This window comes from Saccoglossus kowalevskii, chromosome 7 (assembly GCF_978046115.1).
Source record: "Saccoglossus kowalevskii chromosome 7, keSacKowa6.1, whole genome shotgun sequence".
NCBI classification, from domain to species: Eukaryota; Metazoa; Hemichordata; class Enteropneusta; family Harrimaniidae; genus Saccoglossus; species Saccoglossus kowalevskii.
In genome coordinates, this window is record NC_140647.1 from 21,213,605 (window position 1) to 21,357,783 (window position 144,179).

At 34.4% G+C, this 144,179-nt stretch overlaps 11 protein-coding genes and 1 long non-coding RNA gene across 14 annotated transcripts in view; 7 read left to right on the forward strand and 5 right to left on the reverse strand.

Moving 5' to 3' along the window:
• Positions 1-1,713: 1,713 nt before the first annotated feature.
• Positions 1,714-16,631, reverse strand: LOC100374791 (D-3-phosphoglycerate dehydrogenase-like). The gene is made up of 11 exons (XM_085501285.1): positions 16,433-16,631; positions 14,560-14,711; positions 9,429-9,494; positions 8,819-8,972; positions 8,475-8,607; positions 8,178-8,326; positions 5,072-5,224; positions 4,381-4,519; positions 3,047-3,174; positions 2,361-2,577; positions 1,714-1,878 (listed from the first exon to the last, which is right to left on the reverse strand). The coding sequence occupies exons 1-11, from the start codon at positions 16,619-16,621 to the stop codon at positions 1,733-1,735; spliced, it is 1,626 nt and encodes a 541-aa protein (XP_085357411.1). The 5' UTR covers positions 16,622-16,631; the 3' UTR covers positions 1,714-1,732.
• An 11,399-nt stretch (positions 16,632-28,030) lies between these two features.
• Positions 28,031-44,236, reverse strand: LOC102808280 (PMS1 protein homolog 1-like). Its single transcript, XM_085501289.1, has 16 exons — positions 43,909-44,236; positions 42,681-42,966; positions 41,286-41,566; positions 39,672-39,794; positions 39,285-39,431; positions 37,755-38,489; positions 36,305-36,397; positions 35,872-35,968; positions 35,536-35,659; positions 35,250-35,334; positions 34,362-34,516; positions 33,540-33,644; positions 33,285-33,374; positions 32,251-32,381; positions 31,507-31,667; positions 28,031-28,613 (listed from the first exon to the last, which is right to left on the reverse strand). The coding sequence occupies exons 1-16, from the start codon at positions 44,083-44,085 to the stop codon at positions 28,455-28,457; spliced, it is 2,949 nt and encodes a 982-aa protein (XP_085357415.1). The 5' UTR covers positions 44,086-44,236; the 3' UTR covers positions 28,031-28,454.
• LOC146740854 (uncharacterized) lies at positions 29,700-30,582 on the forward strand. The gene is made up of 2 exons (XR_014929910.1): positions 29,700-29,912; positions 30,402-30,582. It is a non-coding gene; the product is annotated as an uncharacterized LOC146740854 (long non-coding RNA).
• On the forward strand, positions 44,233-56,424 carry LOC100372390 (ORM1-like protein 2). The gene is made up of 4 exons (XM_002739158.4): positions 44,233-44,349; positions 49,656-49,842; positions 50,894-51,045; positions 52,583-56,424. The coding sequence occupies exons 2-4, from the start codon at positions 49,669-49,671 to the stop codon at positions 52,716-52,718; spliced, it is 462 nt and encodes a 153-aa protein (XP_002739204.1). The 5' UTR covers positions 44,233-44,349; positions 49,656-49,668; the 3' UTR covers positions 52,719-56,424.
• Positions 56,425-59,330: 2,906 nt separating this feature from the next.
• LOC100374642 (pyridoxal phosphate phosphatase PHOSPHO2-like) lies at positions 59,331-64,262 on the reverse strand. Its single transcript, XM_002739173.3, has 2 exons — positions 64,178-64,262; positions 59,331-60,323 (listed from the first exon to the last, which is right to left on the reverse strand). The coding sequence occupies exons 1-2, from the start codon at positions 64,215-64,217 to the stop codon at positions 59,572-59,574; spliced, it is 792 nt and encodes a 263-aa protein (XP_002739219.1). The 5' UTR covers positions 64,218-64,262; the 3' UTR covers positions 59,331-59,571.
• A 119-nt stretch (positions 64,263-64,381) lies between these two features.
• Positions 64,382-68,777, forward strand: LOC100372239 (cilia- and flagella- associated protein 210-like). The gene is made up of 6 exons (XM_002739157.4): positions 64,382-64,575; positions 65,590-65,846; positions 66,515-66,688; positions 66,809-67,014; positions 67,228-67,524; positions 67,794-68,777. Exons 1-6 carry the CDS (start codon positions 64,524-64,526, stop codon positions 68,503-68,505), a joined length of 1,698 nt encoding a protein of 565 aa, XP_002739203.2. The 5' UTR covers positions 64,382-64,523; the 3' UTR covers positions 68,506-68,777.
• Positions 68,778-76,706: 7,929 nt separating this feature from the next.
• On the reverse strand, positions 76,707-96,233 carry LOC102808154 (GPI-specific phospholipase A2-like PGAP3). The gene is made up of 7 exons (XM_085501290.1): positions 95,918-96,233; positions 93,695-93,847; positions 93,469-93,531; positions 80,048-80,109; positions 79,548-79,696; positions 77,917-78,121; positions 76,707-76,927 (listed from the first exon to the last, which is right to left on the reverse strand). Exons 1-7 carry the CDS (start codon positions 96,209-96,211, stop codon positions 76,864-76,866), a joined length of 990 nt encoding a protein of 329 aa, XP_085357416.1. The 5' UTR covers positions 96,212-96,233; the 3' UTR covers positions 76,707-76,863.
• Positions 96,234-99,612: 3,379 nt separating this feature from the next.
• LOC102808028 (late secretory pathway protein AVL9 homolog) lies at positions 99,613-113,576 on the forward strand. Its single transcript, XM_006822063.3, has 14 exons — positions 99,613-99,807; positions 101,185-101,305; positions 101,491-101,576; positions 102,260-102,331; positions 103,585-103,674; positions 104,075-104,185; positions 104,889-104,997; positions 105,815-106,491; positions 106,829-106,972; positions 109,491-109,632; positions 109,987-110,067; positions 110,342-110,459; positions 110,608-110,661; positions 110,932-113,576. Exons 1-14 carry the CDS (start codon positions 99,730-99,732, stop codon positions 111,116-111,118), a joined length of 2,070 nt encoding a protein of 689 aa, XP_006822126.2. The 5' UTR covers positions 99,613-99,729; the 3' UTR covers positions 111,119-113,576.
• Positions 113,577-114,449: 873 nt separating this feature from the next.
• On the forward strand, positions 114,450-119,837 carry LOC100372090 (NADH dehydrogenase [ubiquinone] 1 alpha subcomplex subunit 10, mitochondrial-like). The gene is made up of 9 exons (XM_002739156.4): positions 114,450-114,683; positions 115,654-115,912; positions 116,360-116,491; positions 117,018-117,104; positions 117,456-117,577; positions 117,930-118,064; positions 118,638-118,723; positions 119,087-119,195; positions 119,501-119,837. Exons 1-9 carry the CDS (start codon positions 114,558-114,560, stop codon positions 119,561-119,563), a joined length of 1,119 nt encoding a protein of 372 aa, XP_002739202.2. The 5' UTR covers positions 114,450-114,557; the 3' UTR covers positions 119,564-119,837.
• A 1,320-nt stretch (positions 119,838-121,157) lies between these two features.
• Positions 121,158-134,173, forward strand: LOC102805323 (tRNA endonuclease ANKZF1-like). Its single transcript, XM_006822046.3, has 13 exons — positions 121,158-121,704; positions 122,637-122,719; positions 123,053-123,152; positions 126,480-126,739; positions 126,890-127,005; positions 127,659-127,760; positions 128,961-129,481; positions 129,672-129,854; positions 130,695-131,094; positions 131,324-131,435; positions 131,577-131,675; positions 132,881-133,020; positions 133,674-134,173. The coding sequence occupies exons 1-13, from the start codon at positions 121,452-121,454 to the stop codon at positions 133,783-133,785; spliced, it is 2,481 nt and encodes an 826-aa protein (XP_006822109.2). The 5' UTR covers positions 121,158-121,451; the 3' UTR covers positions 133,786-134,173.
• Positions 134,174-134,403: 230 nt separating this feature from the next.
• Positions 134,404-139,812, reverse strand: LOC100371937 (isopentenyl-diphosphate Delta-isomerase 1-like). Of its 3 annotated transcripts, none has more exons than XM_002739155.4 (5): positions 139,703-139,812; positions 137,957-138,102; positions 137,279-137,374; positions 136,529-136,659; positions 134,404-135,798 (listed from the first exon to the last, which is right to left on the reverse strand). In XM_002739155.4, exons 1-5 carry the CDS (start codon positions 139,783-139,785, stop codon positions 135,481-135,483), a joined length of 774 nt encoding a protein of 257 aa, XP_002739201.3. In that variant the 5' UTR covers positions 139,786-139,812; the 3' UTR covers positions 134,404-135,480. The 3 variants fall into 3 exon arrangements, with proteins under 3 accessions (XP_002739201.3, XP_085357419.1, XP_085357420.1); XM_085501293.1 differs by lacking the exon at positions 139,703-139,812 and adding an exon at positions 139,564-139,696; XM_085501294.1 differs by lacking the exon at positions 139,703-139,812 and adding an exon at positions 139,322-139,404.
• LOC100374490 (uncharacterized) overlaps positions 139,781-144,179 on the forward strand; it is a 9,307-nt gene continuing 4,908 nt past the window's right edge. Inside the window, exons 1-5 of the mRNA XM_085501292.1 lie at positions 139,781-139,905; positions 142,186-142,292; positions 142,766-142,911; positions 143,409-143,570; positions 144,092-144,179. The exon at positions 144,092-144,179 is cut by the window's right edge and continues 43 nt beyond it. Of these exons, the coding sequence (XP_085357418.1) occupies positions 139,889-139,905; positions 142,186-142,292; positions 142,766-142,911; positions 143,409-143,570; positions 144,092-144,179 (520 nt within the window). The 5' untranslated portion in view covers positions 139,781-139,888. The remainder of the gene's footprint in view (positions 139,906-142,185; positions 142,293-142,765; positions 142,912-143,408; positions 143,571-144,091) is intronic.

Sequence of the window (144,179 nt, forward strand, 5' to 3'; positions counted from 1 at the left end):
CAGTTTTTAATTGAATTTCCCCCCCCCCCCCAAATACTTAGACTACCAAGGTGCTTTTCATGTTTATTTTTTACAGTAGAAAAAGTAGAGGTTTACCGGCTTCAATAATTTAAGCCATGTACCATTGCTGTAAAAGATTTTCCCTTTGTGTTTAAGGTAGAAGCCTACTGTAAAATCTGTAATGGAAGCTGCAGCTTCTATTAAAATGGTACAATGCAACAGAGCGGATGCGACTATTTTGTGGTTCTCAATTGTTCAAAACAAATGAATGCGGCTTCTAATACAGATTTTACGGTACTCAAATGAAAATCCAGAATTTTTTAATAAACTGTACCCCTGCTAAAGATACGAGGACATCACTCCAACCTTTATTTTTCAAAGGAAATTATGGCAGCCGTGATAATGTTATCACAGTAGTTACTGTTAAAAATCTGGATTTAAAAATCATTATGAACAGGCTTTTACCTTCCTTGATTCATTGACAGTATTTATTCAGAAGTTGATTTACCCCAAACATTGAAGGATTGGGTATCAAGCAACATGCATCAGTACTAGGGGTGCATTTTGGTTTCAGCATGATTTGTAGATGGGAGCTTCAATTAAAAGGAAAAAAGAATGTCTTTTTATAATAAACTGAAATTTGTGATGAGTTATTTATTGGGCTATACCTGCAGGTGTATATGCATCATTAACACAATTACATTTATTGGACAGAAATCATGTTTTATTTAAAGGATAACAAAGCACTTTGCATCTAAAAATGAGTGGTAGATATGGACACGACAAGTGATATTTAATTAGTAGTAATTTGCTAAATCATACAAATAAAAATTCTCTGGTGGAATGGAATGAACAATGTTTATAAATAAGATGAAATCTCCACTACCCAGGCAAGTGATTTTGACAAAATATTAATCAAGACGCAAACATTGACACCAGAGTTTCAAATATGAAATCACAAACTAGATATAGAGGGCACCCTCAAAGAAACGTCCGAGAGTGGTTTGGTTTGCATCTACTTTCTCACTTCAAAAAAAAAAAAATATATATCAGTTCAATGCCAAAGTTCAGAAAGCCGGCCCCCCAATTTTGTAGCCAGCATACAAAATTATTACTGTACAGTAATATTGCTTCATACACGAATATGAACATTAGTTTAAAAGTTTGCAACATAAAATACAATATATGGTGACTGAATGTACAAATCGTATATTGAACTTAATCAGACCAGTGATTGGATGCCATGTAATCTGCAGTACCGGTAATATCCTTTGATTTAAATTATAAGCCAATAAGATACAAGGTCAGAGGTATGAAATCCACGAGACATAATTTGAAGCATTCGATCTCAAAATTGTCATGAAATTATTGAAGATGATTTATAACCCAATACTTAATAACCGTGGCAACATTGCTATAAAGTTGATATGGTATTTACTGCTCAGTAATAAATTTTAGAATATTTACAATATTCCCCTCTATAGTTTACGAGAAATATGTTTCACCGATGACATAGCACCTCATGCTCAAGTAAGCTTATTCAAGTTCAGACTGGCAGTTGCTTTGATGATATGCCACTGTTTGATGGGCTTATTAGTTTTCTTCTCTTGAAATACAGACATGTCAATTAAAACTATTCCCTACTCTGCACAGATGGACAGACAGACACTTGAACCCCTAAGGGGAAGAAGAACACCATAATACCCATGGATCTTAAATTGATATTCAATTTTTATAAACTAATTTGTGTGACAAAATCAACATGTCCCTTGACAGCATCCAGATCTTTCAATGGTTCGGCAATATGCATTGCATTCCAGTTTTCTCCACCTTGACTTGAGGAGAATGACATCACTTGAGCCTTCCCACTCAACGCACCTGAAATAAGATCATGATAAAACATTAGAATGGCATATTTATTTTGACAAAAAGTGTTGAATTTTATGACTTTTCCCCTTTTCGTATAGATCGCCTGGTTTGAGTTTTCACACATGTGCAGTCACTGATTTGTAAGAACCAGTCATCCACATTTGAAGAAAGATAGTGACATTGTTCGCTATAACTACATACACAATATACACATCTATGTTGATAAAACAACTTATGGCAGTCAACTCAGCAGATAGTGCTTATCAGGGAACGATATTTGTTATCAAACATTTGCATGCTGTTTGGCTAAAATGTCAACAAATGAACATGTGATAGCCTATAAACAGAGCAAGGTTAAAAGGTCAATTCAAAGTAAAAAACGCCTCGCAGTTTACGTAGGTTAAAGCTTATAGTGCAAATTACATATATATATATATGAAGAATCAAAAAAAAAAAAAAAATAAGATGTGAAAAAAAAACAGAAAACTTACTAGTGACGGGCAACAGTGCATTTGTACTCTTGTAAAACAAGACATTTCCTGCCAGCGGTACTCCTGTGACAAACATGGCTCCATTGATATCGCAAAGCAGCGGACTGGTTCCCTGTACAACCCCGCTCACTTGATACACTTTTCCGTCATTATCAACCGATACAGATACCGCATTCTTGTTTGGAGCGGGCCCTTGCTCAAAATGATTTGATTCGATCTACAATTCAAGAAATAGACAAACTAATAAATGCAGAGTTACAAATACTAGTAATAAACATTGAAAAGATTTATTAATTCTGATTCATAATGCAATAAATTAAATTTAAATTATTTTTCACTGCTTGAATTTTTTTGCAATTTGATGACCTGTGATTGTGAAAATTTGCAAGTCATTGTGACTGCACATATTTAGGATTTCAGTGAAATTTTTACTACTGGGTCGCAAAGTCTGAATATTTATATCACGAAATCAAATTTTTTACCTGATAACACAACTCAAATTTAGGTGCTATCGTACATTTTGCAAATTACAAGGTATTTTGTTTCGAGTAATCTGCTAACTTTGATCCAAATTACAATACTTACAATACAAGTATTTTGATCAAAAATAGTGAAAAAAAGTTTATTTTTCAAAAACTAAACTTCAACGCCATCCAAAAAACATAGTAATTGGTGACAAGTCTTACCTTTACACCAATCTCTTTAGCATAGAATGGAGCATTCACCAGGTTGAGGGAATTAGCGATCTGTACTTTCAACAAACCAACAGACACTGCAGCGCCAAGAAATGAGGCAGCCGACTGGAGATCGGGACCTGTGTGCATCAAAAATCAGTACCAATGCATTTACACATCACTTAAGCTTGCCTGAACTTTGTGGTTCATAAATTACCGACAAATAGTAAATAGAAATACATTGAAACAGCCAGAGAAATCTTTATAAAATCCCAAGACTTAATTTTGCTCAAATTTATGAATTATTTTTTCACACTTCAATTCAAAAACCATTAATAATGACTTTAACCCCTTGTACACTAAAGTTAACTTTTGTCACCATTTGCATAAATACAGATATAATTTTTTCCATATTTTGATCAAAATATTTAATAAGACATGTATCCATTTAGTCAAAATTATAAAAACAAACAAAAACAGCAAAATGTACCAAAATCTGGACGAGGAAAATTTATGGTGCTCAAATTTTTGCTGTTAGATTTAACCTATCAACATAGACATTTTCCTTTTATACAAAACAGCGAGTTATATTGCAATGCTGCCTGTTGGGTTCCTTTTTTTTTTTTTTTTTTTTTTTTAACAGTAATAATGTTGACTATTAATGGCGAAAAGAGACTATATTGCAAATCACATTACATTACACTTTTCACACGAAAACAAACTTTTGTAAAATGTGGTAGCAGTGAACATTATACTGTGGGGTCCTGAAGACAGGGTTTGCCAGTTACATTCTCAAATTTATCAAATTGTTTCAGTATATTCCAGCATTTAGTTTAGCGTCTCACAACTGTTTGGATTTTAGAAGCACAAAATGAACAGAAGACCACATGCAACACTAAATGATTACTATTATGATAACAGCAGACATCAGGTGTACAACAGCACTTCCATCAGAAAGTAATAACAGTGCCTCAACTGATATCCAAACTATAATTACCAAATTGGAAAAGGGTTAGATTTATGAGAGATTAATATATTTTATCAAATGAATAAGATTAGCTGTAGATTTAATTGACAAATTTAGATTAACTCTGAGATCTTGCATAATGTGTGAATGGCACGGATCTAAAATTAAATAATTTGATTCTGGGAGGTATACAAGACGCCATTTCTTCATCAAAACTGACCATCATCAAATATGTATAAGCACACTATTGAGTTTTGAAATACCCAGTAAACACTTCAGCGTTTGTTTTTCCTGTTTGTACGCTCAAATTCACAAATAACGTGGGATCTTGCAGTAAATGCAAAATGGTCTTTTCAATGAAATGTAAAATGAAACGTACCATATGTATTGATTTTGACCGTTGTTTTATTCGTGATCTTGCCGGCCAATGCTGCAGCAACAGCTCCTAATCCTTGCCCCAATGCTACAAGTGGGCGTGTACCAGGTTGCAAGGCATTGCTCAAAGCCATTGCATTCACCTAGTATAACAAAAACATTAATACTTAAAATGGCTTTTTATCAAAAATAAATATTCACTAAACTTAGAGAATTAAAGTTATTGCTATGAAATCAACAAATCCGAGAGGTCCACTAAAGGGGCTTACATATAAAATATTGAAATGATTGGGCAAGCAGTTTTTGAAGAGAAGTTGATAATATCACTTTTTACCAAAAATGACAGAAAAATGAAGGTATTGTCACTAAAATAAACAAATTCGAGAGGTTTTTTTTAAATATAAAAGCAATCCGATTTGCGCTTAGTCAAAAAAGTAAAAAAGTTGACACTGACACCAAACGACCAGTAATAAGACGAGCTTTGCTTGATTATTATTAAATCAACACCACAGCAAATCAGCAAAAAGAAGTTTTTGAGTAATTACATGGAAGCCATTGACACAATCAAAACAAATTAATGGCCACCAGATAGCCATGTTGAATTAGATTTGCAACCTAAAAATGTGGTTTTAATGAAATTTGTGCCCATCAACAGGCCATGATTAAAAATTATTAAATTAATGGTTGTCACTTACGCCGCCTTCTAACCTCTTTCCCTGTACCAAGTCTACAAACTGTTGGCCGATCTCCTCGGCAACTCGTTTCTGTGCTTCTGCCGTACTGGCGCCTAAATGCGGTGTGGCAACAAGATTGGGATGATCCACAAGATCTCTGTTCGTTGGTGGTTCCTAGTACAGCAACATAAAAAGAAATGTATTTAATAAACAATCTAAAACATTACAACCTGCATTTTTTTTTTTAATCCAAGTAGTAATGAGCAAAATATGCATATATGGTTCCGGATTGAGTAAATAAATTGCGTTGTAAAGTTTATGATAATAGCAGAAAAAAAAATTTTTTTTGTATATTATGTACAACCAGAACAAGCATTTTAAAATGAACTGGTATAAAATAATTGGATATTGATCGTTTCTCTTGAGTGAAATTTGACAAGCTGGCAATGAAAATTCTTTATTATGTTAAAGTAGACGTACATTTAAATATCACTCAAATCTCAGTGAAAAGATTTTCTAATTGTGGGTTCTTTCCTCATTGTAAATTCCTTAAATTTTCAACAAATTTTTGTAAATTTGACAAGTCAGTGAAAATTTATATGGTTTACAGTAATTTTATCTTGGGCTTAGACAGTAAGCAGACTGCAATTAAATTTTTTTTTAAAAATATTGGCAGATATAAAAAAAAAAAAAATATTACAGCCATAGTTAAACTCCAGTGTCTGAATCAAACAAGGAAGGAACTAAAAAAAAATATATGATTGATCAAGATTCTTCATTTAACTGGTTAATTTAGAAATTTGTTTGTAGTTTTCTGATTTACAGAAGGCTGTTTAGACAAGAATTAAGTTTACACAGGGTTAAATTTATTTATCTGTACAAACAGTCTCCTTGCTATAACAAGTACACAATTAGTACTCTGTAGATGATGAAATACACACATGAATTAGTCAATTGAGATTGTAAAAAAAAATTGTAATACTGTAAAATACTTTATTTTAGCTGGAATTAATCTTCGCTGAAAAGACATTTTGAGTGTTTTTATGGGGTTTATTTTCACCGATTTTTGACAAGTTGAATGTAAAATATAGGAAAAAAGATATATTCGCTGGATTTTATTTTCACTGAATCATTCCTTCAGCAAAAATGGCGAAAATTGATTTCAAACGAAAATAAACAGTAATATTAGTAATATAAACAGTAGTATTAGTATTATTAATAATTTTTCTGCAATGAAAATGTTCATTTCACAACATCATTGACAAATTTTATTTTTTATAAAAATATCAACTCCCAGACCACATAATACCAATCAGGCTATTTTTGAATAAAATTTGTAATTAAAATTCAATAATGAAAAAGCAGAAAATATTCAATGGAGGAATTTTACAATAATAAAGCATATAGTTGACATGTAGCATATTAGCGACACAAATCACATGACACTATATTTCTATCAATAATAAGAGAGTAGAAACATTAAGACACACACATTTCAAAGCCATTAGTATTATAAAGCATGCAAAATGACTCCTTAATGTATTTTGTAAAGTGATACACTATTAAAACACGAGTTGTACTCTAGTTTACCACAAGATCTCATTCTGAAAATTCTATTTCCCAATTTGCATAATGTAATAAGAAAACCAAACTCATTTGCTTGTAAATTATAAACCACAATCTCATCAGCCGTACGGTTGGCTACGTTAATAATAAATCGAATTGACCATCATTACATTTATACCGTCGTACTCATTGTTGTAAAATAAAGGTTTAATATTCTCTATAACCTTTAATTATAAATAAATTTTAAAAAAATTTAAAAACCACTATTATATTAAATCATTTTTTTGTTGTATACTGTCCCGTTTCCTATCCACTCCCCCCATAAAACATTGTATCATAGCTGTCTGACATTTTAAATTTATCTTTATTGAAATTGGGTAGTTGGTATTTTGAATACATTGATTATTATTTATTTTACCGGGTATTAAATATAGCACATTTGATTATGATTCCACACATTGGTACTAAATTAGTTAATGGAATCGCAGGTGAACAGAAATGTAAATTCAGGAGAACATATTTTTTTTGTTTTTTTGAGAAAGGGCAACATTTTGTTAAAATCAGTTGATAGCACTTTTGTGAAATAAACATCTGAAGAGACGAGTTTACTTTAATTGATAAAGCTTTACCAGCATTGCATTTTCTCATCTCGTTTAATTCCATCTATTTTTGACGAGCAATTCCTGATCCCAGCTTAAATTTATTTAGAATTAGAAGTTTTTATATAATTTATGAAAAAAAATCTTATCTTCTAAAATCTTTGCGAGATTTAACAAAAAACAAAACAAAAACATTTTGCTAGACACCCTCAATTTTTTTTGTAAAACCAATTTTTGTTTAGTCTGGCCTTTGTTAGCGATAATAGGTAAACGAAATCAGGGAGCAATTTACTGCACATTCAAGGTGCTCGTTAATGACATTCATCTATGCTTACTGAAAAAACTAGAAAACATCAGATACAAAACTGTACAAAAACCATAAAAATCAGCATCAATTATGAACAAACAAACAAAATCTGAACAGTTTTTACAGTATTCTAGATTCAGAACATAATCGATAATCTGCTGTTAATTTCTTGAGAAATCAAATCTGTGTAGAGTAAGTTTCACATTGATACAAATTACATTAATTGACAAACTACGTGGGTGTACAACTGAGTGGGCATGCAACTATAGCGTGGCAAATAACTCATTTCTACCCAATTAAACACTTCAAGCTTTTATTTATTTTATGGGGACGCTGAACATTCACTATTTAAACTAATACAGCACTTCAAAATCAAATTTGTTTCATTTTGTAAATGTCAAACGTATCTTTAGTGAAATATGTACTAGCTCAATTAAATCTAACCATATTCCTTCTATTAGCTGGATCACCAAATATCTGCTAAAACAACAATGATGTACCCGATACGCTTTATCGTTGCACCATCTGCATTTGTTTCGAGGTTTCGCACCTTTTCCGTTTGAAATTACCTCCACAATCATGTTATTAATGACCGAAGCACACTGATGAATCAATCCCACAGCAAATATTTTTTTGTAATTGTTTATGTTCCTACCTCTACGAAGACGTCTAGTGCAGCTCCACCACACTGTCCTGACTTTAGAGCTCTGGCAAGTGCATCTTCATCTATGATCCCACCACGTGCAATATTTAGAACATGAACACCTTTCTTGCATTTACCAAACGTTTCATCATTCAGTAAGCCTGAGAAGAAGAAAAAGAAAATTGTTGTAATCTACAAAATAAAAATAATTGTATGAAAATTTTCTATCAAAATTATTCTCGAAAATTTTTATATAATCCCAGAATGCACTTTGGTCACATGCTACCTTTCAACTTATCACCAGCTCACCTTTAGTCTGTGGAATAAGAGGAGTGTGCACTGTAATGTAATCAGCAAGTGGCCACAGTTTATCCAATGTCATCCACTCAGTGTTAAATTCAGCCGATACAGAGGCTGGAATGATGGGATCAAAACCAATAGTCTAAAATGAAATAAACAGCAATCAGGTCCGTTCTTTAAACAAGCTCTCAATAACAATGCCAAAATTTTGATCCCTATATGGGAAATTTTTAAAAAAAAATTCAAGTTCTCAGAGGTGTGTACCCCCTCATAAACATTGAAAAGAATGTTTGCCAGCAGAGGGGGTATTCATATAAAACTCAGTTTCCCCTATTTCGTGTACAAATATTTACCGTCATTCCAAACGACTGCATTCGTAGTGCAACCTCTTTACCGATTCTTCCCAATCCTATAATACCCAATGTCTTGCCGTACAGTTCGGAACCCATGAACGCTTTCCTGTCCCATTTCCCAGACTTCATTGACATGTGTGCCTGGGGAATGTTCCTATAAAGTGACAAGACGAAAATAATTAGGTTGACCGATAGGATGAATGTTGCATCATGGGAGTTACTACAATTCACAATCGTGATTATAATGGGGAATATGCATCATCTGAATTTGATGATTTTTACTGTGTGTGAATGCACATGTCCGTAAATCAAAAATATGTAAAGCTTTTGCAAACTACCAAATAAAGAATAACATTAGTATCGATATCACAATACGAATTCATTTTGATCGGCTTGTATAGCAAAATGTAAGAGAAAAAAAAATCCATCACGTAGTGTATATTCAAATTTTGTGTTGATGAATGTTTAAAATGCATGACACGCATTACATGGGTCGTAGATAGAACGTGATGCGACACACGAGGTACTATATTAATGACCGATCAACAGGTGGAATAATTTTCATAACACCGGACACCATAATATTGAAATGCTAGTATATTTCACCTACCTAGACATAGCACAGATCATGGCACAGGTATGCTCAGCTGCACTCAGTGTGTTACCAGATGGAGTACTGTCAAGATAAAAATGATGTAACATAATCAGTTGCATCTCGGAATTACCTTATTGCTAGTTTAATTTGTAGCCCTATTCACACAAAGTTTCAACCAATTCAGCACAGGAATGCCTGAGAAATGGTTGATAACTTGTTCAAATTTTGCTTTTTTCTTCTTCTATTGATCGACACTCTCAAATGGGTGCATACGCCATGTTCAAAAAATGACGTACAGATAGACACTCTGAACCTAAAAGGCAAGTCCTCATTTTAGATTTTCTTCGTCAGGACTATTTAAAAAAAAAAAAAATCAAACAATGGGATTTATATGAGCTTCTATGGGAGATGTGCTTCTAAATACAGGAGGAACAGCACTACTTTTTTTCAGAAATCATTATTTTTTAAGGAAACAGAAATGCACTCACAAATCTCAATATTGCATTAGCAGTTTTAGATCGGAATTCTACAATACCACTATGCACATCCGAGTGGCTAATACCACCGACCGTAAATGTCACCGAAATAACGGATATATCATTGTGAAAAAAAAGTAATTATTTTTCTTGCTTCCGTCAAATCTGAGAGGAAATCTCATCAAATAATTTACATGCAAATAAACAATTAAACTAGAGGTCATGCATCACTGATGACACTGAATGAATCAATTCAATACGCTATATAGTTTTTCCATTCACTTGAATAGGCAGGGGATAGAAAGCAAAAAATAACACAAGAACTACATTAAGCAACTCAATATTACAGTGGGGTACAATGCATTAGATATACCAAAGTAATTTCTTGCTCTACCCACAACGCAAACAAATCTAGATCTAAATGAATATCACAAGTTTCTCATTTTCAAACATCGATGTTTTGGCCATTTAACGTTTACATAAAATTGATTGCACAAATCTAGTTATATTTTATTCCGACTCTCGTAAGATAGTCCGCAAATGGCATAATTAAACTAATAATAAACTAATAAATCAGCAACTGTAAACTCATCTAAATAAACATTTGTATGTGCATTAATAACAATACAGAAACACAAATTTAGACTGGTAATGTGTAGAATATAATTTTTTTTAGCTCACAATTTTAATTAATTTCAAAGAAAACAAGTCATTGTCAATGACACGTCCCCGTTCCGTTCATATTTGAGTGACATATACATTCAAAGCAGATCATGACCGAATTGCACCTGCATATGTACAACACATTGTGCTAAATCTGAACAAAATCCATCCATGCATGACTGAGATTCGGTTCTGGAATTGTGAAAATGTGCGATTTTGATGCATTTTCGGCCTTAAAATGGCCACTATTCGGCTATCGTTAATCAGATCATGAAAAAAATGCATGTGCATATGTCCCATATAATGTGTGATGTATGAGTGAAGTTTGAACTTAATCGGTCCATGCATGTTCGAGATACAGGTGATCACGGACGCACGGATGGACGAACGCACACAGGGCAAAACATAAGTCCCCGTTTTCGGACTGCGTCCGAACGGGGACTAAAAAGGTTGAGTTGGGTTCACCAAATTCAACTTTAGTCACAATTTGTTTATATTCATGACCTGGAACTAATGAGAAATGACATTCCTTTTGTCAAATAATAATATTAATGGCGGGAAATATGATGAAGTTCAAATGATTAAACAGAACTCAGGGTTCTCCCCAGGGCTTTTTAGCGCCGAGGTCCGCGGCGCTATACCTGTGAATCTCGGCGCTTCACTTGGGACCTCGGCGCTATGTGTTCCCACCTCGGCGCTTGATTTCATATTTGACATGCCAATATCAGATGTGAAAAAGCTTTGTTCGCCACGCCGGTCGGCCCCGACCGTCACTCAAAATTAGTGACCACCACGGAAATGCTTCCGACGAGGACTATTGTCTGATTGTTGGTATAATTACGTACCGACCGACACGCATCCTGCCAGTCGTGGATTATAATTTATAAACAATAGACCTAGTCGCACGATACGTAGCGGCTAGTCAAATTTGTGGAATTAGCAACTCTTTGTTTGTAAGTAAATACTTTCTGCGATAGACACAGTCTTTAGATTGAAAGCTAAAATTATTTCAAAATCAATTCCACCTCGATATAACATGGTCAAATCGGAGTTCACGATCAGTTCACGCTACTCAAGAAAAAAACGTGTTTATTGCGTGATTTGGTAAAATACATTTGAACTGTTATCATTGCGAATCATGTAAAAACTATTCTTTCAAGACCTAATTTACCTTTAAAAAATTATGAGATTCGTGAACATAAATCTGGCTTAACGTTTTGAATGCGTTTCCTTCAACGTTTTACAAAACAATTAAATTGCAACAATAATGTGTTTGTTTTTAGTCTGCAGCATTTGTATTTAGAGAATGTTTCAAACTCTTCTAAATTGTGAAACATAATGTGTTGATTCCATTAAAAAAAATATTTGCCCTGTGACTGAGCTCACTAATATTCATAATTGTAAATAAGTTCTGTTAATCAATGAAGGAAAGATATGTAAATGATATGCAAATTATTATGCAAATTAGCCCCGGCGCTATGCATTTTTTCTGGGGAGAACCCTGGAACTATAAAGTCAATACTACAATGTTGTACTCTTCCTTCTCTATCATTGCTGGCTAACAAAAAGTAAAAATACATTACACATCGTCATGACACTAAGATGGTGATACTATAGATTCTAAATGCCCGTTTCTCTCGCTATTTAAACATTTCTGTCACTAATACCGTCAAATATTTAACTAAATGTGTTTCATCCAAATCTATTCAAAATGCGACAATTTACTAGAAATGATTAATTAACAATCTTGAACAAAAAGGCGAAACTTAACAAATTTAATGATTGGCAATATTGATAATAAGAATGCTGTTATGCGATAACTAACTCTAAATTGTTCAATTGGTCTTATAACTGTTCATTTGTAAATCACAGAATTACAGACTACAGATACATTCCCTTACAGACTGCTATTCTGACAACATGTACACGATGAAAAGATAAGATTAAAAAAATTAATGTTTATTATTTTATCTCCTTGACTGCTCTGCTGACAACTATTCTATTATGAGTGACTACTGCAGCTCTAAGACATCTATTAAAATAAAACTATAGAATATACTTAATCTTTACTTGTATTATGAACTTCTGACTTCTGTATTTTATGATCAGCAGAATTTATGCTTTTATTAACATTTTGTGTTCGCAACTTTGACGTATTGAAATGATATTTTACAAAAAGAATGATTTTTTTTTCTTTATTGCTTTACAGTTGCTTTATCTTCCATTGATAAGAACTGCCTTCAAGATGTCACACAACCTATGACAGCCAATCAGCATCTAGCTTTTTCAAATTGCCTATGCATTCCATTCAGATACTTTCTCAAGACCCCTATGCTAACCAATCAGCATATCCCTTTCTCACATTCATCTGTATCAGCCAATCATCTACTTGCTTTCTTATACCAGCCAATTGGCTTCATTTCTCAATTTAATAACTATGTCAAATGTAAATGTTGATCTTTTGTACCTCAATTAGAGGTCATATTGAGAACAAGTCATTGTCAATGACACGTCCCCGTCCCGTTCATATTTGAGTGACATATACATTCAAAGCAGATCATGACCGAAATGCACCTGCATATGTACAACACAATGTGCTAAATCTGAACAAAATCCATCCATGCATGACTGAGATCCGGTTCTGGAATTGTGAAAATATGTGATTTTGATGCATTTTCGGCCATAAAATGGCCATCATTCCACTATTGTTAAGCAGATCATGAAACAAATGCACATATCTATTTGTGACATGATGTACCATGTGTGTGTGAAGTTTGAACTTGATCAATCCAGACATGTCTTGGATACGGATCCAGAACTGAATTCTTTAACAAAATGGCCGCCAGTCGGCCATTTCGAACTTGATCCGAAAAAAAAAAGACGTGCATCAAGGTCCTATTATGTTTAATGTATGTACCAAATTTGAACAAAATCCATCCATGCATAACTGAGATACGGGTCCGGAATGGTGAAAATGTGCGATTTCAATGCATTTTCGGCCTTAAAGCGGCCCCCATTTGGCTATCGTTAATGAGATCATGAAACAAATGCACATACATATTTGTGACATGATGTACCTTGTGTGTGTGAAGTTTGAACTCAATCAATCCAAGCATGTCTCAGATACGGATCCAGAACTGAATTCTTTAAAACAAAATGGCCGCCAGTCTGCCATTTCGAACCTGATCCAAAAAAAAAAAATGACGTGCATCAAGGTCCTATTATGTTTAATGTATGTACCAAATTTGAACAAAATCTGTCCATGCATAACTGAGATCCGGGTCCGGAATGGTGAAAATGTGCGATTTTGATGCATTTTCGCCCTTAAAGCGGCCGCCATTTGGCTATCGTTAATGAGATCATGAAACAAATGCACATACATATTTGTGACATGATGTACCTTGTGTGTGTGAAGTTTGAACTCAATCAATCCAAGCATGTCTCAGATACGGATCCAGAACTGAATTCTTTAAAACAAAATGGCCGCCAGTCTGCCATTTCGAACCTGATCCAAAAAAAAAAAAATGACGTCCATCAAGGTCCTATTATGTTTAATGTATGTACCAAATTTGAACAAAATCTGTCCATGCATAACTGAGATCCGGGTCCGGAATGGTGAAAATGTGCGATTTTGATGCATTTTCGGCCTTAAAATGGCCACTATTCGGCTATCCTTAATCGGATCATGAAAAAAATGCATGTGCATATGTCCCATATAATGTGTGATGTATGAGTGAAGTTTGCATGTTCGAGATACAGGTGATCACGGACGCACGGATGGACGGACGCACACAGGGCAAAACACAAGTCCTCGCTTTCGGACTGCGTCCGAACGGGGACTAACAAAATGTTATTACTATTATTAGGCTACTCATTTTCTCATCAATAACAGCCAATCTGCTACTAGCCTTCTCATCAATACCGGCCAATCAGCTACTAGCCTTCTCATCAATTCGATCAATCAGCTACTCGCTTTCTCATCAATACCGGCCCAATCAGCTACTTACTTCATTACAATGACACCTTTCTTGGAGGATGCATTGAGGTCAATATTATCGACCCCAGTCCCAGCACGACCGATAATTTTCAGATTGGTTGCAGCCTCTATCACTGCGGCTGTTACCTTGGTTGCAGATCGAACAATCAAGCCATCATACTTCTACAAAAAAAAAAATTATAAATGTAGTTGTTAGTGATAGAAATAAACCTCCGATGGGATAAACATCCAACATTCTGCTTATAAAAATGTGAAACTAATCTCATGCTAACATTCTGTGAAATCATATCAATTAAAAACTGGCTTGAAATGCATCAAATTGAACTTGAATGGCTGAAGTTCACAATTCTATTCATAAATTCTATAATTGTGCATCATTTCCTCCTTTCAATTCACAAATTCACAAACACTATCCTCTTGTCACATTGTTCGTCATTTACATTTGAAAATTTATGATCACAAACCATTGTGAGCACCCAACTAGAACTATTTAATTACAATTTTCAATAAAAATCACCAAGTGAAAATAATTCCGTGAAAATCCTCCAAATTCAGTTAGAACAGAAGACTGACTGGTTCAAAGCAATATAAATAAAACATTAATAGGACACTTTGAATAAGATACACTCGGTTATGCAAATCAGCAAGTTTTGTATCCTTAATGCAATACAACAACACCTTAAGATGCTGATAACTATGACAACCAAATTCATAGGAACGCCGTTTTTTTTATCATTTTTATTTGTTCATCATATTCAAACAAATTGAAAAAGAAACTTGTGATCTGGATATTTTTGTGAATACTGTAATTGTTGTATTTTGAACACTACATGTATTGCTTCATAGTTGAAATTCTATAAAAAATAAATTAATCACACAATACAACTTTTTAATTCTAGGTGAAATTTATGCATTTAGCATAATTGTAAATTTGTTACATTCAATCAGATTAAATGAATATCGTCAATGCATCATTGCAATACCAATAACAGGGTCAAAGGTGAAACAGTCCACTCAGCACAAATGCTAAATGAAACAGACCAGCACTTGAATAAAACGTACGCTCCCCAAACCCCACCCCCCAATTACAGACTACAGTTATAATTTGATGATTTATATAAACAATCCATAATTAAGGGTACACCATTCAAAACATTTGGGGTGGGAAGTAATGGGGAAAACTGACTGCAAAAAAAAAAAAATTCTGTATTCAATTTTGTTTCAGTTAATCATGTTCATTTAAGAATTTGTTAGGAAATAACCACCCCGTGTTGCTAGCTACTAATGAACAACAATTAGTCTAGTAGCAAATGCTGACAGCAAAATATGAAAATATTTATATGAAATATTTTACATAAAATGTTGACACAGTTGAGAATTTAGTAATTCTTGAAAGAAACATAGTTGCGGTCAGTCACTGTCGCAGATATCGTATAAATGTTTATTTTGATTCGAAAGATAACGTTGTAACGTACTTCTTTACGGCATCGAGCAATGACGTGACCTCATCGCGCCATACGGACACCTCGCCACTGAATGAAACGTCAAGCTGAATTTGTCACCGACTGTCCGACCACCATTGCGACGTGCTCATTACATGCTGCCGGGTTATTTTTTAGATGGCCTTTAATTAATAGAGCACATACCGCAGAACTAACGACTCAAAAATACGAAATAAAAATATGTCGATCTATTAGCCGGGGTCTGCGTCTGAAAATATATTCGACATTTCAATCAACCAACTTCTAACCCCAAACAGTGAGACACGTGTGGCAATAGGGCATCGGTAGTTTCCACTACGTTCATGGGTTAAATAGAGGGCAAGTCGTGGCGGTGATTCAACGCCGACTAGTGGACAGCATGTGCGGTTCAAATCTACTAACCGGTATTTCAGCCACAAGCTGTTCCTTCGTCAGTTTTGTATTGGTGTCGACAGCAATCCCGTTCGATTCTAGTATCTTTGCACAGCAAGGATCCAGCGAGTCGCTGATGAGCACTCTCTTGAGTTGGAAAGCCATGTTTGATGCGTTGCGTACCGTACGGAAAATCCCAGTAAATGAACGAATCAACATAAATGGGAAAGTTTTATTCACGACCAAACCACGTGGGTTGATTTGCATAAAAGGTCAGGTCGTCTGAGGTCGTATTGGAAAGAAACATGGGGATTTTCCTGAAGCATGGTCTTCTTTTGAGGTTATACCAGTAAGACATTATGAATGACCTTCATGCAGTCCAAGAAGGGCAAAGACGGATTACAGGCCATATCAGTATTACATGTAAATTATTAATTAGGCCCATTTGGTAAATATATCTCGTGCATCTCTGACAACCATATTAAAGTTTGCTTATATATTTTCATATACTTTTATTAAAATAAGTATACATATAATGATATTTATATAATAACTATATTTAAACAGTATTTGTAAATATGTACAATATCAATTTGTGTTAAATTGTATTGTGTACATAAATTTATAATAAATTTTCAATATTTTTTTAGAAAGATTGAGCATTTAATTATGATTAGTCTATTCAATTTTCAAACGTGTATGTGAACATCTGAAATATTGTATTGCCGAGGTATTGTTACTTAACAGTATGCACTCTTACTTATTGTTGAACTTTTGGTGCAAAGACATTTTGCGACGAAATGAGAACGCTTTTGTAGTGTTCTTGGAGTTGATACCACAAGTGGCGATATCCAAGTGTTACTTTGTTTTTATATAAATAGGCGTTGTATCTATCAACGGTGACCACTCCTAAAAGAATACATGCTAAAACTGGTGCCAATTCATGAGAAATTTAATCAAAAAAATAATTATTCATGTTATTACCACTATCTTTGTTTCATCCTTCGGAAAACAACACCCGGCATGTGGTGTTTCATTTGGAATTATTTAGTTTAAGAAGAAAATTTGTTAAAGAAATTGGACAATGCTTTTCAACAACGAGGGCGTAAATATCACAAATATTTAGTTGATAAACTAGGGAATGTAAAATTCTAAAATTTATCGCATAATACAAAATGTATTCGTTTTTTGTAAATAATTTTAGTTGTGAACCATACTTTTAGGCAACAAACAGTTTTCTTCACATTTAGACTTTCTCCTTTTCAACGGCGAGGGCGTAAACAGCATAAAACATTTGGCAAATGAACCAGCGGATGTACAATAAAAAAAAAAAAAAATTTCTAAATACTCCCACATATATTCTTCAGGAATTATGGGCGTGGGAATAATGTCATTTAAATCGTACATATTCCTTACGAGGTCAATTGTGTTACAGAGATGGTGTACTGCCTTTTCAGTTTTCATCTTTCAAAGTCAACCTGTACGTTTCATATTGTCGCTGTATGTGGATGAATTATGTGAGTTTTGACAAGTTCTGTTACGGAGTTGACAATAGAGAATTCAGATTTGTTCTCGTTTTGTGACAGGAACTGGAAACTATGAAAATAATGCATAGGATGTGCCCTGAGTTCTTGATACAGGGTACTCGTATATTCAAAAGTTTGATTATCTTTACATTGTTAATATTCTATTCTATTCATATGTATCAGTGTCATCCCCTCTATTCATCCTACCCCTAAGTATGATTACCCCCCCCCCCATCTCAGTGCGCTTCCCGTCTCACGTACAATGACTGGTGATTAATTCCTAGAAGTCTCTCAAATTAGATTGCTTTGATATATACATAGTACACTCATGAGTACAGTATGCAATGGTACATTAGATAAGCATGTTCACTTCACACCAGGAAGGTTGTGAGTGATTTGATTCCTGTAGTCGACTGTTAATCAGCAGTACAAATCAGAGTCGTACGGTCCATCCTGCCTAAACACACAGTACACAATTGGTTTGAGAGATTGGGTCACGCATGCAATTAGGGGTAAACCATTTAAAGTCCTGGGGCTGTGGTCGGAAGAATTGTTGAAAAAAAAATAGCAAGCTGGACACCGAGAGAAAAAAATGCATGCAGTGTGTGGCAGGAAATAAGTGTTGATCCATTCAATAAATCTAAAAATGTTAATGGTTAAGACATCACAAAAATATGTGGGAAAATACACTGGATTCCTGTGATATTGCTTGCAGCTTTGATGCACTTTTTAAACATAGTGTCAGGTGGCAAAAAAGAAAAATTAATAATTTTAAGTCCATTTAAGCGTGACCGCGAAATCTAACGTGGCCGCGAAAGAATATCAAAGAAGTCAGGATTTCTTTCGTGGTCACGCTAAAAAGGCTAAATTTACAAGTAATTACATGTTTGGTAAAACAAAAAAAGAAGTCCCGACTTTGCCAGTCTATGTCAGGTAGAGAGTTGCACATTGACCCAAAGTCAACTTTTGTTCTAACAGTATCACAGAACTCTGATTCAATCATCAACATTGGAATGGTTCTTATCAACAATAATTTCTAATATGATTCCCCAAAAGCAGGACTTGTCTGATTCGCTATATTCAACCTGCACACCTAACAGTCAGACTATTCAGAGAGTATCTTTTTTTGTTGATAGGTTTTTCGATATTTGCCTTGTATATACCGTACTAGTATGCTTTGACTCAACTGTGAAGAGGTGAAAAATCGTGAAAATGTCGCAGAACTTTTCAAGATTCTGTTTGAAGTCAACATAGGTATAATCCATCGACGTGAATGTCAAAAGATGGCAGACAGGTTCTAATTATAAAGATAATCTGAAGTTACACAGAAACACATTGTGCTTGTAAGAGGGGGGGTATATACCGGTGGACAAAGTATTTCACTGTCACTGTGTGAGCATGATTATAGCCTGTCTTGAAAATGAGTTATTCCAACTGCGACCCCTGAGAACTCAACCTTGAAATTGAGTTAACAACGAGATAGCCATCAAAATCGCTGGTTGAAAGCCAATATCTGCTCCAGTTATGATGGTTATGCATTTTAATAAGGCCAGGTGACCATATATGTTAATCAGATCATGAGCCCAATGTCTTCAATAAAGCACTGGTTGAATGTCTATATCTGCAAAAATTATGTGACAATTATATCTGAAGTACGGATTGATTCAAGCAATTGATTATCTGTTTGAGCACGATTGCATCATCTTCACTTGTTGTGAGAAGCATTCTACACCCTCCTGCACGGCACACTTCTTTAGCTTATCAAGAATAGCTTTTTTTATTTCTGTTTAATTTGCAAAAATTACGGAAATCATAAACTTGTGTGATGCATTCCGTCGTATATTCCCCATAGTGAGAATCATCATCAAAGTAGTCAGACACATGTGTTGCTTCGGGTGACAAATCTATAAATTGGGAATTTAATGAATCGGTGCGTCTTGCAAGCTGTGTGAACCGATATTATTGAAATTAGGATCACGGTAGTACTTTCAAACCATCAAAGCAATCTGACTCCAAACATTGAAATAATTTTTTTTATTTCAGTAATGTTCGTACATGGAGGAGGTTTCTGTAAAATTGGTTAGCATATATATATATATATATATAAATGACAATAAATTGTAATAATCGAAGAAACTCAGAATGTGTCTTTTGAGTCATTAATGCATAATCTCCCTGAAATTTCAATGGTTGAGTACAATGGTTGTAGAAACCTAGAAAGAGAATTCCAGTTGAAAAATACATGTAATAAACCTATTAATAAAAAAGAGACTAAATAAACCAGTTTTATGTACATAATTCGTTCAGTTGAATATTTCCCCGGGAGAAAAGTATAATCTTCGAACACATGGCCACAGCTGATTTGGCACAAGGATTTGACAGCAGGGCATCCTCCATGTCGGATATATCGAGCCCCAAAACACAGAAATACCAGGTATGGGTCTATAGCTCTACTTGTTTTTATTCCCGTCATTTGTGGCAATTTTCTGCCCCTTTTTCGTGATTTTTCGATAAGTGATGAAAAGTCCCAAATCCCACAGAAAAAAGGCTACAGATCACGAGATGGGGATAAGTAGGGTTATGGACCCTAAGCTAAATTGTCCAGCATTGCATGCCCTTGGTTGAAAATGTAACAACGTAGAAAAATAGCAACGAGTTGCTACGTGATAATGACAACAAAGAAAATAACAACAAAAACGGCAAATTGCGCACATACGGACAATTCAAAAATCAAGCTTCTTTTGAAAGTTGCGTAGAATTAGCAATGAATACAAATTACAGATCGGCCCCGGCCAAATTTAGAATTAGTATGCGCACCCTTGATGCTTTTATTATATTTAAGTCCAAGTCCAATTGGAGAATACAATGTCAATAAAGATTACAAAAAAAAACAACAACATGTTTTTGGTCAAATTATTCACCCAAAATTGGGCAGTGAGGCGATTTTTTCAATTTGTCATCAGAGGCCACTATAGCGGCGAGATGAATGAAAAAATATCGGCCCGCACACGCTGTCCAATAACGTACAGTATTTATATAAATCGCGCCACCTGGCGGTGAAACGCTTCTGTCACGTATTTAGGTGGACCGGATGCTTTGACCTCTTTTCACAGCGTCGATATCTTTTCGATCATCAATAAAAAGATACACATATAATTATTGTAAATGACGAACGTCTTCACATCCAATTAGAGCTGTCTACGTAATGTTATTACTACAGACGCAGCTAGTGACAAGAGGGCGTATTTTTTTAGAAACGATGAAAACGGTGGTCGAAACGGTGCATTCAAGTTCAACGTGTTTAGCTGAATCGTTCGGGAAGCTTGTCTATAAGAACTAAAGTCATCAACATTTATATATTTTCTGGATTCTTGTGATGACGTCATATCAACGCATTATATACTGTGACAGAATCGCAATACCATGCGGAGTAACCTAGCAACTAGAAATTCGTTTATTTTTAACAAAATGTGTAAACAAAATCACACAAAGCTTATTATTAATAAATCAGATATTCCCATATTTTCTCTATTATGCTGCCCATTACGTGATCCAATGCGATCTGTAAAACAAAATAAAATAAAACAAAAATAAAGATGATATAGAAAGTTCAACGCGTTTATATAATAATTTGTGATGTCTTTGTCCAGTTGTCGACTACTTCCATCTCTGTCACAGGAGAAGACTCTCGCACCGAAAACACCATCAATCATTACTTTAGAATTGTCACACAGCAGATACAGTTGGTCCACAGGCGCATACGACCCTCTAACAAAAACAAAACTGTCTGTACGGGACTTTACTTCATCCTTACAACCACACTCCTAACCATCAAGTCCTTCGACATTAAACGTCGACGAAGAGTAGCACAGTTTTTTTTTGGTAATCTTTATCTCATTTATCAGCTTTTCTACATCAGTCCTACCCCCCCCCCCAGCCGCTTCTAAAGTGTTGACGCCCACCTTTTCATTTGCCACTACACCCCCTAAGCTATATTCGCTTTCTTAATTCAGATTAAGTCTATGTTGACTCCCAACAGAACATTGAGAAGTTCTGAGCATGTACCTTGACGGCAATAAACATATATCGGAATCTATCTCGTTAATTCCTTAGTTAAATTGTTTAATTTAGTTTTATGTAGTTCGTCTTCACAGATATTTGGAGTTTAAGTACATGTACCATAATACATATTTGTAAGAAAGGGGATAAATTGTACCGCAAGAATTACAAGGGAATATCAGGGCCAAGGTAGCACTGGAAGTCTTTTGTTACACCATAAATACACGTATATACTATTTCATATAGAACAAAAAATACTCGAAAGTATTCAGGCAGGATTCAGAAGAAGAAAAAAACTTAGAACAACAGATCAAATATTTGTATTAAAAACATTGATTCAGAAATATATCAAGAACAAACAAAAAATATGTGTATGTTTCGTAGATTTTGTCAAGGCGTTTGAAGGCCTACAAAAAGAACATTAATTTTAATGGGAAAGTATTTAAAATTATTAGAAACTTACAAACAACCACTAAATCTAGTATTAACATAAATGATTAAATTACCAAGCTATTTTATTAGAAGAGGAGTTAAACAAAACAACTGAAAAAAAAAATATTAAATTTTATAAACAAATTTTGCAAGTGAATAAAAAGGCCTGTAACATCTAGAGCAGAGTTTGGTCAATGTCCACTTTTTATCTGTGCAAAAAACAGGCCACTGATATAATCAAAGTTTCATCAAAGACAGTAAACATCTATTTACATATTTACTTTCAAATAAAGATACAAACATTATTTTAATTTAGCTGATTATATATGTACAACATAGAGGTTCTCGAATTAATAATATTCATTTATTTACATAAATTCTGTCACATCATAAATTATCACTTTTTGCCATTACCCAGTGTAAAATTATTCACAAGGAGGCAATAAAGTTATTATTATTATATCATATCCATCTTCTTCTCATCGACTATGTCATTGTCCATTTCAATCGTCTTCTGAACATCCAAGTTGCCTCTTCGCTTACAGTAAAAATAATACAATGCTGCAGTGGCACCAACCGCCAAAGTAGTAAAAAGTACGCAGATTGTTTTCCCCATGGTGTTAAGATACGTCTTGTTAGTTACTACGATTAAAGTACTAGGGTTGCTTCTGTAATTACCGGTATATAAACTGAAAGAATGAAGAAATTAAAGCAATGACAGACAAACTACAACAAAGTCGACAATTTCCAGTTTTGGGTCCGATTTAACAATAATTACACCAAGTTTTTATGCACACTTGACATATGGCCAATTTCGAGGACACATGTTTCGAGATGTGCCAGCGTGCAGGAAACATGTGAATAACTTGAGAACACCTACTATCAGAATGACGAATGTACAATTCAAACTCAAAACGTTCACAATCAAATTGATTTCAATGTATTGTATATATTGTCGATTGCAATATTCATGGAAATCGTTTTAAAATACACGATTCTGTCACACAAGTGCTAAATTAATACAATTAATACAAAAAACGAAAATTAGGAATATTTGTCTACTTTCTCCCTGATCTACGCTATTTTGCATACCACTCAGTAAAACAATTTAAGAGAATTAATTAGTAGCCTGCCAATAACGGGTAATTTGAGTAGAGTCTATATTTGAGCCCATATAGGTGTATCAGAGACAAATATTAACACTTACTCACCAGTTGTAGATGTTCACAAATCTGACAAATAAACGAGAGATTCCACGTTGCTACAACATAGACGCGTTCTGACGTTCGAACGTGTACAATGTGTACGCGCGCGCGTCCCGTTTGTTCGCCATCTCCCCCGCGTTCTTCTCATCTCATCGCGATTATCTGTGGTACTCACTGATGCCCGCGCGTTTACCGTATCAATGAGAACAAACAACAGCTGGAAATGCCAACTTTTACCATGATTCATTCCAATATATTTAATGGGCAATTGTCCATTGAGGTTGCAAGTGTCATTTAGGAAATCTTTAATAAAATGTAGGAGAGGGTAGGCTCAAACAATGAAATATTTCTACGGAATAGATGTAGAAGAGTGAATTCATATGTTAAATAATTAGGATGAAAAAATACTACCCTGAGTGTTATGAACAATAGGAGTTAATACTGTCCTCGTACCCCCCCCCCCAGGGAAGTTCTGCCAGTAATCCCATCTCGACCAAATGAATTCTTTGTAAATACAAAACAAAATCAAGTTATTCTGAAATGGTCGATGACATTGTTTTGTCATTTTCATGTTATGCATGTACTTTGTTGTCATTTTTTAACATTTTACTACTTAATTTGACAATATAGTTTTTAGACAATATAGAATTTAGATCTCTTCACGTTGTAGTTTTTAAATATTTGTAAGCACTGCTTGACTTGATATAGTGCAGTGCTAATCTTACCCACGTATTGAATCCAGAACAAAATGGATTAAAGGGCGGTGGCCATCGCGCGACGCATGTCCCATATCATATAGGAAGCGGTACAACGACCACTGCCCTTTAATTACACCTAGTTTTATTGTCGATAACTGGTTGATCACATGAATATGCCACAATGTGTGCGCATGTTGGAGTTTTCTCCACAAAATAGAGGATTATGATTGAGTGGAATATACATCATAACGCTCTAACTTGAAGATAACACTGATAGTATTACGTAATTATGAAGTAATTTTAATAATGTTAGTAATTTTTTGTCAAATTGTGCTGTTTTAATTATTTTTGCATTTTCTGTTGGTGAAGTGATTTATTCATGGACAAAATAATTACATATTACTAAAAAGTAATAAAACATATTTGGGGTTGTGTCCCTGACGATGATTCAGTAAGGTGCCTGAATTGTGGGAAAAGCAAATATTTCTTGCGTTTTAGACCCCGACCAGAAAACACAATTTTAAGAAAGCCACATTTCTAGGACTTATATTTGGATATTAGAGGTTCTCACTGACAGTTAACTCATTGAGGACTAGTGGATTTAGTACATGGGTCTCAGTTTGCCCATGCCTGAATTAAAGTCATGCAATAGCATTTCAACGCATGCATTTTTTTTTTTTACATTTTTTGTTATCCGAACAAAGTTTCTGCTTCTTTCAATACAAAAGTGTTTATTCAACCAATCAGTCTCCCTCATATCATTAATTATAGCATCACCATTTTCACTATTGTCTTTATACAGATTGTGTCCAACGTAATGAAAATAAATGACATCATTATACATTGTTTTCTGTTCGTAATCTCAAGTTCCGCGAGACAGGTTTATTATTTCCACCTTTCAATTTTATCCCGAGAAGGCCCTCGATTCAATGCACCATGAATCTGGATTGGGCATTAGCTGCTGTATATGAGAGTTCCATTCAGCGGATAGAGAGAGTGCACAAGGGATAACCAGTGCGAATGGAACACATTTTACCATTATTTTTAAGACAGTAGTAGGGTAATGAGCCCCTTAGTAAATTATTTACTAGTAACAAAAACGTGCGCCTCTTCTCCTCTGACCTCTCCATTCTCTCTAGTCATACCTAACATGATCAACAGTTGGGAAGACATTTAATGGGGGCAAGGGGGAATAGCTGATACAGGTTACAGGAAATAAAAATAGCCGTTTTACGTTTTTAAAGTATGATGGAAAGTTCCATTTACAGTAAAAAAAATAAGTTTTTAAACTTTACAGTCAAAGCAAATTCCTAATTACATTTTTATAGTATACTTGATAATTTGTGTTTAAGAATGAAAATTGGAAATTGCGTAAGAATTACGACATTTAGTGTGGAAAATGCTTTATACGCTTACAGAAAATAAAATCTTTGTACAAATTACGGACAAATAAAATAGCTGATTACATTTAACATCTTGTCCATGTCTACGATTTTTTTATTTATTACATTATTACGAAAATAAAAAACAATTGATTACAGCTTACGAAAATACCCCTTGCCGACCCTCTAATGCTCTTCTCCAAAGATATGTAACTTAAATCCTCAACACTAGGCACAGATAATGCACCATCATGTTGACCATCGATGTACTGCATATACACAGCATGCCCAATGATCTAGCATGGCTAGTACCGGTATACAAAGGAAATTCCCAAATTGTAACATATTAAAGAACCCTGCCATCTAGAAGCACACATGGGTTTTATCTTTCCCACTAATCTTTCTGAGTGAAACAGAATAGCATAGGTCCAACGATTTATAATCTGCATATCGATATGCAACCTAGGTTTTGTGGTTTCAACTGTAACGGGCATGACAATAAAAGGGAACCACTTCATACTTTTTTTCCCATAAAGAGAATGCTGGAAGGAGATCACAGGTCTGTGATACACTTTTTTCAATTTAATTCAAGTCCTTTTATGATTTTGTCTTTTATGGTTACAGCTTTGATTTCAAGATTTTTATACATCAGATCTGGTGGGGACGCTCCGTTTTCCCCCATATGTATTTCACCGGTAGTGTACTTCCAGGATCTTTCTGTCTGGGGGTACCCCACCCAAGACATGACACCCAAGAATATGTTGTCTGTGGACTAACTCTATATACCCATAGGGTAAGGAAACTTCCAATGTGGAGTTATGAACTATGACAACTTTTGATAGTTTTAAGAGGGTGACCCCCTAGCAAAAAGACTTTTTTGCAAAGCAAAAGTTGAGCAATCTTAATGTATATATTATCACATTCCCTCTGATCATTTTCCAGCAATCTGAGACATTTTTCCAGCAACCTGAGACAGTTTTCAAACAATCTGAGACAGTTTTCCAGCAATCTGAGACAGTTTTCCAGCAATCTGACACAGTTTTCAAACAATCTGAAACAGTTTTCCAACAATCTGAGACAGTTTTTCAACAATCTGAAACAGTTTTTCAACAATCTGAAACAGTTTTCAAACAATCTGACACAGTTTTCCAACAATCTGAGACATTTTTCCAGCAACCTGAGACAGTTTTCAAACAATCTGAGACAGTTTTCCAGCAATCTGAGACAGTTTTCCAGCAATCTGGGACAGTTTTCCAACAATCTGAAACTGTTTTCCAACAATCTGAGAAAGTTTTTCAGCAATCTGAAACAGTTTTCCAGCAATCTGGGACAGTTTTCCAGCAATCTGAGACAATTTTCCAGCAATCTGAGACAGTGTTCCAGCAATCTGAGAAAGTTTTTCCAGCAATCTGGGACAGTTTTCCAGCAATCTGGGACAGTTTTCCAGAAATCTGGGACAGTTTTCCAGAAATCTGGGACAGTTTTCCAGCAATCTTAGACAATTTTCCAGCAACCTGAGAGAGTTTTCAAACAACCTGAGACAGTTTTCCAGCAATCTGACAGTTTTCCAGCAATCTGGGACAGTTTTCCAGCAATCTGAGACATTTTTCCAGCAACCTGGAACAGTTTTCCAGCAATCTGGAACAGTTTTCCAGCAATCTGAGAGAGTTTTCCAGCAATCTGAGACCTAGTCGTAGTTGAAATGTAGTTCCAAAGTACTGTGTCATGCTTACCTTCTGCACCAAACTATAATTAAATATCACCAAAATTTGGGTTCCACATTTTCTATAATTGTTTTCAGGTAATTTGGTTGTGCTAATTTTTTTTAAAAAAAAGTATAGAAGATTATGCAGGTTCAATTTATCAAAGGGTACAGAAGTTGGCAGTCGAACGATTACATGGTTTTCTCAAAAAAACCAAAAACCAAAAAAACAGTAGTTGAACATAGTTGAACTCTGGTGACCTTGCCCTTTGTTGTATAATATTATTTCTTTTATCATAGTTTGTTTCAATATGAATATGCATTGTCTTAATTAATTTTGAATAAAAACAAGTTTTAGGATTGAAACACCATTGGGAAAGCAGTCTACCGAATGTCCTTAATTGATGTAAATATCTTACAAAAACATTGGTGCCTAATTTGTTTATAATTATTTTAAGGGACATAATTTCCAGCTTTATTCAAAGTAATTCAGATATTTTAGTATAAAAACAGAAGCCTCATCTCAAAAAAAAAAAAGTGCTGCATTTAGATGTGAATAGATTCAAAAACATATTAGAAAATCTTAGATGTCTGTCATAAATTAATGATTTACTGAGACAAATATGAACTGCCTTATTATATTCAATAATATTTTCCCCTTAATATACCCTTCCCTTCCATCTTTGATGATACAGGCAAGGTAATAGGACGATACAACAATAACAATAAAACTAAACAACAATAACAACAGGACTAAACGATGATAACAATAGGACTATACACAACAATAATGACAGTTATCAGGGCATTATTGGAAAAAAAGCATCGATAAGCTGAAAATGTACTTAGTATTTTTTTATACTTTATATATATAAAAACAGATGTAAATGTTTATTGTATGCAAATTAAAAACCATTGACATGATTTATTAAGAAACGAACAAAAAACTTGATCCAATAAGTGAATACATAAACACATACTCCATTTTACTGTATACAGTCAAAATAATATTTACTGAAATTATCGTCTGTGATATTCACCACATTCATCATGATAATAAATTATGTACATTGACTTCAAATGGTTTGTCATGAAAGCATGTCTTGCAGTCAGCAGGAAGTTCTCTCTGCATTCTATCAAGTACATCTTGGACGTCATCTTCGGAAAGATTTGATGACAGATTTCTGGACATTCTCACCGCTTCACCCTGTAATATATTCAAATTTAGTAAATGAAACTTTAATCATAGTTTGCGGGAAACAAATTTTTGGTTAACTTTTAATTAAAGTTTGAGTTACTAAATGTGGTCATCCAACAAAAACAAAAATTTATGATACCTATAATACGAAGTTCTGTTGAGGATGTAGTAGAGATTATTGCTACTGCAATTGCATAGCACATTTCTGAAGTAACATATTCTTTGAATCCCATCAAGTTATATAATCTTAGAAAGCTTATTTTTCAAATTATATGAAATAAATATTCCAACAACAAAAAATGGAATGGTGTAATCATGTGATCACTGTGCGAATAGAGAGGTGTTATTTTTGAAGAAACCAAAATAAGGCCACCGAAATGATGTTCGCGGTACTTAGAGATACTATAAATAGTTTTAATTAAATTTCCCAATTGTTGTGTGAACGTTGTTTTGAAATATGATACCCCATGTCAGAGTTCACAAAGGGGAGAGTTATATTGTCAAAGTGGTAGTAGACAAACTATCTTTGCCAGATTTCAGTATCAGAGAATACCTATGCCAAAAATCATCATCATAGAGCAGCTGGGAGTCGAGATCAACTCTCCAGACTAACCCCAAATACCGATGTTTACTTATGTGTGAAAAATCTCATATTTACTCAAAATGTATTGCCTCTTAAACCATTGCTACAATTGTTTTTTCTAGTTGAATGCATGTTTTATATATTCTTATAACAGAATGTGGGGAAAAAAGTAAATTTGATATTTTCAAAGACAACAAGTCATGAATGACATAGCCTTCACTAGTTGTCATTCTAAAGTTGCATGGACATAAATTGGCAAACGTGATTTCTATGGCATTTTCAAGTTTATAGCACTCTCCATCCAGGTCAGCATTATTCTCAGCAAGAAAACCAGATAGCACCAAACCAGTACAACAGGTCAATCTGATTAAAATCTGATGTAGTGTACGGGCTTTAAATATTTTGGCTATAAACTTATTTTAATTTTTATTTTTATTACTTTTGTTATTAATGCCCTTTTATTTTATTTTATTTTATTTTATTTTATTATTTTACTTTGATTTTGATTTTGTGATTTTTTTAATTCCGCCCTACCTACATCTGAGCCGATGCCTATGTAACGAGATTTCAACGAGACCCACTATCGACGATTTTAGTCAACGAATCACATACCTCCTTCTATAGCGCACATGATGACGTCACCGGGCGGAGTCGGGTGGCAAACACACTCAAATAAAATGGCGGATTATACCGACGTTAGCGACCGAGAATAACACGGCTTTTCGGTAAGTTTATCATTGTCAAATGCAACAAAAGTCATTTTTATGTTAATATTGTGGCTCGAATGGTTCGACTTTAAATCGTTATTTTGCATAGTTATTCTGGGAGTGACGATTTTGTTTCCGCCGTTTCGACCGAACACCAGTGCCTTTTTCCAGTCGCCTGCCCTGGAGACGGGTGATGTTTTGTTGAAGATCGGGCCAACATCGTCTACGGTATTGAAACCGTAGCCGTAAATATTCATCAAATTGTATCATCATTTTGTACATTATACAATAACTCTTTATTAAAGTAATTGAGCTGATTTGGAATAAAATATTTTTTATTGGAACACATCGCAATTGATCAGGAAATATTTTTTTGCTCCAATTTTCTGCGTCGATGCCGTGGGCCGGTGACCGTCATACAATTTAAAATCAGTTTGCATTGTTTACTATAGCTGTTTACAGTGTTCTAATCATTACGATTTACTTATTTTTTTGCTTCCATTCTAGATAATTATGCTCAGTGATGTAAAATTGAAGCGATGACTGAATGAACGAACCTTGGTTGGCGAAGATGTATCTGGAAGTGTACACATTTGTTGGAAGTGTAAAAAATATTCAATGTAATGACAAAAATTGTAAAATGCTGTGGAATTTCTTTTGCAAATAAAAATATACTAGCAATTTTCTATTAATGGTTTATTCAAGTGGGCAAAATATAATGTACAGAAAGATTGCCCGTAGTTTCGCTACACTGAAAAGTAAGCAACTGACAGCCTGTATAAAAGGGGGGCTGTGATTGGCTGTTACTTATGCGAGATTTGAACGGGACTTACATAGGCGTCGGATCAGATGTAGGTAGGGCAGAATTAAAAAAAAATCACAAAATCAAAGTAAAATAATAAAATAAAAGGGCATTAATAACAAAAGTAATAAAAAATAAAATTATAGCCACAATAATTAAAGCCCGTACACTACATCAGATTTTAATCAGATTGTACAACAGGTAAAATGACAAGGAAGTATACAAATCAGATCTGCAAATATGTAGAGTCAGTGTTGTGTCTGTTTGGATAAACTAGTTTGTGGCCCTGGATTAGTTTCAATATCTCTAATAAGGACAAGAGTACTTCTCATACGACAATGATACAAATAATATGTATGGCATTGAGAATTACATATGCACCAACTTGGAAAAACATTCAACAGAGCATATCAAAGTTAAGAGAGGTAAAAGACAGACAAACGGACGGACGGACGGAAGCCAATCTATAAGCCTTCGGCAGACTTCGTCTGCAAAGGCTAAAAACCTCTACTACATCCTTAAATGTTAATTGAACATTGAGTTACAATTTGGGCATGGTTTCACAAAAGTGGGTATGGTTAGTAAAATTGAAGTTTTTAACTCAAACAATTCAGGATTTAAGTAAATTCATAACATGTACTGCAGTTCACTTGTCTTTGTGTGACTATAGAGGTCGTGCTAATATACACTTATATCTATTTACATGATGGTCGTCACACTGCATCAATATTCAATGTGGGTCCCATGCAACATGTTTAATGAGTGTAAAACACATTGTTTCACATCAAAAAAAAGAACGATGAACACTACCTGTAGATAGTGAATAACTTTAACTGGTCTACATTTAGCAACTGTGTGAGCTGTTGTCGTGGCAACCAATTCAAGGATCTCCTTCAAATCATGCACTCCTACATAAGAAAGACAGCTTGCCATGGCAACAATTTGAAGTAAGACATCACCAGTTTGGGAATCTGTACATACAATGGATGAATGTGTATATTGGATTATTATTTAAACCTTTGAATTAAGTCATTTTTTTTACCATTTATATAATTTAAACCCACATCATTTTTCATAGTTTTTCCAAAATTGGTCCACAATGAGTCAAAAACATGATGAGAAATATGGATGCACTTCCTGGCGCATGAACAGAGCTGGAAGGCAATACTTGGTCTTGGAGGTTGGGATTTTTTTGAAATATAAGAATAAATTTAAATGACTATTTTCCGTTCACTGCAAGATTCTAGTTATGCGTTAAATCAAACATAAAAACAGGACAAATAAAAGTAATACAGTCATAGTGATGTCAAAAAGTTGCATGGATTTGACAAACGTGAAAGTTTTTTTGCAAGTATTTTCACACTCATCAATTTTGATGAAGTAAGAATATTTTAATGTGATCTCTCTCAAAAAATCACCATTTCAACATTAAACTATGAAAAAAAAAGTTTGTTTTTAAAATCAAATTTTGAGGCAGACATTCATTTGACACTTTTTATGCAATACACAAAAACTGAGAATTTCCGTCTGACTCAATCAGTTGACAATACTTACCAACAGTTTGTTGAATTTCAAAACCATTTGACAGTAGTCTTTTATCAGTGTAATATCTAGTTTGGTCAGGTGGTCTGACTTCACTCTGCATACTAAGCAATGTCTGCCACAGTACAGTACCACCTAACATGCTGCAAAAAAATAACAATAGAATATATGCATTGGCAGTTACCACTTAGCATTCTTGATATATATATATATATCAAAAACATTTTGTACACCATGCTAGAACACTTTTCTTCAGAAATTTTTTACTCTGCCCTATTGGATTTGACAAAGGTAAGAAGGCCTTCATAATCCCCCCTGCAGAGAAAAGGTATAATTTATTTTCATCAATTTTATATTTTTGTCCAGAAGACGGATTTGCAAATGATCTTACAAGCACATCAAGTCAACATTCTAGTTTGAAAGAATTCCGGGAATTAACCAATCATTTGTATACCTTTACATATGGTTAGTCAGAATGCACTAAAAGATTGGAGGTGGGGGTGGTTGGTGTCTATCATTTTCAGGGGACAACCTATGAAGATAACTAGAATGAATGCAGGGGGGATTGCACCTGATGTGACCAGCATATGATATGATTACTCTGTGTCAGGCTATTGCCAGTTTAGCTGCACTAATTCCTGTATGCTGTGACAGACCCTGGGCCTTGACCTTAGCTAAAGTTTCCAGCCCCTGCCACAACATGAGAAACTGAAGCACAATCTGGATATTCCGATTGCAATTCTAAAACACATCTTGTCAAAAGTCACAGAACTCATCTACATACAGTGATATGGGACTGACAAGTTGACTTTGAAAAGTGACAGTTGAGAAGGCAGTAAACAATCCCTGTAGCACAATTGGACCTACTCCTGGATAAGAAAAATTTGGCCATCTCAGATAAGCGTCAGGATATTCCATTCTGTGACAGGGTAAATATGAGAGGGGGCCGGGAGTTGAGGATAAGATCTGGAATATCCTGGCACGAAATAGTGTAATGACTGAGATAAAGTGACATAAGCCTGCCACTGTAACTAGACTTCACCTACTTTGCATTCAGTGTAATTGCAGCTTCTAACGGTTGCCTTGGTAACAAATGCTGTGATATCAGTCGATGGTAAAGAAGTGTTTCCTCAACTCTGAAAACAACAACAAAGAGAAAAGTTATTCTTTGTGAAAAATTAAAATAACATGTCATGACATGAACATGTCACAGATTGAGCGAATTTCATAAACTGCCAAAATTTAAAAATAACAATCAACCCATATCGATTTAATACTGGAACAACAATTTGTATCATTACCTGTAATGGTTAAACACAGATACTTGTTGATCTCGGATGAGAAACCATATACCATGTGATTTTAATCGACCAATTAAACAGGGCTTCCCAATATTCTTGATAGACCTAAAGGTGAGCAAAAAATGTGACAAAATGGGAATTGCAAACATAAACACAATAATTTCTTGCTAAAAATAGTTGAGCTAATTCACAGAATTTCATGTCAGTGCTGCATATATATAAATATTTTCCAAATAAACTTTTTTTGTTAGTGCCACTGCCATATTGTTTCTGAAATACTAAATCAGTAATATTGCCAACTAAGTTGCTGACTGGTATATTTGGAGAGTCTTGAAATTGCTACATGATTGGAACATGTTGGATATAAAATGTTTTATTTTTAAATTTTACCCCATATCTTGATAATTGTACTTGCTACACCAAAAGTGAACTTGGTTGACATTATATAGAGATTGATAAGATTTCCAAATCAGATACAAATCAAAAGATTAGATACAAATTATTTAAGTTAAGTTAAACCACATGAAGTAGAAAATGTTAAGTGAAATTTAATGAATATCTTGGCCAATATCCCAAACTGGTTACTATAATATCAAAGTTTGAAAGAAATTGGAAAAAAGTGTTTGAGATAAAAGTTTTATGACTGAAATAACATTGAATACTAAAATTTATTGTATATTTGATCATCAAAGTATCTTATTTAGAAAGTTCACACACTGCTATTAGAGAAGTAAGACATACACTTTAAAGGGAAAATAATGAGGAAACAATTTGTAAATGTCACATACTGACATCACAAACTGACTATGATTATACACTCACTTGCCACTCAATTTGCAGGTTTTTTTCAGTGACTGCATATCAAATGGCACATCAACAACTTTTACTGTCACTTCTGGCTTTTGGTTTGACCTGTTTCTAGATTGGTTGACACTCGGTGAAAACAACGTGGTATCCAGAACTGGCTGGTTTGATGGCTGTGAACAAGAAAAAAAATGTATTTCATCACTCAAAATCTCCCAAATAAACAACCATGAAAGTGAGTTTTTGAAATCCCAATGCATCTTGGGAGCAGTAATAACATAAGCATAATTCCATCTTGTGCCTGAGCATTGAAAGTTGGAGACTTTAAAATGCATATAATGTAACAAGACAACTAATCAACCTGTGACTGCTCAGTAGACTTGACATGGTTTTTTGATTCTGATGAATAACACCCAGGTCAGATTAAATAATTTTGGAGCAATGTTTAGAACAACACAATGTACAGTGGTTTGATAGTTATTGGTCCATGACATGAATGCTCAGATTTTCACTTTCACTAGGCTGTCATGCAAATGTGAATGAAAGTAGATTTATGCAAATATGAAATCCCTATTTTGAGTTAATAGCACATGCACATTAAGAATCTTAGAACTCAGAAAAGGTCTATAGTAGGTCTTAGGTCTATCTTATAAGTAGTCTTGACCCCAGGAATTTGTGTTTTATTACTCAAGTATGACAAATTTAATGATCCACTTGCCAAGGTAAAAATCAATTAGCAGTCTTACAGCCAGTACATTTTACAGTCACTGTTGAATTCTAGTTGTCAAAACCTAATCATAAAATCAAAATTAAGACAGTAGATTAACTGCTACAACTGATCTTAGCAAAGCAAAAAATTGAAAACAAACTATCCTTTTCAATGTAAACAAACAAAAATCCATTTACCAGGTCAACTCGCTTCCTTTTACCAACTGGTTTTACGCTGCATAAAGATCTCTTACGTTTGGATGACAGAATTTTCTGATGATACCTGACAAAAGAAATCCACACGATCACGCAAACAAGGCTACATTCATTAAATTGAACTTATTTCAAATTAATCTTATCTCATTAAATCTGCTGATATAAGAAACAAAAAACTCTCCTTATTAATTTAAATTGAAAAGACTGAGGGTGCCATTCATAGATAATATTATTAAATGAATATTTCAACTTTCAACTTTCAACTGACCTGTTCTCATCATTGGTTGCTATGGTTTCATATTTTTCTCGTTCTTCATCATCAAGAATTTCCCATTTATCAGCTATTACTTTATTAATGGCCAGTGAACTTAGTCCAGGGCTTTCTTCCACAACTAGTAAATATATAAATTTCACAACACCAGTATTAACATATCTTGACTTCAGCTAACAGAGCAAAATTAACATTACATAAAAAAAAAAACCTGGTTGCTACATTACTGTGCTTGCTGGAAAAAGAAGGGGAAGGCGGTAGATTTCAATAGCCAGTCGTTTGTTTGCAAAATTCATATGCATAATTCTGACCAATCCACTGAAACAATCTTACCTTGTGGTTTAACTTCATTTGCATAACACTGTAGTGCAGTAACAGGTCTTCTGATTGGAGTATTACATACCATGTCGTACAGAGTAGATTGTCCATCCTAAAAATATGCACAAGTTATTCACAGAAAACCTGTGATGTTGTGATTATGTGAGACGCATTATTTGTGACTTAATCTGAGCTGTGAGCTGATTATAATGAAAGACTTTATTTCAACCAGCATTGAAAGTACACAGCCTCCATTTTTATGTTGATTTGGCAACAAAAATATTTATCAGCAACCTGACTTGCATACTTATCAATTGTTTACTAACCATAATCATTTTAGTAAATAATATAACCCCCCCTCTCTTGCCCTCCAAAGTTGACCTTTTGACCTCAAAAAAACTGTTACCCCTTTCACCAATAATCCTGGATGACTTCCATGATTACTTGCCTTGAGTTCTAATGGTCTTTTATTTCTCACTGGACTTTGTGATGTTTTACTTGTACCATCCACAGAACATGCAGCACCTAGTATCTGAACAGGCTGGAATCAGAAACAGACATTTATGACCTATTAAATGTTTTACATGTATGTAAACGCTAATTACAAATAATTTTTATAATTTATAAATTAATTCCTTGCAACATTTTGTCATAGATTAGTTATACTGTGAAACATATTTAATTTTGCAAATTATTATTTCTAAATATGGAATGTCAGAGACTTCCATGAAACAATTGTCTTCATGAATGCCTTAAAGCGAGGGAGTCTTCACCTGCACATGCGTCAGATGGCCATAGCGTGTCATTGTTTACAAACAAGCGTCTACCCGTGAGCCTTTGCGTTTTAACGTGTGTTGTTACCGTCGCTTGGGACTCAATTCCCACGCGTGCACAGGTGACAACCCACCGGCTTTGAAAACAGAAATTGCAAACATTCATAGTAAAATTTAGTTACAGTATATTTATTATTATTATTATTACTTATATAGCGCACTACACTGCGCCTCAGAGTGCTTTACAAAGTTGAAATGGCAATGAAATGGGATTGAAAAGAATTTTGTAAGTTAAAATAACAATAAGATTAGATTAATAACAATGGTTAAAAAGAAATGTTTTCAAGTGACTCTTAAAAGTAGCTGTTGATGAGCACAAATATATTTATTAGTGTGAAACATCAGTTCAAAAGGGGCCACTTTTTATCTGCTTCAATTTTTTTACTGCATCATTTTTTGAACATCTCAAGATAGGTAACTTTACCTACTTGGATAGGGATACCTTAAATATCAACATCGGTAACTTTACTTACTTGGATAGGGATACCTTAAACATCAACATCGGTAACTTTACTTACTTGGATAGGGATACCTTAAACATCAACATCGGTAACTTTACTTACTTGGATAGGGATACCTTAAACATCAACATCGGTAACTTTACTTACTTGGATAGGGATACCTTAAACATCAACATCGGTAACTTTACTTACTTGGATAGGGATACCTTAAACATCAACATCGGTAACTTTACTTACTTGGATAGGGATACCTTAAACATCAACATCGGTAACTTTACTTACTTGGATAGGGATACCTTAAACATCAACATCGGTAACTTTACTTACTTGGATAGGGATACCTTTACCATCAACATCAGTAACTTTACTTACTTGGATAGGGATACCTTTACCATCAACATCAGTAACTTTACTTACTTGGATAGGGATACCTTTACCATCAACATCGGTAACTTTACTTACTTGGATAAGAATACCTTTACCATCAACATCGGTAATTTTACTTACAATGTACTTGGATAGGAATACCTTTACCATCAACATCGGTAACTTTACTTACTTGGATAGGGATACCTTTACCATCAACATCGGTAACTTTACTTACTTGGATAGGGATACCTTTACCATCAACAAGACCACGACCTGCACTCCAGTCAACACCAGTAATCTCTTCCAAATTAACCATGCCCTGATTTTTGTTCAATTTTCTTGGTTCAACAATTGGTTTATTTGTATTGGCACCACATACTTTTAATCCCTGATTGGTTGTTTCAGATGATGCCATATTTTGATTGGTCAATGCTTCACAGCCAGGTGCACTGTCCAATACACTGCCATGACCATGTACTTGTTTCACATCAAAACTTGATTTTGCAGTTAGAATATTTTCTGAAGTGGTAACGTTGATTTCTGCAGTACTGACATCTCCTGCTTTCATTTCACAGTTCAACATATTTATGACTGAATCATCCAGAAGAGAAAAATCAATGTTATCACCAAGTTCACCTTCATTCTCTACACTCTCCAACCTATCGTCCATGGCAACTTGACGTGGAGTCTCCTGTATTTCGTCTGATGTGTCAAAAGGTCTACTAAGTGTTGATTTGTCTGCATTCACACTATTTTCGACAACGGTACTTATTTTAACTGCTCCAGCAACTGACTGAAATTCTAACTTATCATTATCTCTGACGATTGTGGTTGCAATGTTTTGTGAATCATTTGGACTTGTATGCACATGGTCCTCATCGTCTATTCGACTACCACTCAGGTTTTCAGGTTTTGATTTTCCAGCATAGACTTTTCCCAACATTGATATAATTGCAGCATGGATGGCATCCTGAAAATAAAAGACGGTGAGTTCAACTGTTGTCAGAATTACAATAACCCTTTAAATGCCTTTTTCCAATAAATAAAATAAAATAAAATCTTCGCCAGTTTATTATTATTTGTCTTCACTACAATAAGTCCAGTCATGCATTGCTATTTAAATTTTTTTTCAAACCATGCTGAGCACAGCTAACCAAGGAAGTAAGTAACATTTGATGTATTACAGTAATAAAATAATTATCCTATAACTTCAAAAAACACCATATATAGATTATTTCCAGAATAAAGCTCAAAATTGTGGTATGCATCTTAGACTAAATCTTAATAGGAAACACTTCACATTGAATATTCATTTTGTATGGTAGTCCATCTTCAATTGTCAAACAGAGAATGCCATATACTTGGTATATTTAAGTGATTTGAAAATGTTCTAAGATGCTGAAAACTCAATAACAAGCAAGCAAGGAAAATGTTTGCTATCGAAAAGTCGGGTCTTGTGAATATTGTAGCTGTTGTTTTTATTACACTACACAGATTGCATGTCAAAGAATTTAAACAAAACATTGCCGACAATAAACTATATTATACTTTTTCAAAATCAACTAGAAATATCAACTTTTTCAAACGGTTGTAATAAAATTCTATCTTATCTTATCATTATTTTATATGGCTGTTCTAGTCACCTTAATGTCTCCACTAAAAAAAAGGTTATCTAGGCTGGTTGGCAAAGTCCATTCAAACTAGAACATAGAGTACAATACATACTGTCATAATGTACAATAATTACAAGTGATTACACACATACCTTGTTGTGTAGTAACACAGTGGTCTTATTTGGATCCAAGTTGACATCGACAACACTGGATGGTACATTGATACTGAGGAATAAGATGGGATAACGACGATTTGAACTGTCACTTCCATTGCTGTCATTGTACATGTGCTTCACCAACTGAATACAAATAAAACATTATTAGAGACTGTCTCTGACACCCGGTGTGAGAGTGTCTTTGACACCCAGTAGGAATGTACTGGGTCACATTTAGATTTAGATACAACATATGGTGTTACTTCTGGGGGAAAAGTCACCAGGTAAAAACATGTCATCTACATCCACATAAGAAAATGTATTATTCAATTCAGGATACAGGGTATTATTTAAATAAAGATTTTCAAGTCAGTATATACATACTTTTTCAATTTCTTTCAGATGAACAGGTCGTTTATTGACAAAGATGAAACATCTGTCATTGGTAGGTCTGCTTGTTTGCTGCGTGTCTGATCCAGGCTTTGGAACATAACCACTGATGGTAATCTGAGAACAAAAATCAACAGTGGGATTGGTGCAGTAACATTAAGCAATCGCTAGTCATATAACAGGAGGGCGCAGAAAAAATTAACTGGTTGTCCAGTGGGACAACTAAATGTAGTTTTGGAAAATGGTTGTCTACCTGATAAAAAAGTTGTTCATTCAAAATGTCACAAAAAATATGGGCCAGAAAACATTGTCACGAATGATATGGCAAATACCATCTTCATGAACATATTGAAATCTCATAAAAGGCGATATTTGAGTGAGATAGCGCCCTCACAGTTCAACCTCAACCACACTGAAATTTCACAAGCAGCATGATTTTAAACTACTTGGAAGTGAATAATATTTAAACAGAAAACATATATTTTATTTGTATTTTGTGATTTATTTTCATGGTTGTCTCGATTGACAACTTGTTTTCACATGTGGTTGTCCCATGCTAAATGTGGTTGCCTATGGCAACCTGAACCATTAATTTTGAGCCCTGAATGAGGTCATATAATTCTAATTTATTTCATCAAAATTATGGGCAGGTTGCAGTGTCACACTGCACATCTTAAAATTCCTATTATGATAACAGAAATTATCAAAATCGCTGCTCATATTTTTGACATCACAGGGGGACGGTCGATTCTTCCCAAATCACATTCGTCCCAAGTCGTTTCGTCCCACAAGTTGATTCGTCCCAAGTCGATTCGTCCCACAAGTTAATTCGTCCCAAAGTCGATTCGTCCCACAAGTCGATTCGTCAGATTTAAGGTTAGCCCACTACTAACTCGCCAAATAAGATTTCTAGACATCTCGACCCAAGACACTTCGACCCAAATTGGACATCTCGACCCAGACACCCTGGGCATCGTTGCGCCATTTTGTTTTTGCCAACGTTATATCCAAATACACCTTACCTACAACGCTGAGTTATTAGTTAATAAATACAAATACACCGGACATTCAACGTACAAGTTATTAGTTAATAAATACAAATACACCGTTCACGCAACGTGGAGTTATTAGTTAATAAATACAAATACACCGTTCATGCAACGTGGAGTTATTAGTTAGCGTGACAGTAGCAGTTGGCATAGAAATTGACCCTGTTCAAGATCGTAATGCTGACTAAAAATTTAAAAAATGGACGAATGTGAATTGGGATGAATGTGAAATGGAACGAATGTGAATTGGGACGAAGCGACTCGTGGGACGAATGTGAATTGTGATGAATCGACTTGTGGGACGAATGTGTCGGGACGAAAGTGAATTGGGACGAATTGACTGTGAATCAAGCCACATACCATCAAATTTCAAAGGGTGATTGTCTTTGTACAGCACGTTTTCGATTGTAAACAAAGAATTATCCCACATGCATTGTATATATATGTCACATGGAACCCATTGCGAACATTGCGTTGCGACCACCGGCCATTATTACGATAAACATGTTACAGGTGCAAACATACCTGCAACCATGGTATAAAAGTTTGTAATGCATACCTGTGGCTCAGTATTCAAATAGACGACTGGTTCCATCAGAGACATCACAGCTGTCCCAAGTACATTCATTAACGCTGTCTTGCAATCATTGACTTTATTTTTCTGTACGAGTAGAGATTTATCGTGTCTCAACGTCATTCGAACTTCCGGCCTGATTACTCCAAATGCCATCACCAAATCCTCAACTTTCTTTAATTCTTCTTTCTTCTTCTTGTTACTATTATAGAATTGTTTTCTGACTGGTATGTTCTTGAACAGCTGAGTGGCACTCACTGTGCTACCTGATATTACACATGTATATTACAAATTAAATACTAACTCTAATCTGCTGAAGTATAGAACCACTCACAGAATCACAATAGATACATAATATTAATATGTAAATTTCCTGAGCATGTCATCATTATTTGCCAATGAAATGTCCACAAATTGAAACAAGAGGATACCCACCCCATGGAACAAATTAAGAAAAAACAAACACCCCTATTACATAGAATAGTATATTTTATTTAATATATAAGTTAATACATTATTTATGGTGAACTAAACATAACACAAGCACATCTATACTGTAAAATCTGTATTACCCGGTAGATTTCTATTAAAATGGCACAATGCAGCAGAGGGGATGCGATTTCCATTTAAGCAGCTGCGCATATGAGAAATGATGAATTTTTGGTTCTCAATTATTAAAAAAAAAGTTGGGTGAAACTTCTATTAAGAATGCGGCTTTGAACAAAGATTTAATAGTACTAGTTGAAAATCATGTTAAAATAGTATTATTGCCATATATCACACATTAGATCAACATAGCAAAACCACGACCCGATTCCTGAAAATGCCAAGAAGGAATCACTTGGCAATTGAAAATGCCAAAAAATAGTATCGCTTACCCATTATGAAACATAATTTATAGACCCATTGGGTGCCTTGCACACTCATTGGAGAGTTCCAATCATTGACACCCTTGGGATCAGTAAAAATGGAAGACGACAATTAAGCCAAGTGGTTATATTCTTTAATAGAGATGTGGCACAGTGCACTGTTGTTAAAATAAAGTTTTCTATGTACAGTGTAAACAAATTTGGAACCTTTTAGCAAAAATTGCACATGTGTATAGCAGTAAACCAAGAAACGTGGAACCAAAGGAGCTCATTCAAAACTCGCCCACAATTATTTTTGCTGAAGGGATGATTCAGTGAAACTAAAATCCAGAGAATATTCCTTTTTCCATATATGTTACATTCAACTCATCAACATAAAATAAGTGAAAATAAACTCCATACAAAACATCCAAAAAGTCTTTTTTCAGTCTTACTAATAGCCTAGTGCAAATACGATAATCACATTAGCTTAAAGACTAAGCAGCCAAAATATCTAGTTTGTATTACTTACCCTGATTGACTGGAGCAGGCTTGGTAGCTGTGATTTTTCCATGGTGATCCAGAGTATATACCATTCCAATATCATCATCAGCTGTTTTGGTTGTCATGGTAACACTGGAAACAGCACAAAGTGATGCAAGCGCCTCTCCTCTAAAACCATATGTGCACAATGTTTCTAAATCGTCATGATCACATATTTTCGATGTGTAGTGTCTCTGGGCCATATGTGTGGTCTCCGACCGTTTTATTCCCACACCATTATCTCGTATTTCTATTTTGTCAAACCCATAATTGTCCTGTAGACAGCAAAAACAATTTAACTTCACATAATACATTTTTCCACAATCAAAGATTTCCAAATTTGGTGTGTTACAATGTATGCTGGTCTATGCTGTTTCTGTTCTAAATGTTTCACACAGGGTTTTGACTTGCAGAATTATATAAAAAGGTGACCATAACTTTAAAAAAAATTTTAAAATATAAAATTGGTTGTGTTTAACACAGTATTCACAAAATCTGGGATCAAGGGGAATATTTTCATGTCTCTCCTTTTCAATACACTGATTTTGAGCACAACCCAGCCTCGATAACGCGGTTCTAAATTTGAAAACATAAATGCAAGTCAAATATTTTTCTTAATCACCAAAAATTACCAGGAAGATGCACTGTCTTCTCATTCTATTTAAAACATGTCTCTGTGAGTTTAAAGTGATTAGGTGTCAACCATTTAAAATCATGGGGATGGCTAGAAGAGTCTAATCAGTGCAATTTTTCTTGATGTCTTATCTAAACATTTTTAACTTCTTGAATGTGCCAACTTTGTTTCCATGGAACACTTGCATGTAATTTTTTCTCTCTCTTGAAGTATAGCTTTTTTTCGAATCTTCTAGTCACCCTCATGATTTCAAATGGTCGACCCCTTAGTTCAGGTAGAACTTCCAAAACAACAAGATCTTCCACTGCCAAACACTTTCTTGTTGTTTTGCCTCCTGCTGGACCTATGAGTAGCTGTCAGTCTTTTAAAACGCAGCCTTTATTCGTTTTTTTTTCTCGGACATGCAAACTTCGAACAGTATATGCCCCTTTCTCTACGAACTACAGAACGCACATGAGGATCCTCGCACCAGCCAAGTGCCCGCCCCTCCCCAATATAATTGTTGTGTTGAGCCGGATGGGGATGGTAAAAAATAAACACACGTGATAAGTATCATCTATCTTAGGTTGTATGGAATATTTACCAGTTTTATATCAATATTGGTCGCCTTCGCGTCCAGTGCGTTTTCGATAAGTTCTTTGATGACACTGACAACGGAAGTAATGACTTGAGAACTTGTGATAAGTCGGACTGTCGATGCTGGCAAAAGGAGCATCTCCGACCGATTATTGCCATTTTCTGCCATGTGTGAAGTCTCCATGATGGTGCCTAACCGTGTATATAAAAAGTGTCTCAATTAAACGTCATTTTACTATAAATCGTTGTTTTGGTTTAAATCGGCGCCAATTAAATACAGCTGGGCAATTCGCAATGCATTTTGGTCCTCCGTTGACGTAAGAGTGAACACTGCGTCTGCGCAAAGTAAAGGGTATTTACTTGCGTTTTGCATTGGTTGTATCACGGAAGTGGTTCCTAAACAACAATTCTCTCCACTAAGTTGACACGCCAAACGATTTTGGAACGGGTAAGTCACACTACTGAACTGAAGAATCAGTATAAAGTATCGCAGTATTTTATCAACGCTGCATTCGAGCTGAAAAACAGACCGACGGCGCAACTTCGACTCCTTTCTGGCTCATGTCGCGTGTCCCTTGACCAGCTGCCAATTGTTCAACGATAACAATTGTACGCGATTTGTGCCTATAAACTCGTTATTAGACAACTGTTGTAGACCCATCCCAACACTGAATGTGAATCTTCAGCTGTGAATCACTTTTTCACTGTCGTTTTTATTCAATTGGGCATCGCAATGGAATACAAATATAGTCTTGCGTCAATGCGTATGTTTTGTAACGCCATCATAAACCAGAATTGTTCGCCAGGGATGCAGAATTTGTTGACATTTAATTAATCAATTCAAATTTTCCATCTACTAGTATCTCCGCAATCAGCTTTACTATAAAGTAACTGATTAAATGATTGCTTCAAAATATTTTATAGCTAGTATCAGAAATACATGTACCTCTGCTAGTATATATGAGTGAATCAATTTCGGCAAATGTTATCGATGGCAGTGTTATTTATATGTAAAATGTTGTATATTAAAGGTATACGGATGTGAAATCCTTGTGCATTGGTCAAATTTATTTTGATCAAAAGCGTTACAAACTACTTGAACTCTCATCGGTTACTGTGATGAAAAGGTTAGACTTGAAAGTATCAAGGTTAATGCACATAGGTTTCTATTCAAGAAGACAAAAACTGTATTGTCATGATAATCTTGTTTATAGTCTTGTGTTCCAGTCTCTTGCTGCTGTGCTATAGTGTCTCTGCCCCAGGTATTCAATGCAATAAGCCACTTGCAGTGAGAGACTGGGGCAACTTAGTCATAAGTTGCGTTCATGCACAGCTCCTTAGCACGGGCTAAGAGGTCAAATTTCTGTGCCCGTGCTAAGGAATGCTAAGTACGGGTAAAATCTGATATGATTTTAAGACGCGGTCCAGAACCTTAGCATGGGCTAACAAAGTGTGTGCGCGAACGCTTGGCCCATGGCTAAGCACCCTCTGTGGCAACCTTTGAGTGTTAATATTATGCATGTGATCAAATATATGCAACTTTCTCATTTCCAAATGGCAACCGAGCTCAGACTTAACAAAGACGGAACCTAGATGATGCATGATTTGAAGAAAAATAATGTTCAAATCTAAGAAACAAAAAGTTAATTAGTTAAACAAATCTAAAATTTTAGAAAAATGTTGTTTTGTTCTATGTTCATATAACGACTCCATGGACGACTTTCCGGAAGTAGCAAGACTGGGATGCAAAAATAATCCTGCTCTGTCAGGCTGAAAATAATAAACATGTCAGTTTGCTGATCGTCGATAGAAGGGAACTTTATTTTTGTGACGTTGATGGGTACACTCAGAACACAATATCACACGTCCAAATTCACCCCAAAACAACATGCACACATCTTCGACTTTCAGGAAAGTTGTCTATCCCGCCAGTCATTACTCCGCACACGCTTCCACACTGATCGGGTGGCTGTAGTAGAGCGTATAGCAGCTCTAATTGGTTCGCTGTCTACAACATGCATTAATAAAACTCTGCATTCTGTTACACCGTTGTATACTGTTTCTGTGCATGCCGCTTCAAAATTAGATTGAAATATGTCAGCAGCAGAAATTTTGCATTTGTAAACGGCGGCTTAACAAAGGTCACCGACTGATGGCGCCCCTTAGCCTGTGCAAAGAACTGGCCCTCCAAGCGGGTTGACGCAATTGGGTCTAGTAGGATTTTGTAGTGAGTTTGCCTGATTGTTAGTCACACTTTCTGCAAGTCTCGCCAGCGTGCTCAGCTACTCGCTTTGAAACATTCAATCGGTGCTTGTACAATTACCGGTAGTCTCTTTATGGACTTTCCTATGGGGAGGACAGCAATGTATTTGAGTTTATGTATTTTGTGTGTTTTGACAGTAAAACTAAAATTATTTATAGTGCATTTGTTGAAAGAGAATGGTAATGACATAAGCATATATGCAAGCAGTGTGCAGCTCTTGGGTGAATTTCAAACTAAAAATAGCACATATGTAAGATAAAACTTGATAAATTTCAATCTCTGAACTCTCTCAACTCGATGGGTGATTACCATGTACTATTGAGTGCCACAGTTTCTCTTTCATAAGATATTTGGGATATCGTTACAAATTTTGACGCCAACATCAGTTCTAGTTACCCTCAGAGCTTTTCAATATGCTAAAATTGTACATCCACCTCTGTTGGGGTGAACATTTGTATAACACAAGTAAACATGCATCAAATGATGATAGATTTGTACATGTATCATCAGTGGTATTACAAGCCTTCACTAACATGCAAATTTGATAAATAGTTTAGAATAGGAACATCTGGGATATTTTGAGTCACTGAAGATGTATTGATCGTTGCCACTTGTACAGGCTGCTTGTTCAAGATGGTGGTGCTCACAACAGTTCAGGTAGATTTTGCAGTCCAAAATTCATTTTATTCTTTGAGAAACGTATACAAATAACTGTATTACAGCCCAAATATGGAGATCATTTGCCCAACATTGGGTCAGTAATAGATAAAGTAATGTATTCAGTCAGTGATGCTTAAAACATCACAGCTGTGAATAATATGCACCGTGGTCTTAATGTGATAATCAACTGTAAACAGTTTTCACTGGAAGAAATGTTTTCAATTTCAGAATTGTATGGTGTTGGTGGAAATGCAAGTCACTGAGACTCCATGTTGTAGCACCTAAGGGAAATTTTTACTGTACAAATGTTTGCGATTTTCACTGACTCGTGAAGTTCACGATTATGTGAGGTTCATAGTATATATGCAAGGACACTAAAAAAACATCCTACATTTTTATTTGACCTACTGTCATCATTTTTGAGAAATCCATGCCTTGAAGAAGGTAATCACATGAAATGGAATAAATCGTGATGTACCACTCAGTTTATATGCAAATCACACCAACATTCTCACTCTCATGGCATCAGCAGGATGATGCACACAGGTTCAGATACGTCAACAAATCTAATCATGACGTCTGAAAACACCACACTGATAGCATTGGAGCCCAAACTAATTTTATTTCATATATATATAATGTTATGGGCAATTATTGCATTGAATTGTATGCCTTGGATTTAATACAAAAAGAAGAGTGCCATCACTATCTCTATGAGCTTTCGTCCTCGTACAAATTCTGCTCTGCAAAGAACAATGGTGATTGTATTTTGTTAACCAGTCACAATGGCATTATTTTAATTTATTTTAATGTCATAATTCTACCATCATCATTATTGGACCATTGATTGTGGGCAGACCACAGATATTAGCTTTAGACAGGTGGTGACAGTGGGATTATATACAATGTAGTAAGTCAAAAAGGTCAGTTTAGTCGAAGCATATATACAAAGCAGAATTTTTTACGTTGAATACAGGTAAACCTGGTGACAAAAAAAAATTCGATGTGATTAGTCTGTTATGGTTAGGTAGCAAACCAGGTATGTAATTTGACATTTGAGAAGGAAACGTGTGGGAACAGTTGGTAAATTCAACTTGTAAAGATCGTGGCTCGAATCTTAGAGGAATAAAATAAATTAGCTGTGTTTTATTTTCTGTTCTCATTTAAAAAACACACAATATTTGCTGAATGGTGCAACTAATCTAAGCATCTTTATGAAAATATAGATGAATTATACATGTTAAAAATTTTATCTCGTCGTCAAATGTGAAAAAATTTATAAAAATGTAATAACTCAAGCGTAGTAACGATAATTACATAATAATAATGGTCTGTCATTCTTGTTATAATAAATATGACTCGTTTTAAAAATAGGCTGACCAGATGTTGTTCATGGGTGTGTGCCTGCATGCTTTCTACAGTATCACATAGTTCAGAAAATGAGTTTTCCTGTAGGGCAGGCACTCTATACAATCGTTTTAAAAACGATTTCAACATGCTCTCAACTCAGATTAATACAAACTTTGTGTTCTTTGAAAACTGTAGAAATAATTACCAACAGAAGAACTCGCAGCAATAAAATGTTATTTATATTTTCTTTTAAATCTTTGATATCCTGGGGTTGGGTTGGGGGTTGGGGGGGGCTTCTATTCTTTGTTTGTACAAGTTTGTTCTTGTCTAAGTTAAACTGTGGTTGCCTAGTATTGTTCATTCAGAATGGCTTAATATTTAAAATAATCCTTGCTGTGAATGGTACTGCTGCATGTCATTATACGAGGCATTCTTTTGATGCGCATATATTGGCCTAAAATGAGTTAATTATTATACTGTATTTACTAGGTCATTTAATTTTTTTCTAATGCTTGTCTGTATGACAGCTACCTTTGTTAAAGTCTTGTTACTAATATATATACTTATTGATATAAACTGTACTCAGTGCAACATTGTATGTGTCATCAATTTAGCATAAAATTTGTATATAACGCAAGGTGTTTTCCAGTTTTTATGTTTATCATGCTTAGTACAATAGTACATTCAATAGTGGAATGAAGTTTTGGTCATTGACGCCCACAGATATTTCAACCCATTTGTTTTGTTTGCAGCTTTGTGTGGGCATGGTTTCTAAAATATAGCCGTGGTCATTTTTGTAACTATGTTACAACTCACAACTCGCTAAATCCTACCACCAGTGTTAATTAAACAACTTGCTGTACAGGGTTGAAAATTGGCAGTAGTCCTGTCTGTGAATTACCCCAGAGCAACTATGTACCGAATTTCAGTGAAATGTAAGGAGTATACATATTGTGCAAATGAATTTCAGCTTCAAAATAATCGGTTTTGTGCATTGTCCCAGGTCACCTACATAACCTACTTCCATTACAATGTAATGATTACTTCCTAAAAAAATTTCAAAAATGCAAATTAGGTAATAATTATGGATATATTTAAACCCAAAACTAACTAGATCATTGCATTGTCTTAGAGCATTTATGCATAAAATGTGATGATTAGTACAAATTAGAAATTTTTTCTAATTACCTAAATTAGGTAATTAATATGCATGCATTTTTACCCAAAACTAATCAGGTCTGTGCATTATCTAGGAGTTATCTATATACCAACGCAGTAGCAGGACTGTGATACCAAGTTTCATCTGACCAACAGTTCTTGAGATTCTAGTGGAACAGAGATACATATAGGTTTACTTAAAAAGACTACCATTCTGTGATTTGCACAAGGGAGTCGATATTCTACCCATGCTATGTGTGGTGTACACAAGAAGTGAACACTCGTCCTTGATGCTAACATACTTTGTGATATTTCTCTTGCAGAAGATCTGCCACTATGAATGTTGGTGTGGCACACAGCGAGTTGAATCCCAACACGACATGGTTGAATAGTAAGGGTATGTGGATAACCTATACCCTGGCCACTGCAGCGCTGCATTACATCATTCTCAGTGTACCCTGGTTTAGTGTTGCTGTAGCATGGACGCTGACAAATGTTGCACATAATGTGGTAAGTATATCATTTTAATTTGGTTTCATCTCGGATTGTTATAGCATTTACTTTTGAGTCATTTGAAGCATGCACTCATGGTAACAGGCTTGAATTATTAAGAAGACAATGAAAGTTATTGTTATACTAAATAAGTCAATTATTCAATTAATGAAATTTATTTTTTACAATCATGTAAATTAACTGTTAAGTACTTTTTTCAGCTGGATTTAATTTTCGCTGGAAAGACACTTTGGCAGTTTTGTGTGAAGTTTTTTTTCCACTGATTTTCCGTGATTTGAATGTAAAATATAGGAAAAAAATTTCACTGAATTTTATTTTCACTTGTTTAGCGAAATTCCAAGTGTAAATAAATTACTTCATAGTATTGATATTCAAATTAGCCACCATTATAGGCATTTCGTACATGGCAAGTGATCACTTCACATCATGGGAGTAGTAAATCTGTATAACAAGCATTTACATTACATTACATAGGGGTAGTGACTACTCTATTGACTTGAATTAAACCTAATGAGCATCCTTGAATATGGAGGTCACTATATGTAACCTGCTAAACATTGAAACCCAGTCATTTATTATTAATCAAATCTTGAAACAAGCAGACCATGTAATTTGATGCTTGTAAGTCTTATAGATACATGTATAATAGTTCTAATTTTTAAGAAAATATTTAATTTTAATTGACTTATGGTGTCACTGTATACAGTAAATCATTTACCTTTAAAAAGATATAATTGTCTGGGGAGAACAGTGCTTTTTGCTTTGCTGTTTCAATTTCAATCTCTAAGTTGCTGAAAACTTGATCAAAACACTACTTTGTGATGTTCAGCTATTGGTATGAAACTTCCTACTGGGATATTCTATGAATACCACAATTTTTGCATTTATTTTTTCACATGCCAAATATTTTGCCGACAATACATCTTAAAGAATGTTGTTCCAAAACTTACATGCATTTGTTTCAAGTCCTGATTTCAGTTTTTTTAGTGTTGAACTATACAGGAATATGTTTTGTCAATGATTTGTTTGAATCTTTTGATCTTTACAGATAATGTATATGGCCTTTCATTATGTGAAAGGAGCACCCTGGGAAACAGGAAACCAAGGGAAGGATCGATATTTAACACACTGGGAACAAATGGATCATGGAGAGCAGTACACAGCAACTAAAAAATTTCTTACCTTTGTACCAATCGTATTGTAAGTTAATTATTATTAATTAATGCACTTTATTAGTTCTGCTGTCGACTTTGTCTTCAATCTCTAATTTTGGTGAATATTTTTGTCATTTTTGATAAAAAGTGATACTTTCGAATTCTTGTTGAAAACAGCAAGTCTGATTGCTTTGATACTATACATATTGTTCATTTTCTAATGATATCTTCAGTTCTTTAATTCAAACGTACATTGCTAACAGCGGAGCTATCTCAGCCGAGAAGCTCCTTGTATAGAGAGATGAAACGTGAATGCAAAATAATGATTCTAAAAATGAATGATTGATATTGGTTGAATAGATGGATAAATATTTCATTAAGATCTTAGCATCATCATGAAATATAAAATAATTTGTCTGGTTTTATTTCTGCCGAATGCAACCAACATCTGTGGTATCATAGTTTTCATTTAGTTTTTTGATCATTATTCTTTACACAAAACCCTTTTCCTTCCATTGGTCTCAGTTTTTCATGTACAAGTATGGCAAAGAGATGAATAAATTTGTTTCACCAAAAGATGTTTATCTGCACCTCTAAAAACCTCTGCACCCATAATATGATCACATCGATGGCTGCTTTAACTGTGTCTTATTGTATCATGTTGTTAAATTTTTGTTTTAGGTGCAGCAATATGGTCTTAGGTTTTAGCCGAGTCTACAATTTGCTTTGCAATTAACCTTTCCACAATCAAGTGTTTTCTCATTTAGAATACAGTTGCTAATGTACTCTGGTGTACAATCTGGTGTCTGTTCTAAAAACATTTCACACAGCATTTGTCAAACAATATAAAAAAGAAGACTGCCCCTTTCTCTTATATATTTACCTAAGGCTAAGGCACACATAGTAAAGTATTGGAAGCCAATTTTCTATCTGCAAAGTGTAGCTTGTCAGAGTTTGGAGATAACTTGCTGTTTTGTCTAAATGTAGTTCAAATAATGCACATTGGAACTTGTGGTCTGCTGTATTGAGCTACATGTAGATGATAAAACATTGCCTGTAAATGCCCACAGTGGGTTTGTCTTATATACTGTAAAATCTGTATTAGAAACCGCGGCTTCTATTAAAATGGTACAATGCAACAGATGAGATGCAGCTTCTATTAGAGCATCTACACATACGAAAATGATGAATTTTTGGTTCTCAATTATTCAAAAAGAATGGGTGTGACTTCTTTTAGGGATGTGGCTTCTAATACAAATTTTACGGTACATGTGGCAATCCGTCCATGTTGGCCAACATTTATAATTTTCACCTGTTCACTGAAAGGCATTTGAAGAGATATGCATTTTGACCCAGGGTGTAGGAAGGCCCTCATTATTATTTGTTTTGCATGAGCCAATCAGCATTAACACAAATATACTGAATGTATACATATTTGCAGTACAAATCCACACATTGTAACTATATTATTCCTGAGAAATAAACCAAATCAAAGCCTTTAAAATTCAATTGTTATTGAGAATGCACACAAAAAAATAAAATGATTTTTCATTAAATTTTTTTTTTTTTTTTTTGTCCGACAGGTTTCTCCTTGCAAGTTTCTACACCAAATATGACCACAGACATTTTGTGATAAATGCTGTGGCTTTAATGGCTGTGTTACTGCCTAAGCTGCCATACTTTCATCGCAAAAGGTTTTTTGGTATCAACGAATACTAAAGCTAGGATATGCAGAACATTTCTGCCAGGTGTGCTAATGGAAGACATTGGACTTGCTCAATAGATTATCAACATTAATGATATAAAGTAAACAAGGTTTCAAGTTTATGAAGATTTACACATATTATCAAGCCTACATCCAGGTTTTTTTTTAATTATATTGATTTGAAGGAGGGCTTTGTCCTGATTGTATGACCAATGCCACTTGTTGCTGCTGTTATGATTGATGTTGCATAAAATTACCGACATTAGTGTTCAGATCATTGGGGGGAGGAATAGGGAGGGTGAGACACCCTGACATCTCAGTTGCTGCTAGTAAGTGCATTTACTATGAGACTGAGTTACCATAGTGTTGAATATGGTGTAAAATAATTACTTTGTTAATTATTTGTTGGTTGATTACGCTATGGTTGTAATTGTTTACCTTAGTGCGGTATGTTGTCCACAGTATGGAATGTGTGTATGTGTGTCCATCTCTATTATGATTCCCCCCATTTTTTTTTTTTTTTTGTACAAAAGATACATCTTTCAAAATAGAGAATAATTTGATACAATATTTACGTTAAGGTCAGTGGTTTATTTCTATGGTATAAAAAATGTGGGTGACTGAATTAGATATATATATACACACACCGATACATGTACATTTATCTATGTTGAGTGTTTTTGTATGTATGGCCAGTGCTCATTCATACATTTACCAGTATAGCGATCATGGGATAATAGGTTACAAAGTGGGAACAGAGTTGTGAGAACCATTCTTTCTATCACATGTGTTTGGGTTATGGGTAACAGCAACATTGTGGGTTGAATTAAAACAAGAAGTGTTCATTCTGAGAAATTGCACCCTTTAACTGTGGGATGCTGCTGTCCTTTATTTCTTATTGTCAGTCAATATTAAGCTAATTTTCGGCTACGGTAAACAATAACAAGGCAAACTCTTTTCAATGTGACCCATGCAATGTACTATTTTGAGTGTTAATTTTGTTTTTTTTGTCGATTTTGTTTTCAAATCACTTGTTTGGAAACATTTGAATTTATTGTCATCTATACCTATAAGCCGTTAAATTGGGGGGGGGGGTGTATCTGAGGGCAATGAAAGTGTTGATGCTGATTTAGGATCCTTATAAATATAAAAGTATATATATTTGATTTTCTCTTTATGTAGTTATGCAACTTTGTACTTCTCAACTAGTCTGTTTAAAAAAAAAGAAGTCAAAAACAGTTCTGTTTTGTTACCAGCTTTGTGGCATCAATACCTGCTGGCGGGTATCAGCAATCTGCCAGTTATCAAACTTCTCATGTATATGGTTTTAAAAAAAAAATCATACTTACAAGTGGTATTTATATTCTATTTTTGTTAGTTTATCCTGTTTTGACTTGCTATTGACTTGAAATCATTGCTACATGTAATAATTATACAGTATTTACTTTAATATAAGCACACACAACCTCCCCCCCCCAATGCATTAATTGTATACTATATCATTAAACTATGACTTGTTTTGACTGTAAACACGCCTATTATTTACCAAAACACAAACATTACTAATAAAGCAAATACAGTGTGTATGTTTACTCTTTAGTGGGAAATTAACAATTTTTTTTAATGTTTTACCCACCAATAGTATACACTTCTCCATCCATATTTATTTATGTGTGTGATGTTGAATGAATCTGTGACATCACTATTGTCTTGTTGGTACACATCCATTATTAAAAGAACAACGCATTTGATTTATTTCTGTAAATTGTATTGATTTAAACAAATCTATACGTCAGTTCTTTGTCACCAGAGGGAGAAATATATTGTAGAGATGTATTAAAATAAAGTGGTGCTTAGAGTTTGTGTTTACAGTACTGAAATGTATTACTGGTTGGGTCATTGGGGTTTATTATAGACTTAATTTATGTTTTGTTACTTTTGCGAAGCACGAAAGCGAAGTTTTGAGATTAACCTGTCTGTTCCACCAATCTGGTTTAAATATAATTTTAAATAGTGTAAGATCAATACTCGTGACAAGAGGTGTACTACTGTAAAATCTGTATCAGAAGCCACAACTTCCATTAAAATGGGGCAATGCAACAGGCAATGTGGCTTCTATTGCTGCATCTACATTTGTGAGAATTATTTTTGATTCCCAGTTGCTCAAAAAAGAATGAGTAAAATTTCTATTAGGAATGTAGCTTCTGATACAAATTTTATGGTGCTACTTTGGACAATTGTTAACCCTGTTGCAGGGAGGTTTATTAAATATGTACTATATAGTGAGAAGTTGCACAAGAGTAAGTTTCAATTATTAATGAGCTAATTTGCATATTTTGAGGTTAAAGTTCTCGTCTGAAGGGGCAGGGGTCAACTAAAGTATTCACCTTGTTTTAATCTGCACATTTGATTTAGTTAGGAGTATCCTACTATTCTGAAATATGATTAAACTTTCTGGGATGGGATTTCAACTGCAATAAGCTACAATACATTCTCAATATTTGTTGCACACCCATGCCAGGTGTATCACTGTGATGTCGCTTTACATTTTTTGACAAATCAGCACTACCTCGTGACGTGCTGTGACTGGTTTTATTAATATACAATTGATAAAGGCAGCAGCAGATGTTATTATTTTACCAGAACAGTTTCTTGGCAACCAGTCACTGTGTGCACAAAATGTAAACAAGTACATCCCATTTTCATGATTACTACCATGTTCAATGTGCTGAGAAAACATTTCATAAAAAATGTATGTATACGTTTTACTGTACATTTGTACTGGACCTTTCTTGAAGTCAAGTTATTTAAACATTTTTTATTGAGTGGCACTTGTATATGGTTATAATGTACATGCAAGTTGTAATGCATTAATCAAAAGTGACAAGTGTCTGAGAATTTGTACTTTATGGGTTATCATTATACCAATACTGTAGTTTCAATTACTTTGTTTAAAACATGTGTATGTATCCATCAATATATATGCTGTTCTGTGCATTTCACAATTCATATGATGGTCATTGATGTGGCTTGGCTGAATGAATATGTAAAACATTGTTGAAATATCCATTTCTTTGTTTTGTAAATTCTAGTGGCATCTTGGTCATTTTCTGCCACAAAGGTAGTGGATGGGTTATGGGAAAATCTACATTATTTTACACGGTTCATACAACTGGGGCATTTTCAATGTCTATTGCATCCTTCGAATATTCTGCCCAATTATCTAGCAGGTGTGTATCTCTATAGAACAAGTGCTAAGAGAGACGTGCATTCAAACTGAGTAAAATTAGTCAATTTTTTAAATATCAAAGATTCACAATTTTTTGCTGTTCAATTCATCAAATATAATCTGGGTGTTACTGTTCTAATCTTCTAATCTACTACAAAGCCTTGCTCCAAAACATTAACTTGTCAATTTTGAGCCATGCTTAAGACAGCAACAATGCTGAAAAGGTTTCTTTACAATATGTACCTTTGGGTAAAGTGTAAAATTTGTAAATCTCTAATTGTTTTCTTATGGTTTCAATACAATACTGTATTGTCAGCTTCAAATATTACAGACATGTAACATAGTTTTCAAAGAATAAAATTATAAATATTTCAATTGATGTGACTTTCTTGCTAGCATAGGCAGGTCTGTGTCCAGTTATCTCTTGCATCAACAAGAACCAATAAAACTCTACAACCACGGGGAGAAATTCTTGTGGATTTTTAGGCAAATGCATCTTTACCCGATGAATTGTGATTGAGTGTTGAAACGATAATACCACCACCAGAACTATCTTTTATAATACAAAAATGCTTGATTTTGATGAATTTTTCAGATTAAAATGGCTGCAATTCAACAATCTTGAATCTGATGGGCAAAAAAAAAAAAGATGTATATATAAAGTTAGAATGCGATCAGACAAGGCATTAATTGAAAACAAAATGGCCACCAGTCTGCAATTTTTAATCTGATCTGAAAAACAAAATGACATGCATCAAGATCCCATAATGTCCAAAGTATGTACCAAATTCGAATGCTTGATTTTGATTCAACACTAAAATGACCGTAATTTGGTCACCTTGAATCAGGTCATGAAATAAATGAACGTATTTATATATTTCCCAAATATATGATGCGTGTGAAGTTTGAATGTGATAGGCCGAGACATGACCCAGATGGACAGAAATCAAACCTCGGTTTAAATCTCCCTAATTAGGGCAAAAAGAAGAAAAGATTTGCTGCTTGTCCTTGAGAACATTGAAAACTGATACGATGAGTGGTTTTAATTAGTCCCCGTTCGGACGCAGTCCGAAAACGGGGACTTATGTTTTGCCCTGTGTGCGTCCGTCCCTGCGTCCGTGATCACCTGTATCTCGAACATGCATGGACCGATTGAGTTCAAACTTCACTCATACATCACACATTATATGGGACATATGCACATGCATTTTTTTCATGATCCGATTAACGATAGCCGAATAGCGGCCATTTTAAGGCCGAAAATGCATCAAAATCGCACATTTTCACCATTCCGGACCCGGATCTCAGTTATGCATGGACGGATTTTGTTCAAATTTGGTACATACATTAAACATAATAGGACCTTGATGCATGTCATTTTTTTTTGTGGATCGGGTTCGAAATGGCCGACTGGCGGCCATTTTGTTTTAAAGAATTCAGTTCTGGATCCGTATCTGAGACATGCTTGGATTGATCGAGTTCAAACTTCACACACACAAGGTACATCATGTCACAAATATGTATGTGCATTTGTTTCATGATCTCATTAACGATAGCCAAATGGCGGCCGCTTTAAGGCCGAAAATGCATTGAAATCGCACATTTTCACCATTCCGGACCCAGATCTCAGTTATGCATGGACGGATTTTGTTCAAATTTGGTACATACATTAAACATAATAGGACCTTGATGCACGTCATTTTTTTTTTGGATCGGGTTCGAAATGGCCGACTGGCGGCCATTTGTTTTAAAGAATTCAGTTCTGGATCCGTATCTGAGACATGCTTGGATTGATCGAGTTCAAACTTCACACACACAAGGTACATCATGTCACAAATATGTATGTGCATTTGTTTCATGATCTCATTAACGATAGCCAAATGGCGGCCGCTTTAAGGCCGAAAATGCATTGAAATCGCACATTTTCACCATTCCGGACCCGGATCTCAGTTATGCATGGACGGATTTCATTCAAATTTGGTACATACATTAAACATAATAGGACCTTGATGCACGTCATTTTTTTTTTCGGATCAAGTTCGAAATAGCCGACTGGCGGCCATTTTGTTTTAAAGAATTCAGTTCTGGATCCGTATCCGAGACATGTCAGGATTGATCAAGTTCAAACTTCACACACACAAGGTACATCATGTCACAAATATGTATGTGTATTTGTTTCATGATCTCATTAACGATAAACAAATGGCGGCCGCTTTAAGGTCGAAAATGCATTGAAATCGCACATTTTCACAATTCCGGACCCGGATCTCAGTTATGCATGGACGGATTTCATTCAAATTTGGTACATACATTAAACATAATAGGACCTTGATGCACGTCATTTTTTTTTTTCGGATCAAGTTCGAAATAGCCGACTGGCGGCCATTTTGTTTTAAAGAATTCAGTTCTGGATCCGTATCCGAGACATGCTTGGATTGATCGAGTTCAAACTTCACACACACAAGGTACATCATGTCACAAATATGTATGTGCATTTGTTTCATGATCTCATTAACGATAGCCAAATGGCGGCCGCTTTAAGGCCGAAAATGCATTGAAATCGCACATTTTCACCATTCCGGACCCGTATCTCAGTTATGCATGGATGGATTTTGTTCAAATTTGGTACATACATTAAACATAATAGGACCTTGATGCACGTCTTTTTTTTTTCGGATCAAGTTCGAAATGGCCGACTGGCGGCCATTTTGTTAAAGAATTCAGTTCTGGATCCGTATCCAAGACATGTCTGGATTGATCAAGTTCAAACTTCACACACACATGGTACATCATGTCACAAATAGAGATCTGCATTTGTTTCATGATCTGCTTAATAATAGCGAAATGATGGCCATTTTAAGGCCGAAAATGCATCAAAATTTTCACAATTCCAGAACTGGATCTCGGTCATGCATGGATGGATTTTGTTCAGATTTAGCACAATGTGTTGTACATATGCAGGTGCATTTCGGTCATGATCTGCTTTGAATGTATATGTCACTCAAATATGAACGGAACGGGGACGTGTCATTGACAATGACTTGTTATTTTTGGGGCGTAGGTTTCAAACTGATAAATCTTTTATCATGCTAATATTATAGACATATGCAAATTTGCATTTCATAATGTCGATTTTATGTGTAATCAAACACAGTACTTTCAATTTCATGAAGACATGAATTTGTTTTATATAAATTATTTATAAATATTTTGTAAATTTACAAAAACAATCACAACTTGTTTGGGATGCATGGCAGTAAATGGGCCAGTGATGCAAAGAACCCTGCATATAATCAAAGTAATGGGCATAACCAAAGTGGTCTATTTATATATGAATAAAGCACAAACACCTTCTTTGGTAAACAGTTCATAAATTTCCATAACACTTCATGCATAGTTAAATTCACAGTGAGCTATTCGATAAATTTATTTATGCCAACAGATTATACATTTTTTTAAAACCATATTGATCATAATAAGTACCAGTTGATTGTAGTTTATTTGCTTCATATGAACTGTGGGGTTTTATGCAAATACTGCACTGTATACACTGCTACATGTTTGTTAAAGGCTAGTTTTGCAGGCAAAGGCTCTCTATGAAGGCCTGGAGAGTTAGCTGTGACAAATAAAAGACTCTCTCAAAGTAGAGTCTTCAACTTTTCTGTAATTTCAAAGCCAGTCACCCATGGAAACACCTTGGGACTGAATTTTTTCCCCTTTTCTTGATAGTTTGTTATTTTCTTCAATAGATTGAATCCCTTGCGTGGAAACACCAAATCTTTTTCACTGAGAGACTCACAAGGGCAAAAATCATTGTTGCCATCGCCAACATAACAAACTGAGGCATATCCATTGCCACCTTGTTTCTGCACTCTAATGTAATCCCATAATACCTCTCTCTTGCAAAGGTTCAGGGGACAGTAGTCGCAGTCATGACTGTGGTAGTGTTTGATTTTCAGACATCCTTTATCATCAAAATGACCAGGGTTTGTCACGACTTTCATCACAGCCTTCTCCAATCTAGTGGCTTCTAGAATAGTATTGATAAATACCATATTAGAATCTGAGACTATAATGCAATCAAAGGAACCATTCTCTGCTTGATACATCAATAAATCCTTCATTCCATCAATGAAAGGAATTTCTTTCATGCAGTCCTTGATCTGTTCTGGAGTGATTTTCAATTGATGCATGTGTCCCATTATCTCTGCCATGTAGTCAGTCCAACTGTTGTGCATTCTATAGTGGCGATGTATCTGTACAGGCACTTTTGCATTGGGTAGTAGTTTCAGTATCCATGTGTCGGTATTCCCATCCACTAATGTGTGGTCAAAATCAAACACCAATAAATTCTTGTTATTGTTAGCCATTGATGACAGTGTTCTGGATACTGTGAAAAGAAATATACATCTACAAATTTAATACAATTTTAAGCATATTAATGAGATAATTTTAAAACTACACTTTCCATCTGTGCATGTTGTTGTTGTTAATCTCAAGGTAAAACAAGGTCGACAATGTTATTTAAAAGTTGTATATTGTTGGCAAAACTTAGTTGATAGCCCAATTTTGAGTAACTTGGTTGAAACTCAAGTTATGGCATTTGTGAGTCGTACTGACGGAAAGCTGATGTATTGCGCCATTTATTAACTAGTTATTTGTTGTCACTATGATAAATCCCATCATGCATTGCTGTTAGAATTCTACTAACTAAACAAGAAAGTACAAAATGTTTAAATGCAACAGTTACGCAAGTAAAATATTTGAAGAGGAGGGACCTAATGGCTATACAGAAAACAACTATAGAATTAATACAGATTCAGTTCAAAAAAATAGGTTTAATATTTAAATTTTAAAAATTACAGTATGGTTAGCCAGAAGAATAAAAAGTGTCTGCTATAGTCATACTTAATAATTAAGTAGTTTTTACCTAGGATAAAATGTTTTAAAATGTTGATGTACTAAGGTCTAGGTTCAGGGCATGCAAAGACAGTGTAATATTGTTTGCTTCTTTTGTACATGTACACATATGGACATCTAAGACATCCAGGACAGCTATTAGAGTACAACTCACATGAAAAAATTGCTCTCACAAGCAAGTAGAAAGTTTCTGTCCCTATTCCTCTATTTACACTGCGTACACACTTTGTAAGTCACCAAATATGTTCAGTATAATGGCTTTTGCTCAACCTGTCACAAGTTTGTGCATTAATCATGTTCACATCGTACATTTACCGGTATTGCTGCTGCATTCATGTCAAGCATGCTTCTATGAAACTCACATTTAATTAATTATTCGCACTAAGAGTATGAAAATAACATCATGTCTAAAAACAATTGTCAATCCTGATCCTATAATTACGAGCTGAAAAAATAATCCAAAAACTGATGTAAAAGTGTTATTTATGATTTGTTGAGTCCAGCAAACTGTTGAAAGTGAAGGTTTATTCTTCAAGGTGATCAGGTTACGAAGTTCATGTTTGTTAGTATTAGTCCTATTGCACAAAATTGTGCATAATGTTCTCAATAACTTTTATCAGTGACCTAATTATCGGTAGTACCGTATGCATTTTGAGAAAACACTAAGTGTGCTTGTGCAGTTGTAAATGGAACAATTTTGAAAGCAATCAAATCATGCATAGAACTACGGTAACTCCTGAAAGAAACTAGTAGGGGCACTACTAAATGACTCCTGGAACCACCAGGTGCCATCCGGGCACCTCTCAGGAGTGTTTGGTACCTTCTGGGCGCTAAATTCCGGGCTCAAAAGTAACTTGTAAGTGGTCGGAATTGGTTAGAAACATAAACAGTTCATTGAATACATGGTGTGCAGCGAAAAAAAGATATTTATTTATAGACAATCGTTGACACAAATACCAGCGATCCTTGTGGGTAACCTACCGACTGTGCCTCCAGTCAATTGACAGACATGCATGTCAACAAAAACGGTTATACTTGTGTTATTACTCAATGTTGTAAGGGACTACGTCAAAAGATCGATGTCGGATAAAAAACTTAATTCATTTAGTTTTTTTCCAACCCCCCCTACCCCCCACTGAAACTTAATTGATAAATATTGGTCATGGCGTCAGACTACATTCACCATTAAATACAAATTGATAATCGGACAGTAGTATTGCATAGCAGTTGGTTGTCGGGTGGGTGTAAAAAGACTTTACAAATGCACCTCATTTGACGCACAGATTTACACTCGAAACAAACCATTTTTCTGTGTGTTTTTTTCCTTTTTCGGTTATTTCTGTCCATGATTGGATAGAAAAAAAACGAACTACAAATACTCCAAGATTTTTTTGACTTCATTAAAAAATAAAATCGTTTTTGTAGGATGGAAACTTTTTGAGGTCAAAACCCCCCACCCCCAAACTAAAGGAAATAAGTTTTTTATCCGACATCGATCTTTTGACGTCGTCCCTAATAATAATAATATTTATTGCATCTTTAGAAATACAGTATTTCTATCAGTATCATTAGCAATAAAAGTTGTAATGACAATCGTTGACACAAATATCGACCATCGTTGTGGTTACCAATCATCCGCCCTTACTTAGATATCATCAAAAATGGTTATTGCAGTATTAAATCCACAGTATCACTGAAAATGATATACATTTTTTCATGCTGTTTGTGTTGTTACAGCCCGGCATAAGGCTATGACGCGATGTTATTATGAGCATGAATATTTCATGTCTATAAATATATCATTGTTTCTTTGTTGCTGCACACAGTGTATTTAATGTTTCTAACCATTTCACCAATTACAGGTCACTTTTACTTCCTGGGAGCTGCCCGGGGAGGTGCCTAGATGGCACCGGGCGGTCCCGGTAGTTGTTTAGTGAATCTGAGCTAGTAGTGCCAAACTCCTTGACAGTTGAATTGTTTTGCAATAGACACAATTTTAGGGCCTGTACATTCAATTGTGAGTTTCGTTGCGAATATTTTGTGACGAAATCGCTGAAATGATTTCATCTATTCATAAAAAGGATGTTGTTGCTTCGATTGTGGCCCAAGGGGGTCACCCAATATTAAAACTTTACACCATGTGCATTCTAATTGAAAAATAATAGGCCCCTAGGGTTGGCACCACATTGGCAAACCATACCCCCTATTCAACAATTTATTAACTCATAACAACCTACTGAAGGAGGTTAAAGGTTACAACAACAACAACAAAAATTACAGATACAAATTAATCAAATTACAATGGCTAATAGTTTAAAGACAACCAGAAACAGACTAAATTGAAGTTAGTAACGGAAATATATAATAAAGTAAAATGAAACACCAACAAAAAACTATAAACTGAATATAAAAACAAAAACCCAATGAATAGGTGTAAAAAAAAAAAGTCAATGACTAAGTAGGTGCTGCTGTCTAATAGCAAAGCTGTATTTCAGATATTGTGCCAGATGAATTGCTAAGATATTATTTGACATTATTTTTCTGAATTTATTTTCAGGTGTGAGATTAGTAAAGTCAGGAATAATCTTTTCAGCTTCATTGTATAAAATGACCCTCTCTTTACTATATACTGGGCATATTATGAGGAAGTGATGTTCATCTTCAATATCATTTTTATTACACAATTTGCAGATTCTGTCGCTACTTTTGATTCTGTTGTGTCTTCCTTTTTCAATTTCTAAACTGTGATTGCTCAGTCTGAATTTAGTTAGGGTATACTTTTCAGTTCTTTATTTTTTAGCTTAATTAAGTAGTTTTCCAAAATGAAGTTTGTTTTAAATTTTTTGTAAGTCCTCAGTTTGTTTTTTGTATTAGTGTTTTGTCTGTTATCATCATTAATTGAGTTAATCCAATGCTTTATAAATACATTTTTTATTTTATCATATATCCGTGACATTTGTGACGATTTTAGCTCATTATTGTCAATATCTGATAGTGTTGTATTTGTAGATTTCAGTACTGAGTTAAGTTCATTGTACCACTTACTTTTTTATAGTCTTGTTAAGTAGGAAGGCTTCCTTAATAATGGAGTTTTGAATTTTGTTTTGTTTTGCAGACGCAATGTAAATTTAGTACCCCCTAGAGCAGACATATTGAAGAAAAAAACACCCCCTATTGCAGACAAATAGATGCAATACAGTGGATATAAAAATACTCTTAGAACTAGCTTTACTTTTATCAACGTACTGATGTTATCATGGTGCACATATAATTACAGCGGTGACAACCAAATGTAATACTGCCTAAAACAAAACTGAAGTGTACCTGTTTGTATTCTGTGATACCATACAAACCGGGAAATCATACGAGCGGCGAGAACAGAAGATCGTTGCTGATCGTTATAGCGCCCTCTCCTGGTAGCAAACCTCGCATTTTGTCGGTAGGATTCGTCAAGCAATCGGGACACCGCTCCCTTATATGGAAGTAATTTGAATAAATTAATATGTAGATAGTCAGGGTTGTCATCAACAAAGCCGTGTTCCTGGCAACAAACTTGTTCGTCGAGTGTGGAGTCTTGGCAGGGCTAAACTTCGTCAACATAGCTTATTTTGGTCGTTTTCAAGTCTCATCTGGAATTTATTTGTTCTCTGTGATATAAAAGGCTGACAGAATGTCGGCGGAACTTATCAGACATGGACGAAGAAGCGGACAGTCGAGGAGAGGTTAGTTTAGAACGGGAAGCCACGTAATATCGTCTGTGAAGTCCATGTACGACCTCGTTTCTCTAAAATGGCTCTTCGTCTCGTCTAAAATACGATAATATTCAGTTTTACAGCCAGTAACATGCGGCAACATCACATGCTACAGAATCGAGGAGAACCATGATGTTCACAACAGACCAGTGTGTGGGAGATCATCTTCCACCAAGCCAATATCTTGCTTATGAAATTTGACCTGTCGAGACTATAATAACATTTAAAGGGACGAGTTTAAATTTTGCCCTTTTTGTAGATTTGCCAAAATCTAATTAAATTTCAAAATCTTTCGTATACGACCAAACAAAATCAAAAACAATATTGCACTTCAAATTTTTGGTGTTAAAAAATCACTGCATTAGGGCTGGGTGGGCTTTTTAACATACCAGTATTTAATGTTCTTATGATTGCTTCAAATGATGGCAGACAACAAAAACATTTGTGTGAATATTTCAACACCTAAACAATATTTCAATTCACATGTTTTGTGTTGAAAATTAATGTTCTTATGATGGCAGACAACAAAATTATGTAAATGTTTGAAGTACATGTAACTACAGAGCATTGCTGTATCTTTATATATACCATATTTTTTGTTGTTGCCATTCTACCTTTTGCTAAAACAGAGATGTGATTCCCAGTTGAAATACAACCATTTCAGATAACCCATGGATGTGGTTTACCTATGATTAATTTATACACTTACAAACCATCTTACCAATCAAATCGACTGCATACTAGTATTTGATGATAGGGTACCTCAAATTGTATATTGAAACACACTCCGAAAGTGGCTGACATCAGAGACAAATCATCACAATTTTAATCTACTGATACATTTAAAAATTATGTCTAAAATTTATCACATGTATCCAATGATCTGTAATCTGAAATGGTTGTTGGTTGATTGTAAATAATTTTCTTATAAACCTATTCTAATTCATGCATTATTAACTGTCATGGTTATGTACTGTTTAATAGATTCTGGATCAAAGAGTGCTGAACTTCCCAGACAACAACTTTCACCGCCACAGCAGGGACCAAGAGGAATGATGCTACCGGATGGTACTGACTTGAGACAGGTCACTGTATTATCCAAAACAGACTGGCAACGGATCCAGGATCAGTTGTCCAAAAGTAGCAGAGAGGAACAGAGAATGAGAGCACAGAGAGAGCAAGAACTAGCCTTACATGAAAGATCAAAGGAAGTTGTTAAAAACTGGAGTAACACCATAGCTGTAAGTTCATCTATTTATTCCTCTGCTCCTCAACAGCATAATACTTGGGACATGAAAGCAATCCATAGATAGACAACTTCAAGGGACCTTTTGAACTTTGGTATTTTGAACACCAGTGCTCAGATATTGGTAGCCATATTGGTGTTTTTTAACATTGCCTGTATGTGTAACATTGTAGAACACTGCGAGGTAGAGCACTGTAATGATATTGCATAAAAGTAATTATGGCTATCATAAATCTCCAGGCACAGTAAATTAAAATTGCACTTAAGAGGGTTGTTGTCAAATTGTCATGTTCACAAAAAAAACGAAAGTAAATTGTAGTCACAGACATTCCCTTACATAATAACTTTGAATTTGTTATGGATGTTGTGGATACTGATTTCTGAGTGTATGTTATATTATATCCAAACATAAATGCATTTAATTTTATTTCTTACCCAGTAATAGACAACTCCATTCAAAAACATCGATCCTGTAACTGAAAATGTGATCACAAAAATCAAAATATTCACAAAATACTCCTAAACCCACCACCTCTCCAAAAATAATAACTAGGTGAAGTTTGACTAGCTACTTGCTATAAATTAATAACAATGCCTGATATATTGCTGTTTGCTTGTATTATTACATTTCACAATAATAACAATCAGCTATAACTATTACAGGGACAACGTCTAAAAAAGTTGGAAGCTCGTAAAATACGCGAGGAGAAAGAAGAGGAAGAGAAAGTACAGCTGGATATTGAAGAAGCTAAATTTCAATCCGAAAAAAGGAAAATCGCCATAGACAAAGCAAAAACCCAGCAATATTATCAAACAGATAGGGTGAAAGGTTTTCATGTAAGTATGTCATGTCATCATTTTGCTGCCAAACATAACCAGCATTTTACCAAATAATTCCTATATGCTATTCTACCTTCTAGTATTTTTGTGACTGTTCTTTTCATTTTTGATAACCAGGGGGCTTTGCTCCTAACTGAAGTTTTGAAAGAACGAGAAGCTCAGATAGAATTCAGGAAAGCCAGGGAAAGAGCCAGCGCTGGTAAAGACAGGGATATCTACATGAGATATCAAAGAGAAGTTGAAATGGGTATTCTAGAAGATCAGGCTAAAGCTAGAACTGCTATGGAGGAAAGAAGAAAATGCAAAGAATTCCAACTCCATCAGTAAGTTTAATTTTCTGATATTTTCACGAGAAATTCATGTAAAATTGTCAGTGATACCAATCTTTTTTCTGACACAGTAATCAATTTTCACATTGAAAAATGCATCATTTGAATGAAATGTCGAATTAATGGTATTCAGGTAATAACACTGAGAAATAAGACACATTTTTGTAGCTTGACAGTTTCTAAAGAAAATCCCTTGTTTTATTTCAGAATTAATGATCATCTGAAAAAGGAAGATTTAGCAAAACTTACTGATGTACGAGAGGGAGAGGAGATCAAAAGAAACACAGAACGATATGAAGCTGAAAAACGAAGAATTGAGGAAATTAAACGCAAAGAAAGGGAAGATATAATGAAAGCACATTTACAGACTGTAAAGGACAGAGATCTCATCAGAGCTGCAGAAAGACAAAAGGAAGAGGAGGAGGAAGAGGAAATAAGAATCTTTGCAGCAGCCAAGAGAAAGATGGGAAAACTGAGAAAAACTAAAGAAAAGGAACTGTGGCTGTAAGTACATCAGGCAAACTGTGAATCTATCTTTTAAACTGTAATTAAAGACAAGATATATTTTACATTAATCTATACTGTGAGGCATGGTATAAATGCTACGCCAGCTAACAACATTTCAATGCAATGGGCATTCATTGTTGAGTATGTTATTACTCACTGGTACATACTATTAAACATACTGTTACGAATGCACTGAAAGATGAATGTGTATTACAAAAGTGTTAAATGTTTTTGACTTTATTCCAAATTCTTTATCTCTTTTCCAGAAAAAAACAAGACCACACTAACAAAATGGTGGAACTGCTCCATGGGCAGCTGAAGAAGAAGGTTGATAATGAAGATGAAAGAATTATAAAAGCAGTCGGTGAAAGAGAAAGAATTGAGGAGATGGAGGACAAAGCAAAAGAAGAAAAGCTACATAAAACGCTGCAATCGATTGCGGAACACAGAACCACCCAGATGAAACTAGCTGAGAAGCAAGAAAGGGAGAATAAACGTAAAGAAACAGAGAATTTACTACTGAGAGTGGAAGCTGATCGCATCTTCCAGAGTCAACAGGAGGAAAAAATGAGAGCCGCTAAAGCTGAGGCACAAGCGTTGCAGGGTTTCCACAACAAGCAGATTGATGAGAATATTGGTGGAATTAGAAAAGAACAACAAGATCAGTTAGAACATGATCGCCGCAACTTAGAACTCTTGAAATTAGAGGAGGATCAATTCCAAGAGTATGCTGCTAAAGTGATTACTCATTGCCACAAGAATGGCCGTAATGTGTATCCCCTTGTCAAAGCCGCACGTGAAGGACATGGTGGTGGGATGGGACCAGTATTTGAAGGGAAAGGTGGTATTAGACCAAGTTATCTTGTACAAGACGCCACAGGTGTAGAGTTGCCAACTTATCAGAAAGATAGTACAACTGATGTTAAAAGTGGTCAAAATTCAGGAGATTCCCGAAAAAGACTAGGATTTGTTTGGTAGATTGCATTTTTTTAAATTAATATTGTATATAAAATTAAATTGATACCAGAAAAATAAATATTTGGCTTGTCAACTTCATTATTTTACGTTTTTTTTGTTGTTGAAAATTGTAAATACAATTATACATTTTGTTCCAAATAGCATATTGTTATGCGATATGTCGAGAGCCGTTTTCTTATTGCAAGGATTTCTTCATTTCCAGAAATGACATGTGTACAGTTATAAAGATCTTAACTTGTAAAAAAAAATAAAACTTCGATGATTGTTTAATACTTCACGACTTTTATTATAACTGATATTTGCTGAGTGGGATACTGCCCTCTAGAGTTGAGTTTCCCAGGTGTTCAATTGCTTTTAAAATAGTTTTTATCTTATCATCTTTATACTATCTATGAGGATATTTTTTAGAATACCAAAAATTATACATTGACCAAACATTAGTGATCAAATGATACATAGCTTATGACATTGATTCAGTCCTGTATTGCGAGTGCATACTGAGCAATATTTTTGTGATAACTTTGTAATTTCTCCCTCCATCTGTATCTCGAGCAGTGCCACCAAGTCTAGAACAAAACAAATGCCAACATGCTTTGCAAAATTGTGAGCTCTCTTGTTAACTGACTGTCTGAATAATTCTCAGAGCTGCTGTAAATGGTTAAACTCATAGTTGCTGTCGACATAGGAAGTAAAGTAAGCAAATAACACCGAATAAACGGCAAGGTAAAGACTATGTCTAATTATAGTAAATACGTACTGCGTGCGTGACTCGAACCGGCGCTCGCGTACGGCACCTAATCGCCTAGCTTCACGCCACTACACGTCTTCCCCTCGGCCACCGGGCATCCCCAAAAAAGGATGCTTAATAACCGAGCTTATTACGTGCAGAGAACGTGAAACCCGTCCACGCGATACGCGCCACACAGCATGGCCAGAATGTGTGGCGCGTATCGCGTGGACGGGTTTCACGTTCTCTGCACGTAATAAGCTCGGTTATTAAGCATCCTTTTTTGGGGATGCCCGGTGGCCGAGGGGAAGACGTGTAGTGGCGTGAAGCTAGGCGATTAGGTGCCGTACGCGAGCGCCGGTTCGAGTCACGCACGCAGTACGTATTTACTATAATTAGACATAGTCTTTACCTTGCCGTTTATTCGGTGTTATTTGCTTGCTGTAAATGGTTGACTGGTTCCAGTTTTGTTAACTATGACTTAATTTTAAGTGACAAATAACCTGAAATACCAGCCAAAAACATTTTTTTGTCTGCGTAACTGACCTTTATTGATGTGCATAATTTTGCAAACAAATACCGTCCAAACTGTGGGCATAGAATAAACTACCGTACTTAAATCATGATTGTGATAGGAATAAGATCAGAAACCAGTTTACAGGCATAAAAACTATTTTATTAAAATTATGATTTACATGTAATAAAAAGTGCTGGTAGCTATTTTTAAATTGAGCACCATACAAGTTTACAACATAGTTATAGCATGATTGCATTACACATGCTTAAACAAAACTGAATTTGAATGCAACTTGTGTGCAAAATCTTAGCTGATTTTTTTTTTTAGAACTGAACAAACAGTACAATGCAAGACAGGTGAGGCAAATTATAATTTACAATTGAGGCAAGAGTAGCAAATAAATAATTTAAACTCATCTCCAGCAGATTAACACATGTATGCTGCATGACAACATTTACTAGTAAAAAAAAAATATTTAAGGTAGAATGCTACTCAAAAGTTTGGATAATGAAATTTTTTAATTTTGATATGCGTGTTATTTCATGCTACAATGGAGAACAAATTTGATATCCAAAATGGAATTAAAATTGTCAGTTATTAGGCATTTTAACACTGTTTCCTATGGCAAGCATATTAATCTGTATCTCAAAATAATGCTCTGCGACATAGGATGGAAAAATGATAAATAGTACCAAAAGGAGCTGTACAACTGTACGTACACCTATCCTGTAATTGGGGGTACACGTTTTTATTGTGGTCTATGGAAACCATTGTTAATATATCATTTTGATGACAATATTTGACAGTTTTTCTAAAAACAACAGCTTGAAAGTTAACAAACAAGTCTATGTACTGTTGACTGAGACTAAAACAAGAAATACTGTCATCGCTACATGCACTAAAATATGCACACACAAGTAGCATTCTACCTTAAGCTCTGTGAAAAAATCAAATGTTTATGATAATTAACTCGTTATTTATAGTAATTTTCATTAATAAAAAAATGAATTCTTGAAAAATAGATCAATCACAATCGTTTTACAAGGAACTGTAGACAATACAGGAAAAACATGCAGTCAAATGTGATATGAACAACTTGAAATTTGTAATAATAAAATAAAACATAAACAAGATTCAATGAATATTGATATAGCTTTATTACAATATAAAATCAATAATTATAAATTTAAATTATTATTACGGTAACTTAAAGTGTGGATTATTGTAACTCAAAAATCTCTGATTCTACCTTTCCTAAGGTTTTGGTAGAATTGAAGAATATGTCATGTTTCTGCTTGTATTGTTATGGGTTAAATGCTTAAAAAGGGGAAATTATATCTTTGTAGCGTGAAGTGTTGCTTAGCAACAAAGGAGAAAAACGTCACAAAGTATTAAAGTATGCTGTCAACAATTTCAAAAAAATTGACATTTAATTTAACAAGTTTTCAAGTATCCAATATGATAATGGTTTTCCATTACAAATATGGAAAGTTCTCTCCCATAATGCATTGCACATAAAACAAAAACTCCAACAATACAGTTTACTCCCTATAGGTCAGTGCAGTTCTATCTGATAGTCTGTTTGTTCATTAGTCTGCCCCTGATACTTATCATTGAATAAAATTATTAACCATTAAATAAACTATTTTTACATAACTATACAAAAGGGCTACATGTCCGATGTATGAACACATGCTAGACAGGCCTGACTAGTGAAGGGTGAAAGGCCACTAATGCAGGTTAAACTCCTTCCAGTTGATGTGATTATGAATCTGAGTTCCAGAACACAGTCAGCTGGCATAAAAGTGAGAATAAACAAAAATGATCAATTTAGCGATATTTAATCTATGGTTAGTTAGTGTCAAGCAATATTCAAGATGGCTGCCCCATATGATATGATAATATTTGTAATTTATTCACATTTATTTTATTATCACTTGTACGCAAGCTGAATCTGTTTCCAGGAATGCCTGATGTGTCTGTTAGTAATGAACACTGCCGGACAAGGCGGGATCATAGGTATTCTGACACAACTTTGATACCAAGTACCGGTAGGTGTAGTAGTCCTGTGTACCTGGTAAATTTGTAGACCTTGACGGTTCATTTAACAGTCAATTCACCCCATTATGTATCGTTACGTAATCAATGGGCAAGTCGTATCAAGGGAGCCGACATAACAAACTAACATTCAGCATCCTAGCAGCCTATAGCCCTCTATAGGCTGCTAGGATGCTGAATGTTAGTTTGTTATGTCGGCTCCCTTGATACGACTTGCCCATTGATTACGTAACGATACATAATGGGGTGAATTGACTGGCACAGACACAGAATGTAGAATACAGAAAAACCTGTTTGAAACAGAATCCAAACAAGTTTTCCTGAATCTCGTTCTCTTTAAGTTTGTCATATTTAGGTATTATAGATGCCAAATCATCCAGTGATCTTGCATCTAGCTATTTTCTGAAATCCCGATGTAACGAAAATCTTGTATTCTACTTAATAGGTGATTTTCCGCTCAACTGCGAGATCTCGCGAGATGCATGAAAGACGTGCGTTGAACGTCTGTCGAAAAAATCGAACAATTTGATTTTGAACTCAAATTTCTTTATTTCATAGCTCACATCGACCGGCCGATCTTCGACAGAGGAATATTGCTTTTGAATATCCTCACTTAATCGAAATTGTCTATCATCAAATGTGTACAGCACATTATTAAGCATGGAAATGCCCCCAATATATTTTCACGTTTATCGAATCCCGGCCGATGTTTGACGCCACTACGATGCTATGACCTTTGTTTGTCCTGTTTTTACGTTCGATTTCATGCATAACGCGTGATTCTCGCAGTGAACGGAAAATGGTCTATTGCTACACACATTTTGTGAAGCATATCTAATCTTTAAAAAAGCAAGTTTTATCACCAAAATAGACAGCGAAGGTCACAAAACATCACTTCTGAAAGTCACTACAAAACATAGATATATGTATACATCTTTTTTACATATAAAATACACTCAATTACTGCCCAACCCATGACCATACGAAAATATCTACTGTGATTTGCAATATAGAGTACTAGTACAGTGATACCTATGAAAATACCTACAAACTTTAAATTTTCTTCTATTACAAAATTAGATTTGATCTTAATTGAACACGTATGGCATTCCCATTTATATCAAAATACAGTTTCATCCAGGTATTGCTTTAAAGTAAGAAACAGTACATTGTTAATGATCTCGGTTTGTGTCTATGGCAACAGGGGAGAAACAAGTTAAAAATGGATCTGTGATTCAGAAATTCTCTGAAAGTTACTAAGAATGCCACTACGATTGTCTACCCTAAAGCATTACAAACACCCAGTGTAATATAAATCTATTTGTGTGACTAAAAGTGTCAAAAACAATGTTTTCAATATTTCAGAATAAAAATAAGAACAATTTGGCCATCAGGTAATCCACTTGTCAATCAATGCAGTGACATATTTATCTACATCTAAGCTTAGTTGTCAAAGTAGAATGTCTGAATCACATATCAATTTTAATTTCGTTTTTATTAGCTAGATCATCAGACACACAAACACTCTTTTTAAAGAGTGGGAAGCCATATTTTCCTAACAGTTGATAGTGTGACGAATTATAAAAAAATTGGCGTCACCAACCACATTAATGCTCTATATACAGCTGTTACAAACTAAATTTATTTGTCAGAGTATCGCTATAGAGTACTTTTAAGTACTCGTAGAATAATTTTAACTAGTTAAATCAAACTTCTACTTGAGAGACCTTATTAATATGAAATTATACAGCAGTAAAAAAAATAAGCGGTCACCAACGTGAATTTGAAGAAATTTAACAGTTGTCAAATTGTGAAGTATGCCCTCTGGCAACTAAAAATGTAAATGTTTCATACCACATGAATGAATGAATGACAATAGACTACTTTCCCAGAAGTTGTTTTGCATACGTGCACATACAAGATATGGGATGTAACATAAACAAGTGAAAGTGATATTGTGGTTATTAATGCACCGATCAATGTCACAGAAAATAAAATTCTTTTTACAAAATATCAGCAGACTGACATGTTTGTAGACGCTGCCATAACAAAAGCAGACAAATTTTTTCACCCAAGTATTGCTACATCCGAGAAAATGGTCTATATTGGGTTTCTTGTACAAAATGATGCACAGTTGACTCAGTGTATTGCACAGTTTGAAAGCACAAAATAGAGGGCGCACCACTCCTATAAAAAATGACACCAACGCTAATATACAAAACCAAAAAGTCATGATTATGCTTGAAAATCAATAACATGTTTAAAAAAAAAAAAAAAGCGATGAGACTAGAATGAAGTAAAATATCATGCTGCTATGTATCTACCCCAATTTAGATCATTAACAATTTCAACAACAACATTTTTCCCCGCACACAATTTAACTGCAATATTTTGTATTTTTTCTTAAAAATTGTTGTTGCTTTTGGACCAATAATTTTATGTGATATACAGGCGTGTCTTGATAAAAATATTTGAAATTAAATAAAAAATGTATCTAGGTTATTTTTTTTTGTAAATGTTGACAAAATTTATTGTTGGTTTTCAAATGGTTAATCATAATCTATACACAAACAACTCCTGTGTATTAGGGACAATACCTAGTTTTGTTCTGGAAAATGCTATGTGATCATTGTAATGGTATGTTATATTTTCTACTCTGGAATGCTTAAAAAAATATACATTGTATAATGTATTTAATAACAATACTATATGAACCAGCAGTACTCCTCTCATTCTTTTGTCAGTTAGTTAAAAAAAATTAAATGTCAAGAAAACTGATTGTAATTTTTAAGATAATTATTGAAATCAAAGAAAGCTTAGAAAGAACTCCTGTGTGCTGAGAGTATTGAAGACACATTAAAAATTAATTCAAAATTACTTGTACATGAGATATTGATGGAAAAGCTGAAAACTAATTATGTAAATCAGGTAACTAATATGAACAGAACAAAAAAATTAAGAATTATTATGCTAATTAGAGAGTTAATATGAACAAATTTTAACCCAAAATTAATCAGGCCTGTCTATTGTTCTAGAGCATTTATGTACCAAATTTTATTCAAATGTGATGATCAGTAATTGAGATATCAGTGTTAATTAATTATGTTAATTAGGTGATTAATAAGCATAAATATTTACCAAAAACTAATTGGGTTTCTGCATAGTTCTCTTTAAAAGTTTCATTAAAATCCAATTTGTGTTTTTTTATATATCAGTGGAACATTATGCAAATTAGGTAATTAATATCCAATTAAAACTAATCAGGTGTCTGCATAATCTTAGAAGATCTATGTAGCAAGTCTCATTGAAATATGATGATTACTACTTGATATATCAAAAGCTGAAAATTAATTAATTATGCAAATTAGGTAATTAATATGTACTCATATTACCCTAAAAACTATCAGGTCTGTGCAGTGTCCTATGACATCTATGTACCAAGTGTCATTGAAGTGTGATGATTACTACTTGAAATATCAAAAGCTGAAAATTAATTAATTATGCAAATTAGCTAATTAATATATACTGATATTACCCTAAAAACTATCAGGTCTGTGCAGTGTCCTATGACATCTATGTACCAAGTGTCATTGAAATGTGATGATTACTACTTGAAATATCAAAAGCTGAAAATTAATTAATTATGCAAATTAGATAATTAATATGTACTCATATTACCCTAAAAAATATCAGGTCTGTGCAGTGTCCTATGACATCTATGTACCAAGTGTCATTGAAATGTGATGATTACTACTTGAAATATCAAAAGCTGAAAATTAATTAATTATGCAAATTAGCTAATTAATAAATACTGATATTACCCTAAAAACTATCAGGTTTGTGCAGTGTCCTATGACATCTATGTACCAAGTTTTATTGAAATGTGATGATTAGTACTTGAGATATCAGTGGAAAAGCCGAAAATTGATTAATCATTATGCAAATTAGGTAATTAATATTGCACAGATTTTTACCCAAAACTAATCAAATCTGCGCATTAGTTTGGAGCATCTGTGTGCCAAGTTTCATCAAAATCCAATGAGTGGTTCTTTAGATATCAGTGGAACAGCTAAAAATCAGCTAATTATCATGCAAATTAGGTAATTAATATGCATGGATTTTTACCAAAACCTAATCAAATCTGTGCATTGGCCCAGAGCATCTATGCACCAAGTTTCATCAAAAACTGATGTATGATTCTTGAGATATCAGTGGAACAGACGGACACACACACACACACACACACACACACACACACTAACTGCAAAGACTCCCTTTTTGTGCTTCGCACACGGGAGTCAAAAATCTCACTGATTGTAAATTTCCCTCCTCCAAAAAGTACCAGGACGTTTGACCTTTAAAGGTCATGTATAAAATTAACTTACATTTATAAAGCAATATAAAAACAATAGCTAACAAAATTAGTAAATGAGATTAACGTTAAAGCTTATTTAAAAAGTAACATATTTTTATTTAAATATATCATAATATAATATAATTTTATTTAATTAAGTGTAACTTATCCGATTATTGTAAGCTGGTGAGAAATGTGTGGCCTCTCCTGTAGTATGTTCATCAGGTTCTATTGCAAATTAAATAAATATGTATACTGGTATATATTGAAGCTATCCTGTTAGTAATCACAGATTTGATTAGAACAGCGTTGCATGAATCAATTTCATACACAAGCAAAAAAAAAATGTATCTGTTGCTTGGCAGTGTGAGCTGTTCACACTATTTTTTTCTTGGTTTCTGCAAAAAAATTGTAAAAAAAAAAAACGAAAAAAAAAAAAAGGATAAAAATGCCGCTCACAACACCATTATTTTTCTCTATACCTTAAACAATTCTGTTTATTTTAGTCTTATGGTGACCTGGGTTATATAATTCAACATAATTAATTATCTTAACTGTGAATTTTAATTGCAACGTCCTGCTGTCACTAAATGTGATACAGGCAATCACACTAGTGCAACCCAACAGATCATCTCTCCAATCACATGTGGAAACGTTAAGCGTATCAGCTTTTACATTCTTTGCATCTTCCATCTCATTTCTCTACTCCAATTTTTTAAATCGATGTTTAGTTTTGTATAGATACAAAGAGTCTTCAATGATGTAACTGGAAAGGAGAAAAAAATACAAAGTAAATGAATTATATTACCTAAAACTTGAAGCTTTATTCATTAATTAACATTTGTGAATTAATATTTGTTAAATTAAACATGATCATCATGATAAAGAACTTTTAATATGGGTCACATATGAGGTATACCAACGTATAAATTTGTAGTTCAAATGCATTGTTCATTTCCACAAAATTGACATGCTTCAGGGGATGTCAAGTTTAATTTTGGCAAAGGTGTTATGGTATGTATATTATGGTAGATTGTATTCAAATCTGGATAATAGTTTTTTTTTATTTTCAGCATTACGATGTTGGAGTTACGATAATCCTATCTCAAATAAATTTTTCCACCATATCAGGCAAGTCCTGGCTGCCTCAATGCTAACCTGTCATGTAGTTGCAGCTTCCGCTGCCTCTACCAGTAATTGCAGCTTCCGCTGCCTTTACCAGTAACACATAACATCACGCAGTTTCAGCTTTCGCTGCCTCTGCAAATAACACAACCAGTAGGTACAGCTTCCGCGATATCCTACCCCTCAATTCGTACTAATGACTAACCTATTAACCTGCAGCTACTGCTGCACTAACCAGTTTATCTTTTATTATTGTTTGTATTTTTTATAGTCTTTATTACAGAGTTTTACTTTACAGTGTTTTGTTACATTTGTATTTTCATTTACTCAGCCAGCAACAATTTGGTGTTGCTCAGTTTTATCATTTACAAGGTATGTTACTTTTCCTACCAGTAGCTGGTGAAAGCTACTACTTTCACGTTTGAGAGCCTGCTGGGAAATCTGATCTAAGCTATGTATTTTGACTGATCCCAGCAGCAGGCTCCCCTGTTGTTTGCCAAATAAAGTACCTTTACCAATTTTATATGTTGTGTCATAAAAAAGTCTTCAGCGAAAATAAATTCCAGCTACAATAAAGTATTTTACAGTATAGAAAAACATAAGAAGATGACTACATTGTAGTATACCTACCTGTACAACCATATCGCCGGCAGCACTGTACTGAGATGCCACACAGCATGAGCATCAAATATCCAGAAAAATGGTGAGAAGTCCAGTAGCTCCAAAGTACATAGAACATTGACAGAAACCGTGGCAACCAATGCTTTTTTTATACCACCATGGAGATCCCAGTTACTGGAAGCCCATTTTATCATCCAGAAGGAATTCACTAATCCTGAAAAAGTAAGAAATGCATGATTTAGAAAGACTTCTCACCAGTGTTTTTGTTTATTAGTCTCTGACAATTACTTTTACTATTCCGGACACAGTGGGGGTGTTATTCAGTTTAGAATCAATCTCCCTTGACATTGTTATTAATAGTATCCCGACAAGGAGTCATTTGAGTAGTGAATGCTGTTTGTCCCAATTATCCCCCACTGATAGTCAACAGCTTCATTTTTTCTCAGAGCTATGTGCAACTAATTTCAAACAAGCGGCGCAAACAGTTTGAAAAAAAAGCAAAACAGAAACTACTTAAAGTAGTAGGATGACACTCGATTCACCACAGCCAATTGTACAGCTGTTAACTAAGCGGAGAAAATTGAGAACTAAAGTCACTTCTGGTATTACCTAGAAGAAAGCTTAGAAAGAACTCTTGTGTACGTGCTTAGAGTAATGAAGGCACAATACAAATATACTAAAATTAGGTAATTTGAACAGATACACATACACACACACAAACAAAAAACAGGGTAACTTGCAAAGATTGTCATTTTGTGCGTGGCACAGGGGAGTAAAAAATGTCTAGGAGAATGATTCTATGGCGAATAACACCCCATTTTTGCTGTTGTTTAAGATAGACATATCTAACTACACTGTGGTAGTAAATGGCTAGTGATGATGTAAACATATCTCCTGTTATTATAGTAGCCATGCTTTTCAAATCTTTTTTACATTTGTCATTTGTTGAGAGACTGAGCAAACTACAATGGGTGCTAGCTTGTGGGAAAATAAAGCTGACACTCTTTTATAAGATTTAGTTTAAAGCAAGTTAGGAAACGTAACACAGTAGTAAACTTATTCATGATTATTTGGTCCCAACTGGACAGTACCAGGAAGGTGGGTTAATCTAGGTAAATGAATGACTACATTCAGCACATTATAATGTATTCATGTCAGGTTATTGAATTGACCGTTAACTGCATGACAAGTTACATTTAACTCCAGCAGTTTTTATAATACCAGACAGTAACTTGCTGGTAGAGTTTACATGTACTTTCTTCTATCGATAATTATATTGTTCCTGATTATAAACTGTATTATTATACATCTGTCATCAGAACGCCATAAGTTAGAGGGTGCCGTAATTTTACAAATTACAAATATGGAACGATTCCGTGCGTAAGCGTCCTCTAATAATAAAAACAAACATGGCTGCCACCAGGGTTTGACCGGACTTCACACAAAGAAGTTCCTGAGAAACCTGAGAAACCCATGGGTGAACCATGACTTACCAAACAATTGTAATTTACTCTACTTTGCATTAACTTTGTACATTTAAATCTTAACAGAAAACAGACACCTGTTTACACTACATGGATGCAAACAAGAAACACCACATTATCTTGAACTCAGGTGACATGACCTGTGTTGACACTTACCAGCAATAACACTCGCCTTCATATTGTAACCATAATCGAATGTGACAAACGTGAGATAACTAACATGTAGCGAAAAAAGAATCAGCAATAGTATGGCAAAACCAATAGCTACTTCTCGTCTACAGGTGCTTTTGTGATAACAAAGACTCCTGAGAAGGAATATTATCGTATAGTTAAGCATAAATCGCTATAATATTAGTAAACTGACGTACACTACAAATGTGGAATATGCATACCAAAAGGTTTTCCCGATTGCGATTTTTATGCATCAGTTTGCTCGATTTTATGTACTTTTCTTCAATTATTTAGATCAAATAGGCAAAACGTTTGTTTGGCTATTGAGGTTGATCAACATTTTGGTAAAAAAAAATACGACTTTTTTTTGTGTGACAAAATATAAAATTTGGCACTAGAAGGGTTCATGACCTCAGTGACAAAATTGGCCAGCACTTGTTTGTTATAACTTGGTCACATTATGATAGAAGTGGTAATTGGCCTACCTGATACCTAGTGCATATATGGTCATTAATAGCAATGCTGCAGCACTGAAATAATCCATTCGCTATCAAAAAAAACAAACAAATAATTTAATACACACATATAATTGAAACACAGCATATCTAAGGGACGACGTCAAAAGATCGATGTCAGATAAAAAAAACTTATTTGCTTTAGTTTGGGGGGGGGGGGGGTTGACCTCAAAAAGTTTCCATCCTACAAAAACGATTTTATTTTTTAGTGAAGTTAAAAAAATCTTGGAGACTTTGTAGTTTGTTTTTTTTCTATCGAATCATAGAAAAAATAACAGAAAATGAAAAAAACAAAACATCCAAGACGAGAAAATGGTTTGGCCCGAGTGTAAATATGTGTGTCAAATGAGGTCAATTTCAGGGCATGGACCTAGAGCATGCGCAGAACCCAGAAAAGTAGTTTGCGCATACGTATATTCCCCTTCATTACTACAACCAACTGCTATATGCCATACTACTGTCCGATTCAATTTGTATTTAATGGTGAATGTAGTCTGTCACCATGATCAATATTTATCAATTAAGTTTCAGTGGGGGGGGGGGGGGGGGTAAAGGAATTATGTTTTTTATCCGACATCGATATTTTGACGTTGTCCCTAACATATGCTGTACATTCAGATAAGATAATTCTCTATTACACCATATGCAGAAGTTATACACTTCTATTTTGGTATTTAGAATGTATATATGATATTTATATATTATTTTAATTCATATTAATATTGCTGGATCTATGGAACATGTACACCTAAGTTGCCATAGACAACATCTAAGCCCTGGAACATGTATGTATACTCTGCATCGACCAATACAGACAACATCTAAGCCCTGGAACATGTATGCTCTGCATTTAGCCAAACAGACAAAATCTAAGCCCTACCCTGAGCCATAAAGACAACATCTAAGCCCTGGAACATGAATTCTCAGCATTAAGTCATACAGACAACACCCAAGTGGCCTTGGAACTTGTATGCTCTGTACTTATAGCCATACAGACCAACATCTAAGCCCTGGAACATGTACATGTATGCTCTGCATTGAGCCATACAGACAACATCAAAGCCCTGGAACATGTATACTCTGCATTGAGCCATACAGACAACATCAAAGCCCTGGAACATGTATGCTCTTCATTGAGCCATACAGACAACATCAAAGCCCTGGAACATGTATGCTCTGCATTGAGCCATACAGACAACATCAAAGCCCTGGAACATGTATGCTCTTGCATTGAGCCATACAGACAACATCAAAGCCCTGGAACATGTATGCTCTGCATTGAGCCATAAAGACAACATCAAAGCCCTGGAACATGTATACTCTGCATTGAGCCATAAAGACAACACCCAAGTAGCCTTGGAACTTGTATGCTCTGTACTTATAGCCATACAGACCAACATCTAAGCCCTGGAACATGTACATGTATGCTCTGCATTGAGTCATACAGACAACATCAAAGCCCTGGAACATGTATGCTCTGCATTGAGCCATAAAGACAACATCAAAGCCCTGGAACATGTATGCTCTGCATTGAGCCATACAGACAACATCAAAGCCCTGGAACATGTATGCTCTGCATTGAGCCATACAGACAACATCAAAGCCCTGGAACATGTATGCTCTTCATTGAGCCATACAGACAACATCAAAGCCCTGGAACATGTATGCTCTGCATTGAGCCATACAGACAACATCAAAGCCCTGGAACATGTATGCTCTTGCATTGAGCCATAAAGACAACATCAAAGCCCTGGAACATGTATGCTCTGCATTGAGCCATAAAGACAACACCCATGTTGCCATGACAAATGAACATGTGTGCTCTGACAACATACATGTATGGGCAGTTTACGAACATTAATATTATTACCGTATATTTTTTTTTACTGCTTTATAATTTTTTCAACAGCTAAAACTGGCAGATGTTTATAGAGAATCTTGTCATAATATACATTTTTTGGAGCTAATAAGACACTGCCATCGATAATGTAAATCAGGCAAAGACCAAATAAAGACAATGAGTCAGACATATATTATTATTATCTACAGCTTTACAGAGTCACAATATTAATCAAATTTCTTTTATGTAATAATCATATAATAGGTACTAGGCTGTGCCACAAGTAAATAACACTGAATACAGGGCAAGGTAAATACTATGTTTAACCAAAGTAAACATGTACTGCAAGCATGCTGTTCCACTAATTAATTTGATACATTTTCTCAAGTGTATATTAATAATCCACAGAATGAATACAAGTACAATATGAATATGAAGATACATCAAGTTTACTTTAGAGACTACTTAGAAAATGTTATGGTAACAATTACTCAGATTCAATTTATATTAAATATTAATGTAAACGAAATGGGTTCTCATAATTGAGACATAATGTACTGAGCTTGTATTGAATGTAACATACAGGTCTCAAACAGACTTACACAAACGGCCTTAATTCAAACATTATTGTGATTCGCTAGGTACTGACAATGGAAAATGACACAGAGATGGCTTTCTGTGATTTCGACACAGGATTCTATGTGACACTGATCATGCTTTATTCGCCTGTTATACTGATTGGAGTTACCGGTAATGTAATCTTCATGGTTGTTATTAAGAAGAACAAACCACTGCAAACAGTCACCAACTACTACATGCTAAACCTGTGTATTGCGGATACTTTTTTTCTGCTGTGTGCACTTTTCTACATGGTGGTTCCAATGGGGGAGTCCATATCTTCAATCATCAAGGAATTTGGAATTTGTTTTTTGTTTCATTTGATTCCACTGACTCTGCAGTACGTTTCCACATTCACGATAGCATTTATAAGTATCGGCCGTTATTATGCCGTATGCAAACCAATGAGAGTGCATCAGATGAACACAAAGAGCCGATGCAAAAAGTTCATCGCTTTAACGTGGGTACTGGCGTTACTTTTTGTTTCTGTGTTTTTTTTTGTTTGTAATTATGAATATGTGAGTGAATGGGCTGTTGTTGTCGGCCTTTCCATACAAATCATCCCGTTCCTAGCCGCCATAATAATTGTAACAGTAATGTATCGAAGAATTGTGATCAGAATGAGGAATCGCTCGCAGATGGCAACAAGTGGCACACGAAAGAAAACCGCAAACGATCAGAAGCGACAGATCACAAAAGTCGCCAGAGTGAATACGCTAGTTTTTTTTGTCTGCGTCTTCCCATTTCAGGTGTATCTATGGGTCATCATTTTGGACGTCATAGTACCCGAAACGATACTGACACCTTGCGAGCGAGAGATATTTTTCTACTCTGCAACATTCCCGCTTGTTATCAACTCTGCCATCAACGGATTCATTTATAAGTATTTCAGTTCAACATACAGAGAGACTGTGATGAAAACATGCTATTGTAAAAAAAAGTCAGATGAAACAGAATGGTCTTGCTCTGATGATGAAAGTGACCACTCATTACAAGGAGATGACATTTCTACTATCATCAAGAGATCAGTTGGTACAAGTACGCCTGACAATTGGTAGCATTTTCATTTATCCAACTGCAGTATACAAAGTTTCCCATTTTTAGTGCTACAATTTTTTCCATCAAAATATTAGTGTAACATATTACTTTACTCTAGTTACATTTTTCAATATTTTTTTTGACAATGTTGGACCGATTTGACATAATTATATATTTTCGGAAGGCCTTGATTACAATTTCTGGGGAAAAAACATGAAAAAATTATGTGGGATATACTTTGTGAATAGTGACAATAATGAATTTCTGCATTCATAATCAGAGAATAACCAAGAAAATGTTGTGTCCACTTCAACTGTTTAACGATTCTCGCATTGTTTGCTGGGAGAAAATATTGCTGAATGCCGAGACGATATCGCTCAAATGTTCTCGTCAATAATCATGGTATGTACAATGATGACTGTCTTATGATGCCAATTTTACATGGATTCATGTTTGTCGTCAAATCTGTGAGAATAATGCAAAACTTTGAATCATATTGACAGTGGGTGCAGATAACAGTAATCAGAAAGTTTGTTTCGATTTTGCTTCAATGGTTGGAAACTAATAACACTATATTTATGATAATACTGAACGTTTCACTATTCCGTGGGGGAGGGGGAGTTGTTTAAAATGTTATGCTTGTGATCGAATAATAATTTAAAGTCTTTTCAATTTAGAATGCTTTTAACATAATTCTGTTGCTAGAAAAACACTTATTTGTAAGACTAAAACTAAATCATTTACCACTTTGTGACATTCCTTGGTACGAGATGTTAGTTGAGTATAACTTGGTAGATATCAGTGTACAAAAGAAGTTTTCCAAACTGCAACTGAAACATTGGCATGATGGGTCACTATATATTTCCTTGGCTTGGCGGAATGGTGTTGATAACGATACTTCCAGCACACTCAAATTTGAATATAGAACAATGTCTCATATTCAACACCAACATTTTGGGTATGTGGATAAAATTGGAAAACTGAAGTATTAAAAGTACACTGTACACACGCACAATGGCACTCAAATTTCATCTATTTAAAAAAATATTTCACTAAGAATTTATTTGCTCTATTCTCGCTGAATGGATGAATTAGTGAAAATACATTTTTCAAAATGAGTGAAAATAAATTCTTTAACAAAACAGCAAAGTATTTGACAGTACTATTACTCTAAAAAAAACAAATTTATTTCTGGTCCTGTGATGTTTCTTGTTTATTTTTCTACATTTTTACAGCATTTTGACAGAAGCAAGTAAAAAACCAATCATCAGCGTCCCCAATCATTTGTTCTCAATGTACTTATCTATACTCTGTATATTACTTCTTTAAAAGGGGAAAATGCAGGGGAGAGAGTTTATTGGAAAAATAAAATTCTGAATTTGTCCGTGCTTTAATCACAATGTGTGATGTACGTACAGAAGGGAGTGTTCGAAAAAATTACTGATACAAAGTTCAATAATGTTTGACTATGATTTATCATTTCCATGACAACGCTTAGGAATATAAATGTACTTGTACAAGTGTAACCATTGCAAAAGACAGCAGAGTAAACTGGGTACATGACAGTTGGTAAATACGTACTTCGCCAATCGGCAAAATTATTATTTAAATCAATACAAGATGGAGCCAAGGAACAAACAACACATAAAGAGACAGCTGAGTAGGAAGATTTAAACACAATCCTAGTTAAATATGGTCCAAACTGAATAAATTTTGAAACAAAAAGCACTTTAACCTTCCAGGCACAAACATTTTTCCTGCCAAAATGTTAAGTGAAATATTTTCCTTATTTTTATGTTTTTTTTCCATAATTTATTTGATATTTAATTATTTTCTATTCGCTATAACAAAATTTGAAAAAAGTCTGTTTTTATTTTGTGTGAAAAATAAACAAAAGTTGAAATTAATTAATCCAGATTAAAATCAACTGTATTTCAGAAAGAAAGAATTTTTGCTGACTTCTAATAAACTGTTCTCAAGTAAATGCACAAAATGTACGACTAAGCAGACTACCGGTATAAAGTACTTATTTTTGCTGCAAAGACGTTTTAGTGTTTCGTCAGGAATTTATTTTCACTGATTTTTGACAAGTTGAATGTAAAATATAGAAAAAGTGGTATATCTGCTGGAATTAGTTTTCACTGAGTCACCTTTTCAGCAAAAATAGTGAAAATAAAGTATTTTACAGTAGTATTTCAGTGGCTAAGTGTAGCCATGAATACAGGAATATTGACAGTCTCTCAGGATTAATCTGCTAATTTTCAATGACATTAATAACAATTCAAACTTGACTTGAAAATATAATTCTTTACTAAATATTTTTGTTTGTATTTATACAATTATATTGGAGTTATCATGTGAATGTTAAGTGGCTTTGATGAGAATCTGTTTAAAATCAAATAAAAAATATTTAGGTAGAAGCCTACTCATGAATGAAAGTAACCAGAATTTATTCATTATACAATAAATTATAAGTTGGAGATAACCAGCCTAATTTTCGAGAAAATGATGGTTGTATTTTAGTTGATAATACCGATAGTAGCAGTATTATAACACTTTACCATAGGTTCCTATGACAACGATATTATGACATATCTCAAATTATATATTGTTAATGCTGTTTTTTTTTCTTGTCCTGAATTATTAAAAAAATCTGCGTTTTAAAAATTGTTGGAATAATTATTTTTCTTTAACATGATGTTCCATGGAATTGTAATTGTGTGGAATAAAGTATGTATGTACCAAATTTCATCAAAATGTGATGATTACTGATAGTACTTATAATAACAGTGGAAAAGCTGAAAATTGACTAATTATTATGCAAACAAAAAAAAAACGGATTTTTTTTAACCAAAACAAATCACGTCTGCACATTGTTCCAGAGCACATATGTATCAAGTTTCATATGAAATCTGACCAGCGGTCATATCAGTGGAACAGACATACATACATACATATAGACAGACAGGGTAACTGCAAACACTACCATGGTAGTCAAAACTGAAAAAAGAAGATAAATTATTGTTTTTAGAGTGACAAAAGATAAAGATAAAAGAATTAACAAATCTGATAGAGGTTCTGTAAATTGAACCAAATATTATAGCAAACAGGTTTGTGGTTTTCAAGAATATGAATTTCAGGCATGTCTGAGATACAGGTGATAAAGTTAACACATGCACAAACTCTGACCAAGCAAGAATTAATAAAGAATTAACAATTGATAATGTTATAAAACAAACCAAAGTGACAGAAATTTACATAATATCAAAGATCAAAGCAATGAGGTCAGTAGTTTTCAAAAAAATGTACAGTAATAATAAAATGGTCAGGAGACGATTGACAGTTGAAAACAGAAAATCACCTGTATCGGTAACTTGTGATATTCCTGGTTCTCATGGGAACCAATTAGTCCAATGAACAGAACTAAATTACGGAAAGAAATTTATGATATTCAAAAAGAATATGTTAATTGGTGTTAATTAAGATTGGAATATGCATATTAGTTTGGTTATCAAGCAACATGATGACGTTTGTTGACAAAAAAAAATCACATTTACCGTAGAAGCGCATCTCCAATAGAAGTGTACTTAAACCAAAACTGCATTTATTGTATGCCGGATCATTAAAATACAACTTATTCTGACTATATATCTCTGTCATTTATGGAAGCATATACACTAACTGTAAAATCTATATTAGATACCACAGCTTCTATTAAAATAGTATAATGTAACAGAGGGGATGTGGCTTCTATTAGTCTAAGAACATCAACACATACGAGAAGTGTTGAATTTTCGGTTCCCGATTGTTCAAAAAGAATAAGTGGATGTGGCTGCTAATACAGGTTTTACTGTACAGAACAAATGCACTAAACCTCATTTTGTGTAGGCTATAAAACTGTTACAGCTGGGCCTAGGGACTGGTTTGTATTTATAATTGACCCTGATTAAAGGGATTAAAAAAACATTATTGATACAGGGATCCTGGAATCACTGTTTGCTGGAAATTAGTACCAATCACAATCATTAGTATTCAGTATGTGTTTAGTATGTTAATCCAGAAAGGCATTTTGGGAAAAATTAGCTAAAAACCAAAAAATTTGAGATCCCTACTTTAAAGCAAATACAGCATGTTTAATTTTGCGTTAATTCATGTTGGAGTTTGAAGGGGATAGAACTGGCGAACGTACTTGACATAATTCAAAATGGCCACCAGAGAAGAGCTTCAAGGCGAACATGGAAGGTACTTTTAGTACCTTCCATGATGCGAAGGAGAAATCGCTAAATCACTCTTTCCATGCACAAAAGTTGAGCACCCAAACTTTTTCATTTGCTCTGTCATTAATTTGATTAAACCTTTTACTCAGCACAACTTGTAATTAAATATTTTATACACCATTTTGCTGCGTCCATATGTAACGTATTGCTACGAATAAAAAAGAATTAATTAAAAAAAAAGTCTGTATAGTTTTGTAACTTTGACCTATAATTATGTTTTTTTTATAATTGTGAGCAAGCCTAGGTCTTATACCATAGACATACATAAGCCCTAGTGTGTTCATAGCTTATCTAACTAGTAAGTAATTACATGTATGTCATCAATAGTGTACAGTCAAGTAGCTACATTTAGCAAATACATGATAACACATGACACATAGAACCAACCATTTAAAGATTTTTCAACAGTTTTATCTACTGTTTTTTGGCTGCTTTTTTCCAATATCTTGCAAAGTATTTGTTAAAATCATGACCCGGACATTGTTAATTGAAAAGAAAATATGAAAGCGACAATCCAATACTATCACACCCCCACCTCACCCCATGTGAAATAGAAATGGTTTAGTCCTAAGTATTACTGCCAGTCCTATCATCAGATATAGAAATACACACGTTAAATGCACTTTAAACAGAAGGGTGCAATTAATACGTACCACATCTTTTACCAGGGATCACACAAACTTGTTCAGGTAAGGTGAAATGCTAACTTTATCTCGATTTGTGCAATAATAATAATCATTTATGCAGTTCTACGTCAATGAAAATAGCGTGATCACATAGTATCGATTGGATCATCAACAAAACAAGCATCCAGAAAAGAATTGAAAAAAATATTGATATAGAATATAGACAATATACACAGAAATTGATTTTAATATACATGTATGTGAGTGTGGCTCTACAACTACGAATGCACAGTTTTTAGTTGAGCTAGAATCAGGTGGGGGGGGGGGGGTTATTATGTGGTTCAAATATCCAATGAAGTCACATGACTTATTAGGTAGGTAGGAATGTTTTACAACTATCCATACTCAAACTGATACATGAGCAAAACAAAGTTCATATTCGCGTTGTAGTCACTGTAGCAAGTTGTTAAATTAGCCTTCACTGACAACTACTTCACTACTGGCGGGCTCTACATTATTTTGGTATAATTTATAACTATTTTGTAATAAAGAAATCATTCAATGCATTCGGAAATAAAGATTTCCCCATCAAGCATAATAATGTAGATGTGTTTTGTAATACACAAGTTTACACACAGTATGCGTCTTTCAAATATGTTAGTTCAATACATTTAATACCACAGACAAAAATTAACCTCTCAAAGCAATAAATAACTGAGGTACTGTGAAATAATTTATTTTCACTGGTATTAATTTACGCTGAAAAGACTTTTTGGGTATTTTGTATGGAATTTATTTTCACTGATTTTTGGTAAGTTGAATGTAGACTATAGGAAAAAAGGTATATTCGCTGGATTTTCTTTTCACTGAATCACTCCTTCAGCAAAAATGAATTCAAAGCGAAAATAAAGTGTTTTACAGTATATGTACATGTTCATGAGTGATATTTACATTCACACTGTATTGGCATCACACTGATAACATTAATAGTATTTTATAGCTCTACCACAAGTGAACATCAAACAAATTCAACTATTTAATTTGAATTTAAAAAGCAATGAAAGGATCTTGACTCGACTGTTATTTTCCCAATCTGACTTTTTTGTTGTTGTAATCCTGTTAAAACAAGGAAGCATTTATTCATTTATTATCTGAACACAGGGTTCCTTAATTCAGTACCATATACTATAATTATCAATATAAAACACATGCAGGGAGACTACTTTGAAGATGATGACATTACCAACTTTTAGTATGAAAAAAATAAAACAGGATCTAAACTACTGTAGAATACTTTATTTTCGCTTGGAATTTATTTTCGCTATTTTCGCTGAAGGATTATTCCATGAAAATAAAATCCAGCGAATATACTTTTTTTCCATATATTTCACATTAAACTCATCAAAAATCAGTGAAAATAAATTTCATATAAAACGCTCAAAATGCCTTTTCAGCGAAAATTAATTCCAGCGAAAATAAAGTATTCCATAGTATTTAAGTTTGAAGCTCCCTCGTCGACTGAAGATGCCAAATGATGATAAAACTATTTTTTAACATACCGGTACTGTTAATGTCAAACATTATTTTACAAAACATCAAAATATTAACAGTATGTGTTGTCGCCATTTATGATTCTAAAACACAGCAATGGCATTTTAAGAAACAACAAGCAGCCTATCGGCTGAGACAGCTCTGCTGTTAGCAATGCACATTTCTGCTGAAGAATTGAAGCTATCATTAGAAAGTAAACAAATCTGAGAGAGTTCCACCTGTTGTACATTTATGTTTATATCAAATCAATCAGACTTGCGGTTTTTAAAAAGAAGTAAAAAAAATAACTTTTTACCAAAAATTACAAAAATATTCATCAAAATTAGAGAATTGACTATATCATCATCATGAAATGAACAAACCAGAGCAAGGTCCACCTGGGTATCTATATGTATAATATTAATTGATAAAAGCAATCAGACTTGCGTTTTTTAATGGATGACGACGATGGACAATCACTCATATGGTAAGCTCTGATTGACACTGTGTAAAGTGTGCAAATTAGAAAGGGTCAGATGTGTCCAGGCTCGAATAGCATGTATGAAAAATGTAACTGGTATTTAAAAAGTAACTAACATTTTTTTTAAAGATTACAATAATGGTACTTTAATTTAACCATTCAGTGCCTTTATTTTGTCAACATTTTTTATGTATTTTTCTATAATTTTTTTTTGGTGATTTTGGTCTAAATGGGCATAATTTGCCATTGACAAAATATTGATTTGTAAACAATTTTATTTTGGTATTAAAGAGTTAATTCAAAGTACTTCTGCTTACTGGAACCATATATTGTACATGTTTTGTGTACCATCTGTAGTTAAGGGAAGTGATTGACCTGAAATTTAAGGTCACATAACACAAATATATAAGTTAGGAATAGTGATACGTGAATACATAACATTTAAGGATTCATTGTATCCCAGTAGCGAATTGTTGACATAATGCATTTTTTGAAATAATTAAAAACAAAAAAATACATTTGAAATTGATTGTTGGACTCTGATCAGTTATATGTCACATTTCGAGAGAATTATCATATATTCATTACAGGAAATCTTTCACAGTTGACATATCGTCCATTTTGAGCTTCACGAACTGAACTACTTTTTACATATCATTATACTAGGGTGATCAGATGACATATAACACCAGTATGAAAAATTGTATTCTGCCGCGTGAAATAAAGATAAATCCTAAAATTTTCACAATGAACATTCACTATAAACTATGATTCATTTTAGGATGGCGGTGGGATACTCTGACAGATGATTATGGACATGATGATTATCCAAATTATCTGGTTGGGCACAGGCACAGAGAACAACGCAACATACAATGAAACAACGCAAGAGTTACTGAGCTACAATACTGTGTATTCGATAACATTGCTCGTAATTTCAACATGTGGCATTCTGGGTAATGCTGCATTTCTGCATGTACTCAGAACAGTCCCTCGTATGCACACAGCAACGAATTACTATCTTTTGAATCTCAGCGTTGCGGACGTATTATTCCTGTCTTTCAGTTTCTCTATGCATCTTACGCTCAAATATGTCGACTACAATCCTTATTTGTGCCTATGTGGGAATGTATCGGCATATTTAGCTTGGTTTGCCTCGGCATTTACAATATCAATACTAAGTATTGAACGTTACATGGCGGTCTGCCAACCGTTGAAACGCAGACATTTTGACGTACGCAAGACTCGCTTCCGGAAACATACAGTAATGATTTGGTGTTCAGCTGTCGTCTTCACTATTCCGTCTGTATGTTACTGCTGGATTCCAAGTCTGACAATGTTGGCGGTTTCCACATGCGTGAGAACGATACCGTTTTTTATATCCTTTGTCATAATTCTAATTACTTACACTTTGATCATTCGTGAATTAACATGTCGGCAGCCCGCAAGTCTAACAATGCAGGAAGACATATTACAAACAAAAAATAAGAGACGCCGTCTTGTCGTTATACGCATGCTACTAGTGACAGCAATCATTTACTTTGTGTGCGTTCTTCCGTACCATATATTTCAGTTTGTATTTATAGCTTACAGCATGGGATCAGACATGTCTGAAACTACTGTCATGACGGTATTATATATTTTTGAGCTTTTTCTTTATATCAACTCAGCGACAAATCCATTTATTTACAACATTATGAGTGAGCAATACAGAAGGTCATTTAAACAGGCATTTAGTTGTTGCAAAGCGGAACAACTTAGCAATAGAGCCTTCACAACAAATCAAATATCTAGCATGGTGAGTCCACAAGTTGACAATACGAATAGGCAAACAACAACTACTTGTAGCAGAGGTCATCAACATCATAACGCGATTAAAAAGAGCTGCACACAAGAGTCAAATCTAAAGGACGATTTCCAGCCTCAATTGAAGGACCCAGTTAACAGCAAGATCTTAATCAATGAACCAGTTCATAGCACAATTAATGAAGCAGGGAATGGATTAGATGAGACAGTAATTTTTAATAAATCTGATAACTGTGCCCAACGTAACTTTGAAACTACAGGGATAAATTTACATGAAGAATCTGACAACTGTAAAACTTGTGCATATGATGAGGAGTATAATAATGGTTGTCATGGTAACCCTTCAATGACTAAAAACTCAAGTAAGTGTCAAGTGAAAGGATTATTACCATTAAATGATGAAACGCATGAAACATGGTTTTGAGGTGTATATATTTTTTATACAATAATTTTTGGAGAAAATATATGTATTTAAACATGATTTGTGATGAAATAGAGATTTGTTAATAAAAGATGATGATATTGGTCGTGAAATGGTACAGCCTCACAGGATGTTACATCATAGGATATGACATCACAGGATATGACATACGTGTACTTTGAAAGATATGTTCCATCAACTTTGCGGTATGAATTAGAACAAGTATATTGTCAATAAAATAATAATATAGTTTCTAGTGGTGTAGTCATGGTAACATCACACATGAAGAATATATACAAAACAGAATCTGGAGTACATATCATCAATATATGGAATATATGAGAAAATGTGTCAAACAAATCATACCAGGTAAAATGAGTTAATGTATGTTAATTTTGTTATGGTATGCAAATGATGTGATATGCAACTATGATCTCACGAGAATTGTAAGATGATCACAAAATCAAAAGAAAACGTACATTTCATTTGTTCATCTTTGGCTGTTTTGCTAGCGTTTTTGGATATTCACAAAGCATAAATTATATATGTATTGTATTTTCGAACACACCCAAAAATTTGACTCACTACTGTTTACACAACAGAGCGTTCACTAGCATTCTGTTACAACGTTGGTCAGAAAAGAGTTTGATAGATAGATGCGTATACAGAAACGGACCCTTGTAACATTTCACCTAACATTATCTTGTAAATGCTTCATAAACTTCAGGCACAATGGGAGAATACCGGTACTTACCTCAGTTAATAGTACATCTCTAGTGTGAAAAACTGATGACCAAAACCATGCATGGACACCCACCTAAACAAAACATAAAAGCAACAAATTAGACCATCATTCCTACATAATAACTGTCAGTATAATAAAAACGATGCTTCATACATTAACAAAATAAATTTCAATTCATTACATTAACATCTAGAAATAAAAGATGATCAGATCAAGCTAAGAGTTAGCAACTTACTGCAGCAAATGTATGCCATACCCAATACATGGGTGCACCGATTGGAAGTCGTTTTCTAAATTCTATAATACCAATGATATGTACAAGACCATTAAAAATAGAGAAGACTGTGGAAGCTGGTTCCTGAATTCCTAATATTCGTATAAAAGGCCACTAAGAAATAAAAATAAAATAAAAATAAAATAATTATTATACATGTGTTGATTTAACTAATACCGTTTTACTATTTATGTTATTTTTTGACCTATTGAGGCTTAAATTCAATAGGCAGATAACCAATACATCTGATTGATTTTATTTTATTTTTAAAAGGCAAATTACTTGTGTGAATGCACAAGAATAATGTTGGAAAAGTTTTTTTGTACAAGAGCACTGGAACGAGCCCAATTATCAGTCATCCGGGTAAGGTGGAATGCTACACAAAAGTACAAATATTGCCATTTTCTTCACTTTAACATATAAGATATTTCATGTCACAAGGTAAGATAAATTAAGATTACAATATATTCATAAGTTTTAGGATTAATAATATGGAGATGCTGAATTGTTACAAAAACACTGAGTTACAAAAATGACCACGCCCATATTTCAGAAACTACGCCCACTTTTGCGAAACCACGCCACAAGTGCAACTCGAGTAATGTTTATGACCAAAACAGGATATCTTCATGTAAAACAAAAACACAGACAATTGTGGTATCCCATAACTCCATGTTCCAGGAAGTGACTGGTACAACATTAACATAGGGGGATACTATCAACAGGTTTCAACCACAACACCAATGTACCGGTATGTAGATATTCCACTATCACTTATAACAATTTATCATACATGTAGATAAATTATTTTTATGAAAACTGTTTGAAACATGATCAGTCTTAAAGTTTCTCGATATATACATCATGCATTCACAAATATGTATTTTCATTTTAAATCGCACTTTCACAGTTTTTAATTCTCCTAACCATTTAGTGACAATGAACACAATTTGTTTTCACCAATAATCCGCAACTACTGCTTGCCAATTTACTATTCAGGTTCACGAAGCCCGCTGATAGAATTAACCTGCAATTTAGCTAAAGCAGAAGGGTGGTCACCTGCGTCCACGTGAGAATTGAGTTCCAAGCGATGATAACAACACACGCTAAAAATGCAAAGGCGAATGAGTAGACGCTTGTTTGTAAACATTGTCACTCTATGGCCATCTGACGCATGTGCATGTGACGACTCCCCCGCTTTAAAATGATGCCAATATGTCCCTATAAACGTTAATAAATTGATGGCTCAAAAATTAACTATTGATAAACATGTTCAAGGAATAAAGCTGTATTTAAATAAATAGAATGAATTATAAAGCCACTTTGAAGCATGCACACAAATTATTATTTTTATTCTAATTTTAGTTTTGCTGGTGACCTGCATACATGTGATAAATAGGTATCAACATTTGTAGCTGAGTAATGTTTCCCTAATAAAGGCTTGAATTATATAAACAATTACTACACTGGTTTTTTAATAAACACAATATTCTGTGGTCACTCATTGGATATTCTCTATAAACTGTAAACTGCCTAATTTTAACTACTACCTGGTAGGGTTTTTCCATAGACCTTAGAAAAACTAAGGTCTAAGGTTTTACACAATTTGATAATTTAATGTAAAGGCATTCATGAGAACAAAGTTCATGAAAGTCACTGTGACTCCCTAGAAGCCCAGTGAAAGTCACTGCGACTCCCTAGAAGCCCAGTGAAAGTCACTGTGACTCCCTAGAAGCCCAGTGAAAGTCACTGTGACTCACTGTGACTGCCTAGGACCCTAGTGAAAGCCACTGTGACTACCTAGGACCCCAGTAAAAGTCACTGTGACTTCCTAGAACCACAGTGAAAGTTACTGACTCCATAGAAGTTTTATTAAACCAGTGAAAGTCACAGTGACTCCCTAGAAGCCCAGTGAAAGTCACTGTGACTCACTGTGACTGCCTAGGACCCTAGTAAAAGCCACTGTGACTACCTAGGACCCCAGTAAAAGTCACTGTGACTTCCTAGAACCACAGTGAAAGTTACTGACTCCATAGAAGTTTTATTAAACCAGTGAAAGTCACTGTGACTCCCTAGGACCCAAGTGAAAGTCACTGTGACTCCCTAGGATCCCAGTGAAAGTCATAGTGACTTTACTGCTACATAATTTCATGGATTACGGAATACTATTTTCTGCAGACTTACCTTTCCATGGAACTGTGGAATGCTTCTGTTTCCACTCACAAAATACTCAACCGTTCTCCACATGCAATTGTATTCGCATTCTGATGGACAATCCCAACCAGTCAGCTTCAGATAAAGCTGCTGATTTAGCTGAAAATCAAGCAAACTGTCACCTGAACAGTTGCCATCGCTGCATTTCTTTATGCACTTCCTGTAGTGAAGTGATCGATCCCCGATAGAGGCGGTTACACTTGTTACCATGCATGCTATAAAGGCGACATAGAGGACACCAATTCCATCGTTACGCACCGCCATTATACACCCAACAAAACTCCACCATCCTCTAGAACCAGTTAAAAATATAAATGCAAGAGCCGAGATTAACTCTTAACTATTTTTACATTACACTATTCTATACCAGTACATGCTTACTGGAGTAACTAAACACCAAACAGTGTGTGTAACAGAGGACCACCACATAAACCAACACCGTACATTTAGAAGTTCAAATTTGAGGGAAAAAAAAAATTTATATAGGCTGGTATGTCAACTCTCAACCTATTCAAAGTACAGTGTCAGAAAAAACAAACAAACAAACAATGCATACAAATACATGTACAACTGCACTACTGTTTAATAGAATACTGTAAAATACTTTATTTTAGCTAGAATTAATTTTCACTGAAAATACTTTTTAGGTGTTTTGTATGGAATTTATTTTCACTGATTTTGACTAATTGAATGTAAAATATATGAAAAAAAACCTATATTCGCTGGATTTTATTTTCACTAAATCATTCTTTCAGCGAAAATAGCGAAAATTAATTCCAAGTGAAAATAAAGCATTCTACAGTAGATCATTTTCCTTTAACTGCAAGGTCCTGTGCTATGTATGAAAACGTAAAAACAGGAACAAACAAAGGTCATATCTTTGTAGTGACATCAAAGCATTTAGTTGGATTCAACAAAGGTGGGAGTATTTTTTGTGGGTTTATTTCTACGCTTAATAGTATGCTGTACACATATGATGATGGTTAATTATGCTAGAGTAAGGGCATCTCAATGTCATAATGTACTCTGAAGGCTTGGCATTTTGACATTGAACTATAAAAACAGAAATTCAATTTCAAAATCAAATCATTGGATTTTTGCGACAGACATTCAGTCTGTGTCTTTCACGCATTATTCAAGATGTTGCAGTGAACAGAAAATCACCAATTTCTGATTTCACTGAATAGGTAGATGTGCTAAAATTAAACGCAGCAATTAAGCTTTTATATCAAATAGTTGGGTACAATAAGCAATTTACATGTACAGTGACCCCTTGTTAAGTCACGCCACAGTGAGTCGCGGGTTCGGCTAAGTCGGCTCCCAAAATTTCTATTGTGTTTTGTCGAAAATTTTGAAGTTAAGGAAATAATGTTTCGTCATATTGTATATTTAATTGGCCGCTATAGGGCTGGAGAAGACAACTTAACACCTACTGGCCGTCAATTACTGAGATTCAATGGGTGACGGCGACCTGACTCGAGATGTAGACGAGGGTATCAAGTCACGACTTTACGTCCTTTCGGCTGCCCCCCCTTTGATTGTAACTCGCTACAATGATTTTTTGAATCCATGTGGACATGGATGCTGTGATGTTGTTCAATAAAGAAAACATACTATAAATAATGTGTACATGTGCTTTTTATACATTTACATTGCATAAACCTCCCTTTCAAAATACTTCTCTGTAAGTCACCACCCCCGATAAGTCACGTTTTTTGCTTGGATCCCGACACCCACCACTTAGCAAAGAACCGCTTTACTTTATTAAAAACTCATAACATGACAAAATACACTTATAAATGAATGTAGGTGTACAAAATGTATCCCACCTGGCACAAGATGGCCAACTTGCAATGTTGTTTTTTCTGTTTAGGAGTGCCTGGATGTAACGAACAAAGTTTAATATATGTTAATATATTCATAGCAAACCATATTTAGACAAGCTTTTTATCAATTAGACATGACCCTCAAATGGAAGTATAGCTGTTGTTCTTATCTGATGGCAATTAATTATTGTTTTTTTTTCAATTCAGTTTTGATTCCTGTATTTTAATTTCTCAACTAGTTCTAAAATCACATGGTAATGTTCTGAGTAAGACAGCATAAAACTCATCCCCCTGTAAACTAGTATGACATTTAGTCTTTTTTTAATGTAGTGTTCTGACAAATCAAATAATTCATGAGATTCACATCTTTTTTAACCCCCTTTCATCCAAGATTATAAGCTTTTCTTCTTAAACACTATGTGCCAAATGAGTTCGTTGCTTTTCTCTTGATTAATTTTACATCGTGTAGGCTGAAGTGAGTTTCATGTAGTTTCAGATAACAAATTTAAAAGTTTTTTTAATCAGTATACAAGTACTTGATCTGCCATTGCCACATAATGTTGATTGACTTGAGGTCACTATATGTCCAAACTCCAAGGCCGGTTTCTCCATCTCAGTGGTCAATATTCAATATGCGTAAGTACTGCTGCATAACACACATAACTATGATGTTAGTTTCTGAAATGCATAACGTTACATTGTCAAGACGCTTATAGTCTTTTTCCAGACGAGAACCTCTTCCATATTTTGAATATCCAGTTGATTATTAACTACATGTGCTTGTACTTATAATTGATACAGTTTTGTATCAACAGCAAACACATTGCTTTGATGTACCAGACACCACTTTTGGCAAATCATTGACATAGACAAGAAATAACAATTGGAGACAATTAATATCTCAATTACGCTTAAATGCCCGACACCCATGTTTACTTGGCTCCCTGTGGTATATAATAGGTCTTTAGTTTTATGCAGTTTTAGCCGAGTTTTGACTAAGGGTAAACAAATAGCTGAACATTAGTACAGCAAGTCCATAGTAGATTATTAGAAGTATTATTGGGGAAGTGATATTGATCATGAAGGAAGATACAGCACTGAGGTAATATTATAATAATATTTTATACAAATTATTAGACTTTACAAGACTGATGGGTAAAATAAATAAAAAATTACGATAATTGTTATTGGGTTTTAGCAGCGGTAATAGGCGTGTCCAATTATGGAGTCACGACGGATTGCATTATTATTGTAATGAGCAGGAGCAGCCCCGTCCACCCACGCGGATTTTCCTCCACATGGATAATAAACCAGAGAGATAGAAATGGGGTAGCCTACACCACAGTCCCTCGACAAGAGAGGGACTGTGACTACACATAACATGTTCATCTTATCTATTGGTATTTATTGCCCGTCGTTATTGAACAGATTTTTATACAATAATATTCTACGTTAGAAATGATGACAGCGTTCTAACGATGTAATTCTGTCACAATCAACTGTACATATATATATATATATATATATATATATATATATATATATATATATATATATATATATATATATATATATATATATATATATATATATCAGACGAGCCACATTTTCTCACTTTAAACTATTTAAAAATCGTATATTTACCTCTAATCGCAGGCACTCTCAATCTCTTCCCGCTGTGAGAATCGAAACAAATTTGAACCATGACCTCTCTTTACTTCTAACAGGTACTAAATATAACGGCCTGATTGATTGGTCACTTTATTGACCCAAATGAAATTTATCCAATGAAAACAAATGTCACATCTTCTAGCTTACGTCCATTAGTACGCATGCGTAAAGGCAACACCTGCAAAAAAATAACATTTCCAGAGTCAGGAAGAGCGTTGAGAAACCAAATACGACGTAATTCTTGTAAAAGTGTGAAAGGCGTGGCTGATGACGGGTGTATGAAGGATGGCGGAAAAGTGTGATCGGATAGACCCCGTCCTTCATGTTGTCGTAGTTGGATTTCATCACAAAAAAGGATGCCAGGTATTAATGTTATCGGGTTTTTTTTTCTTGATTGATCATTCGATTTCTGCCCTGTGTAGTGGAATGCTTTGAGTATTAAAAGTAAATTTGACCGGGGATTTGAACAATACTTGTTGCTTAGCTGAATGCATTTAGGTTGAAATCATTAGTTTAGTTCACTACGCCCACACACGCTAGCTTTGTTTTTTGTGTTTACAAACAGACGTAATCACTTATTGCAGGTCATGGGGGTCAAAATAATAGTACCGGGTAATACTGGTAGTATGAGAATTTGTAAACCATGAGCTGAAGGATTTTTTGGAAAACGACTGCATAATGTACAAACAATTGTGAATTAAACAAATTGTCATGTGACTGATGTGAATTAAATGTATCTACATAATATAATAACGAATTGTATATGGGAAAAGTAAATTCCCTGAGCCTTCTGATTTCATATGGATGATTATATGAGTATAATAGCTTTATAATACAAATAGTCATGTAATTAAACTATAATACGAATTTTGTTTGGTCAATAATGTTTTAACTATAATCGTGTTTCTTTGATTTAATATGAAAATATTAGACGAGTGTGAAGATAGCATACACTTTGATTCACGTTCGATTTGCGTATGATTCATGATCGATTAATACTCCTATTGAAATACCTAAAATTCACGCAAATGTTGATACACTGTAGCCTCTTTATAACGAACTCTTTGGAGGACATACAATTAGTTTGTTATATTGAAATGTTCACTATAATGAAGCACATAATACATTGGGTTTGTTGTGAGCGGGAGACACGCTATGTCTTCATTATATCAGGAAATTCATTATAAAGGTGTTCATTATATTGAGGTTACAGTTTATATAGAAATTTCAGGTAATTTAACAATATTTTTGTCTGGAAAAATAGAGATCAATTTAAGTTTTAGTATTTTCTGTGGAAATCGTACGTGAATCGAACGCGAATCATACGCGAATCAAACCTTACTCTCTCTTCACACTCGTAAATATTAGTACGTTTGAGAATTTAAAACTGTTGTGTTGCATTTTAGTGTAGTTCCTCATAAAGTGTTGTATTTATCACACGATGTTGAAATTTCATTTAAATAAACATAGTATTTTTGTTCATGTTTTATTCTGTATAAATCGTATAGAACATATATGGAACACAACGCAGTCCATTAATCAGGCCCTGTTATTTATTTGATACTGTAACACTGGTATATATGTCATGACCTCGCTGATTTTTTGTCTTTCTTACATGTAGACATATATTTAGCATCACATACAAGCTGTTTATAATCCAAATTTCTTTGCAAAACTTATGTTCTTGACCACCCATTTGTCTTTCTCCATATTAGTTTTAATATTCTTTTTTTTTTTCAGGTTGACTATTCGTATCCGCCTCTTATAGAAGGCTGTAATACAGACAGTCAACAAGTGCCTGAGGAGTGGAAATACTTGCCATTCTTAGCATTACCTGATGGAGCACATCATTTTACTGAAGGTGAATATAATTTTTTTTTTAATTTACAGACATCGTAATCTGATAGAAATTTTAAGTCCTGAAAATGTGGTGAGTGATTGAGGTGACCGATATGAATTATTATATATTTAAAATGCCATATTCATTTTAATTATGGCTAGGGAACATAGAATCATTTGTAAATAAATGTTTTGTTTATTTTACAGATACTGTCTATTTTCATTTACCAGATAAACAAAATAAAAATGTCACAGTATATGGGGTGTCATATTTCAGACAGATTGAATCTAAGGTTTGTATATCAGTATATTAAAATTAATAAATCATTAAAATTCCTGAGAAATATATCTTGTAATAAACATAATGTAATGATTACAAACTTGCCCATTGGGAATTTTATTTATTAAAAAATAACAAATGAAAATTGAGAATGGATTTAAACTTCACTGCTTGTTGTGCATATGGTGGAGATACCCTTTTGGTTAATTAGATATCCAAGTTTTAAAAACATTTTGAGTCAGTATAGCAACCATCAGAAAAAAGTAAGCAGTGGTGTCAAAAACAAGGAAAGACATTTTCTCCTTATACTTTTCCCTTCATATATGATAATACGGGCTGGGTGAAACGTACAAGCAATGTAAATTTGCCTAATTATTAGTTTTTGTTTATGTAATGGGGTATATATTTATTCGTGTGAGAACCATGTCATTCATGTCATTGCCATTTTTGACAAAATAAACTTGAATAATTCAAAAATTCTGTTCACAAGTTATAGCTATGTTCAGTACTGAAGAAAAAAATTGTGAAATGATGTACCAAAATTGTAACAAGAACAAATTATGGTACAAAATGTTCACAAAAATATTTCTTTCTTAAAATTAAAAGGCTTTTACTGTATTTTCATTAATTTAGAATCTAGATTTTTCAATAACAGTGCTTCTTGTAAACTAAATGTCTGCCATGTTTAATTCCTAGAATCTGCTAAATAGAACATCTGATGTCACCCGGGGAACTGTTCTTAAGAGTGTGTGTATTCTTAGTAAGTTAGTAAGTATGCAATTAATTTTTATATAAAGTATTTTTTTGATCTATAATATTTTTGGCATTGATAATTCATCTTATACAATTATAAAATTCACAATGACTGAAAAGGCTATGAAAAAAATCTAAAAATATAGTTACTGTTGAATTACAAATTCAAAGTTGGTGAACATTTAAATATTTCAAATCAAGATTTAAGTTTTCTATTTATCTTGTCATGTATGTAAATTGTAAATGTCACTGAGGTTAAAGGTTAGGATGATGTCACTGATAAACTAGGAAAAGACTAAAGCTTCGCTACTGTAAAATCTTGTCACCTAAACATATTAGTCATGTTTATATGTAACAAGTGTTCATAACTACCGGTATTTATGATTTTTGCTGAAGTCAGTGAAAATAGTTTGATATTTTACTCATAAAAAACAGCCAAAATAACTTCCCAGTAAAAATTAATTCAAGTAAAAATAAATAAAATTTAAAATCAATGATTTTTCATACCCAAATTTGGGCTGAAAAATGTTACTCCTACTGCAGTATTCCTACTGTGTGTTTCATTACTCAGGCTACTAAAAGAAACATTTGACGAGAATATTAAATGGGTCATTTGAATATTTAAGATAAGATCATGTACTAATAAGGTCATGTACTCTTGGGTTAACGTATGAAAAAAGAAAATGGGAAAATAATAGTGAAGATGACATAATTTGTCCATGTTGTGAAAAAGACGAAGAAACTCTTGAACATTTTATTTTGCAATGTCCAAACTTTAAAATAAAAAGGGACAACTTAATGTGTGAAATAAAAGAAATGTTATTGAAGATGAAAGAAACAAATTTATCTGATAACTTCCAGCAACTGAATAACGAAGAGTTATTATGCTTCCTTCTGGGAGATACCACTCAAGGTTATAACAAAGAAATATGTTACACCATAGACAAACTTATGAAAGAATTTTTAGTTGATGCCATGGACTTTAGAACATTTTTACACTCATAAGTAGATTGTGATGTTATTTTTATTGTACTAATATTAATGTTGTTATATGATATTTTTCTTGATCTATAACAGTATTTCTTGTACTTATTTTAAGAAATGTATCTTTAATTTTGCAGCTCCTGTAAAAGTGAGCCCCTGCTTTAAAAGGGTAGCAACAAATAAATAAATAAATAAATAATATTTGCACCATTTCTTGTAATTATATCTCAGCATTGTAGATTTAACAACTAATATTATTTTATTTGGGATTATTTATTTCTCAGCCTCTGTATGGTTTATTTCAAGCCAAACTTCAGTTGATTACATATGCATACTTCAAAGAAAGAGATTTTTCAAAGACAGGAATTCTCAAGGTTGGTAGTTTATATACTTGTATGATAGATCTGGCTATTGATTGACCCATGTGATGGACAGCATACTGTCTTGAGTGCATACTTTTCAGTATCTTTGTAATAACCTTATTATGATATATCTTCCCAACTTAACCACTTGGTGTGTATGAAGCCAAAAACTGAGCAAGATGGTTAAAATAAATTAGTGGGACTTTCTTGCTGTGAACTTTGTTTTCAAAACATATATCATGCATAATTATTCCATATTTGGAATTTGCATTTCCTAATAAGGTAGGATGGCAGTACTTCCTCACACTTACACTCCACACTTACATATCATGCTGCTGTAGCAGTGATACAATGATTTGTCCACCTATATAAATCATCAATGTTTCATTTGTTGTTTTTTTCTACTGTACAGGAACTTTTTGAGAATCTGAATCTGTCAATATCTAGCAGTTTGACCAACGAGCCAAGTCAGATATATCTGGGACTGTCAGTCAGGGATCTAATCATGCATTTCAAACATAAGGTAATCTCACCACGTTTGTTTTTCATAAAAACAGAGCAGCATTTGTGCAACAGAAGATGATTTCCACAAGATTCATAGATTAACAATAAAACTTGATTTATATGATAGAAAAATGTGAAAAACAAAATACTAAATACAATATACATGTATATACTGTATTTGCTTTAATATTAAAAGTAAACCACCGATAGAAATGCATATAAACCTAAAATTACACATGTTGTATCCTGAATCATTTTAAATATGACTAATTTTCTCTGTAGAAACACGCCAGTTATGTATAAAGCACATGTGGTTCTAATAGAGCAAATATGTTATACTGAATAAAAATAAATTCAAACACAACCAACGAATGAGAAAAACATTGTATTACAGCTGTATTTATATATGTACCATACGCAGATGTTCAAAAGACGTATGGTCAGGGCTCAGCAATGTTTTCTGGTGAATGTAATTTTCGTCAGAGTAAAAAAGGCCAAGATAAAATCAGGATTTGAATCTGAAATATACACCAGTATTTGCTCTATTAGAAGCACATGTGGTCACAGTGTGTCTATGTCTATGGTCAATTTTTAATATTTCGTTATACAATTTAGTAGTTTATGTGTGGTTCTATTGGAGATGTACTTCTACTCTGGTAGTATCTGCAGCGATCTATTGGTTCAATACTGATTGTATGTTGATGTGGTTGCTTTATTTACAGATATTGGTCCTATTCAAATTGTTATTGCTTGAAAGAAGAGTTCTTATATTTGGGTCACCAGTCAAGAATCTCTGTAGTATCATTCTATCAATGGTGTCTCTGTTTCCAGGTGAGTGTAGTGATGACAAAATAATATCAAAGTATACATATAGGCAGTATGGCAAATTGTATAGATTTGTAATAGATGTAACAGAGGTTGATGTGATCCTGTATTGTCAGAGAGCATGCTTCGTGTTATTAACATGATAACGTTATTATACATCTGTTTTCAATGATAATTGAAAAAAATGTTGTGTTCAGTGACTGGATTTCTTTTCCCGCGATGTGCTACGTGTTATTGCATGTTTATAGTAAACACAAGGAAGTATTCAAATGCGACGTCAGTATTCTTAAACGTATCAATATTGATATAGTTGGTGCCCCAAATATAGACAATTTTGAATGTTGGAATAAGCTTTTTTGAAATGGTGAATTCTATTGTATTTGATATCTACAACTGTACAAGTACAAAACCATGAGACGCTGTGATACATAAGGACCTAAAAGTGGAGTATCAATTGGAAAGGAATTGAATGAAATAGAAACTGATGATAATGCAAACAAAAACAAAGAGTTGCTCCTTGTCCTAAAATTGGCAATTTAACATCCTGCCATTTTGTTTTATGCCAATTGTCATATACTGCACCCTCTCTGATTGTGTGCATGTTTTACAGGCATATCCATCCAAAAGGTCAAATATGCAATCTCTATGTAGAATCATGCTCATTGTCGTAGGGTGGTATGTTTACATCAAGCTTGGGAAACAGAGCAATTAGAACAATGATATATTCTAGGCTAGTGAAAGGATGCATGATACAAAAGGTTGTTCTGCCTTGTATTTGGGATACCAGATTAACTGATTGCCAACTCGTTCTATTGTACTGTAGGTATGATTGAATCTGGTCTTTCAGAGTCTGTCAGTTATGGACATGGACGCAAGTTATCGACAAACCTGAAGCTACAAGACTTTGGAATCAACACTGAAGAGTACCTTGATGTTCAGTTTTCACATTTACCAAATTATTCGCATAAACCTAATAAAGTATCTCCTAATAATCAGGAAAAGGAGGTTCTCATTGAAACATCATCAAACGAAAAAATAACAGCAGTGAATAATGATTTAGCAAGTTCTGCCAAACCAGCAGATAACCAGAGTAGAGTTGATAAAGAAATGCAGTCGCCACTTACAATGCAACTAAATGAAAATCATTTTGCATTGCACAGCGAAACAAAGACTGGGGTTCAAAATAACCTTATTGAAAGTAACCCTGTTAATAACAAGATTCATTCAAAATATGACAATGTACAGTCTTTGCCAAATGAGAAAATAGACAAATTTACTCACAATATAAAAGTGAACGAGCAAGAGAGGACAGAGGAGGATGACTTACTTGATTTGATTGATCAGGAACTCGCAGACGGGAATGATAGTAAAACAAATGAGCAGGTCTTACAAGTGATGGATGATACAGACGAGGAGGAAGATTTTACAATCATACATAGTCCCAGTATGCCGCTCTTTAAAACGGATGACTGTGGCTTTCCTCTTGCTTTATTTACCAAGGTCAGATTTCATATATTGTACTTTCCCAAGTATAACATTATTTATAACTTTACAGATCTGAGTTTTGTAGTCTTCGTAAGTGTTTAATAAGCATTTGACGAACTGGAGGCACGAACAAACAAATGTTTATTGCCAGAACCTGCATTGGTTATATGCAGTTAAACGTTTCTACATACTGTACTACCAAATTAACAACTTTCAGTTGTAAAATCTCAAGAGTCCATACTTTTTTCTCTCGTTTTTTGAAAACAGTTAAATGACAAAAAATTTAATGACAGTCTATGATTATATTTCGCTATGTGAAAACTTTTGTTTTGTTTGTTTTTTGATTTCACAGGGTTCAGTTTGTTATCCGTACATTGCATTGCAACAACATGAAGTCCTACAAGACATTAATGTGCGTAGTTTTCTGATTGGTGCTACAAATTGTCTATTCAAGCAGAAAAAGCATTTACTGGATGTTGTGATCGATATTATAACAGTGAGTCTACATAATCTACCGGTATCATGATATGTGTTTACTGCCCTCAGTGGCCATAATGTTTGTTTTATGCTCTATTTGTTTTTATCACAAGTTTGTTGGCTTTCACATCATTTGTTATCCATCACTGTTTGTCATTCTTCTGTGTTTGTCGCCTTTTGTGTTCATTTTTACCTTGCCCGTACCATTAAAGATGGAAGGGAAAGGTATATTAAGGGAAAAATTTTGTCCGGTGTTGTCGTTGTTGTTGTCGTCGTCGTCGTTAATAATTGTTATTGTGTGCATAATAACTTTACTAATTCTATTCCAAACTTCATCAAACTTGGTCACCTTATTCATCAGTATAAAGTCTTCCCTGAGTTTGAACAACAGATGTCCTGTATGAAAATATCATGCAAAAATTGAGAAAATCTGATAAAATATTTTGACTGTTTCTACTTGACTGATCACTGGTGATACACATCAAAGGTCACTGATCTCAGTGGAAATATGCATTGTTGTATGTGTTCAATGAAGCAAATGATTTATCTTGTAATAATATCCTTGGTAATGTATCTCAGAATCCCATACTGGGTTTCAAAACCAACTCATGGAGAGATTGCACAGTCTGATACACATTTGCAAACCTACCAATAAATTCTTTACAGAAAACAAGATGTCAGAAAATCAATATAAGCAAAACATTTCATCCACATTTTAAAAAGAAAATTGTTCTAAAATATATGTATTCTGTATTTGACAAACAGTTCATTCGACAAATGAAAACTCACGGGAATATGTTTCAGCTATTAGAACAGAATGATAGAGTTTTTATAATACTGGTTTAAAAACGCACTTCAAAGATTGCAGTGTTTGAAGATGTAGATTCTCAGGAGGCAACAGTACTGTTGACTTCTCCCTCCACTGGACACCAACTAACTATTTAAGTTGATTTGCATACAAAGCAGAGCTTGCAACATGATAGCTATTCATAAAGGGTGTTTTTTTTTACTTTTCATATAATACAGTAGTCACACAGTGAGGCAGTTCATATTTGTCTCAGTGAATCATTAATTTTTGACAGACACCTGTACAAAATACTTGGACAAAAGCCAGCTAAGATTTTTTGTTATCTTGCATGTTTTATGAATCTATTCACGTCTAAATGCAGCATGAGGCATTTGTTTTTATACTAAAATATCTGAATTACTTTGAATAAAGCTGGAAATTATGTCCCTTAAAATAATTAAACAAATAAGGCACCAATGTTTTTGTAAGATATTTACATCTTTTAAGGACATTCGATAGACTGATTCCCCACTGTTGGTTCAACCCCAAAACTTGTTTGTATTCAAAATTAATTATGACAATGCATATTTATATTGAAACAAACTATGATAAAGGGAATTATATTATATAACAAAGGGCGAGGTCACCAGAGTTCAACTATGTTGTTCTTTATTCATGTTGTCATTGTTCTTATGTTTCCATTTCCCGATTGTAAATTGCAAAACAGGTACTGTGGAATACTGTATTTTCGCTGGAAATATTCTCGCTGAAAAGGCTTTTTGGGCGTTTTTGTATGGAATTTATTTTCACTGATTTTTGATGAGTTTAATGTGAAATATAGGGAAAAAAGTATATTTGCTGGATTTTATTTTCACGGTATCATCCCTTCAGCCAAAATAGCGAAATTTAATTCCAAGCGAAAATAAAGTATTCTACAGTATATGTTTAAATTTTGTGCAATTCATTATACTGTAAATGCATTCATTTGCACTCATATTTAATTTCACTGTTTTGATATTTTTAGGCATATTTATTTGGTTTTAAAGTCACTGATTTATCTACAAAACAATAAGATCTAAAGTGATTACACATGTTCATATGGATTTATTTAACAGCTTTCACACATCAGTGAAAGTTTTGAAATTAAAACCCAGCAGACTTCTTCTTGAAAACTACTAGCTCAATTGCTTTGATAATTTGTATGTGGGTGCCTTGGGTGGACCTTTGTCAGATTTGTTCATCTTGGGACAATATCTTCAATTCTCAATTTTTTGCGATTATTTCTGTCATTTTTAGTAAAACTGCTATTTTTGACTTCTTGTTGAAAACTACCAGCTCAATTACTGTGATACTTGATACGTAGGTATGTACCTTGGGTGGACAGATTTGTTCAATTCATGATATATACAATTTGTTGTCATGTCAACTCCCAACTGTATGTGGAGTCCATGGGTTCACCTCCATGGGACTTGTAACAGGAGAACAATTGTAACTGCCATCATGGTCATGATATGGAAGGAACACTAATAATCATGGACAATAGTTTGTTATCAGAAAGACAGCAGAGCTATTTTGACTGTTGCATGTGTATACAGTGCAATAACTTGCATTATAACCCCTTTATTACAATAATTGTACAGTTATAGATATAACATTTCTTGGGACTATTCCATTTACATTGATGTGGATTAATGCATAGACTTTTAGGGACGGAATCTTATAATACCCATTTTTTAATGTATTGATTTAGTTGGAAGAAAACAATAGGATTGTTATACAAGACAATGAATTGAGAAAGCAATTAAACCTTAGTACCGCTGATCTACGATTTGCTGATATCCTGGTTAGAAATGTGCTGGATGAGAAAGAGAACGTCTTTCTGGATCCAACAGGTAACAATTGTAAAAATATAACACTTACCCGGTAGTAACAATATAGCCTGTAAGTTGTAACATAGAAACTTCAATAAAAGATATATTGCCAAATATGGAATAATTGCATACTATGTCAAATAGCATCCAAAGAAATCATGAATATTCAAGTGTTGATAGTAGTAGAAAGCCAATGTAAATTTAATCTCGCGCTCCACTTTCCTTATATGGTAGTGTAACTGTTAGAATACTTATGGCTTTATCACATTATCTCTCTGGATGATAGCCAAGATAAAGTTTGAAAAAAACTGTGTCAGTAGGCAATATGTCAACAATGTATCATCATGAAATGTAACATGTATATTTTTTTGTCAGGTTGGGAAGGCGGAGAAGAATGGCTTCGACTACAGTTTAAACTTTATTTACAAGCTTTATTAGCTACTGTGCAATTCTCGGGTAAGTCATTATTGTTACATGGACCTGGTATCTACTCAGTGATTCCTACGTATAGATGTATTTCTTCAGATATACTCTAAATTCTCCACACTCACATACTCTTGCCAAGTCTGTCTTTGTGTGCTTCAGCAACCCTTGGGAACACTCTAGGTAAAAAAACTGTGTGTCCCACAAAAGTTTCATTTCACATTAACTTAGCAATGCATTCATGTGGCTGGTGTGTTTGACGAGGTATTTATCTCTTGATTATTGCTTTGTTTGTTTTTTCTTGCAGAAAACGAGGATGATAATCATGATTTTAATCATAGTTTTATAAATGCCTGGAAGACTACACACAATTACAGAGTGTGGAAGTCAATGAATCAATCTGGAATTACTGAGGAACACTGCAAGTAAGTATGGTAATACAGACACTGACCCCTTAAGGCTTGCCTTTCCCAAAGCTCAATTGAAGCCAATACTTGATTGGTATTTGTCATAATGCACACATTTAACATCTTTCATTATACATTTTTTTATTCATTCTTTCCCAACATATAGACATCCATGTCATGGTAATCTCAGTGTGGCTGATATGAAACTGAGGCTGAAAAGGTAGCTATACTATATATTTTAAGTTATCTCGCTATTATGAACATGTGTGTGTGTATATGAATTAACTTTTAATGAATACAAAATATGGAGCATATGAAGTAGATTCTGTATCATGAGACAGACTATATCATGTGACATAGACTCGGTATCATGTGACATAGACACTGTACCATGTGACATAGACACTGTACCACGTGATTCTTTCTTGTAGATTAATGTGTCGATTGGTTCATGTTAAGTACTTAAGTTTGTTCATACTGTTATTTCCAGCACTGAGCAGGGTAGGAAATTAAGCAATGCCGTTACTAAGACTGGTACTGCTGTCATGCACACTGGACGTATGGTGGGCGGGGCATTTAACACAGCAAAGTCTACTGTCTCTTCATGGTTCTCTGGTCTGATGGAGGAGAGAAAAAGCGAGACTGGCAGTGAAAGTGAGAGTGAAGAGAGCAGCTGAACAAACCAAACTGCTTATGAGCAATAAAGATGTTGTGAACTATTGTTGTAACAATATGTATTTAGAATTTTAGTGTGTGCTGGGTATTACTATTACAGCATGCATGTATGTCTGAAATAGGTTTCCGTTTCGCTACCGCAATCACTTGTATCGAGTAACTAAATGGTTTTACTGGATTTTCTTCTTTGGCAGCTCACATGTGACTATCAATGTCTAATTTCCCCCATAGATTTACACATACAGCTATGAAGTGCAATATTGACCTCTGCAGAAAAGTGAATTACTTGATTCATCCATTTTTAACCTTGTCCGTATCACTATAGATGAAGTTCAAGGTATATGACGGGAAACAGTTTTTATCCAATTTCTTACAAACTTGGATATTAACTAGTTTTGGATCGTTGCCAAATTTAATTTTAGTTTGTATATTTTCTATACATATTATTGGTTAAATTTCACTTGATGTTTTCTTTTTCTTGTGGTTACAATAACTTTCATTTGATCATCTTTCAATTTGGAAATCTTATCAATCATTTGAAATGTCAACCAAGTTCAATTTTGGTGCAAACTTTTTAAAGATCTGGGCTGAAATAAAACTAATGTTAGAAATATGTGGACATAATGAAGACATTTATACCGCTGATAATCTCAACCAGATGTTAGTGATATGCTCTCTAAGATAAGTGTAGTAAACCAATATATTGTTTTTATTTTGTACTATAATTCAAAAAAATAAAAGTACAGTTTAATTTTTCTGCCAAAACTGGCACTGTTATTTTGGGAACTTTTATACAATTCAGGTTATTCTATACAGGACAGTGAGATTATTACAGTACATGTAGCATTAATTTAGTAACAAGTTGGCTAGTATTGTTTTTGCCAAATTTTGCTTAGATATGTTGCTGTACTATTATTTTTTAGGAACTTTTATATGATACATGTTATATTATTCTATAACAGACACTCAGATTAATACAGTACATGTACATGTAGTATGATTCAAGAAACATGAATATTTATTCATTTTTTTTATGTAATTATGACTTCATTGGTCATGTTCATTTTTGGTCAGATTCGTTTACACCTAAATTGTAGATAGTATTTTCCCCACACAAAGTGTTTAGATATATTATAGCAGGACTTACCCACCTTTACCATGTGCATCGTTAGTTTGTATCCATCCATTTGTTATTTAATCCAGATTCTCAATGGGCAAGGTTGTAATAATTACGCTATGTTTTTTTCTAGATACAAAAAAAATTAATAAATAAATGTTTTATGATTAGAGCCTATAAAGATGTAGCATTGTTTTAATACAATCAAAAAGTGGCGCATATCAGACTGTTGATTTTGTAATTATTATAATAATATTTTATTGACTTTTTAAAATTAGATTTGTATTAACTGTATGATACTGAACATGGATTTAAACAAAATGTACTGGTATATCAGTAGTGTATAGAATCAGAATCAAAATGTGGCATTGTTGTCACCATGTGTATTTCTGTAATGTTAAAATTTGAATACTTCATGCCTCATGCATAATTGTGTACAGTTACTTTTATAGTTGCATATTATTATTATCTGTACAGTTTATAAATGATGTTAATTTATTTTCCTCCAACAATTTTACACTTGTTTCAGCATTGATCCAATTATTTTACACATGCCTCGACAATGATCCAGTGATTTGTCACATGTCTCGACAATGATCCAGTGATTTGTCACATGTCTCGACAATGATTCAGTGATTTGTCACATGTCTCGACAATGATTCAGTGATTTGTCACATGTCTCGACAATGATTCAGTGATTTGTCACATGTCTCGACAATGATTCAGTGATATGAGATGTGTCTCAATAATGATTCACTGATTTGAGATATGGGGAATGTCTTAATAATGATTCACTGAGTTGAGAAAGTGTCTCAGTAATGATTCACTGATTTGAGATTTGAGAAAGTGTCTCAATAATGATTCACTGATTTGAGAAAGTGTCTCAATAATGATTCACTGATTTGAGATTTGAGAAAGTGTCTCAATAATGATTCACTGATTGCAGAATTGAGAAAGTGTCTCAGTAATGATTCACTGATTTGAGATTTGAGAAAGTGTCTCAATAATGATTCACTGATTTGAGAAAGTGTCTCAATAATGATTCACTGATTTGAGATTTGAGAAAGTGTCTCAATAATGATTCACTGATTACAGATTTGAGAAAGTGTCTCAGTAATGATTCACTGATTTGAGATTTGAGAAAGTGTCTCAATAATGATTCACTGATTACAGATTTGAGAAAGTGTCTCAATAATGATCCAATAATTTGACGAACAGTGTATGAAGTGTAAACTCAAGTTACATGTAAACAGTGTATTCAGGATATGTTTTCTTTTGACGAATCTGTTTAGCAAAAGCTAAATATGTAGCCCATCTCTCAATAAATGAATAGTTATCTAAAACTACTGGTAGTGTCTGTACTGCTAAATACCCATGGGTGGAATTCACACTGTGCTTGTAGGGACCCATAAGTACCATGTCACTTACAATAGAATAAAAGGCTGTATAACATGTATGCTCTGGCTGTAGATATGTATTTCAGTCACATGGTGTGTGGATTTTGTTAATATTACATTGTGATATAATTGTCTGTGGTGTCGCTTTTTGGCAAGGTAGTTGCTGCTTGAAATATCCCTATTCTGACATAAAAGATAGTACAGATTCTTGGTTACTTGTCTTTTTGGAATCTCCTAATTCAGAAATTTAAAATTGGAAAAGTGAAATGGAATTGTAGAGTTATCATGCAATTTATTATGCACAAGTGACTGGAATATTTGTTAATGTTTATAATAAAAATATAATTAAAAACTCCCATAACATTTTGACATTATAATGGCAATTTCATTAAGGCATGCACGGCTTTTATGGGCATTTATAAAATATTTATAAAACATCTAATACCCAACAAAAACACGATATTTGCTGCATTGTGATTGATCTAGTTAATTTTGCCAATCAAAATATATAAAACATTTCTAAATTTTCGATGTAAAACAAATTCATCTCTCATGAAATTCACAGAACCATATACAGTATAAATATTATATCACAATATATACGAATCCAAAATAAATACTTTGGCAACCGACCACATCTTCAATCCCATGTGTATATTTGGCATTTTGGAACTTTATTGGTTTTCTTATTTTTAGGAAGTGTCTGTTATACATGTATATCAAAGAAAGTACATTTAGTGGTCTGCCCTAATGTGGTGGAGTGAAGAATACACTTCCCAACAAACTCGTATTTTTAATGTTGGATGGCTGGTGGCGCTGTGTTACTGGGTAGCCATTTTGTCGTGCGAGACGAGTGAGTTCAGAAGTTCACCCACATCCCAAAACTGGACTGTTTGCATTCGTGATTTATAGCTGTACCCTCTAAACATGGCCTTGCTCATCGGAAGATGTCGCCTTGGCGTCACGAAAAGCAGTCCCTTGGTTAGTGTTTTACGTTTCCAGAATGGAGCAGACAGTTGCAAGATGGCCGCGGCTGCAGGAGTCGGGGCACAGGTAAAGTTATGATATTAAACCGAACTCCCTGTACAGGGTGACAGATTTAAACAAAGTCGTAGTACTATTAAATGCATATTGTTTATCCAGAATTATGTCACTGTATCGTAGAAATCAGATAGATTACACATTAATGAAACTGGGGTCATGGGAATTACGATCTGCAGGGAAATTATACATGTACATGTGTACACGTACTCCAGGTAATATAACAGTTCTTCTAATACATGGAGATCCATTCGTATGTCCATACTCGATATAGCATTCAACAAAAGATTGTTAGATTATGGGTATGCAATTGGTGTGAATTGAAGTATTGAATTAGTCGCACAAATTCCAAGATGGTTACAAAACATCCATTTATAAAACTAATTGTCAAACTTTTTCAAGTGTCCACTGCATTCTGTGATGCTATTGCCATGGTTAAAAATCTGTTAGACTGACATGCGCACATGGAATGTGATCTTCATATCACATGGTATCGAAGTTGCTTACTCTTACTGAGCTGGGAGAAAAAAGAAGGTCATGAGTACATGTTGTATGAGACAATGCACTGGTGTAAACCTGGCAATAGTCATCTAGAAAATATTACAGTTAAAAGTCGCATGCTCAAAAAATCCTTCCAATACAAGTCGTAAGACATCCTAGGTTGGATGGAACAGTCTCAGACTTGTAATATTTTAAGTTACTTGTCTACTATATTAACACAGATAATCAGATTTTTTTGAATTTTGCAATATTTAACCCAGAGAAAAGTATATATAACCAAACTACATGAACATCGTACTTGTCACATAAGACACAGATCAATACCACCATGAAGCTATTATAGGTTAAATGCTTGACATATACCTTAACAAGTAAATTTTATGGTAACTTGTGCATAATGTTGAGAATGTAATATGTCATATACCAAAGTACATTGAATTTCATACATGTTGCACTGTACAATTATTTTTTCATCTTCCAGAAATTCAAGAAATTTCACACATCTTCTATCGACTTGAAGAAGTACAGCTGGCTAAATTACATTCTGGGTGAAAGAACACTGAAAAGATTCAATGACAGAAGTAAAATTATTGTCATAGATGGCAATATTGCTGCCGGAAAAACTACCCTAGGTCAAAAGTTAGCAAAAGAACTTGGCATGTATTACTTTCCTGAGGCATCTTTAGATTACTTCGACAGACAATCTGGAGATGGTAAACGCTTGGATCCAAAATTCACCGGTGAGTTGAGGTTCTTTGTTGCATGTTACCACATTCATATAGAGCATAGTGTGTTGGGTAATTTCCTACTCAAAGAAAAGTCTGTTGAGAAAAAATGCATCAATTTGTCTCCATCATCTATCCTCAGGTTCTTGAGATTAGCGCAGGACATACTCAAATTATTGCTTCAGCATGTTGAATAGGGGCTCATTGCTAGTCATTTCAAAACCTTAGTCAGTACCACTAGTGTATCATACACTACCAGGAAAAACATTCAATACAAGGCTGCAGTCAATGAGAAGCTACTTGCAAAACTGTGCCTGATTGACTACCCAATCCTAACACCTGACAATCAGCCTTTGCGTTTTTAGCACGTGTTGTTATCGATTGAGACTCAATTCCCATGCGTGCGCAGGTGTGTGTGTGTGTGTACAAATACTTTACTGGTGATCTCTTTTTTATTTGCAGGCAATGTGTCACTGGAGAGATTTTACAAAGACCCTAAAGCAGAGGACGGCCACAGTTTTCGATTACAGGTAGTGATGTACATGATAAGATACTTGACGTACTGTGATGCTATGAACCATCTTCTAACAACAGGTTAGTCACTGACTCTGTTATTAATATAGTGACAATCATTAGCTATGCATTTCATGCAATCTCTTATTATTTTTGGCACTGAGATCAGTTATTTATTGCATCGGTGTTGCTACCACATTGCTGTTTTGTTGCATTCAAGTTGTGTTTATTGGCCTGTACATTATGCCTGTACAACATTTTGACATTAAATCATACATCTACAAGTTCATTTCCCTTCAGAATAAGAGATTTTGCAAATTAATTCAAATTGATTTAATGAAAAATTGATTATCATGAATGAGCTAGTCTATTTGATCCCCACTGTGAAAATATACAATGCGACACAATTGAAAGGCAATCAATGCAACAGGGAAACAGGTTAGACAAAAGATGTAGGATTGATTGGGATTTTACTCCTACATATGTAGTTGTTTAGTTTGAGGCTATATCGGGAAGTAGACTGACATGTTTTAATAATTGAATTTGTGTGGGTATGAATTTGTGTACTACTACCACAGCAGTGACTGTATTCTTTTTTTATATTTAGGGGAAGGTGTTATTTTGGACAGATCCGTGTACAGTGATTTTGTCTTCTTGGAAGCAATCACAAATGCTGGTCTGATCAGAAAACAGTGTAAGTACAAATTACATACTGAAGCTACGGTAATCAGCTATAACCAATGAGTTTACGTCATTGGGAATGCAAAGAAGAGATGTGATGTAACGCATTGTTATTTGTGTTTCCAATATTCCATATAAGGTTTTCGCTTAGATGTCTACCTTTACAGAGCTTGAACTTACATACATGTAGTTGAGAGGACACCCATTCCCACCCTGGCCTTTATGGATATCATAGGAAAGGTTGGACATTGCGGCAATTATCTTATGATGCCTCTGTGAAGTTCAAGTCTTGCCTTTGAGCTGACACTCTTAGCCTTCACTACAGATGCCAGTAGAATTAAAAAATTTTCTTTTTCATATTTAGGTTATGACTATTATCAAGAATTGAAAGGGATTTCTTTATGGCGTGTGTTACCACCACATTTAGTGATCTACTTGGATGCTCCCCTTGATGTCGTTAAAAAGAGAATCAAGGAGAGGGGAATAGTAAGTTACGATTGTTTGTAATTGGTGCTCAGTTAACCTTTTCACCACCAGTTCCCTCTTTTCATCAGAAATTCACAAAATAATCCTGATTATAGTCTGCACTTTCAGAAGATTGGGACAAAAATAGCCAAATTTTTTGAGTAAAAAATGAAAATAGACCAAAATTAGGGTTCATTTCCAGAAATATTTAAGAATATAAGAAAAATGGTTAAATGCTTTTTGAAGCATGGTTATATTGGCAATATTATTGGTATACATGTATGTATTACAAGAGGTTACATCATGTCACATATATTCTACTAGAAAATCTACAAATGTTATTCTACAATTATTATTACAATTATTTCCATAGCCATATGAACAGACCATTGACGACAGTTATTTGGAGTCCATTGATCGTGCCTATACTAAGCAGTTCCTGCCTGAGATTGGTGAAAGCTCAGAGATTCTACACTATGACTGGACCAATTTTGGAGAGATAGAAAGGGTGAGTCGTATTTCTGTGGATAGATGAGTTTGTTTGATAATACCCATGTTGTTGCTGGGCCGTACGTAACTGACTTGTTTTTGTGTTAAACAAACAGTTATAAAGTCTGCTCTCAATGTCACCATGCTTCTATTTAGTAGTATATGGTTCTAATACTTGAAGAGCAGGGCTATTTTACACCTAGAGCCACTAATGAGATAACTACCCAAAATTTAAAAAAAATGATTTGTCTAGTTTTTAAAAATCAAATAGTAGATGACATCATTACAGGTTGAAAGCTCCAAAAAATGAAGCCAGTTCAACTACACTAATATTAACAATATTAGGAAACTTTTTCCTAGCTGACTGCTGACTCTGAATGTATCAGAGTATCTATCCACCATTTCAAACTTATACTGGTATTGAATAAAAGTTGTTATTCAACTTACTGATGGCGCCAATAAGAGAAAGTTCCTTCTATATTGGCATGTTTCCTAGGAATTTGCTAACTCACTGTACAAATCTTGTTTGTGACCGCTGTAAGTCTCTTGCTACAGGATTATCATGTTATGTTTTGTTTTTTTGCTGCCACAGGTGCTTGAAGATATTGACATGTTGAAATATGAGAAATCACCCTGGAATGATCAAGATGATGTCAGTTTGCATCACTACAGAGTATTGTAAGTAAAATAAGTTGTATGAATAAGTCTTGTAAGTCCCACATTGATCTGCCAAATTTCATAATCTTACATTTACCAGTTTCATTTATCTGTATTGTATTTATTTTCATTATTTTGATATCATATTTACTGAAATATAAATTGAATTCAAGGATTTTCAAGTGAAAAAATTATTTTTTTATTTGTAATTTTACTTGAAGTTAATTTTTCGGCTTTCATTTATCAGTCAAAACAGGGGAAATTTGAACCAAGGGAATAATCAATGTGACAGCTTAGTGGCTGTAATTGTACCAAATGAGCAATCATTGTGTTGAGCACCTTGAGTTTTCACACACGTATTGTTTCTAAATTGTTATATTGCAGTTTCAACAATAAGTTTCATGTAGTTGCCAAGACGATCATGGCAAAATATCTGCCAGAACTGACTGTCGGTGCTTTGGAGTTTGATGAAATCAGGCAAGAATATTTGGAAGTGAGTTAACAATGTTTATCTTAAATAACAATTGCTGTCGACCATATACTGACACTGTAACATCCATATATGTAAACCGTTTTTTTTTTTTTTTAATTCCTGGCAATATGTAAATCCGCATCCTGTAAGATGCGTTTCAACAGTTGGACCTACCAAGAAATAAGCCAGCATGTAATGAGTACATGCTGACAGTACAGGCACAGAGATCCAAATCTGTAAATGAGAGAGTGATATTAAGTGAAGTTCAATTACTCATTCTCTAACATACTCTGAATTCTAATGATTTGTTTATTTCTTCTTTTCAGCTTCCTGGTATGAGGTATCAAAAAGGATACAACAAGGAAGACGGCAATCTTATTTTCAAATAACAAAAATGTAACAAATACGAAACAGAGAAGTGTACAGTGTGTTTAGATTTGGATAAATTTTTAATGTACGTGTATATGTAGTGAAAACAAAAAAAATGAAAAATACAGACTGTAGGAGTGTTTGGATAGCATTGCTAGTATTTTGAACTGATTAGCAGATTCTAATTTATTATCATTTGAGTAACACTGATGTTTATCCCTGTAGCATTTGCCATTTTTTACAATTGTACCTGCATTTTTCTGGGATTTCTTGAATAGAATTTTATGAGTTTAATTATGCTTATTACTTTTGTGTTGTATATGCATATTTGATTATTTGAGTTGTCCGACAGTCTGCTAATTAAATCTGCAATCGTTTTCTGTTTTCTGGCAGTTTCGTTAAATTGTTAGTGGTGACGAAACAAGCAATTCATGCCACACCCATGTTTGCTCAAGTTCTTGAAGTAAAGATGCTTTACATGATGTTGCATAAATTGATCCATTCTATTTGCTTCATCAAGCATGTACATGTAAATGCCAGAGGAATGTGTAAGGTCAAAACAAGTCATATTTTAATGACACACTATTCAATACATGCTAATGTTGGTTTACATATATTTATTGGAGATGTGCTTGTATCGAGCAAATACAGTAAATCCTCCTGTAAAAACTTCTGTAAAACTGATATGTAGAAAAATGAGTGTGGTTAGTTTGTTTCTTGAAATTGAAATAGACAGCTTGGTTTATATCGCAATATACTTCTAACATAATATACTCTACTCTATTGCACCAACTATCAGACAATGGATTCTATAGGGTTGACCATTATACAGTTTATTATCTGATATGTTGATCAGTTCTATCAGTGAAATAAAGTTTATCTGAAATACTCAAAATGGTTTCATTTCTGCTGCAATTCTAATGGTGTTTGTGTTGTTGCCACTAAGGGAGTTAACTGGTGAAGTACTTGCAACATGCGTATGTTACTTTGTGTTTGCACAGGCATGTATTATCAAAGACTATACTCTGTGAATAGAAAGGTGCACATCTTTTTGAGGTACACACTGAAAGTATCACATGATATAAAGAAAGTTTATGTTGAAATATGTAATTACTGGAACCGGGAGTGTGGTACTTGCAGCATATTTCTTTTACCATGAAGACTTGTGATTTAAAGTTGTAAATTTTTAGTTTGGTTTACCTGAAGTAGAAGATTTTTTCTTTGATTCTTTGATTTTTGTTTTGACGCCTATTGAAATCATTGAAAAATGATTATAATACACAATTTGCATAAATTTTTTTCTTCATAAAAGTTTGTTATATTGTTAGAAAGGAATCAAAATTATCAATTACCTGAATCTAAATTCCCAGACTGTGTCCGGCACCCAGTACAGTTTATGAACTAGCACTGGACGAAACAAAGACCTTTTATTATTTACCTATGATTTCAAAGGAACAAAGTATCAGTGATGTTTAATCAAGTTGAAAAAAACCCTGGAATCGAAATTAAAGCATAGTTGACATAAAATGTGTTAAAAGTTCAATATTAGTTGAAATATTGACGCCCTCTTTAGTATCATTGTATCACCACAGGTGGCGCTCGTCATCAAAGTTCAAAGTTCGATGTACTGTCATGGCGGACGTTGTATCCATATTGTGTTCTGTCTTGCGAACCGCAATTAGAAACAGTACTGACTGTACATTGTATTGTCTATCATTCTGTTAATTAATATATGTCAAGAACCGTTTTCGTAAAGTATGCTATGTGAAAGTACTTGTGTGAGAATTCTGGGTTGGCGTTGCTGAAAGTTGTGCAATACTTTTGGATTTCGTAACAGTTATTTTTGTCTTATACATACACATTCATTGTCGACCATAACTGGAGTACAGTATAAATGGTAAAAGAACCATGTCAAACATTACAGTAGACTCGGTAGTTATCTCGGCATCTGACGATATGGACAGCACTGTACAAGCTATGCAACGACTGGACGTTCAACAGTCCTCCTTACCCAACTCTTACTTTTCATTTTTATTAAGTGAAAGTAAAGCTAAAACGTTTTTCAGAGGACTTAGTCTTGCATCGTGTCAGCCCAATGTTACATCTGCAGACTTCGAAACAGAACTGTCAGAGATGAGTGAAAATGAAGTTGGAAATGCAAGTAAGTACTCATCATTTTACTGTCAGTGCAATAAAGGGGTTTCCTTCGTTTTTGTAAATATTTATAAATTTCAATGGCAGTTGAATCCAACCAGCCAATCAACGAGAAAAGCATGCGACAACGGCATGTTATTCAATCGGCCAATAGAAACCTCTCATTTCAGTTTGAATTGTGAAATTCATAAATATTTGTAAGGATGGAAAGATTGTCTTTTTTACCTATGATTTCAAAAAATTTAAATTGATATAAAAAACAATACAATTGATGAATATACATACAATGCAACAAAAAAGTAAATACTCTGCTCTATTGAGTGTAATGTATATCCTAGTATTATACATCTGTCACCGTAACGCCATAAGTTACAGCGTGTCATAATATTGGTATTTTACGGGGTATTTCCATCCTATCATATTAGAAAATGTGAATTCCAAATATGATTACACGCATAAGCGTCTTCTAATAATAAAAACAAACATAGCTGCCACCAGGATTTGAACAGACTTCACACAAAGAAGTATGAAGCACATGATGTATCCTTGGGAAGAAAAGATGTATAATAATAAGGTCATTACGAATGTACTGTCTTAGTGCATACTTCTCAGTATCCTCGTAATAACCTCATAGTATCCCCTAGCAATGTACAGATATGAAAGCTAGTTTGCTGTAGCTGTAACCAATATATTATTACTGATATATTGGTATCAAGTATGGTCCATCCTAGTATTGTCGCCCATCGTTCATTGGCTTGCTGGGGTGAGCAAAATTCAGCTCGTTTTAAATAACACCAGAATTACAATGTGCAACAAGAAAATTATTTTGATGGTGAACCAAAATGTAGAACAGGGCATATCATGCTATATGTTATGTTTTTTTTTGCTAAACCATTTCGTGATTGATTGTACGTCATTTTGTTCTTTTTTTCTCCCCAGATAACGAAATAAAGGAACATAAAGTATCAGATAAAATGTTATGTTCAACTTGTAATATCCAGTTTCATTCACGATCAGAACAGGTTGGTAGAATGTTTCGTGTAAAGACAAATTTAATTTCAATAACTGAGACTATGTATCATTTACTGGTACATGTAATACATGTCGCTAATATTGACTTAAAAAACAAAATTGGAAAGAGCTCTGTGTCCAATCCATATTGTGCAAGGCTGCTATGCAGAATTGCATCACTATGTTTTATGATGGTAGATTCAAAATGATACGAGAAAGCACATTAGTAAAAACATAATTTCTATAAACCTTTTGTTCAAGATTAGCCAACTAGCGAACATTTCATTGAAATGTGTTTCGTCTGTCAATAGATAATATCATTATTGCCATTAATTGTTTACTAGAAAGAACATTATAAACTGGACTGGCATCGGTTCAATTTAAAACAGAAAGCCATTGGACTTGAAGCCATCTCAGAAGAAGAATTTGAAAAAGTAGCCGCAGGTATGTGTGAAAGAATTTTAACGATGAAACCCAGGTTCGTGGCATATTTTTGGACTTTTTTTTTTTTTTTGCATATTTTCAAATGTTGCAAGGGGTTGTCTTCACACTTGTAAAACAAAAAAGTTAATTTTGAACTCAGATATGTGCTAAATATTAATAAAAATGCAACGATAAACAGCTACACGTTTAATTGTTTTTCTGCGGGCTTAACGACGAAACTAATTAAAACAGATTGACAGAGGATTATGATAAGTTCTGCGCATGCTCCACTCAGTCATAACATCATCAACATGGTTGCTGCCAGTGTTAACATGTTTGTGTCACAAGTTTCTCGTAAAAAGAGAGAAAACGCATGAATGCAGAGGTACAGTTCGACATGGCTTATGACCTAATCCCATGTATTCATTACTCTTTTTGTGATGAGATTACATCATTGCCTCCCCCATGTTTATTCAGTAAACAAGTGATGCCTTTTTACAGGATGGTTTCCAAAACTTTGTTGCATTTTCCCCCAAAATATCTGCCACTGTATAATTATTTTCATCAATTGGGATGCCAAGCGAATTACTGTAAACAAAAATAATCGTTAAAATAATAGGTTTCCAGACGAGTAGAAAGACAAGAAATTACTTTTATGCAAATTTGCCGTTTTCGAGCCTTTCATTTTGGCACTTTGTCCAATACATGTACTTTAAAGTGCCTTTGAAATGGCTGCTATTTTCACGCCGAAAATTATCCATTGATACATAAATATTATTATTTTTTTATGTTTCTAATCATGAATTGTTTTTTTAAGTGAAAAAATGTGTTTTAAACTCAATCTACGGCAACTTTATTTTTCTGTATTTTAAAACGAGGCTCCTCATTAGCTTCGTATTTGCATACAGAAATTCCTCTTGTGACGTCAGAAGGGGAAGTCGCATGGCAGCTTGCATTGCCGATACACGTAAATAAGGCAAATTTCTTTTGCAGTTTTCTCGTCTTTGACTAAATTTTCACTTATGTACTTGTTCATCGAGGAGGAATGGACCATAATGAACACATAGTATCAATTTTTGTTGCATGGGGTTGAGTTAGATGCGAAATATGTTCGTTCTGGTGTAACTGGTTACCGTGATCGTCAGCGGCGCACGTTTGTACACTGTCACTGGACAAAATAGAATTTGACGTCGGAATTATCTCGTTATTTAGCAGGTTACTAGGCACGTCACTACACTGTTTTATTTCATCGATCGTCTGAGTAAAACTTTCAAAATTAAAATAAAAGAGAACATAAATTGACATTCTAAACATTAGACCATGGTGATCACTATAAAATAATTTAAAAAACGACAAATCACAGTTACTAAATAAATGACAGCCACGTGGAAATAAATTGAAATTTTGTTGAAATAGGTGAACGCCTCGGGTCACGACGAGGGCAAGTGCGTTAAAAGCGGCGTTTAATTGGATAACAAAAATAATCGAGATCGACACACATACAGATAAATTCAGAGTGGATTCGAGTTAGCATGATCCATGGCGTGATTGTCATAATTATAACATCATATTAAAACTTTATTTGGTGGAAACACATTGACCAAGCCCGGATTCTTATTTCAGAAATTATTACGCAGATCAAGCTGCAAGCATGGAGGTAAAAAAAGAACAGAGGTGTGAATTCGACATTCAACACCAATCACCAAACAATTCAGAAACTTTTAGCCTTCGAAAATGAAAACAATTAGCCGTGTGTAAGGGCTGTGTAATTTCCTGTTTGTCCGACGCTTTGTTTTCGTGTCACTGTCAAAATTATTGCTACCTTTTACTTAACAGGGACTAAATGGTCTCTATAAAATGATAATCAGGGTCGCAAAAAAGTCAACTCATTTGAAACACTTGCCGGACGTCTCTCTCTCTTCTGAAATCCGCCTCGGTGATCATGGTCCTGAATCTATTTCTTTCAAAAGTGTTGCGCCAGGTTTATGTTGTCGGCGTTTCTCTTTAAACCTAGTTGTTTTTTTCATAAAAGAGGACAGTTTTTCCAAAAAATGAATCTGAGGTTAAGTGGCTTTCGTCCACTGATGTCGCACCTTTGAATCGATTAGAAACGTGTGAATACTTACACTATGACTATACGTTTCACTGCAACTGCCCACAACACAACATCTAAAAACTCTCTCTCAAAAAAAAAAAAGAAAATAGACAAAAAAAGAAAGAAAAAAAAACGCCGACTAAAAAATGTATATCGTTAAAAAGTATACTGAATGACCAGTGTTATTACGGCTCAGGGGTATGACTTCCTCTCACATTTTGGCATTTGATGGCGCACTTTCGGCGAGAGTCGGAAATCCGGAAACAGTCGACCGTTTCAGGATAGGTGGGCGTGGCTACAACACGAGAAATATCCCAAATTTACTTGGATACGAGTAATCATTTTCAGCAAAAAAATCAATAACTGCCCATTTCAGTGGGATACAGATCTAAAATGGGAAACGTGAGCGTGGGCATTGCACAGGCACTTTAATAGACGTCTGACAGATGCCAGATCAATGGAACAGTTCAATAACTGTATGTATTGAATTATTCGATGAACTTAATAAAATGACAGAAATTTTGAGTAGAATAAAAACAAACGGTAATTTATTGATAAATTGAAAAGTTGTAACCTTTGACTCCCACCCATTTCAAGAAAACAAAGACTCACATTGTACAGTCCAGACATGGTCTAATTCCCAGTCTGCTGATCAGTTTATAACAATAGACAGGATACTGTGGAATACTTTATTTTCGCTGGATTTAATTTTCGCTGAAAAAGGCTTTTTAGGCGTTTTGCTTGGAATTTATTTTCACTGATTTTTGATGAGTTTAATGTGAAATATAGGAAAAAAAGTATATTCGCTGGATTTTATTTTCACGGAATCATCCCTTCAGCGAAAAAAGCGAAAATTAATTCCAAGCGAAAATAAAGTATTCTACAGTATCTGCAAATTCAATATGTTTTCAGTATGTCTGTTTTGAGAGAAAAAACTCAAAAAAAGCCTATTTTCAAGAGAAACACACATACCAGTACCCTTCACCAATTTGAGGAGAAAAAAACATTTTCACACAATTCACACACAGAGCTAACTAAAAATATAAAACATGTAAGTAGCCAAATAACATCTTCATTGTGAAATACAGGAAATATAAGTGCCCTCGAACCTGGGTCTCTTCCTTAAATTATCACCCTGTCTGAGCTCCCTTAAAATTTAATTGTTTTCAGTTCATATAAGGCATAATGTCCAGCCACTCTTGAATCCGTGTGAGTGATGTACATCTTTCTTTTTACCATAAATTGTTTTACAGGAGGTATATCAAGCATCTCGGGGAGTGATAGCAGTGATGAAACGGATGACGACCTTTCACCTACCTCCAAACCACATGCAGCACATACATGGTTGCCATCTCGTGCCAAATCTTCACTGGTCGGCAGTGGTACTTCAGAAAGTGAAACCGATGATGACGCCAAGCCGAGGCGAGCGGGACGAAGATATCCTAAAGTTTACTTCAAAAATGAAGATGGTCAGATCATTTCAGTTTATAGGTGTCTTCTACATGGAAAGAAGGTAACGAGTTTATTAAATTAGCTTAATTGGTTTTGTGTGTTTTGCCATATTGGTCTGTGCTGTATTTATTGAGCCATTTATATGCATTTTGGCTACAGCAGTGAGACATTCGTCCGCAAAAGTTATACAAGTTTTTGTTTCTACTTCAAGGATATCCCAGTAAGCCACTATGAGTTTGTCTATAGAGCTAATAATCTGGTACACCAACAACAATGGTGTATATTGATGGTGGCTGGCGGCCATTTTGCTGGGGCATTGTTCAATGGGTGAGTAAAAGAACAATATCTTTTACGCATACTGTATGCGTCACATGGACCCATATATAAAGACAACACGGTGTAACACCTTGTCAGCCACAGCATCAACCAAGCTCTGGCCTCATGATGACATCGTGATTTAACAACTTTGTGGCACATCTTAGGATACACCAGGGCAGATGTCAAAATCAAATTTGGGATGCAAAATTTGAAAAAACTTGTGGCTTCTACTTTTTTTTTTTGTAGCTCTGTAGCCACTCAAAATAACAGACGGAGCTGTTGATGTAGGTGATTAGATTTGAACATTTCATGAAGATATTTTGAATACTCTGATACTTGAATATTCCTGGTGAAAAATGCTATTTGACTTCTTCCTGATAGCTGCTGGTTTGATTGAATTGATACTTGGTTTATATGTACATTTTTCTTGGCTGGACTTCTATTAGATTTGTTCATTTCATGACATGAGGGGAACTAATTCACAGACATATCATATCCTATAGCTGGGGGTCGATGAATCCAAAACGTTGATACTATTAAACTTATCCTCATCAGTGATAAGATCACAGGATCGAGCGTTAGGTTGCTTGTTTACCAATTTTACGGCAAGAGTCGTGGAAAAATTACCAGTTGTAATTACTTTCAATATTTGTCCTCTGCAGGGATAGTGTAGTGATGCACAAGACATTCCATCGCTACACAGTCAGAGCCAAACGTGGTACATCACAAGGTGCAAGAGATTCACAGTCTGGAGCCTTTGCAAGGTAAATACATGCATTGCACCATGGGTAAATATATGCTTTGACCTATGCATTGTACCATGGGTAAATATATGCTTTGACCTATGCATTGCATCATGGGTAAATATATGCTTTGACCTATGCATTGTACCATGGGTAAATATATGCTTTGTTCTGTACATTGCACCATGGGTAAATACATACTTTGACATGTGCATTGCACCATGGTTAATGATCAAGAAAAAAACAGCTCATAAATGTCATAAAATTATAATTTTCTCTGAATTGTCGCAACACTTTTGAAACTGAAAATATCGCATTCTGATTGGTTAATACAATAACTTGACATCATATGACATCATTGTGTGTTTGCAACCATCGATATTGTATTAATTTTTAACTTTTTGAAACAAACCTATAAAATTATTTTTAGTTCCGCTGTCGACTTTGTCGAGCGGAGCTTATCATATGAGTGATTGTCTGTCATCATCTGTCGTTCGGCGTCCGTGTCAATGTTTTACTTTTTCGACTTCTTCTTGAAAACTACAAGCCTAAATGCTTTGATACTTGGTGTATATGTACCTTGGGTAGACCTCTCTCAGATTTGTTCATTTCATGATCATATCTTCAATTATCTAATTTTGGTGAATACTTTTGTCATTTTTGGTAAAAAGTGGTATTTTCGACTTCTTCTTAAAAACCGCAAGTCCAATTGCTTTGATATTACATAAATAGGTACTACAGGTGGACCTCTCTCAGATTTGTTCATTTTGTAATGATATCTTTAATTCTCTAATTTTGGTGAATATTTTTGTCATTTTTGGTAAAAAGTGATATTTTCGACTTCTTGTTAAAAACGACAAGTCCAATTGCTTTGATATTACATATATAGGCACTACATGTGGACCACTCTCAAATTTGTTCATTTCATGATGATATCTTCAATTCTCTAATTTTGATGAATATTTTTGTCATTTTTGGTAAAAGTGATATTTTCTTCTTGTTGAAAACCACAATCATTTATGGTGAAAAATGATATTTTTAAATTCTTGTTGAAAACAGCAAGTCCCATTGCATTGATACTATGCATATTGTTCATTTTCTAATAATATCTTCTGTTCTTTAATTGAAATGTGCATTGCTAACAGCGGAGCTATCTCAGCCGAGAGGCTGCTTGTTTTTATAAAATTATTACAAAGTTCATCAATCATGGTTGTTTTTCAGATCAGCTGGTGCTAGTCTCCGTCGATACAATGAAGCGGCATTATCACAGGATATTCATGATCTTCTTGACAGCTGGAGCGAACATCTTGCAAAGTGCGACCACATATTCCTCCGTGCCCCTAGCTTCAATAAAAGCATATTTTTTGGTGGGAAAAAAGCTCCATTTGACAAGAAAGATTGCCGAATTGTTACCATCCCGTTCTCTACAAGACGCCCGACTTTTGCTGAATTGAAACGAGTACATTCTTTGCTGTCTGTCGTTGAATGTTACGGTCAAGAGGAGGATGTTGCAGATATGTTGCCATGGTCACCAAAACCAAAAGTAAAGCCATATAGGTTATCCAAGCAGAAAGATGGAAGCAGTCAAAAGAAAGTAATGATGCCATCAGATGTTACAGATGACACAAAAGTATCCAGCTCAGAACCGGTGCAAAAAACTGGAAAAGAAAAAGTAGATGATGAGGATGTGACTGATGCTAAAGAAATTGATGATGACAGTCAAAAAATTGCAAAGAGCTCAGGTATTTTATTGATTTTCTCATGTATCCCCAAATGCACCATTGTTTTTACTGCAAAGATGTGATCCCATATTTGGAAAACGTTTTTGTAAAAATGAAATTTCAACATTCATCAATACACTTTTACACGCCTCCTGATTCGATGAAATTTAATTGGACAAATTTAGATATGCATATGATCATATCTCTGCAGATGCTGATGTATTATTAATTGACGAGGAAGAAAGTCTAGCCCTTGATATTGTACAACAGGTAGAAAGCACACTGCATCTGAAAGAGTTTGATGTCCCTAGAAGGAAAAGACAGAGGAAAAAGAAAAAGCCAATCAACCAGCAACAGGACCCAGATGAGACTGATAAAGAAAAAACAAGGAGAGGTCAGTTTCTATTATGTATTCTCTCCTTTAAGTCTTCATATGAAAATCACTGACTATTGATTTATTTACTTGACTATATTTATACAAAGTAGGCTATTCAGTGTGAATAAAACTCTTTCATAGGGCCCAGTTTTACATCCCTATTAATTGGACGCCATATTTGCACACCCTGAATGCCTTGAGTCTAGCAAGTAGGCAGTATGAGCTCTTGTCTTTACTGCTCAGTGGGCAACACCACAGTCGATCTCACAATCTCCCATACGCCCTTCTCGCAATCTCCCTGACACCTATCTAGCAATCTCCCTGGCGCCGTTCTCACAATCTCCCTGGCGCCGTTCTCACAATCTCCCCGACACCGTTCTTGCAATCTCCCCAACACCGTTCTTGCAATCTCCCCAACACTGTTCTTGCAATCTCCCGACTGCATTCTCGCAATCTCCTTGATGCCGTTCTTGCAATCTCTGACGCCATTCTCGCAACCTCCCTGACGCCCTTCTCGCAACCTCCCTGACGCCGCTCTTGTAATCCCCTCAACATCACTATCGCAATCTCACCGACGCATCATTGAAGTTTTGTGTATTTTACCCTAAGGTTATAGCATGCAACCATTAATCTGTAGATTTTTTCAAAAAGAAAAATTTTGAATCCTGTAGGGTATTGGTTTCACCCTGTGTTGGATACAGAAAATAATAGCATATGTTAGTTATTTTTCTTGTAACAAAATAATGGTCCCAAAAATGTGCAAATTATGTTTGGATATTTTCCTGAGGGAAGCATTGGGTTTTACCGAAGGTCAGTTTCTATTATTTTCCTTGATGGATAATTCTATATTTATTCTAGGTTCTAAAGTAATGGAACTGAGGAATGAGCTTTATACAGCATGTAAAATAGGAGATGAATCAATGCTGCTCTCATTGCTTGAGAACATGCATGCGTCATCGATTGCGACAGCGTCCCAAGAGAAACATGTTGGAGAACTTGACAAAGCTACTCAAAATATTGATGACGTCTCATCCACGTCATTTACAGTTGAGAATGTTTCCCAGAGCGATACAGAAATAATTGGAGGCAAATCCAGCACAAGTGAAACTACGAACTCAGAATCTGTGATGAGTAAATTGGAGATATTAAATGATACATATGCTGATGATGGCAGGACGTTGTTGCATATATCGGCAAAAGCTGGACAGAGAGCAATTGTAAGGCTGTTACTGGAAGCAGGAGCTGACCCAGCAATTAAGTAAGTATTCTTGTATTTAATTATGTAAAAAGGTTTCTGGTCAATTTCTTTTCAAAATCAATGCATTCCAGTAGAGTTGGGCAAGTGAGTTCTTCATTTTGGACAATAATTTGGCTCACTGGAATTGTAAAATCCCTCAAAACATAGACCTGACTTCCACGTGGAAATGAAGAAAACTATAAATATTTTTTTCAATTTTCTCATCGCTAATGTTTCTTTTATAACATAGAGACAAAAATAATAGATCCAGTTATGCATCATGTATCGATAAAGCAACAAGAAATGAATTCAGGAAGTTCATGGCTGATTATCCTAACAAATACAACTATTCAGTGGCACAGGTGAGATTGCCTCCTCAGTCTTTATGTGATTCCAAGGTTTCTTGAACCGTATTAAATTTTACAGCTAAACTGCTTAGCCACCTTCATCAGCATTTTGATTGGATAGTGAAAAGACATTTAAACAATCGCCATACATTTCAGATTCCTGCTCCGTTGACTTCAGAAATGGAAGAAGAAAAATCTGTCAAGTTAGCAGAAAAAAGGAAGGAAAGAAAAAAAGCCAAGCGAGAAAAACTAAAGGTAATGTCATCTTGTGTACATTCCAAAGGATTTGAAATGATACGTTGTATGAATGATAAGATAAGGGTCTACAACTAGTGTGATATGCGATGAAGATCTCATTTGAAGTCACATGAATTGGGAGGTGATTAAAAAGCTGCAAAACAAATGTACATATCTTGAGATACTGATGCCGATGAGTGAGTGTATGAGAAAAATGGTTGGTGTTTGTATCAGATTGCATTTGCTAGTGTCCTTATTTTTCACAGATCACGTACTGCATTTGTTTGGCTTTTGGGATATCCTTGCACATTTCTGCATATGCAACCTGACCTTTTCAGAAATATGTTCGATTGACAGCATGGATATCGAAGTTGTCTTACCTTTATTAGTTCCCGTTCGGACAAAGTCCGAAAACGGGGACTTGTAATTTGGGTTTCCGTTCGTGCGTCCGTCCCTCCGGAGTCATATTTCAGAATCCTTTGGACTGATTCCATTCATTCCATTGTACGTGCCTAGTACTTTATGTGGCACATATGCACATGCAGTGGGTTTAGCGATTCGATTCAAAATGGCCGACTGGCAGCCATCTTGTTTTTAAAATTTTTTTGGCCTTACTACGGTACTATATTTCATTTGTATCTGGCACATACATCATACATGTCACTTTGTTTCATCATCAGATCAAAGATGCCCGAATAATGGCTGTTTTTAATTTTGGCCATATTACTATATATCTGTCACCCATGTATCATTTTCATTGATATTTAGTTTGTCATAAATGGATACATGTACATGTCAATTCAATTTGATCAAATATGGCTGACTGGCGGCCATCTTGTTTGTTTAAAATGTGATAACTTGGACATGCTTTCACTTGTGATCTATGTTTTTCTTTGCTATGTCTTAAACCGGTGGGGTTGTCACGCAAATAAACAATCTGTTGTATATGCCACTTGGAACCCAAGTTTCAAGGACACACTCGCGACAACCCCTCCACTTTAATATGACGAGCACAATGAGAACTTTCAAAAATTGTTCAATGACTTGTATTATTTATATATTATTTTGAGTTTTGGTTTATGATTTATTGGGAATTTGAATTACTACATAACGAGAAATTTTATTTATATAGTTGCACATGTTCTGCACTCTTGATGCACTAGTCTAAGATTTGATGCTGCAGTGGCGTTATGATATGTCTATACTATACAATAACTTTACAGGAACAGAAAGCTGAGGAACAAAGGAGAGAAGAGGAGGAAAAGGAACGCCAATGGTTTGTATCATTGAGCGATAGAGAGAAGAGAGCACTTGCAGCTGAACGCAGACTGGCACACCAAAGAGAAGCGAGTACAGGTAGTAGGTATGTTGTCAATAGTCATATACATTGTAATGTTCAATTGATACTGTAATATTCTAGTATTACACAGACATATGGCCAAGGAAAGTCCTTTATATTGGTGATTGGTTGGGAATATTCAACCTCTGAAATTGTAATTGTAACACATGTTGCAGAGCTTTAACTCAGTGAGGCCTCAAAGATAATTGCCTTGATGCACGATGAGTTTCAAAATGGGTGCGAAGTTCAAGCTCTGATATTGTATTAACAGTGTCATTCATGACAAATAGATTCATATATCATTTTGTGATGAAAGAATGGACTCATATTCATATGCACTGAATTCTTCACACAATTCACTGTTAAACTGTTATCATCTTTACAATAAAATCTGCTTGTTTGTGACATTGATAAGTTTCAATCGTGGTCCAGTGCATTTTTTTGAAATACCATATTTGCCCTATCAGAAGCACATCTCTGATTGAAGCGCGCATAAAGCAAAAAAAAATACATTTTGAACAAGACGTACCTCTGTTGCTTTATTTGCTTGTGCTACTAATGGAACTAATACGGTATATCAAACCAAACCAAAGTTGAAGCGTAATGTCTTTTACATTATTTGTAAGCTCATTTTAAACGTCATGTGTCATACATTTCATTGTATTTGTCTATTTCAGGCGTTGTTGGATGTGCGGTGAAAGTCTAACTGATAAAGTACCATTTGAGTATATGGATTTCAAGTTCTGCACGATGAGATGCTTAAAACAACATAAACAACCAAGGAGCTGATATTTATAAAATACCTATAGAATGTTGTTATAGAAAGATATATGTATATTGTAAACTTATTGAGTAATAAAATTAATCGATATTATTTAATGATAATTGTTTACCTTGTTGCAGGTGTTGTATAGCCTGACAAGACATTGAGACTCCTTGAAGTGTGAGTTTAGTCAGGTGTAAGTCGTAATAAAAATCTGCACTCGAGGGGAAGAAATAATTTTGCCTCTATCTGCTGAGCAGTGTGATTTATTAAGAGTTATGGTTCGTCCAAGTATTTCTACTCATGAAAAGTTCATACTGAAGTTGTCCTTCAAGGTTTATATGTATTTGGATTCTACTCTGAGAACTGCAGCTATAATATGTAGCAAAATAAACGTGGAAAGATAAATCAAAATTCAAAGTTTGGGTTATGTGCTGAATCAGTTTTAAAATGTTGGGGAGCTTGACAAATTGCATAATAATAAAATAGTCGTTAGTAATAAGATACATCAGACACAAATTACAGGGACGCACAACTGACAAACTTGGCAATAGACTTGCATTGTTTCCATACGTCTTAAATTATGTGTACAATTACACATGGTGTTCATCATACAACACTCCTATGTGGTAAATTCTACCATATTTTGTGAATGCACTTTATTTGAACGCTGCAAAGCTCAGTAAGTTGTGTTCGTAATTGTGAAATATTAGTTGACATTCAACCCCCCCCCCCTAGTATGTTCTGCCCGTGTTCGTGGTTACACAGTTGAGTGTTTTCCTATGCAAACTATTATAAGAACCAGTATTTAAACAAATACTAAGTCTCTTTCCTTTTGTGATAAATGCACACACCTGTAATTTCTTCACATAAGCCTCCAGGGAACAATTAACTTAAATGATGAGTGGGATTGATGCTTCTGTAGTGATGTTACATCTAGGGTACGTAGAATTGATTGGTAACAATAGAAGCTTATGGCACAACACCAAGATTTTTATTTTGTAGTTGTCAACTGTGCCAGGAAAACTTGATTTTTCTTGAAAACTATTTTATGTACCCTGGTTGTCACTTTCTTCAACAATGTTTCACTTTAATTACATGCATGCAAATTGATGACCTTCTTTATTCCGATTCAGTCATAAATATTAGATACAAATGACTTTAATTGAACCATTTTTGTAAAATTTGACAAATGGGCAATGATTTGATATGTGAACTATGCAAATTTATATACTCGTACAATGACTTTTGACTAATCATGATTTGGTTGAAAAAAAGCACACGTGTGATTTGTAATGATTCGAAGCAAAGATTGGATGCTGGGAATAACTCGCATCAAGTTAGGTCAAACTGTTTTTGTCAAGTTTTAGATCACAGCATGGTCCAGAATATTACAGCAGTGATTTTTTAAATCACAATTATTATGATAAATTACACATGTGTGAAAATATTGTTCAAAGAAGGTCAAAAGACGCAAACCAAAGAACCCCCGATCACTGGTCAGTATACATCTTCCGACAAAGTCGCCTGTCAAAAGCTTTTTTAAATGATTGAAACTTCTGCAGTATGGATCTAAATTAAACAAGTGGGTTTTGGTCTTAAATAACGAAAATGCATGGTACACATACTAAATACAATGGATTCATGATCACCAAATATGGTCGTTTAAGAATAACTGAATCTGGAGGGTATTAGCACAGTGTGAGGAGCATATGACATCATCACATTCTATGAATATGATTATAATCTCTAAATTGCTGTAAATTATCAATGTTTTCCCACCATTTATAAAGAAAGTTGTCAACAATTGCTTTAAACCATGGGGTTATCTTGGTACCATTCTTCTCAGCTTCGGACATAAAATTTTTCAGTTCTTGCATCGTGATATAGCGATGTGCTTGTACTTCATTCGCATTTAGTTCGAGGTCTACTTTTTTCTTGATGAATAAAATGTAGTCAATTTCATGCTCGCCCCATTTTCCATCCGAAGGTGCTTTATACAGAATTCTCGTTAGGTAATCTAACTCATCTAATGGAACCTGGAAAGGAAATTTTTCATCAAGTATGAATGTAACAATAACTAACACATTTACGTATTAAATAGGAAGTAGATTCTATGTGTATGCGATACTGCGAGTAGCGCTTGATGAACCATCAGACCTTATCAAATTTCTGACCTCTTTCATTACTAGCGAGACTGCCATGAAACTCTGGATCATGTACTTGTGTGTGAATATTTCCCCCCGACATTAGTTGCAGATTTCACTTTGCAAGATATTACCGAATCCCACGTCAATAGATCATTTTTCGTTCGCTGCATTATGCGTCAAGTCAAACTGAAAAACAGGATATCAGGGATATTTCCATGCTCAATAATGTGCTGTACACATTTGATGATGGTCAATTTTGATGAAGTAAGGGTATTCAAACGCAATATTCCCCTGTAAAAGATCGGTCTTTCGATGTAAGCTACGAAATAAAGAAATTTCAGTTCAAAATCAAATCGCTCGAATTTTATGGCAGATGTTCGCTGTGCTTCTTTCACGCAACTCGCGAGATCTCGCAGTTGAACGGAAAATCACCTAATCTGTGTGACTATGTTTTACTGTAAAAATATGTAATCAGTTTCATTTTTTACAAAATAACCCTGGCATCAACGTAACATTCCAGCCCCCTGTACATTCAGTTATTATAATCACTGCCAACAGGTGGTGAGTATTGTATAATTATTCTATAGTATTTTTAGCTGTTGCACCTATGGTATCGTACCTGTTCAGACTTAATGCCCAGTTCCTGATAAAGTTTTCTTTGAGCGGCTCTTTTCACACCAATGTTATCAGTTTCATCCAATTCAGAGGGCACGCTCAGTGGATGACTACAGCATGAATTAGTCCAAAAACCTGTCAAAGTTGTTATAACATGGCACGTTCATTACAAATACATCATATGTAAAACAAATTAATCATTTATTTTCAAACACACTGTGTACAATGACGTTGGTGCTTTATTGCAATGAACAAATGCATATATTTAGCATTACTTTTTAACTGGTTCTCAAATTTGTAATTTTGTAACATTACTGTGGAGAATTGAGCTTGATAACAATTTAGGATTCTGACTGAGATTTAGCCAGCCAATGAGATTGTTTTAATTTCAACCAATCAGCTCGTTTATCTTTTCGCCAATCATGTACAAGGCCATATTCATTGTAACCAGTCCTGTACAAGGCCAATATTTACTTTGAGTATATAAATAGGAGACAAAACATCTCTTCTTCAGTTCTTTCAATAAAGTCATCTATTGCAGTCCATACGCTGTTTATTCTTCCATTCCTGAACTTGAACCTACTCTTCTTAACAATTCCCACAATTACAATATAAAAATTTAAAGAGTTTTATTATACATTAAGCATGATGGTGTAAATCTGAAACATTGCAATACCGGTATATGCAATAAAATGTTATTCTTATATGCATGAATTAATGGAATTATTGAAATACATGCAGGATTTGTAAGTACCTGGGAAAGTAATTTTAACATCAGATCTTTGCTGGAGTAATAACTGTCCTTCAGGATTGAACAAAAACACACTAAATGCTCTGTGCAATGCCACACCTAGAACGAAAACGGTGATAAATGTTAGTACCGGTATTACAGACAGTATTATGGGATGTATCATAGCAACAATGTTTTGCCACACTTTTTCCAGGGGGGGGATTGGCACGAGAGGGCGCCCTCCGATATAAATGGAATGTTTTGAAGTCATTTGTCCGTAGCCCATCGTCGTAGCAACAACTTCCCGTTTATGGACAGATGAAATAATTTCAGCGATTTCTTTACAGAATAATTCTCAATGAAACATTTCATAGAAAAATGCAGGCTCTAAAATTATGTCTAGTGCAATACAATTCAACCGACAGCCAGATTGACATAACAATTTCTTGCTGGAGCTCGAGTTCTATGCATGATTTTTTGGGGTTCAAAATTTTGTGGAATTTATGCAACTTTAATTGCTGTAAAGTTGATCTGAATGGAACAATGCAAAGACAAATGTAAGATGCATACGCTCACAACAATACTTGGCATGGAACTCCATAATGCAAGAGTACCCTAGATGTCTGCCATTTTCGTTTGAAAACATGCTTTCTATTAAATGCAATAAATTAACATTTCACTGAAAACATAAGCTTGAAATACCTTTATTAATATTTTCCATCAAATGACAATATTTTTTTGACTCTGATCCAATGACTTTATCATTTTCATCAAGTAATATGCACTCTTCTTTCAGCAATTCCACTTGTGTTTTATCCAACTCTTGTAAACTTTCAGTTGCCATGGTTCTGTGTGAAGAATATAAACCCGTTACATTTCTCCTACAATACTTAACCTTTAAATCGTCATATTGGTGTAAACAATAAATTCAAGTGTGGATTTCCTGTGTTTTGTATATTTAATGCCCAAAATAATTGTGCATGAATGACCCGAGTAAGCGTGTCAGTAACGATATACAGTTGGTCGCACCTGCAATGTAAACAGACAAGACATAGCATATGCCGCACGTCGATGTCAAAGTCTTGCACATAAACACAGAACTACAATGTACCCCTCTCCAAGATCGTAATGCTGATCGAAAAAAAAAAAAAAAAATGGAACTCATGTGAATAGGAATGAATCGTCACTGAATAGAGTTTGAAAAAATACAAGAAAAGTTATTCATAAAACGCACCTAGGAAAGTATGATAATGGGATGTCACATGCCGATGCAATCCATGAAATGATTATTTGAGGTTGATTTGAGACAATAGTTTGTTTATTAACACAAGACAGATTTTGGAAAGTACAGAAGTAAAGTCACTAAAACTAGAAGACAATAAAAAGGGGAAGATAACAAGTGTATACAAATTAGAAAATTACATTATTTGTATTTATCAATAACTAATAACTCCACGTTGCGTGTACGGTGTATTTGTATTTATTAACTAATATCTTGTACGTTGCGTGTATTTGTATGAATGCTATGAATTATAGGCAACAGATGTAACTTGCATTTCAATTTCTTTTGAGCATTCCACCATTCGCTACTTCTTACTTACATGTTATTGTAAAAGGTGTGTTTACTGCTCTTGCCGAATTATTAGATTACGTTCATGTGTTGGCTGTCAACCATGGTATTGAATAAAACTAGTTGTTGATAATATTAATAGTGCATTGTTTACGTGATGAATATCCGGATATAACTTTGTCTGTAAATTTCATATTTTATTTTCACGTTCGAATATATCCGAGAAAGTAGGTGCGATTTGTTTTAATATGACATTTTATTTACCTTTAACTTTAACAGGGGAGGAGAAAAGTTTTAATCCAGATTTAACTCTTTTGTTTCAAGTCTCATCGTTTATCTTTTCTTTCCGTTACTAGAAACCGTGGTACATGTATTACGCGTCGGCAAAAACAAAATGGCGTAACGAACAATTACGCATGCCAGTGCATGACGTGCACGTGAAAAGTTTGTTGTTTGGATCTGTTCGTGCTTATTTGGCGAGTTAGTAATAGGCTAACCTTAAATCTGACGAATCGACTTTGGGACGAATCGACTTATGGGACGAATCGACTTTAGAACGAATTAACTTGTGGAACCGGAATCGACTTGTGACGAATCGACCGTCCCCGGTATTAATACACCACAGTACTCGAATAATCTCTCAACAACGCTGGTTATGCGATATACGTGTAGCCCTATGCACAGGTCAGTGAATGTGGAGTGTGATCTTGTCACCATCAAGTACCAGTGTGAATATTACCTCTAAAACAGCCATGTAAGCAGGGCTAGCAAACTTGATAATTTATAGTCCATCGAAACATGATCGAAATCACGTAAACCCGTACACGTGATGAAATCAACAACGTAGCAGTGTAACAGGGAACGTCTGAGGCTCTTACCTGGATGGAAGAGGACACAAAATACGAGTTTTCAAGGATATATTCTGTCTATGCAAAATTTGACAAACCACTCTTCTTATCATAATTCCTATCGAACGATGTAGGAAGTATCAGGTGATAGTTTGACCTCGCTCTCGTGCACCATAACCTATCAACCCGACATCGGCGGAGTTGCGTTGGCTTACTATGATGACAGGTGACAGGTAGGTAGCTATAATACTGAACGTGTTTAGTTTAATACCACTGTTGGTACTGCCACCACATAATTATATACACTCACACAAATATATACACAGCTATGATGATCTATGTTTTGGACTCAGACTACTATAGAACAGACTAGCAACGCGGCTTTTTCCGGTTTGATCAGATGCGTGCCACCGTTTGTTTTTGGGCTTAACTATTTAATCCATTATTTAAACAACCGATCGAACTAATAATACAGCTCTTTCAGGAACAACATCCGCATTGCAATCAAGACAGTTTACACTTGATACAGTGTATCTAACCATGTAGAATTCTACACCAGAGTGAGTTTTGTTTTGTCTGAGGAGATTTAACTTACGTAAACATAATGAATGTTTGTAATAGCCATTTTAATATTTCAAAAGAGGGTTATTTTTAAAAATCTTGATTGACAGCCTGAGTGCATGGCGGCTCAATTTTTATATTGTAATGTTACAAAATTACTTTGTAAAAAAAAAAATACAATACAATTATCAATACAAACATTAATAAAAAAATAACTAAAAACTACAAAAGAGGAAAAAGAAAACTTTAAGAGAAAATAATTTGATGAATTAAACTATTATAATTATACATTATTATTGTGACCCAATTATGTAATAGAGTTATGATGGTGTTGCTGACCCAAGTCAAATGAAAATTTTAGTGAGTGATTACTTAATCTAAACTTGGATAGAATTTGGTTAGAAATTCACAACATAATAACGCGTCATCCATTGTTATTTCATCAAATAACGCATTGGGTCTTAGTTCATTTCTTATTTTTCTTGGTTAAATGCTTTCCAGGAATGCAACAGACCATATGTTAGTTCTATGTTTATTCTACATGTTTTTGGAATTATACAAATAACGAGAGTAGAGATACTGTGGAATACTTTATTTTCGCTGGAATTAATTTTCGCTGAAAAGGCTTTTGGGGCGTTTTGTATGGAATTTATTTTCACTGATTTTTGATGAGTTTAATGTGAAATATAGGAAAAAAAGTATATTCGCTGGATTTTATTTTCACGGAATCATTCCTTCAGCGAAAATAGCAAAAAATAAATTCCAAGCGAAAATAAAGTATTCTACAGTAATTAAAATGTATGCTCCATTAAAAGATCAGCTTCCTACTGAATATTAAAAAGAGGTCGTCTCTATTCGATGCATACTATGAGCTGACCACACAAAGGAACACAGTTTGACCTTTATAAAAGATTTTCTACAAATTTTTGGAAAAATTAACGTAATAAAAAATACTACTCTATCAATTTGCTCATTATGTGGCACTAAAATGACATTTCGAAAACACACAAAGCAGATATATGCGTGTACATTTAGAAATCTCTATGTTAACCTCATACTCTGAGTTTAAACGTGTTAATAAACTACCAGCAATATCTGCAGTGGCACGCATCCTACCTACGTAATCCCTAATTCACTCTTACAACAATAGACATTGCTAATAAGTCTGTTCTATAGCAGTCTTGGGGTTTGGGGTTGGTTGCTGGAGAGACGCCCCTTCAGAAGTTGACCATGAAAGGGGAAGAGGCGATGGCAAAAAAAAAAAAATCATGGGAAAAAAATCCTGCGGAGTTTAATACCAGAAAAAAAAACACTTATAAGAAAAGCATATAAACCAATGAAATAATACTTATTTTCACCATAATATCAAAAGTTGTCACTAAATATTAATTATTCATAGAAGTAGTTTATATACTCTTGCTGTCAAGGGGTTGAATTCAATAGAATTTATATAGAATATTCTATAGAATTGTATAGAAATTCTATGTAATTCTATAGAATTTAACAGACACTTGCTTGTCACTTTTTCTATAGGAATTCTATAGAATTCATCTATTGTACTCATCTGTATGTCTATACTAGTTTGTTTGTGGACTGTTGTGATTCCGATGAAAAATTCTTGAAAAATAATTATAAATTGCGTAAATGAGAAGTGAACGCAAAAGTCCTGTGACCGTGAAATCCCAACAGTTTAATTAATTCATTAAATTAAATGTTTATTTTATATAATAATAATAATAATAATAATAATAATAACTTTATTACACTACTAAAAACCTTTAGAGGGTTTTTGTATGTCAAGGACCATTAATACAAAAAAATACAAATACCATAAAATTCAAAAGAGATTATTATTATTTATTATTATTTCAATGGGAATTCAATTTCCGTATTATTTAATTATTGCCATAGTTCATTCTGATTATCTGAGATTGCATTGTTTCTATATTTAGACTTCCTCCCACCTATGTAGAAGGGTTTCACAACAGAGACGATGTCATGAAAATGAAATACAATCGTCTTGGCAACACAGGACTACAAGTATCAGTCCTTGGCTTTGGTAAGTGATTATGATACAGAGATGGTGTCCACGAAAACTAAATATACCACCAAAGTTTACTCTTCTATGGTTTGTCTGTGTGTCTTTAAACATTTTCATGCATTTAGGATTTTTTTTAAGGTAGTGAAAAGGAAAATTTTCTTTCTTTTCATGATTTTTCAAAAATTGGTAATTTTGGAAAGCTGATGCTCAAATTAGTGCTTTAAATTCTAACACAAATAACTACAACTGTCGTTTCATGGATGTTTGCTTATTCTCGCTACCTTAAGATCAAATTTTCTACTTGCAATGAAAAATTATAATATATATAATATTGTTAAATATGAAAAAAAATAAAGTAACACTATCAAAACCTTGACTGTATTGCAATGTGGTAAGTGAAATATTAAAGTCACATGACTAAGTACTGACATATCCGTGAAACTTACCTTCCAACTAACTCCGACTGTCCTTCATTTATATCTGATTGCCAGGTGCCTCGTCATTAGGTAGTGTATTTCATGAAACTGACGACGATGAAGCCATACAAGTTGTATATAAGGCTATTAAAAGTGGTATTAATATCATAGATGTAGCGCCATGGTATGGCCATGGTAAAGCAGAGACAATTCTAGGTCAGGTAAATGAACTAATTGAACTAATTCGCATCCGTATTTCTCATGTTATAGATGAAATCATTTTCTCAATTTCTGACAACAGATTCTATGATGTCACACTTTACCCATAATCCTTTGCTTTAAAATCAAGATGGCTGACTACATAATACTGATATAAAGTTGAATATCTAGAGACTGTAAATTGCATTCTCCTACATTTGTGGAGCTTTTTCTTGAGAGGGGTCATTATGTTGTTTGGCTTGATGTTTCCTTTAAGGCTAAATAAATGAGGGGCGGATTTAGATAGGAGTGTCCCCGCTAAAACTGTCATTACTCATACACAAATATCCCATAAGGCAATGCAGCAATGACATCACTGGAATGATGTCACCAGAAGTCATGTAACAGCTCCCCCTGCTCGGAAATGCCCTGTCTAAGATTTTCCTATACAAGCGTATACTTATACGTAAATAATATTCTTTCTTCATCACCTTTGTCCTGCCTTCTATCATTGATACAGGCGCTGAGAGACATTCCGAGACAAGCTTACTATCTTACCACAAAAGTTGGTAGATACCAACCCAAGCTTGATGAAATGTTCGATTTTACTGCCGAGAGAACCATGCGTAGTGTTAACGAAAGTTTACAGAGATTGGGGTTGAACTACGTGGACATTATTCAGGTATTTATGTATACATGTATTGTAGTGCTACACATGTATTCTTTCATCTGATTACTACAACAAAAATAGCCTAATTATTCAATATGACAAGAAAAAACAGTATTGGTACATATGAATGTCATTATAAATTTTCTCTGGCTTGCTACTCCACAATGGATAGCCATCTTAACATTTCTTGCATCATTATTGTCTACCATATCTCCCATTCACTTTAATGATATACCGGTATAATAAAATATTATAATTAAGCATCGAATGTCGTTCCTGGAAATCATGTGAAATGTTTCGTTTCTTTGTTGTTCTAATAAATACCTAAATTGAAACCAACATGCTCTCTATAAATTATTCTGAAGATTCTATAAAAAATAAAAAGTTAATTTTGATTATCATGTGCCAACTAAACTACTACATCCTTAAATCTGCCACTTGGTGCTTTATCTTCATATTTTTGAAATTGAACATGAATAATTAATTATTAAATATGCAAATAAGCTACCCAAAGTTTCTCGTGTTGATTATAGATTCATGATATGGAGTTTGCCCCAAACCTGGATGTCATCCTCAATGACACGCTGTGGGCTTTGCAGAGAGTCAAAGACTCAGGTAAAG

Excerpts from the sequence above, each read along its gene's own strand:
- LOC100374791 (XM_085501285.1), bottom strand. The coding sequence starts at position 16,621 with ATGTTGATTCGTTCATTTACTGGGATTTTCCGTACGGTACGCAACGCA. Across the intron at positions 14,712-16,432 it reads AGCTTGTGGCTGAAATACCG|AAGTATGATGGCTTGATTGT; the intron begins GTTAGTAGATTT and ends TTTTTTTTGTAG. Across the intron at positions 8,608-8,818 it reads TGCAGTCGTTTGGAATGACG|ACTATTGGTTTTGATCCCAT; the intron begins GTAAATATTTGT and ends ATTTCATTTTAG.
- LOC102808280 (XM_085501289.1), bottom strand. The coding sequence starts at position 44,085 with ATGGAGACTTCACACATGGCAGAAAATGGCAATAATCGGTCGGAGATG. Across the intron at positions 33,645-34,361 it reads ACCTGCAAATTGAGTGGCAA|GTCTATCAAGAATATTGGGA; the intron begins GTGAGTGTATAA and ends GCTCACCTTTAG. Across the intron at positions 32,382-33,284 it reads GCAATTACACTGAATGCAAA|CATGTTAGGTGGTACTGTAC; the intron begins GTAGGTGAAGTC and ends ATTTTTTTGCAG.
- LOC100372390 (XM_002739158.4), top strand. The coding sequence starts at position 49,669 with ATGAATGTTGGTGTGGCACACAGCGAGTTGAATCCCAACACGACATGG. Across the intron at positions 49,843-50,893 it reads CAAATGTTGCACATAATGTG|ATAATGTATATGGCCTTTCA; the intron begins GTAAGTATATCA and ends TGATCTTTACAG. Across the intron at positions 51,046-52,582 it reads ACCTTTGTACCAATCGTATT|GTTTCTCCTTGCAAGTTTCT; the intron begins GTAAGTTAATTA and ends TTTGTCCGACAG.
- LOC100374642 (XM_002739173.3), bottom strand. The coding sequence starts at position 64,217 with ATGATTTCCCGGTTTGTATGGTATCACAGAATACAAACAG. Across the intron at positions 60,324-64,177 it reads GTATCACAGAATACAAACAG|TATCCAGAACACTGTCATCA; the intron begins GTACACTTCAGT and ends TTCTTTTCACAG.
- LOC100372239 (XM_002739157.4), top strand. The coding sequence starts at position 64,524 with ATGTCGGCGGAACTTATCAGACATGGACGAAGAAGCGGACAGTCGAGG. Across the intron at positions 65,847-66,514 it reads ACTGGAGTAACACCATAGCT|GGACAACGTCTAAAAAAGTT; the intron begins GTAAGTTCATCT and ends TAACTATTACAG. Across the intron at positions 67,015-67,227 it reads AAAGAATTCCAACTCCATCA|AATTAATGATCATCTGAAAA; the intron begins GTAAGTTTAATT and ends GTTTTATTTCAG.
- LOC102808154 (XM_085501290.1), bottom strand. The coding sequence starts at position 96,211 with ATGGCGGTGCGTAACGATGGAATTGGTGTCCTCTATGTCGCCTTTATA. Across the intron at positions 93,848-95,917 it reads TTCCACAGTTCCATGGAAAG|TGGCCTTTTATACGAATATT; the intron begins GTAAGTCTGCAG and ends TTTATTTCTTAG. Across the intron at positions 80,110-93,468 it reads GAGATGTACTATTAACTGAG|CGAATGGATTATTTCAGTGC; the intron begins GTAAGTACCGGT and ends TTTTTTTGATAG.
- LOC102808028 (XM_006822063.3), top strand. The coding sequence starts at position 99,730 with ATGGCGGAAAAGTGTGATCGGATAGACCCCGTCCTTCATGTTGTCGTA. Across the intron at positions 101,306-101,490 it reads AGCACATCATTTTACTGAAG|ATACTGTCTATTTTCATTTA; the intron begins GTGAATATAATT and ends TTTATTTTACAG. Across the intron at positions 102,332-103,584 it reads TGTGTATTCTTAGTAAGTTA|CCTCTGTATGGTTTATTTCA; the intron begins GTAAGTATGCAA and ends TTTATTTCTCAG.
- LOC100372090 (XM_002739156.4), top strand. The coding sequence starts at position 114,558 with ATGGCCTTGCTCATCGGAAGATGTCGCCTTGGCGTCACGAAAAGCAGT. Across the intron at positions 115,913-116,359 it reads CTTGGATCCAAAATTCACCG|GCAATGTGTCACTGGAGAGA; the intron begins GTGAGTTGAGGT and ends TTTTATTTGCAG. Across the intron at positions 117,578-117,929 it reads GAATCAAGGAGAGGGGAATA|CCATATGAACAGACCATTGA; the intron begins GTAAGTTACGAT and ends TTATTTCCATAG.
- LOC102805323 (XM_006822046.3), top strand. The coding sequence starts at position 121,452 with ATGTCAAACATTACAGTAGACTCGGTAGTTATCTCGGCATCTGACGAT. Across the intron at positions 121,705-122,636 it reads AAATGAAGTTGGAAATGCAA|ATAACGAAATAAAGGAACAT; the intron begins GTAAGTACTCAT and ends TTTTCTCCCCAG. Across the intron at positions 126,740-126,889 it reads GTCTTCTACATGGAAAGAAG|GATATCCCAGTAAGCCACTA; the intron begins GTAACGAGTTTA and ends TTCTACTTCAAG.
- LOC100371937 (XM_002739155.4), bottom strand. The coding sequence starts at position 139,785 with ATGATAAGAAGAGTGGTTTGTCAAATTTTGCATAGACAGAATATATCC. Across the intron at positions 137,375-137,956 it reads GATGGAAAATATTAATAAAG|GTGTGGCATTGCACAGAGCA; the intron begins GTATTTCAAGCT and ends TTTTCGTTCTAG. Across the intron at positions 136,660-137,278 it reads TGTTAAAATTACTTTCCCAG|GTTTTTGGACTAATTCATGC; the intron begins GTACTTACAAAT and ends CAACTTTGACAG.